Below are 123571 nucleotides of genomic sequence, written 5' to 3'. Positions count from 1 at the left end.
TTTGTTACGTCAAGAAATGAGTTTAGGTGTTTAATCGATAAGGGAATTATTGAGAAGATCTGTCTTTTTTGTGTCAAATGCATTTTAATTTTATATTTGAATTGCATGTGAATCTGCCACAAATGCTGGCACGCAATTTAATTTACCCACCTCAGCTGTATTTGTCCACCTGTTGTGTTTTTTCTGACCCTCATTCCCGGTGTATTTGTGTGTTTGTGCTTGACATGCATGCCTGTATGTGCTTGTCCATGCTTGCCCATGTGTATGTGTCTGTGTGTGTCTGTGTGTGTGTGTGTGTGTGTGTGTGTTACACAACTGCATGCCCCCCCCCCCACCCACTGCAGTAAACACAGAGTCATGTGCTGCTATAACATCACCTTGTGCAACCCAGTTTGTGGGGAGAGCAGAGCGCCGCGCGGCTTTGTGCCTCATGGAAACTTGCGATAACAAACAGCAGGTGTTGCAGAGCAGTGTGTGTGTGTGTGTGTGTGTGTGTGAGAGAGAGAGAGAGAGAGAGAGAGAGAGAGTGTAGCAATGTGTTGAACGCTGTATCCCTGCCACAACATGACCACAACAGTAGGGTTGTCAACACAAGCTTTGAAGTGTGTGTTTTTTGAGTGTGTGTGTGTTTGTGGAGGTAATTCGGGCAAGAATGAGCACATGCTCTGTCTGTAAGGCTGTCTGGTCAGTAACTCAGAGGTCAAATCCAAATTTCAGATTTATGCTTCCATATAAAACAGCAGCAGATTGAAAATGTTTCTCAGAGGCAGAAATAATGTGACTGGTTGAGTTAAACCTCAAATTATTCACTAAACGCCAAAGTTAAATGACAAAGAGGAAAATCAAGTTTCATGTCCGCTCATAATGATGGCATGCATGATGTTGGAAGGCCAGCAGGCTGGGTCTTTAGCTTATCTAGCATGGCTCGTTTGAGTTTGGAGGTTCAGCTCGGGTAATCAGCAAAGCAAAACTAGAAATTAAAGGCTGATTGAGCAGGATTTTCCCTAATAAATAAATAAATAAATAAATAATCCTCTCCATCATGACCTGTGAGCCTTGTGAGACGCTACCCTCTGCCTGGATTCTCTTGTTTTGTTGAGCTCGGGACTCTTCTGAGTGTCGGCTGTTGGGCAGCAGATGTGTCGCTCCCAGCCAATCACAGCGCAGCACGAAGCCAGATCGATAGCGCAGCATCCAATAGGAAGCAAGGAAAATCGTAGGCAGATGCAGAAAAAACAAAATCCAGAGAGGCAAAATGGCAAGCAGACAAAGCTCTTTCCACAACGAGAGTGAATCTGATGCTGGGTTTCAGCCGCTGGCGAGCACTGAGGCAGACGCATTTTTTTCCTAGGATGATGATGGAATCTTTTACATTTTGGGCGGGCGTTTCATCCCATCGCCATCCTAGGAAAGGAATTCACTGCTGGTAGTTGTATTGTTGTTATATTTTTATATTGCTATATTGCTGCAATGACAAATCCCGCTTGTTTGCCTTTAATTTATTTGAAATTGAAGTAAAAAAAAAAAAAAAAGTACGTACAAGTGATTATTTTACATTGTGGTTCACTTTTTTTTAACAAGTTTAACATTGGAAAGTTTCACAGTTGTCAGTGCACTGGTGCTACTTTGTCATCATGTCTTGGTATTTCCATAATTATGTTGTGTTTTGTTTTTAACCTAATTTTTTTACTCCTTACTTTTAGGAAGCCTGTGCATCCTGGTCTCACTGGACACAACTCTTATGTCAAGAAATCCATGTGAGTCAATACAATACAGACATTTTGTAAATAATAAATCCAAGAACTACGGGAATATAAATCTGTGCAGGACGTCAATATACCAAATTACATCTCTACATAAATAACTAAACTAACATAAAGTGAACTGCATAAATTGCAGTCTTAACAGTGCACCTACATTAAATTAAACACAGGCTGACATCTGGTGAAACCAAACATGTGGAATGAACATCTTATCCTGGTTTTAACACTTCAGTATCACATTTCCAAATATAGTTCACATAATTATCAAAGATGGCAGCTCGATAACAATGTGTCTGACGAGCCTGAAAACGAGGCTTTTGGCGAATTCTGGCACATTTACAGCAACGTTTATAAATGTACATTGTCCCTGCTAAGTAAAAGGTAAAATAAAAAGAAAAAGTATGACATCAACCAACTTAATACATAACACAAATCAAAATATCTTTTCATATGAGGGTTTCTTGAATCTCTCCAGGTGGAGGTGTGTGGCTGAGGGGAAGTAAAAATCTGGGTCTTAAACATGAAGCAGTTTGAAAACCCCTGGCCTAAACTAGTGATGAGTGGATTTCAGTGAACGAGCGTCTTTCCCCTCGCCGCTCGGCCTTTTTCATGTCAGTCTGCTGTTACTGAGAAACTCAACAGGGGGGTCAGAGGTCAGCTGAGCAGCCACCTCACATGCCTCGCCCTGAACGCTGAGGGCTTCGCCACAAGATACCGCTCTGGAAATACCGGACACGCCTTCACGCCGTCTGCGACAAAATCTGTACGAATCTCTGAAAGGTCGACTGCAGTAGAAGTAGAAGTACTGTTCCTCTGCTGGTATGTGACTGCAGTAGAAGTAGAAGTACTGTTCCTCTGCTGGTATGTGACTGCAGTAGAAGTAGAAGTACTGTTCCTCTGCTGGTATCTGACTGCAGTAGAAGTAGAAGTACTGTTCCTCTGCTGGTATGTGACTGCAGTAGAAGTAGAAGTACTGTTCCTCTGCTGGTATCTGACTGCAGTAGAAGTAGAAGTAGTGCAGTAAAAATCTAGTAAAAGTAAAAAGTGTCTCATTTAAAATGTCCTGGCACGACATTCTTTTAAAGGGGCATTACGTAAAATTACAAAGCAAAGTCGCTTCACATCGACCATCTAGAGTCTTTTGATTGTGCAACTTTTATTGTGAAATTTGGAAAACGACAAAAGGTAGTAGCAGGTTCCTCTTCTCATCTTTGCTGACTTGAGCTTTTATTGTGAAAGGCTCCACAATCTGTGATGGATCATCTGTTCTCTGTAATGGATGTGATTTAAAATGTAGTGAGGGACAAAACTCAAGGAAAAAATGGACTTAAGTAAAAGTCAAATTACTGACTTTTAAAAAAATATTCATTAAAGTGCAACATGAGTAAATGTAATTTGTTAATTCCTTCTTCTGATCATGGGGACCTGCAGCTCAGGTCAGAAAGTGTGTGTATGTTTGTACAGATTGTTTCATGGAGCCATGTGGTGCTGTAGATGTAGATGATTTTTGTAGCATGAAGGATTTTATCGGCAGGACGGCGTCAGGAACAAATGTCCTCACAGCAACATGAAAGAATATCTTATCTTAACTTATGTTATCTTTACTGGATCATAACACATGAGCTGCTCTGTAGACTGTGCTTTTTGTCTTTCTCCCTTTTCTTCTTCTCAAACTAGAAAACACACAACATCGAGATATGAAAGATGGGAATCTACGGCTATAAAAGTCAAAGGAAAAAAAAAACGTTTCCTTTCTTTCTCTTCGTTTTTCTTTTCTTTGTGATTTTCCACATCAACTCATCTTTCCACTTTAATGCCGCAGTCTCTGTTTAATGCGACGCTTGTGTCCCGCTGTTGAATTGCGTGTACGCATGTGAAGTCACGCAGCGTCTATCTGTGTTAAATCTCTGGTTGTGTGTTTGTCTTGCTTCACCGATTAAAAATTAAAAAAAAGAGAGAGAAAACAAGTGAAGACGGTGATAATAGAACATATTGTCATGTTCTCTGTTCTGCTTGTTGTCTTGCAGCTTTGGAAACTGCAGAGCAACTCTCAGAAAAATACTGGTTCTCAAAAGGTTCTGCAAAATGCTCTCTGGTTCTTCAGCAGCTGGAGAGCCTCTTTATTTAGGATTTAGGGTTCCTCATACACTTTATGTGGTTCTTTAGACTACCTCATTTAGGACTGCAGCTAACAATTCTTTTCATTGTGGATTAATGTGCAGATTATTTTCTCAGTGAATGGATTAATGTCTTGGTCTATAAACCATCAGAAAACATTTTTAATACCTTGTCTGGAACCCAATAAAGGAATAAGGAACGTGGAGAACCGGCCAACAACATGTTCATGTTGGTTTTCAACCTGCACACAATCATCTGATTTAAAACGCTCAGAGAACTTTTTATTCTGAAAAATCACCAAAGAACCATTCACTGAACCAATTGGCTCCAAAAAGGACTTTCTTAAAAACTGGTTCTTTAAAGTAGAATCAGAAATACTTTATTGATCCCCGAGGGGAAACTGGCTCAGCTGCATTTGCTCAAATTCACAAGAGAATTAAATTATAAGAAATAGAAAGAAATACAAAATATAAAAATGTGCCTTTAAATTTTACAGTGTGTATATTATTTATACAGTTGCATCACAAGTATGTGCATTAAGTCTCAATATGTGCATTAATCCTACAAAATATTACACATACAGAAATAAGAAACTGAGCCTATGTAAAATAGATATTGATATACAGTATATTCCTATGTACCACTAATATAAACAGGGATATTGTAGGGTTGAATTGCTGTCAGATCCTACAGGAATAAATTAAATTAACCAATTAAATAACCTATTTTAGCTAAAGCCCTTGAAAGAACCATTTATGGATCCTAAAGGAACTTTTTTTGACCATTTAAAGAACCTCTCGCTAAACGGTTCTCAGTGGATCCAAAAGTGGTTGTTCCGTGGCATCACTCCAAAGACCCATTTTTGATTCCAGTTATCACCCTTATTTCTCTGTGTGAATCTCCAGAAAATAGACGTATCCGTTGATTTAGCGGCGGTGCATTTGCTGTAATGTGCAGCAACAAAAACTTCACAATAAAAGCCGCGTCTCCTCGGTGAAATCGGTTCAAAATGCAAATTTCATGTGGGGAGGGTGTGATAAAACCCTCTGAGTGATGCTGCGAGTCATGAGCCTCGCTCTGATGTTACGTACAGTCTGGCAGGGTTGGCCAAGTGTGATCACAGACGGCAAAGGTCAAGAGATGAGGAGTATTAAATTAAAAACAAACAAACAAACAAAAAAACACATGGAAGGATTTTGGCCGTTCAGAAAGACATCATACCGTTCCTCTTCTCTGAAATGCTTCACATTCTGGAGGATTGGGTTACATAAGTCTCAGTTCCTCCTCCCAGGACGTCCAGCCACAAACACCCTAACCTTTTCCCATTACACACACACACACATACACACACACACACGTGCTCGGCTACGAGGAATTCCTGGATCACGGTGTCCGCCAGAGAACATTTCATACACAGCGGTGTGCAAGGAACACAGCCTGGAGGGTTTTAAAGGGCCGCAGAAATCATTTCTGTGTGTCAAGTCGACAGAAATCACCAGGAAAGACTTTTTTAAGTAACTTTAGGACACTAGAGTCACAAAAAGTACAAAGATTAAACTTCTTAGTGATACAAAATGTGTAGTTTTCTATTCAACAACGTGCAGATTCATTAAAAGACTGTGCAGACTGAAATGGGAGTGCGCACAATTTTGTTTCCTGATGTTAAGGAGAAAGTGGAAAAAACGTTAAAAAAAGGTTCATACCAGGACAAACTACTCAGAAAACTAATGGAGCACTTTGAAATTTCCATATTGAATCTCAAGTTTTGATGTCAAATGTGCACAAAAGCAGAAACAAAGGAGTGAAATGCTCTTGTATTTGGATTATGATGGAGAAAAACAGCTGCCCTGAACTTGTGAGGTATAACTAAGTCATATTACTTTGATAGCTGAGCGGTGTTCATTATTTCTTTGCCACATCATAACAAAGTGGGGTGACCTCCCTGTGCTGGAAACTGCGTAGTCATGAAAACAGAATCAATGATGTCCTTTATGAGTCAAAACTTTAGTCGCCTTGCTAAATTTACTTGTTTCCTTTGCCTCTGCCTTGTTTCAACGTAAATGTGCTTGTTTGTGTCACGTGGAGGTCGCAGTGTGGACCCAACTGAAGAAAAAAGTGATTTATTACAAAGAACGGACAAAGAACTGAAGTGAAACGGGACTGAGATCCACCGGGAACTAAACAAGACTCACCTGAGAGAAAGAAAACAGCAAAACAGAGGAAAACACACAGAGAGCTGAGTCGAAACCAAAAGGCCAAAGCAAAGAAACCCAGAGCCGTGACAGCTGGGCTAAGAAACAAGTGAAACTGCGCTGGAGACAAGAGGGAATGTTTACCTTGTTTGCAGAAAAATAAGATTTGAACGTGTTTGAGTTTTATGACGATGCAGAAAGTCCACGGCGCCTCATCCCTGAAGGTCAGAGTGTGTTCAGGCTCAGGAACAGGAACAAGATACACATGCTCCCGACCTTTGACCCTGACATTAAACCATTATGTAAGAGTCTCAAGTGTACACTGTGAGTTTTGTTTTATTTTGGTGGGAAATTACAGAATGAAGTTCTGTCAAACTGCTCAGAGGTAAAACGTCAAAGCTTTATTCTGCACAGAGTTCAGGTTTCTTTGACACTTCATGGTTTTGTCGTCCAGAAACAGATTAAAACGAGTTAAAACTGAAGAGTTGAACTCTTCCTGTTGTTTATTTTGTGTCAAAAAGTCTGTCTGGATTAAAGACATCCGTGTTAGTGAGATTATCTTTTTACAAACACAAATTTGGCTGAATGTCATGAGCTCAGGCTGATTTAATGTAATAGGAACCCTACTAGTACTACTACTACTAAAAAAAAAAAAAAAAATTAAATAATAGTAATAATTATAATGATAATAATAAATGATTTTAGAAAGTTTTTTATTTTAATTATTTAATTTTATTTATTTAATTTTATTAATTTTATTAATTTTATTATTTTATTTTATTTTACTTGTGTATTTTTACTATTATTTTATTTTTGTTTTTTGTCTTATTTATTCATTTATTTATGTATTATTACTTTATTTATTTATTTTGTTTCAAATGCACTGTTTGACTGAAAAACACATATAAAACACAGGATTTTTTTTTTAAACCCTTAACGTGCCATATATCATTTTATTTCTTGGAATGCAAACATCGATGAGCTATGAAAAACAACATCAGTGTGCAAACTCCAGCCTTCAGTTATTTTTCCAAGTCAAATGTGCTCTAATATTAAATAACTTTATGATTTAACCTCCAGATGTATGTTGTGTGTTGCTCCCCAGTCATCAAAAGCAATAAAAATAAAAAAAACACAATTTAATCAAACAAGACATTAGCAGCATCAGCAGACCAAAGGAATTAAATTTGCCAACACTGATGCAGAGATATATTGGTTATGTGGTGACATTAATATTAAACTGTGTTATACATATAAATGCAAACACACACACATACACAGTGTTCTGTCACTGCATGTGCTTTAAGATAGGTTGCCTGATAACATAAAATAAAATACTGGTGGATTTACATTGCAGAGTGAAATGTCAGAGGTGGGCCAGTCTCTGGAGGACGGCTATAAAACCAGATCCATATGTTGATCCTGCTCCATGTCCTGGACCTCCAGGCTATTTCTGTGGTGTGTGTCCGCTCACACACCTCACACACACCGTTTGTCACTGCTCTGCAAACCTCTACAGATTCCAACCCCCCTGCACACGTTTATCAAGCCCCTGAAAACAGCCTCTCGACAATAATATCACATATTTATACATTTTTCCAAACAAAAACCATTTCTAAGTGCCTGGCTCAAATCAACCACAGCACCAAATGTTACCAAATAAACTGCAGCTCGTTCATAAAGCGGTCATTTTATAGCTCCAAAGACTTACTGTTGATTCTTTTTCTGGTTAGAAATCATTAAGAATATAAAAGTGAAATAGTCCAATAGTTGTGTTTACATGCTAAAAGTCTTAAATCAGACAGCTTCAGAGTTGCTGTGAGGTTTATTGTTTCACTTTGACAGAGCCAGGCTAACAACTCCCATAGACTTCAAGTCTTTATGCTAAGCTAATATGAAATTCTACCCATAGGAACTGGATGTACAGAGGAGAAAATGGTATCCAACATCTGGTCTCACTCTGGGGAAGTCGATAAAAGGGTATTTTGGCCAAAATGTTGGAGTATTCCTTTAAAGCCACTAAAAATAAAGGGATTGCATCGGTGTAAAGTGCAATGCTCCTCACATTTCTCTGCAACGATTAAAAAAACAGTTAAAATCCTCTGCACTGATATTAAATTACAGCACAGAGCTCTTGCAGACAGATCAGTTGATCCATAAGAGAGATCCTTCAGTCTTATTTTTCATGTTCTCTATAAGATTTATGGATTCCTAATTATGTGGAAAAATCTGCTCCTCTATAAAATGTGACAAATATATATATATTAAAAAAAAATCATTTACTCACTGATCAGTCACTCCTGTTTCCCATTTATTATCCAAATTTCATTTTTTTCCACCTATAGACTCATCTGTTATTGTTATTGCATAGCAGTGCAATACAGATACATGTGTATGAAACAATACCCCCCTCAATGACACACACACACACACAGTCATGCATATCACTCACTCACATTTTCTGCTTATATTTTGATATTTTTGTTGTTATAATAATTTTTTTTTACTCTGTAGTTTGTCATTATTTATTTACTGTGTGCCGACTTTGTGTTTTGTGTAATATTGTGGATTTTTTTTTTTTTTTTTTTTTTTTTAACATTATCTCGGTAGATAACTGTGCCAAAATAAAACCAAACCAAACTGTGGTGTGTTTATTAACAGGGTGGTTGACCACTGGCAGCTTCTCACGTCATGAAACATGAAGCTTGTTTCTTTTTGTTGTTGTTCCACTTTGAACCACTAGATGTCGCACTTGAGCTGTGTGTGAAAGTTTGGCCACAGCACATCAGCACAGAGCAGACTGATGATGTGTGAGGGTGAACACAACAGGACAGACAAGCTGCTCAGAAGTTATGTGTTTTATTTTAGATTTTAATGAAGAAGAAGAAAAATCACCTGTGTAAAAATAGACGTTAGTAAAGGCAGAAAGTGCATCACTAACAATGCACTCAAAGTGGAACACTGTTGATTTTTAATTTATTTTATTTGTTTGTTGATTTGTTTGTTTGTTTACTTATTTAGTAGTCACTATCAAGGTAGTAACGACTCTTTCTGGGGTCCAGGATGACCTCAAAATCAGTCAACAACAATAAATAGTTAAAAAAAAAAAAAAAAGAAAACAGTGATTCAACAACAATAAACAGACAAAAAAAAAATTTACTCAAAAACACTTTCTACTTTCCCTTTCAAAATAAAAGGAGGAGATGGCAAAGTTTAATATGTGATACTTGACTGAGCTGACATTCATAAAACGAAATCCTGATAAGGTATGAAAATCAAATGAAAAAACATGAAAAGCGTACATATGTGGTGAAAGTGTTGTCCCGTGTGAGGGGAGCGGGTCGGAGGCGGGTCGCTGCCCGGTCCGTCCTGCACCTCGGTGCCTCTGCAGCCGCTTATCAGCCTCTTCCATCTCAGCCCAACGTCTGCCGGGGCGAGCCATTGTGTTTCTGTCAGCTCAGACACAATGAAGGCGGGCTTTTATTTGGGAACTGCTGAGCAAAGGGGCAGTGAGGCGCCTGAGCCGGTCTGAAGTCCTGAACCGCTTTGAAGTCCTGAACCAGTCTGAAGTCTGGAACTGGTCCTGAGCCGGTCCTGAACTAGTAAAGGCCTTGAGTGGTTTTGAAAAAAGTTCAATTAAAGTTTGATTCAGTTTTAAAAGTCTTGAAAACGTTGTGATTTGTTAAGCAGACTGTCTTACAGCAGGTCTGACTTATACAGTGATGAAATCAACAAAGTCCCGCTCAAACAAATTAGAAAGGTTTTTAAAGATGTAAAATTTTATCTGATGATGATATCTAATGATTAATCTCGCAGGACAGCTCATCTCTGTGAGGAGAAATCAACAAGGCAGAGCTTTCAACCAGGAGTGGAAACAGGAACAAAGGAAGAGTTTTCCCACCCACAAAACAATCACATTAATAATAAGTCTTTACATCTAAAATCCAAATGTGAAATATTATCTCCCTTTCAGCCCTTAAAGCCGAACTGTGACCAAAAAGAATAAACAGGAAAATCAAAGTGATGCTGTTGGATGGAAAAAAAAGTCTTTACTGATACAGAAAAAAAAAAAAATGCATGTTTTCTAAACCAGTAAAGACTTTTTTTTAGATCATCTATTGACTTTTTGTTCAGTTTGTTCCTCTTTTCTAGGTTAAAATAAACAAAATAAGTGAGATAAATTCACCTCTCTCCACTGGAGATTCGTAGTTTAGGAAATTTGTATGAGAAAATGTAGAAATAAAGCAGATTAGTAAACTTTTTGGCACTCAGAGCTGTGAACCGAGTTGTATTTGCACTGGAAAACTTCCAGGTGTCAGACTTTTTCAACGACTGTGGGACTCCAGATTAAATAACATGTGACGAGGGATTTTTTTTTTTTCAGTATACTAACATATCCTGAGTTTTACTCGTGCCCAAACATGATTTGTCTCCTGGTCGGCATTTTTGATTCACTCAGGATATCAACCGTCTGCACGGAGACATTGTGCATTGTGAGTGAATGAGCGGCTGTTTATAGTCTAATGGGTTTCCCACGGTACAAAAAAAAAAAAAAAATGAAGTCTCCTTCTTTCTATTTATAGCACTTCTATTGCTATGTCACCACTTGCATTTTTTTTCACTGGAAAGCGAATTTATGCCAACATAAAGTTGACAAAGCCGGAGACATCAAACAGTACCAACACTGCCAAAAATGTCTAACTCAAAGTCAGTGTTTAACCCTTGTTTTTTTTTTTCTTCAAACATAGTCAAAAATCTGCAAGTGGGATGAGATAATCCCAAATTAAGTGTCATTTTCTTTCTCCAAGTGGCTGATCTGCCTTATTCTGCCTTGTTTCAGCAGATTTATAGAAAAAAAAAATCCTGAAACAAGTGAAACAATCAGAAACAAGTGGGATTATCTCATCCCACTGGTGGATTTTTTACATTATTCGAAGAAAAAACAAGATTTGAACACTGGAGATGAGACTAAATTAATTATGATGCATATTCTTTGCAGTGAGAATACTTTTAAAGCATTTCAAAATGTGCAGAGAAGTTAAAAAAAGAAATACATTTTTGTGTCTGAGACCCAGATGGAGTCATATCATCAGAGGTGAAACCTTTCATTTCCCCTGTGTGTTCACACTATTATCACAGACTCCCTCCTTTCATCTGAAAATAAAAGCCGCTCTGTTTGGAGGGAACCGGCGGCTCCCCCGGCCTCCTGCACCTGAGATCCGCCTCACGCAGAGGAATGCAGGGGAGGGAGCGCGCCGCGGGTTAAAATCACATAATCCCAGGATGAGGAATTGTGCTGCGATACACTCGGGGTCAGAGCGGCAATCCAGCCCACCAGAGCACTTTACCTCCCGTCTGCCAGGTCATTTGTTTCAATAGAGGCTGAAGCGGGTTGGAGAGCTGACAGATATATTGTTTCATTGAGCTGGAGTGATGAGAAGTGAGACCGGCTTCCTTTAAGCCTCTTAATGAGCTGAGAGGGACTTATTTGACTAATATTAAGCAAAAAAAATGCCATGAATACTGCCTGCAGATACACTTATGGTCTCACTTGGTGACTCATTTTTATTTTTGAGTTTATGCTGTAAACTTATTTCCTTCTTTTTTCTCTTATCAATGAAATGTCTGCATACACTTCCCATATCAAGGAGGAAAGAAGTAAATCTTCATCAAAAGTGGAAAGGGAAAGCCCACAAGACGAGTTTTCATTTTTTATTAACACCAGCCCGGCTCCATCGCACCCACAATGCGGACACTACAAACCCCAGCATGCACTGCAACGTCCCAATCAACACCACACGATCACCCGGTGGCCCCGCCCCCCTCCTCCACCTGACGAGCTCATCAGGCTTCCTGTTTACCTGCCGTGATGATAAACCTGTCTGTCTCATGTGGAGCTGATGTGGCTGTAATCAAAGAATATAAGCGCAGGAAAAATTATGAGTTATTGTCTTGTTTTGCGATATTGTTGTTTTTTGCATCTTCTTTTTTGTAATCACAAGTCAACCTGCTTATATTTCAATGTTTGACTTCAAATTAGTCATGAAAATGTTAGTTTTATGTCTAGTTTGGAGTTGCGTGCCACCTATGTGCATTTATGAGTAAAAAAAAATGTGACTGTTGATTTATCCTCAGCAAAATATCAATTATCTGGTTATTTTTGATTCCCTGTGATGAAACTGTTCGGCATTTGAAAGGATCCAGGAAAGGAAAGATGCAGTCAACACTTTTCATGCCAGTTTCAACTCTAATCAGGGATGTTTCATGTAAAATTCACATGGGTATGAGTCATTATTTTAACACAGGACATGTTTTGCTCAAAAGAACAACCATTTTGGGTCAAAAGGTCTTGTTTGGCCATGGAATTGGTTGTGATTTTTTTTCTTTAGTGGTTGAGTTTGAGAGTTTTCTGGAGCCCCTGTACACACAAACACCTTTATGGCACAGTTTGGCAAACAGGATTAGTGAGGCATGCAGAGCAGGAGCTGTGCTGGACTAATCCAGATGTGTCTGTGCTCATGGTTTCTCCCAGGGCTGCTGTGTTTGCCTGGAGCTGCTGGGATTAGCTGCTGCACTCTGGACTGGGAACTTCAGGAGAGTCAGGTCAGTGTGAGTCTGCTGCGTTTATTTACCTTGTAAATAAAAAGGAAAAAAAGCTGTCGAGGTGGCTCGTCTCGCCTGGGTCATCTGTCAGATTTTCTTTAAAAAAGCATAATCCACCTAGAAGCAAATTAATTGTCATCTGATAATCTTGTCATAAACTCAAATTCTGATGATTTTATGCATCAAAGCTCTTACATGGGCTGAAAAAAAGTTCGGCTTCTTTCTCAGTACTCTTTCCTGAGCTTTTATGATGTTGGACCTAATATCTGGAAATGTCAGCATCCAAACAATAATAACTTCTACACCGTTACGAAAGAAAGGAAAAGTCCATCATTGAAGATTACAAATGCATTAAGTGACCACTTCTTGCATTGGTCTGTCGCTTTCTTGCATCGCTAAATCATAGAAATTGAACGGGTACAACCAGCGATGTGGTTCACGGCAACTCAGAGTATTTCCGGGTGGTTCACATTGTCATGGCAACAGATGCAGCGCTCACTGACGTCATGGCGCAGGCAGAGGAGTGTGTTTGATTAACTTGATTTGAAACATCCATTGTGGCAAAAGAAGCCTGCAAACAGCCTGTGCTGAAGTTGTTTAAAAACAATCAGAAGCTAATTTAAATTCATTAAAATTAGCTGATTAGATGTGAGCTAAATTAATCTGATTTAGCTGCATTGTTAATAAAGGATAATCGAAGGATTAATTATGCAATAACGTTCTGGCAAGGCCACCAACAACCCACCAGGTAAACTCCTCCGAAAACCAACATTTAAAAAAGATTGAATCAAAATAAAGAGAAACAAAGGTTAGTTCCACAATTCTGTTATTCATCTTCTCGTGACAACAGAGCATCATCTCCTCTGTTGGCGCGACACAACTCCAAAAACAAAACCTCATGAGGATGAAGATCAGAGACAGTTAGTTGCCGGATGAGGAAGCATCAGGAGGCGTCACGATGGACCTGAATGAAGGAAAAAACCTCAAAGATTCATGGCAGGAGGGATGCATCGTGTCTGAGCTGCACAGCAGGTGGAAAAAGGTGGAAAATGAGCAGCTGTGCATCTTAACAAGCACATCTCAAACTATAAAGACGCTTCTTAGTTCTCACGTTCAACAGACGATGATAATCTGCCTTGGACTTGAAAGAAAAAGCATTGGAGGAACTCAAAAATGCATGAATGTCAATCTAAATACAATATATTCTGAGTTGTGATCGCCTGGTTGGAGTTATTTCAGAATTACTTATTTCAGTAAAACCAAGCTGTGTGAAGTTTGACTCAGAGCGCATTCCTCGCATTTTTCATTCAGAGAGTTTATTTCTGAACCAATTACCATCATGTATACGTTACCAAATTCAATATAAGCTGCATACCAGCCTTAATGTGCATAAATCCATTTTCCGACGTCTCTGACAAGAAGCTTATGGATCAAACTGGGAGCTCATGAGTCGGGTTTGGCTTTGAGCACGGATCTCTCATGAGGATCCTAACAGCCATGAGAAGTAAATTGACCTCGGTGGGAAGACTGCTTGATTTTCCTCAAACAGGCGTGAAATTACTCTGCACGGATTTGGGACCTCGGTGTTGATCTGCCCGGGTCATTCGGGGCCTCTCCTGCGGGGAGCCGAGAGCAGGGGGCCCAAAACAAGATGAGGGTTTGTCCTCAGGCAGCGCATACCCGAGGACGCAGGGCCAAGGCCACGCTTCGCCTACACCGCACGACTGTTTCCATCAGGACGGACAGGGGAACGGAGAAAATACAGTTTATTACAGTCGATAAGTGATGATAAGTCTTGGTTATAAAATCTGTGGTGCTTCGACTCTTTGGGGAGATTTTCAGATCGAGGAACAGCAGCAGAATAAAATCCCCCCCATGGAGTCCAGACCCCGGAGGTGAAGGTGTCTGATGACATCTGATGAAGTCCAGGTGGAGGTGAAGGAATGACTGAACAGCAGCAGACAGCAGCGTTTTTGATGAAATCACCCTTTTTCTGACTCCTTAAGCTTGAGACAAGATGTTGGACACCATTTCCACCTCTGGGCGTCCACTGGTTCAGCTCCTATGGGTAGCATTTCGGGTTAGCTTAGCATAAAGACTTGAAGTCTATGGGAGTCATTAGCCTGGCTTTGTCAAACTGAAAAAATAAATGAAAATACACGTCTTGTAAATGAAAAAAGGGCCATTGTAGGGGGAAAAAATTACAGAGCTGAGGGAGGGGGGTAATAGTCCAAGAAAAAAAAAGATTTAAGTGGTAAATTTATGAGACAAAACTCACAAATGTCCAAGAAAAAACATGGACTTTTTTTTCATTAGTTTGTGGTGTTTTTTTCTGTAAATTTTCCACTTTAATCTCAGAAAAGAAGTTTTTTTTTTTTCTCATAAATCTACAACTTTTTTTTTCTTGGAATATTACCCCACCTCCTCCAGCTCTGTAGTTTTTGTTTTTGTTTTTTTTTTCCTACAATGGCTCTAATAGACCACCGTATAATACTGATGAACAGAGATTATTATTTTTTAGCGGCTTCATAAAGGACTGGAGGGGGACTTACCATGTTACTTAAAAGTAACATGGTGAGTCTTTTCATAATCTGTTTGGATTTTGAAAGTTCTGTTCTTCATTCCCTGTAATTTCATCATTTAATACTTAACAAAAACCAACATATCTCATGATGTAAGGCTCCAATGGGGCAAAGTTGCTTACAATTAGGAGTCTTCGGTTTATTAGTAGGCTATGAAAAAGCTTTCACACACCTACAAAATGACAGGTGCATTGGAGAAATGGCTCCCACACACTGTCGGCTTACAGGCAAGAAAATAGAAATGTTTAATTTCATTGAAACGTTTGTTTATCCTGGTTTGTTATGGTTTGGTGAAAGTCCATTTTCAGAGGATTAGTTGCCTTTTTCATGGACCTGTTCTCTCCACGATGACTTCTCTAGGCACCTTTGACCCAGTAAATGGCTCTTTTAAACAGCCATGGTGTGAGAGGTTCTTTGTGGAACCAGAAGAGGTTCTCTAATGGTGTCACTTTAAAGAACCATGTTTGGGTTCCCATTAGCTCCTTTATTTTCCTGTGCAGCAGCGCCTCCTGACTCTGGACCTGATCCAGACCCTGAGCTCAACCCCAGCTCTGTCTGTGTGACTCCCCTGTGAGCTGAGCTGCTCAAAGTGTGTTTGCCTTTTTTTTTTCTCTCACATCTTCATTCAGCATGTTGTTTGTTATTTTTGTCCCCTGCGAGGCACCGTCAGCAGCGGTTATTGTTTCTAGCGCTGAGGGCTCGGTCCTGCTTTGTCCTCCCTGCCAGCGCTGACCTCATTCTCACTAATGAAAGATGTGATTAATGATCTTCCTGTCATTTGCAGACCGGGGAGACTGTGTGTGTGTGTGTGTGTGTGTGTGTGTGTGTGTGTGTGAGTGTGTGTGAGATCAAAGGGGGAGACTCCTTGTCTGCGTTCGTCCCAGCAAAACTAATGTGTGTGTCTCCTCTGCTCTTTGATGTCAAGTTCCTCTCCTCTGCATGAGACACACACAAAGCAAACTGCCAAATAACAGTTATTTTCATTGTCTAATAATTCATCAATATATTTTCTTTTGATTGCAAAAATAAACAAATAAATAACTGAATGACAAAAAATAAGACAAGGGCCCAAAGTGAGCCAAAAAAAAAAAAATTACATTTTTAAAAAAAAATAAAAAATATATGTATATATATATTTGAATGTATCTGACTATTCAGGAGTTGAATGGGCATGGGCAATTACAGTAAAGTGGTGACTAACATTTTTTTTTTTCAGTTACTAATAATGTTTCAATTATTTTTTTTCTTTTGAGTGTGTTGGCTATAAAATGCAGAACTAAACAAATAAATAAATGAATAACCCCAAAATAAATAATTAATAAACAACTTAGCAGAGCCCAAAGTGAGCCAAAAAAATTGTTACATTTTTTTAAATAATTTAAAAATAAATGTATAAATATATTGTATGTGTATCTCATCATTCAGGAGTTGAATGATCATGTGCAATTACTAATAATGTGTCAATATTTTTTTTTCTTTTGATTGTATCAGCTATAAAATGTCAAAAAAGACAAATATCTGTTTATCTAAATATTGTTTTTCCTTAGTCTGAAAAAAAAAACTAATTATTTTTATAATAAATAAAGTAAGAAAAAAATATATATATAAAAAATAAGCAAACTTCAGCACTTCTGAACCTGTAATCAGCAAATGGAAATTACATTTTTACTTGATAACTGACTAATATTATCAATATTATAGTCGATTATATAGTCAGTTACAGTCGATTTTCTGTAATTCAGCTAATTTAAAAAAACGTTTCAAATAAACATATCTCATAAATAATAATCACATAAATAAACACATCTTTGTCTTTTTCCATTTCATTTTCCATCTCATTTTTCTTTCCATCATATCAGCTTGGCTGCTTGCTGTAACACGCTCCTGTACTGGACAGTGTTACAGGAGCAAACCGTTTATTTCCTCTGACCTTTGACCTCCACATGACTGTCTGCCTGGAACCAGTTTGCTGATTAGGGTTTGAGGTTTGTTTTAGCTTTACACTCGCTGTAAATCTCTCTGCCTGAGTGTGCTAGCCACATATCTTACATGTAAAATGTGGATTAGATTTGGAGTTCCACCTGATCTGGGTGTCAGATATAATCCACAGGGAATCGCTCGCTCGCGTCGTAACAAGCCCCTCCAAAACCTCCATGTTTTTTACAGGGCGGCTTAAGTGGCCTCGCTTTTTTTAAGTAAATCCTCGTAAATCCGGCTGCAGGGCTGCTTTAATTGGGCCGGTTTGCGGTGCATTTGGGTCAGCGCCAGGTCAAAAGCCCCGAAAGTAAACCTCCTGTCGGCCAAAGATTAAAGAGGCAGTCAAAAATGACTTCCACTGCTCAAGGAAATGTGGCTGCTGCATGGCAGGGTTGATTGCTGGCATGAATCAGGTTCATTTCTGACTCGGCTGCTAATGTGAGCGCAGTAAAGACTGGAGGAGCCTGATCTCCTGCAGACAGATTACATGGAGCAGATAGATTACTGTGAATGAGTACTACAACCTGCTCCTCCTGTAGAAGTACTGTCACTCTGCTGATATCTGACTGCAGTAGAAGTAGAAGTACTGTCACTCTGCTGGTATTTTACTGCAGTAGAAGTAGAAGTACTGCTCCTCTGCTGGTATCTGACTGCAGTAGAAGTAGAAGTAGTGCAGTAAAAATCTACTTCAGTAAAAGTAAAAAGTGTAAAAAATGTCCTGGCAGTAAAAGTTACTGAGCTCCTTTTTACAAACAGTAACCACTTCAAACTATATTCTTTTAAAGGTGCATTACCCAAAAAATGTGAAAGGTTCCACAATCTGTTATTGATCATTTGTTTACTGTTATAGAAATGATTTAAAATGTAGTGAAGGGTAAAATTACTGATTTAGAGTAAATGTTACCAGTTACTTCCACTTCTTTTTCTTACATCCTAACTAGTCAAATCCATTGTTTAAATCTTGTTATTCTGCAGACAAAAAAAAAAAAAAAAAGACAGTGGGATGTGATAATCCCACTTATTTCCACTGCAGTTTCACTTGTTTCAGGGTTTTTTTTTCCAGGTAGTATAAATATAAAGTATAAATATGTTGAAATAAGGCAGAATAAGGTGGATCAGCCACGTGGCTCAAGAAAATGACACCAGATTCAAGAAAATTCTGGAAACAAGTGGGATTATCTCATCCCACTGGTGGATTTTTCAGCAGTGTATGATCTTTATCAGCCAGAATCACACACTGAATAATCTCGTTAATGTTGTCACATCAGCAAAAAGGAGAAAGTCGAAGCAGCACAGTGGACTCGGCCTATAAAACACCACTGGTTGCTGTGATATATGTTCTGAGGACAACAGACTCAGTCAGCCGGCGTATAAAAACACAAATTATTAACGCTCCAGGCCGCAGCGAGTCAGCCTGCCAGCGCTGGAAATGAACACAGAGCTGCAGTGTAGTGCGAGCCAACAACCACCGAGAGAGAGAGAGAGAGAGAGAGAGAGAGAGAGAGAGAGAGAGAGAGATCTTTATTTCTTTACTATAAACTGTATGTTCCTGGAAACTGTGAGCTGTTTTTCACGCTGCACTTTACCTCGGAAAAGACGGCGCATAAGAAACTGAGTGCACAGCTTCCCTCAGATTGTCTTAGTTTATTTCGCTCCATAAAGCTCACATAATGAGTGAGTGATAAACAGACGAATAAAACATAGAACAGTTTGACTTAGTTTATTCTTTTATTATCCACTGTTGCAGCCTGGCCAAAAGCTGGCAGGGTGGCCTTAGTAACAAAGTCCATTTATTTACATTTTATCTGACTTACTTGTTACTTTGCAGAAGAAGCTTTTCCATTGACATTGTTGGAGTGTAAAGTAACCAATAGGATATGAAGCAGTTAGAGCTGCAACATTAAAATATTCCTCACAGGTTCATACATCAGTATTTTAACTCTCCTAATGGAACCATTCTTCACTGTGATTACTTTTACTTTTCACACTCAGATTTTTCTGTATTTTCACTTTGAGGGCCCTATCTTGCGCCAGACTCCCTAAACCCGCTATTTGCGGATTTAGGATTTAGGAAGAGGCGTTCCCCCGTAAAAGTTGCTATCTTGTGCACCTCCCGCTATCCGCAAAACACCTGCGCTACCCACTATATTATGCATAGGCGTGTTTTGGGCGTTACGCCAGTTAAACCAATCAGTGTGCCAGATGCCATTGCCTTTAAGGGCAGGCTGCGCTATCCTAAATCCTAAGGGGGTGGTGGGAGAGGGAGGTAGATTTTCTCAGGGGTTCTACTGAGGCTAAAGCAAGTTGGCTTTATATATATATATATATACATATTATATATTATATTATAGGCGAGTTAATTCGGGACGTGGAGCCACATGTGTCCAAGTGGACGAGTAAAATCCCCGGGTCACACCACACACACACAAGAGGCAGAGGTGGAACTATGTGTAAACTAATTTATTGACAAGGTAGATTGGGCAAAAAAAATATTAAAAATAAAAATATAGCACAGCTGCTGGCTTATGATAAAACAATAAAACGTGCTGGCGTAAGTGTCCAATTAAAACAATCTTTCCTCTAAACACTCTATATGAGTAATATACTCAGTCCATTCCGGCGGCGGTGTGTGGTGAGGCTCCGTCGGGGTGCATTGAAGCCGCCTGGGCGCGCTCTCGTAACAGCACAAACTTTAGTGTTAAAGTGTGTGCACAAGATAGCAATTTTAGGGATAGCGCATGAAACACGCCCACGGACACACCTCCAGGCGCAAATGACGGAGTCGGCATAAGGGATAGCGGGTAGTGTGGGCGCAAGATACTGTTTAGGGATAGCGGAAGTTCCTAAATCCGCAATTTGCAGGTAGCGGGTAGTGGCAGCGGGTAGCGGGTGGCACAAGATAGGGCCCTGAGTGTTAATTTCATCTCTTTAGTTTTAATGGCGAAACAAAAAGCTATTGAGTGATTCTTCTGCTGTTGGACAGTTAAATGGAAAACATCCAGTGCTTGATTGCTTTTCTCTTTTGCAATTGTTTTTCATTTATGAGCCATTCCATATTTTCCTACATCTGGCAACATATCTTGAAATCTACTAAGCAGATCACCATGAAATGTGGTGAGCAAAAAGTGACAGAATTAAAGGCAGTCATTCCGAAACCCAAATCCTGTCCTGTTTGACCGGAAATTTGTCCTAAACCCAAGTTTTGATTCGTTGTAGCCAACATTAAGTGCTTATCAATATTAACACCATTTATAAACCTGGCATCAAGCCAGTGGAATGGAGTACCCATGCTTGTTTATTGGTGTTATGCATATAATTTTTTAAATAGTTTTTTTTATATTTTACTCCCCGGGTTGATTGGCCTATATGTGGCTGATTATTCATTAACAGGAAGAGATAAGAAGGAACCAGCGTGTGTAGTGGACAGTTCTCTTCATTTAAATAGCAGGCTGATTTAGGCTCCATTTAGTGTTCATGGTGCTCATGGCACCAACAGCAGGCCATTCAAGGTACCTGTGGTTGAAATTGCACAAAACGACTCCTAAAGGCAATCATGATCTGTCATCAGTATCATCCTCTATCCAATATGGCCTCCATTGCACTGTGCTGTGTTACAGAGCTCTATTTTCACCACCATTCAGCGCCACTCAGGCTGTAATGGTGTCATTCCGCTATTTGTCCCGTGACCATAAACTAGACTTGTGTCTTACAGGTCTGATCACCATGTATTTTGTTTTTATTGTGGTCAAGGTTTGATATAATTGGCAAACGATGATTTTGGACTTTGATCGGGACATTATGAGGAAGTGGCTGCCAACCCCTCCGATCAGAAGCTCAGAGACACTTGACAAAGCAGAATAAACGTCTTCTCTCAGTGGTCGCTCTACAGATGAAGCCTGAAAGCCTGATCTGGATGTGAGTTACCAGGTAAAGAACCTACCAGAGATCATTGATGAACAGAATCCTGCACTGTGCTGTAGAACTGGATGACATTAGAGTAGACTATGATGGGACGATGGTGGTAAAGTTGCTAAAAATGTTCCTTCGATGTTTGTAGTTCAAATTCATGTTTATTTTGGGCCCTTAATCACAGTGACATATTGTAAATGTAGACATAGATCTAAATATTCATTGGAATTCATTATGTGATCATTTTTATAGTTTGCCACTGAGGACACTGAGAACTCTTTCCTTAAATTACTTTTCATGTTAGATTGGAGTCTCAATAGGATGCATGATAATATACTCTGTCATGGAAAGCTTGGTATTATGAATCAGCCTGGTGTGTTTGTGTCAAGGTGTTGACTCTGCAATGGATGTGCGTCAGGAGAGAGTGGAGGGGCTCCCTGCCTCTAAAACCACTCTGTCTGGGAAACATACAGGCAAGACGAAAGTGAAGAGGTAAGATGAAGATCTCTGACTGTCCATGACTGTTCTCCATCTCAGAGCTTAGCAGTCAAATCATTACAGCTGCAGTATTCAGGGTTAAAGCTTTGTCTGTGTTGTGGTGAAGCTCAAGCCTGCACGAGAGACTAGAACAAAGCTGTGTGTCCATGAACAGTGGCTGGTCTTATGGTCGACTGATTGACCAAGATCGACATCATTCAGTTGATCAAAGGTAATAATTTAGAATGAATAATAAAAAAAAGCTAGCGTTGCTGTTATAAAAGGGGGTTAAACGTTCAAATGCATCATGTTTTCTCCACAGAGTCGACGAGATGAGCTCAGAGGCTCCCAGTGGTCAGTTTACCCAAGAGCATCAAGCAGACCTGGCCTCCATATTTATGGTATGTAAACAATACAATTTACAAACTAACTTAAAATAAAATGACAAAAAAATGCCATGCCAGTCATAATAGTCTCCATGCTGCACTCTTTAGATCAGTGGGCTTTCAGTCTCAAGATGAATTTTAGTTTTTGTGTTTGATTCTGTGTAAGGTAGAGTTCAATAAACCCACAGTTCAGTTTGTATCGTGGTTTTTGATTTTCAGTTCGGTTTGTTTTGTGCATCAGGGAGAAAAAAAACATGACTATTTCCAGTGATCTCTCTATTTTGTCTTGTTTGCAAAAATAACATTAGTCTACTTTTAATTTTAATTTTTTAATTTTTAATTTTTTGTTTTTATTGATTGATCAATAAAGTATACCTATCTATCTATCTATCTATCTATTTAATTAAGTATGTTAATTAAGTCATCATCATCACTTTTTTACCTTTATTTATTCAGCTAATCTTGTTGAGACATGGGGTCTCATTCTCAAGTTACAAGCAACTAGTTCATTCAGTATAAAACACAAAACATTAAAGTGAATTTGCATAGTGCCAAAACAGATTAAATACTATGAACAGAAGCAAAAAATTATCCCAATGCAGACCAGAAAGTACAAGTGCACATTCATGTAAATAATACCCCCCAAAGTCAAGACGAGGCAAGAAGGTGGCAGCAACAAGCCTATTCCTAGCATTAAAAGAAAAACAGGACTTTTTCTAAAGAAGAAACCCAATTTTACTTTCAGTTTCTTTGAATCATAATGAATAGGGGGTGTCAAAGAAAGGTTTTCATCAATTGTGGTACCTAAATTTTTGTATGTATTTTTGTATTGCATACTGTATTGGTATTTTTTTTTTTAACTCCGTTTTTGCACCGCATTGAACTGTTCAGATTTTTATGGTTTGGTTTTACACCCCTAGTGTCCAGATTTTTATGTGAAATGTGTATTGTTTTTGTCTTCCAGGTGCTTGAGGAGGACATCATCACTTTTGTGAAGAATGAGCTGAAAACCTTCAAGAGGTCTCTGAGTCGAGATCACCCAGAATACTTCGAGAGGCAGATAGAAGATGAGTTTGTGGATACTGAGGAAGCAGAACAAAGGAGGAGCGACAGAAGATCACATTTTCTGCAGATCACAGTGCACTTCCTGAGGAGAAGGAGTCACAAGGATCTGGCTGACCGTCTGCAGAGCAGTAAGAGGATGGGGAGATTGTGGAGAGATGTATACATTTCTAAATTGTTATATACGCAGACATATGTGAAACAAGAACTCTTCAATTCCTAATCATGTTAAATAATCTGAACAACCAAAGATAATGTAATTGAAGTAGGAAGGTTTGTTAATGTAGGTAGCTGTTACAATAAGTAAGAGAGCCAAATATTGTCTGTCTCCGGGCACATTTTACCACTCACCAGTACCAACAGAAGTGGAGGTCATTGTTTTGGTGTCGTTTTTGAAAAAGTAGATTAGTATCTCTGTCTTTCATGGAATCACAGAATCCAAACCAGACGTTACCAACCAGACCAGTTGTGATAAGGAAATTTTTAACAGGAAATATTCACATTTATTACATTTAAAACACCATCCATTTATTTATGTTTGTTTTTTGCTCATTCAGAAACTCTCGCTGCAGCGTGCCAACGTAAACTCAGATCTAACCTGAAGGAGAAGTTTGAGTGTGTGTTTGAGGGGAGTGCTAAAACAGGAAACCCAACACTTCTGAATCAGATCTACACAGAGCTGTACATCACAGAGGGAGGGAGTGGAGAGGTCAATGAGGAACATGAGGTCAGACAGATCGAAACATCATTCAGGAGACCAGTGAGACCAGAAACAACAATCAAATTTGAGGACATGTTTAAACCTTTACGTGGAAGAAATCGACCAATCAGGACAGTGATGACAAAGGGAGTGGCTGGCATTGGGAAAACAGTCTTAACACAGAAGTTCACTCTGGACTGGGCTGAACACAAAGCCAATAAACACATAGAGTTCACATTTCCCTTCACTTTCAGAGACCTGAATCTGCTGAAAGGGAAAAAGTTCAGCTTGGTGGAACTTCTTCATCACTTCTTTACTGAGACCAAAGAAGCAGAAATCAGCAGGTTTTACCACTTCCAGGTTGTGATGATCTTTGACGGTCTGGATGAGTGTCGACTTCCTCTGGACTTCAAGAACAACCAGATCCTGACTGAGGTTACAGAGTCCACCTCAGTGGACGTTTTGCTGACAAACCTCATCAAGGGGAACCTGCTTCCCTCTGCTCGCCTCTGGATAACCACACGACCCGCAGCGGCCAATCAGATCCCTGCTGAGTGTGTTGACATGGTGACAGAGGTGAGGGGCTTCACTGACCCACAGAAAGAGGAATACTTCAGGAAGAGATTCAGAGACAAGAAGCAGGCCGGCAGAATCATCTCCCACATCAAGACGTCACGAAGCCTCCACATCATGTGCCACATCCCAGTCTTCTGCTGGATCACTGCTACAGTCCTGGAGGACATGTTGAAAACCAGTGAGGGAGGAGACCTGCCCAGGACCCTGACTGAGATGTACATCCACTTCCTGGTGGCTCAGTCCAAAGTGCAGAACGTCAAGTATCGTGAGAAACATGAGACAGATCCAGTCTGGACTACAAAGACCAAGAAGATTATCCTGTCTCTGGGAAAACTGGCTTTTGAGCAGCTGGAGAAAGGCAAACTGATCTTCTATGAAGCAGACCTGGCAGAGTGTGGCATTAATATTAAAGCAGCCTCAGTGTACTCAGGAGTGTTCACACAGATCTTTAAAGAGGAGCATGGACTTTACCAGGACAAGGTTTTCTGCTTTGTCCATCTGAGCATTCAGGAGTTTCTGGCTGCTGTTTATGTATTTGTGACCTTCACCGACTCTGGTGTCAATCAGCTGTCAGTAGAACATTCAATCCCCTGGAGGGCTACACTATTTAATATCAAATCTAAACTGAAATCTCTCTATCAGATTGCTGTGGACAAGGCCTTACAGAGTCCAAATGGACACCTGGACTTGTTCCTGCGCTTCCTCCTGGGTCTTTCACTGCAGACCAATCAGACTCTCCTTCGAGGCCTCATGACTCAGACAGGAAGTAGCCCAAAGACCAATCAGGAAACAGTGCAGTACATCAAGGAGAAGATCAAGAAGAATTGCTCTCCAGAGAGAAGCATCAACCTGTTCCACTGTCTGAATGAGCTGGGTGACCATTCTCTAGTGGAGCAGATCCAGTGGTACGTGAGTTCAGGACGTCTCTCCACACTTAAACTCTCTCCTGCTCAGTGGTCAGCTCTGGTCTTCATCTTACTGTCATCAGAGCAAGATTTGGACGAGTTTGACCTGAAGAAATACTCTGGTTCAGAGGAGGCACTTCTGATGCTTCTGCCAGTGATCAAAGCCTCCAGAAAATCTTTGTAAGTTCAAAGCTAACTGCACACAGTAAGTACAGTGGAAACCGTTTACAGAGATTACATCAGCCCCACGGCGAATTGTTCATTACAAGCACATGATTATTATAACCATTTTTTCCCTTTACTTTTCTTACAGATGACCATCTATAAATATAAAAAATTGACATTTTTATATTTATTACGTGAATACAAAGTAATGACGGACAACATTACAATTCAGGCCTACTGAATTGTATTGAGTGTTTCAGCTCTCTCAAACGCAGTGGATAAACACCCTCAGTGGTTCCCAAACCAGTCCTCAAGGACAATAGCAATAAGACTGCTTGCCTCAAAACTTGTCACAATTTACATTTCAGTCTGCGATATCCACCACCCTGGCATAATTTGAAGACAGAAATGTGACAGGGGAACGCACTGTGCTGCAATTCTTTCATGTCATTCGTGTAATTTGTCTCCAACCAATGATAATAATTTCATCAGTTACACTCCTTACCTCTCTTTTTTTAAAATTGCAAGTTCCTTATGAAATAGTTATGGCTCAGTAGCGCGAGCACAAATAACACTGCTGTTTGGAATGTTTGTGATGAAGTGGATTTACAATTAACGTTTGATATAGAGTGTAAATAAATGAATGAGAGACAAATCATGATGCAGTTTGGATTCAATTCACCACCTCACCATCTGCGTCGCCAAATTCCCCTTGTCCCCAAGATGTGCGTAGGCCTACGGATGGTTCAGAATTTACGTGGAGGACCGCACATTTTTCCGTCAAGTTTTTCTTTATAAATCACAACCTTTGCGTAGAAAGTGGCGTACGCCAATTTCAGGCCCCATTTTGTGCGTACGCAATGTTTATAAATGAGGCCCCTGGTCTTTCACATCTGATCCATGTAAGGGCTTCAAGCTGATTGGTTGAAACAGAACTACCTGAGCAGGGCATGCATGAAGGTGCATGGGCCTTAATTGGGACAGGTGTGCAAGAGTAGAGCTGGAACAAAAACCTGCAGGACAAGAGGTCTTTGAGGACTGGGTTGGGAACCACTGCCCTAACACATCACAACAGTTTTTCTTTTTGATTGGGATGTTTGATATAACCAAGCTTCTACAGGACCGGCGTTTATTAATCATAATGTGGAGCCACACGCGGCCAATAAAAAAGGGGCAGTTAATAGTCTGTAGCACAAATACTGAACAACGGCTTTGCAGTGGTTTAAGGGCTTTTTTTTTTTTTTTTTTTTTTTTTTTTTTTTTTTTAAATGCTGCTAGCTTAGTTTTTTAAAATATATTTTCATGTATGAAATGACCCAAATGAACACTGTAAGCAGACTACTTGATTACAATAAGTGAATTATTTCAGTAACTTTTTTATGGGAATGATTCTGTCCCAAACTTTTTGATCCATAAAAGTGGGTGATCTCTGTAAGCGGTTTCCAGTGTATATTGTTTGTACATACGATAAAAGAACATAATTACTTTATTATTATCTGCGTCACTTTCTTCATTATGCTCTTCAGGCTCAGTGGGTGTGATCTGTCAGATAGAAGCTGTGTAGCTCTTGCCTCAGTTCTCAGCTCCCCGTCCTCCAGTCTGAGAGAGCTGGACCTGAGTGACAACGATCTGCAGGATTCAGGAGTGAAGCGTCTCTCTGCTGGACTGCAGAGTTCAAACTGCAGACTGGAGGCTCTCAGGTCTGTCTTTCCCTGATTATATACTATTTAATTATTGTCTCTCCTTATTGCCTCTGTTGTTGTGCAAAAGTCTCAGGAGGAATGTCTTAGATTCTGTCACAGATTGTCAACAACTGCATCAGAAGAAAACACAAAGCAATCTCTCTGTTTGTCTGTTAAGTAAATGTATTTTCTATGTGCCTTCAGCTGCAGTGTTTATGTTAATTCATATTTAGATTAACAGTGAGAAAATCCATGCTTGTGCGCAGGCTGTCTGGTTGTCTGATCACACAGGAAGGCTGTGCTTCTCTGGCCTCAGCTCTGAGCTCCAACCCCTCCCATCTGAGAGAGCTGGACCTGAGCTACAACCATCCAGGAGACTTAGGAGTGAAGCTGCTCTCTGCTGGTCTGGAGGATCCAACCTGGAGACTTAAGACTCTCAGGTATGGAGAGGCTTACTGCCAGTCAAAGTAATGCTCTGACGCTACTCCGACTTCCCCAGACTGAGACAAGATGTTGAATTTTTTTCAGTTTGATGGAGCCAGGCTAACGACTCTCATAGACATCTGGTCTTTATACTAAGCTAACACAAAATGCTACACACAGAACCACTGGACATACAGAGGTGGAAATGGTATCCAGCATCTTGTCTCAGTCTGCTGGCTAAGTCAGAAAAAAAGGAATTTTGCCCAAATGTTGGTGTATTCCTTGTGTGTCTTGTAGACCTTTTTCTTCTCAATGATTTTGTGACTGTTAATATTAATTAAGGTTCTGTTCAATTTAGGTGCAACAGAGTCTTTTCAGTGAGCCAGCATGTTCAAGCTGGGCACCAGGACCCTGGTTCAGTTAGAGCTAAATGGAGCTGAACTTAATGTTGTCAGAAACTCCTGCATTTATCCTGCTTTTTCATGTCAAAACGACTGTGGTGAAAAAGGTCAAAATTGCAAAATTGGACTTGTGCAGGACTCTGGCTTAGAGCTTGCAACTTTTTCTTTGTCAGACCTGCTGGGCAATTTTGTTTAATATTTAATGGCGCTTATTAGCGTATAGTAAATCACTCATTGTTAAGGTTATTGCCTGCCCATTTTTCCATCAGGCTATCTAAGATAACAACTTATATGACTTTGTTTACTCCCAGGGTGGACCATGGTGGAGTCCAGATGTTGAAAGCAGGTCTGAAGAAGTGTAAGTGTGGATTTAGTGTGATTCTGCTTTTTGTTTCTCCTTTATGTTCTCAGCTGCTTTTGACTGGTGAACTCACCAAAAACATGAAGTGTGAATACTAAATGCATGAATGTGAAAATGGTGTTTTATTCCATTTGTCTTAGTTTTATTCTCATGTTTGTTGGCAAAAATATAATTTAATACAAATACATAAATATAATATGTTTTTACTTTTCTCACAGTGTATAAAACTACACAACCCAATGCATCTCCTTGTTTATCAGAATTAGAACTTGTATCCAATCCCTAGCTATGTTTAGTTGTCACCACTAGGGGGCTTGAGTGGATTACTTCTGCAAAAAGTCAGTAAGAACCTATCAAGTTTATCCTTGTGGTTGGTAATCCGCAGTGGCAAATCATATTCTTTCTTTAACTCATCGTGAAAACATGAGACAGAAAACTGCTGCACTGCCCTCTAGGAGCTGAACCTTTGAGGCATGTTGCATGTCTGGCCACACCCAATCAGTGATGTGGCAGCAGGTGTTTTTAGAAGTTGCTGATGGCAAAGTACCTGTGGCCATAATACTGAATAGGTGTGGCCAGAGGTGCAACAAGCCTGAAAGTTGACTGACTCTTTCATAAATCATCAAAAACAGCCACAATGAGTGTGTTAGTTAACAAACTCCTCCTGTATTGTGTCTTGTTCTCTGCATCAGATTCCTGTGAGCTCAAACTGGACACAAACACAGCACACAGACGCCTGGTCCTGTCTGAGGACAACAGGAAGGTGACAGCTGTGAGAGAGGAGCAGCCTTATCCTGATCACCCAGACAGATTTGAGAACTGGGAGCAGGTGCTGTGTGCTGAAGGTCTGACTGGTCGCTGGTACTGGGAGGTCGAGTGGGAAGGAGAGGTTTGCATCGGAGTGTCTCACCAAGGAATCAAGCGGAGAGGAGGCAGTGATGACGGCTGTCTTGGAGAAGATGACAAGTCCTGGATTCTGTGCTGCTCTGATAAAAATTTTACAGCCAGGCACAATAAGACATCGACACGTATACCTCTCAGCCCGACCTCTAAGAGAGTGGCAGTGTATCTGGACTGGCCGGCCGGCTGTCTGTCCTTCTACAACGTCTCCTCTGACACACTGACCCACCTCCACACCTTCACCTCCACATTCACTGAACCTCTGTACCCTGTGTTTGGATTTGGATTGAGGATCAATTCTGTGGTTCGGGTGTCGTTTGGTTCCTCAGTGTCTCTGTGTCACATAGAGGAGTGAGAGTCTGCCTCCTGTGTGGGGAAAGATTCTCCTATTCGATCAAAAGCACAATTAATGATTTATTCTGTACAAGATCTCTCTCTCTCTCTTTTTAAAAAATGTATTTATTTGATTAGGACAATGCACATTAATCAACATATCAGCAAAAAGCATCAATGTAAATATGCCGGAGTTAGCGCCGTTGCTAAATTTCATCCGCTGTCCTAAGGCAGATGTCATAAAAACATACAGACAATACATCAATACACTAGACCTGCCGAAAATAATCGATCCTTGGATGCATCGAGATTCTTTACTGGACGATGCAGCATCGATGCTGTCACGCCAGAGAAACGATTTTTTATTAAATAAATAAATAAAAAAAGTAAACGGCAGCTTATTTTCCCCATTATTTATTAGACATATTATACTTTTTATATGATACAATATTATATGTTATAACCAGAATACATTTCATGCACGCGTTGAAATAGTGCATTCGGTGCATGCGCGCGTGCCATCAGAACAACCTGATTTTGAAACAATTAGAAACACTGATACCCTAAAAGCGGACATATGGAAACACTTCGGATTTCATGAAGTTGAAGGAAAGAGAGCTCTTGACAAAACTTTTGCCATTTGCAAAGAGTGCCACGCCAAAATAAAATACTTTGGAAACACGACGAACATGCAGAATCACCTTAGCAGATGGCATGACGAACTAGCCAAAGGCCTAGCTACCGGCGGTAGCAGCAGCGCTAGCGGTTGCACACCCGACCAACCAAAAATCACCGAATCCATGAAGAAATTGCCACCGGGGTCAGTGCGAGCTCAGAAGATAACCTGTTGCATCGGGGTCTTCATTGTGAAGGACTTGCGGCCGTACAATGTTGTCGCGAATGCAGGCTTTTGCCAGCTGATAAAGTGCCTTGAGCCGCGCTACCAAATACCGAGTCGACAGCAAATAACCGACACAGTCGTGCCAGCCTTATACCGAGAAGTGAAATGCCAGGTGAGGGATGCTATGAAGGAAGCTAGCCATGTTGCGATAACGTGTGATGCCTGGACGTCCGTTGCAACCGAATCCTACCTGACGGTGACAGCGCATTACCTGACAGACGACTGGGAAATGGCTTCCCATGTTCTCCAAACGAGAGCCATTTTTGAAAGCCACACTGGCTTTCATCTCAAGCTGTGCAAGAGTGGGAGCTAACCGAAAAAGCTGTCGTGCTGGTAACGGACAATGCCTCTAACATGACCGTGGCTGCTGAAGTGGGAGTTTCCTCAAGTGAATTGTTTCGCACACGCAGGAAATTTGGCCTCCCAGAGAGCTCTGAATGTGCCTGCAGTCGCGAGGATCATGGCAAAAATCCGCCGCGTATCAGCATACTTTCACCGCAGCACAACGGCCAGGAACAAGCTCAAAGAGAACCAGAAGTTGTTCTGCTTGAAGCCCAAGAAACTGAAGACTGACATTCCCGCACGATGGAACAGCGCTTATGACATGACCCAGAGGTAGGCCTAACATTAGTTATTTATCTGTACATTCTGTGCAATAATAAATGAGGATACCTTTTCCCCCAACACTCATCCACTGCACTTATAATTATTTTAACATTGCCGATGTATTATTCTACTAGTGGTAGTAACACTAACCTGTGTTACTTGGAGATGTATTCCTGTTTTAATCCACCTATTCTCATTATTTTAATTAACTGCCTAACCATGTAGCCTATAGGCCAACAGGATTATTTCCTGTCTGCTCATGCATGTAAACACCTTGTTTCAATAAGAGCAATATGTGAATAAGTGGATTAAAACAAGTTTATGCCTCAACTTCACTCTTAATTGGTTGGTGCCAGCACAAGAGGCAGGAAACTGAAATGGGATAGCCTAACAAGCCTACAGTAATACAATAAACATAGCCCAATAACAATTGAGCCTTTCCTACACCTATGTAACCAAGGCCATTATAGCTTTTAAATTTTTATTTTTCATCCCATGTTTTTCAATTGTGTTTTTTCTTTTGGTACTGAAACCCAAAATTTACTTCAGGATCAATAACACATCTATCTATCTATCCATCTATCTAGGTACCTGGAACAGCAGCCAGCCGTCATGGCCACTTTGCTGTCCCCTGAGGTTCGAAGATCAGGTTCTGATCTTGCAGCTTTGATGGAAACCGAGACGACAAATGCAGAGGACATTGTGAAGGCCCTGAAGCCCATATATGAGGCCACACTCCTGATGTCACACGACAAACATCCCACTGTCTGCCTCATCGCTCCACTGAAAGCTGAGCTACTGAAGAAGATATCAGACACGACTGGAGACAGCGGAGTGATCCAAGAGGTCAAGAAGGCCATCAGAACCGATCTGCAAAAGAGGTACAACAGTGCAGACGAGAAGAAGATGCTGCATTCAGACTCAGCCCTGGATCCTCGCTTCAAGGCACTCCTTTTTGTCCCTGAGGATGAAAGAAAGGAGGTCCACAGCAGAGTGACTGAGGAATCGGCAACCTTGGAGGTATATTCAATTCTTTAATGTAAATGTGAAGCAATTTAAAATTCAGTTATCTTACTAGTTGTGAGGTTAAAAAAGCTGTTTCAATTATTGAGGAAGCGCTAACTGTTGGTTCGCTACTCTTTGTTTTATTCACAGAATGAGGGGATGGACGACGGGCCACAGAATGAGAGCACTACCAGCGCCGAAGAGTCTGATGCAACCAGAGGATCAGGACCAATAGAACAAGGTTTGTTTCTTCTTTTTACATAATTTCGTTCAGAGGTTCAGACACACAAGTATGTACATCCATGCAAACACATGCATAGTCACACTCACTTCACCTCAAGCATTCTCACTCTCACTCAGTCATTCACTCACTCACTCACTCACTCACACACTCACACTCACTCACACATTCACTCACACACACATGCACCACAGACACTTACTCACTCACTCACTCACACTCACTCACTCATTCACTCACTCACTCACTCACTCACTCAGATAGACATGCATGTGCGCACACACAATGAAAAACTGAATGATTCATAGCCGCCCACATTCATGTTATCCTAACCCTAGAACACATTGTTTTGTCTCATTTTCAGAGGAGTCAAATGAAATGCCTCAGCCTGCTCCCAAGAGAAAGGCCTCTGCGCTACTAGTCAGTCTGCTGGGACAATCTCTCGGTGAACCAGAGAACGGCGCAGCCCCACCAAAGTCTGCTCATGCCAGTCAAGATGAAATGAAAAAATACCTCAGCGCCCCATCTCTCTTGCTGGAGGGGAACCCCCTGAAATGGTGGCGTTACCACCAAGCCATTTACCCACTGCTCTCCAGGCTGGCAAAGCACTACTTGTGCATTCCAGGTACAAGTGTGGCTGCTGAAAGGGTTTTTTCCACTGCAGGATCCATAGTCACTGCTGCAAGAAGTGCTCTCACACCGAAGCATGTCGACCAACTGTACAGAAAAACCTTTCCCTTCCAGAATGCAAGGGGGACTACTCTGATAGTGAGGACTCAGATGAGTAGTATTAGGGGGTGGATCAGGTTTTGATTTTATTTTTATTTGGTTTTTTGAGAATTGAGCTCCTGTAGAGCCATTCAGGATTTGATTTTATTGTGAACACTCTTGTTGACTGACTACTGTCTGACTGTTTCAATCTGCAGACTGACTAAGAGAAATGTGTGATGTTGGCCACATTCAAGAGCTAGTATTTCTAGAGATTGTAGACTGTCATGTTGAATGACTTGTCTGTATTCATGTTTAGACTCCTAAGAGAAATGTGAGATATTGGCCACATTCAGGAAAGCCATGTCTAAACTTGTATTCTAAACAGTCCCGTTGACTGACTACTGTCTGACTGTTTTTGACCAAGAGAATTGTGTGATTTTGGCCACATTCAAGAAAGGGATAGTATTTCTAGAGATTGTAAACTGTCATGTTGACTTTAGACTCCAAGAGAAATGTGAGATTTGTCATATTCAGGAAAGCCAATCTGAAGTTTCGTATTCTTAACAGTCCTGTTGACTGACTACTGTGTGTCTGTATTCATGTTCAGATTTATAAGAGAAATTTAATGTTTGCCAAATCCAGAAAAGAGCTTCTGTTTTTCTAGAGATGTTGTGAATACAACAGGAATGTCTTCGACTGAAGCAGTGTTCTAAATAAACAATCATTTAAAGAATCATCTGCTGACTGTGTTAATTGACTAAAACAGGCTTTTTGGCTGCTGCAGCCTTTACCATTTTGCTTTGATATCTCCAAAAATGTTCTTGCCTAATATGGAAAATGTACGATGTGTTGCATCGAGATGCATCGGATAATCGGATTGGATCGAATCGCTGACTGCTGAATCTTAATCGAATCGAATCTTCAGGAGGGGGAAGATACACACCCCTGCAATACACCATGACAAATAGACAAAACATGTAGAAGTCTTACACAAAAAGTATGTCCCAATTCACATTAAAAATCCATATACAAAACAGAAAAGACAAAAAGTTACCCATGAGAACAGGTCTGGCTTGTTATTAGCCACTGTTTAAGGGTCTTTTAAAAGTGGTGTAATTGTCACAGTTTCTAATATGAGCTGGCAGTGTGTTCCATGACTATGTTCCTCTGATGGACCCCACCATTTGGCCAAATTTAGTCCTGCGCCGTTGTTCATCACAGTCTCCTCTAGTCAGTGCTCTGGCGTTTACTCTGGAAGATTTTTTCTTTATGAAGTCCTGTAATGGTGGAGGGGCTAGACCATTCAAAACCTTAAAGATGAGACAAGCATCCAAAAACAACTGGTAGCTATCAAAGTCCAAGATTTTGTACTTATTAATAATTTCACAATAATGGTAATATATAGGTTTTTTGTCTAGAGTTTTAAGTGTTCTCTTGAAGAGAGACTTGATTGGTTTTAAAATACTCTCAGATGTATGTGACCATGTTGTGTAACAGTAGGAAATGTGAGTGAATATCATTGCATGCATATAGGTCTTTGCTGACTCCATAGTCAGGAAAGGTCTTATATCTCTGAAATTTGATAAGTTAAATTTAATTGTATGTGTGACTTTTTTTTACATGCTGCTTAAAATTAAGATTAGAATCAAAGATTACCCCGAGGTACTTCAAGTGTTCAACCACATCAAGTCTCTTTCAACCCACCATGACTGATGGTTGCTGTCCCTCTGTCGGCTGTCGGGAGAAAAACATACAGACTTCTCTTTTTTTGTATTCAAATGTAGACAACAGTTTTGGAGCCAATGGAACACTGGCACCATGGCTCCTGAGAGTATTGCAGCAGCTTCTTGGATTGAGTTGACAATATAATACAGTGTCATCAGCATATAGTTGCATTTTTATATTTCTACAGACATCTGGTAGGTTATTTACATATAAACTGAATAAAACAGGGCCCAGTATTGAGCCCTGTGGTACTCCAGCAGAACAAGTGAGGTATGAAGATAACGAATCACCAATTTGAACTGCCTGTTTTCTGTCCGACTGGTATGATTTCATCCAGCAGAGGGCAGTATTTGAGAAGTTGAAATGAGTTAATTTAGCAATAAGCAAATCATGATTAATGGTGTCAAAGGCATGCATTAAATCAAGAAATACACCAGCTACAACAAGCTCTTTAAGTTTTCTAGGAAATAGCAGGTAGCTGTCTCTGTTGAATGGAATTTCCTGAATCCAAACTGCAATGGATGAAGAGTGGCATAGCCATTATTTAAGTGTTCTGTCAGTTTTGTGGTAACCCATTTCTCTGCTACTTTGGAAATTATGGGTAAAATACTTATTGGTCGGTAGTTCTCAGATTTTGTCTTGTCCCCAGCCTTAAAGACTGGGGTGACCCTAGAAATCTTCCATGTTGATGGTACCGTTCCTTCTTTTATGGATAGATTTACAAGATGTGCAATTGGATCAGCAACAGCCTCTTTATGGGTCTTTAAAAAGTCACTAGTAAGACCAAATGTATCTCTGGCCTTTGAACTTTTTAGGGGTGAAATTATTTTTATTACCGCAGGGACAGATATTTCTTCTATGCTAAATATTGGTTTACTTGCATCAACAGGATTGTGAGGAATGTGTGAGCATTTGAAGTGCTTTGTAAGTTCCTCAACTGAGCCAATGAAAAATCTATTGAGATAATTCACAATAATGTCTAGATTATCAGTTAGCTCATCATTTACCTGGAGCTGTAGATCACTAAGATAGTTAGACTTGCCCCATCTCAGTAACTTATTTAGATTGTTCCATATTAGCTTACCATTACCATTTGCCCCTTTTATCATCTCAATATAGAACTCTGCTTTCGATTTACGGGTCATCCTCAGGACTTTGTTTCATAGTGATGTAAAGATTTGTCTGTCACTTGTAGTTCTTGTTTTTAGAGATTGCTTTAGAGCGTTATCTCTATTTTTCATTAATTTTATGATTTCGTTGTTCAACCAGGGCAGATTATTTCTATGTTGCTTGGATTTATCTTTTTTTGTAAAATGCGTTATAATGTCATTGACTTTTTTAATAAAACTATGTGAGCTAACCTCAATGTCATTATTTTCCACAATATTAGACCAATCTATATTTTGGATTTCCTCATTCAGGAATTGTTGCTGGCTTTTTGGTATGAAATAGTATTGTTGACCTCTGGTGGATGCCATTAAGTGCTTCCTCTTAATTTTCCTTGAGCACAGGATAAAATTGTGATCTGACGGGCCAAATAATAGATTAAAAGTCTTAGAGATTCTTTCAGGTTTATTAGTAAATATTAGATCAATTGTTGCATTTGACGTATTTGTTATTCTTGTTGGTCCTTTTATAATTTGTGTCAAATTGTACTTATCCGTAAGGTGTTTCATTTTTTTCCTATCTGACTTGATGTCCCAGTTGATATTAAAGTCACCAAGTAGGATGATTTCCTTTTTAGAGTTGCAATGATTTAAAATTGTCTGAAGATGATCATAAAATACATCCTTTGCTGAGGGACGTCGATACACACAAATCACAGTAAAACACATTGCAGAGCAAAGTGATATATTTAGACCAATACACTCAGCATTAGCTTCTTTAGGCCACCTTATTAGTTCACATTTAAACTTTTCTCTGACATAGTAATATTATATAGTAAAATTCCCCTTGGTTTAGATCGTGACTCCCAAATGGTTTTGGCATTATTAAGGGTCTGAAAGGAATGCATTTTGTGTTGCTTCTTAATTGCCGGATTTAGTGAATTTAGTTTTTTCTTTGTTGGATGAGTCCCAGTTACCTGAGGTTGTAGCACATCTTGTGAGCATGACCCATGTTGTAGTGGTTGCTGCTCAGTTTGGCCGCTTAACTGAGGTAATTACTCAGTCTGATGTGATGGGAGCCCAGCTAGAGGTGGGGGAAGCCTGGCTCTCGCTCTTCTCTCTGTCTTTATGAAAAACAATCAAAGACACTTACTTCAAATCCACATGATCCACTGTGTGAATAAGAAAGCTTCATAGCTGCTAGACAGTTTATTTTTTCAATTTGACTGAACGAGGCTAATGACTCCCATAGACTAGATGAGTCTGAAAAAGGGGGTTTTGCCCAAAATGTTTGAGTATTACCTACCTTTTTTATGTAGAATCAAGACAAAAACGTAACAAGTGATTTATAGAAAAAAAGGAGAAAATGTGTTTGTCTGTAGTCCATTTGTCTGAATATGCCTGTGCGAATGGCAGAGTGTATTTTGTGATACTTGGGACATGGTTATCGTGGGTTGGATCTGTGGTCATGTATATGGGTTTATTGGTAATATTTTTTGTGGTGGAAGCAAACAAAAGAATAGTAGAAACAAGTAGGAAAAAGGAAGAAAAAGGGAAGAGAGTAAATTCATAACACTACATTGCATCACAGTAATAGTAATAGTACTGATAATTTTGTTGTTTGTGACATGATTTCCTTTCCCTCTTCCCTGTCCCTTCTACTCTCTTGCATTGTTCAGATGTTTTTTTTTTGTTTTGTTTTTGTTTTTTTTTTGTATGGCAGAATTTTGTTCTAGTGTTATCTGATCTGTTAAAAGACTTAACCACTGTTTTCTGTTTTTCACCATGATACTGAGGGGTTGCAGGAAATCTGCAGTGCCACCAGAAAGTATTCACTCCCCTTCACTTTTTCCATATTTTGTTACGTTACAGACTCCGATTTGAGTATAGTTTTCTTTTTAAAATCTACACGAAATAGCCCATAATGACAAAGTGAAAACATGTTTTCAGACATTTTGGTAAATTTATTAAAAATGTAAACAATTAAACATACTAGGTACATAAGTATTCACACCCTTTGCTATGACGCTCAAAATTGAGCTCAGGTGCATCCAATTTCCACTGATCATCCTTGAGATGCTTGTACAACTCGATTGGAGTCCACCTGTGGTAAATTCAGTTGATTGAACATGATTTGGAATGGCACACACCTGTCTGTATAAGGTCTCACAGTTGACAGTGCATATCAGAGCAGAAACCAAGCAATGAAGTCAAAGGAATTGTATGTAGACCTCCGAGACCGGATTGTGTCAAGGCACAAATCTGGGGAAGGACACAAAAAATTTCAGCAGCATTGAAGGTCCTGAAAAGCACTGTGGTCTCCATTATTCGGAAATGGAAGAAGTTTGGAACCACCAGGACTCTCCCTAGATCTGGCCGCCCAACCAAACTGAGTAATCGGGGAAGAAGGGCCGGGCAGGTGTTGGAAGCCTTTTTTTCCTACCCGCATCTGCAAAGGCCCACCCAACTCTCTGATTGGCCTCTGGCTAGTTCTCATTGTCTCCATTGGTTAGGATAGTTAAGGTTAGGGTTAGGGTGGGGTTAGGGGCAGCCAATCAGAGGCAGAGTACAGGTGGTTCTTAACAGAATGCGGGTGGGAAAACAAAACAAAACAAAAAAACAAACAAAACAAAAAAAAAAACATGTGGGAACAAACAGTTTCATGTTGTCATTAAACACTTGCTTTTAGACACAGCGAAAAAAATGTATTTTGATCAAGTATTGAAGAATTTCATCTGGATGGTGTAACAGACAATTTGCAACTTCATAATAATACACATGGCACAAAATAAATGTGTCACATTTCCATCAATCGATCAATCAGACTTTATTTATATAGCACTTTTCATACAAATGTGTAATATAAAGTGCTTCACACAGTAAAACAACAAAACTATAAAACAATATGAGTTTACTTTTAAAAATATTGATGTTCTCTGCTGCCAAAAGGCCACTACCAGAAGACCTGAGGGCTCTGGATGGTTCATAGGCTAGAAGCAAATCTGATAAATAGGTAGGAGCAGCACCATTAAGACCCTAACCCTAACCCTAACCCAAAAACCAGTCACCATTGTCATCAATGTCATCTTCTATCCAATATGGCCTCCACAGTGCCGTGCTGTGTTACAGAGCTCTATTTTGACCACCGTTCAGCGCCACTCAGGCTGTAATGGTGTCATTCTGCGATTTGCCCCATTAGTGCCGTGGGCATCGTAATGGCCAGAAACCAGCCTTGTGTCTTACAAGTCTGTTCACTGTATCTTTTGTTTTTTTTTATTGTGGTCAAGGTTTGATATCATTGGCAAACAATGCTTTTGCACTTTGATCATGACATTATGAGGAAGTAGCTGCCACCCCCTCCGATCAGAAGCTCAGAGACACTTGACAAAGCAGAATAAACGTCTTCTCTCTCAGTATTTGCTCTGCAGATGAAGCCTGAAAGCCTGATCTGGATGTGAGGAAACAGGTAAAGAACCTGCCAGGGATCACTGATGAACAGAATCCTGCACTGTGCTGTAGAACTGGATGACATTAGAGTAGACTGGGATGGGACAATGGTGGTAAAGTTGCTAAAAATGTTCCTTCGATGTTTGTAGTTCAAATTCATGTTTATTTTGGGCCCTTAATCACAGTGACATACTATAAATGTAGACGTAGATCTAAATATTCATTGGAATCCATTGTGTGGTCATTTTTATAGTTTGCCATTGAGGACACTGAGAACGCTTTCCTTAAATTATTTTTCACGTTAGATTGAAGTCTCAATAGGATGCATGATAATACACTCTGTCATGGAAAGCTTGTTGTTATGAATCAGCCTGGTGTGTTTGTGTCAAGGTGTTGGCTCTGCTATGGATGTGTGTCAGGAGAGAGTGGAGGGGCTCCCTGCCTCTAAAACCACTGCATCTAAGAAACATAAAAGCAAGACCAAAGTGAAGAGGTAAGATGAAGATCTCTGACTGTCCATGACTGTTCTCCATCTCAGAGCTTAGCAGGTAAATCATTACAGCTGCAGTATTCAGGGTTAAAGCTTTGTCTGTGTTGTGGTGAAGCCCAGACCCCCCTGAACCCAGCTGTGTGTCCATGAACAGTGGCTGGTCTCATGATCGAGCGATTTGCTTCAAAGGTCAACATCATTCAGTTGATCAAAGGTAATAATTTAGAATGAATAATAAAAAAAAGATAGCGTTGCTGTTATAAAAGGGGGTTAAAGGTTCAAATGCATCATGTTTTCTCCACAGAGTCGACGAGCTGAGCTCAGAGGCTCCCAGTGGTCAGTTTACCCAAGAGCATCAAGCAGACCTGGCCACTATATTTATGGTGTGTAAGCAATACATTTGACAAACTAACTTAAAATGAAATGACAAAAAAATGACATGCCAGTCATAATAGTCTCCATGCTGCACTCTTTAGATCAGTGGGCTTTCAGTCTCAAGATGAATTTTTGTTTGTGTGTTTGATTCTGTGTAAGGTAGGGTTCAATAAACCCACAGTTCAGTTTGTATCGTGGTTTTTGATTTTCATTTCAGTTTGTTTTGTACATCAGGGAGAAAAAAACATGACTATTTCCAATGTTCTCTGTATTTTGTCTTGTTTACATAAATAACATTAGTCTACTTTAATTAAGTAGGGGAGAGTGGGGTAAATAGTGCCAATTTTTACTTAAAGTGCCTTTAAAGCGAGGGGATTACAGTAATGCCTCCAACTAAAATATGCACATATAGTTTAGGATGTTGTGGATCCCTGGGAACAATCACTTTGGATCTTATATAAACTGTTTGAGAAATATAGCTTTCGAAAAAAAAGTGGTTTTGTGGCACAACTTGCCCCCGGTGCGGGGTAAATTGTGCCATTAGAGAGAATACACTGGGGTAAATTGTGCCATTGATAATTGAAGTAAAACAGATCATTTTAATCTCACAAATGATAATGCTATACAAAGGCAAAACAAATTCAATACAAAATTATTTATTTAACATTTATTTATTATTTTAACAAGATCACAGGCCACTTTTCTATAACAAGGCCTAGCGCCACATCAACACATACCCAGAACAAAATAAAAATTCCAAAATGAGCACCTGCAAATCATCTTCATCTGAATCTGAATAGTTTTAGTGATCAAAGGTAAGAAAATAATGTACAATAACAATAAAATACAATTAAGTAATATATAGTATATAATCAAAAGCTGTCCCACTGGCACAACTTACCCCAAGGCCCTTTGGCACAAATTACCCCAAGCCCACCATTTTGAAAAAAATGCATCCCCCTGCTGTTTTGAGCTAACATCATGCTAACTGTATAGACTCATGGTGTAGCTTACTAAAGTACTAAAACCTGTGTAAACTGTTTTCAAAGTTTTCTATAATTGTTCAAACACAGCAATCAAAAAACCTCGATCATGGAAATTTTACTTTGGAGGGCAAAAAAATGTTTTTTGAACTTAAATGTGCTCACCTCTCAAGCCATGTGTCTCCCTTCTTTGCAGGATGAGTGAAATGGATGCCTCTTCAAAAATATGTGGTCACATGACCAACTTCTTCTATGGTTTTCTAGATAACAGGGGTGGCACTACTTGCACCTTGGCACAAATTACCCCACTCTCCCCTACATTAATTAAGTCATCAGCTAAGTGTATGGTTGTATTGCTCTTTTTTACCTTTATTTAGTCAGGTAATTTTGTTGAGACATGGGGTCTCATTCTCAAGTTACAAGCAACTAGTTCATTCAGTACAAAACACAAACCTTTAAAGTTAATTTGCAAAGTGCCAAAACAGATTAAATACTATGAACACGAGCAAATTCCCAATTACACTCTCCAGAGCCTCTAAAAGAAGTTTAAAATCCCCCAGAGGAATAAAGCTGCACAGCCTCAGTTCTTGCCATGGTGTGTTCCAGGTTGACGAAGCAGAGGAGGAAAAAATTATTACAATGCAACAATCTGTGCTTGGACAAGTAGACCAGAAAGTACAAAGTGCAGGTTCATGTAAATAATACCCCCCAAAGTCAAGACAAGGCAAGAAGGTGGCAGCAACAAGCCGTTTCCTAGCATTAAAAGAAAAACAGGACTAGTATAGTATCATCGGCATAAAGATGCAGTGATGCGCTTATATTTTGATCCACATTATTGAGATAAATAGGAAGAGAATGGGTCCTAAAACTGAGCCTTGTGGTACACCTTTGGTGACATTAAGAAAACTGGAGGAGAGACCATGCAATGCTTAGGGTTGGAGAGAGAATTTGTGTACCAGCCAACAGCTTGGTCTGAAAGACCTATATCTGACAACTGAATCTCAATAAAAGGTGCAGTGCAATATTTCATGGCGTCCAAGGCTTCCACAGTTTAATTTAAGACTTTCAAGGAAGCAATTATCCTCCTGTGTTGCTTTGTGAAACCAGACTGGTGAAGAGACAAAAGTGTTGTTTAAACTCAAGTGTTATTTGATTTGGTCATCAACCAGCCTTTCAAGAACATAAAAATAATACAAAATAAAACCTAAAATAATACAGAGTTTGGAAATAGGTCTGCAGTTCAGCAATGCAGGATCACCACCCTTCAACAAGGGGCTGTACAGATGCGCATACAGTGGCTTGTAACACTGCACTTCTCATCTCCTAGTTGAAAATATAACGAACGCTCACAGTCAAGTAACTTAGTTGCCCTGGAGGTCCAACGAGCACTGGTCAGAACTTTGTAGGGTATATTGCATACTGAATGGTAACTCCATATTGAACTGTTCAGTTTTTTTATGGTTTGGTTTTACACCCCTAGTGTCCAGATTTTTATATGAATTATTATTATTATGCAGATTATTTTTGTCTTCCAGGTGCTTGAGGAGGACATCATCACTTTTGTGAAGAATGAGCTTAAAAACTTCAAGAGGTCTCTGAGTCGAGATTACCCAGAATACTTCGAAAGGCAGATGGAAGATGAGTTTGTGGATACTGAGGAAGCAGAACAAAGGAGGAGTGACAGAAGATCACATTTTCTGCAGATCACACTACACTTCCTGAGGAGAAGGAGTCACGAGGATCTGGCTGACCGTCTGCAGAGCAGTAAGAGGATGGGGAGATTGTGGGGAGATGTCCATTTCCAAACTCTGTTAAATATACAGATATATGTGCAACAAAAACTCTTCAATTCCTAATCATGTTAAATAATCACAACAACCATGGATAATGTAGTTGAAGTAGGAAGGTTTGTTAATGTAGGTAGCTGTTACCATAAGTAATAGAACCATATTGTCTGTCTCAGGGCACATTTTTCCACTCACCAGTAACAACAGAAGTGGAGGCCATTGTATTTGCATCATTTTTGAAGCGTTTATTGCAAATCCCATTCATTTTTTTCATATAGATTTCAGACTACTGGGCTGCTGGAAATGCTAATTTACAGAATTCAAACCAGACTTTACCAACCAGACCAACTGTGATAAGGACATTTTTAACAGGAAATATTCCCTTTTTTCACATTGAAAACACCATCCATTTATTTATGTTTGTTGTTTGTTCATTCAGAAACTCTTGCTGCAGCGTGCCAACGTAAACTCAGATGTAGCCTGAGGGAGAAGTTTGAGTGTGTGTTTGAGGGGATTGCTAAAGCAGGAAACCCAACACTTCTGAATCAGATCTACACAGAGCTGTACATCACAGAGGGAGGGAGTGGAGAGCTCAATGAGGAACATGAGGTCAGACAGATTGAAACAGCATCCAGGAAACCAGTGAGACCAGAAACAACAATCAAATGTGAAGACATCTTTAAACCCTCACCTGGAAGAGATCAACCAATCAGAATAGTGATAACAAAGGGAGTGGCTGGCATTGGGAAAACAGTCTTAACACAGAAGTTCACTCTGGACTGGGCTGAACACAAAGCCAATAAGCACATAGAGTTCACATTTCCCTTCACTTTCAGAGAGCTGAATCTGCTGAAAGGGAAAAAGTTCAGCTTATTGGAACTTCTTCATCACTTCTTTACTGAGACCAGAGAAGCAGGAATCAGCAGGTTTGAGCAGTTCCAGGTTGTGTTGATCTTTGACGGTCTGGATGAGTGTCGACTTCCTCTGAACTTCAAGGACAACCAGATCCTGACTGATGTTACAGAGTCCACCTCAGTGGACATTCTTCTGACAAACCTCATCAAGGGGAACCTGCTTCCCTCTGCTCGTCTCTGGATAACCACACGACCTGCAGCAGCCAATCAGATCCCTCCTGAGTGTGTTGGCATGGTAACAGAGGTGAGGGGCTTCACTGACCCACAGAAAGAGGAATACTTCAGGAAGAGATTCAGAGATGAGAGGCAGACCAGCAGAATCATCTCCCACATCAAGAAGTCACGAAGCCTCCACATCATGTGCCACATCCCAGTCTTCTGCTGGATCACTGCTACAGTCCTGGAGGACATGTTGAAAACCAGTGAGGGAGGAGACCTGCCCAAGACCCTGACTGAGATGTACATCCACTTCCTAGTGGTTCAGTCCAAAGTGCAGAACGTCAAGTATCATGAGAAACATGAGACAGATCCAGTCTGGACTACAAAGACCAGGAAGATGATCCTGTCTCTGGGAAAACTGGCTTTTAAGCAGCTGGAGAAAGGCAACCTGATCTTCTATGAAACAGACCTGGCAGAGTGTGGCACTGATATCAAAGCAGCCTCAGTGTACTCAGGAGTGTTCACACAGATCTTTAAAGAAGAGCATGGACTTTACCAGGAGAAGGTTTTCTGCTTTGTCCATCTGAGCATTCAGGAGTTTCTGGCTGCTGTTCATGTCTTTCAGACCTTTATCGACTCTGGTGTCAATCTGCTGTCAGAAGCACATTCAATCCCCTCGTGGTCCACAATAATTAACATCAAATCTAAACTGAAACATCTGTATCAGGGTTCTGTGGACAAGGCCTTACAGAGTCCAAAAGGACACCTGGACTTGTTCCTACGCTTCCTCCTGGGTCTTTCACTGCAGACCAATCAGACTCTCCTTCGAGGCCTGATAACACAGACAGGAAGTAGCCCAAAGACCAATCAGGAAACAGTGCAATACATCAAGGAGAAGATCAGGGAGAATTGCTCTCCAGAGAGAAGCATCAACCTGTTCCACTGTCTGAATGAGCTGGGCGACCATTCTCTGGTGATGGAGATCCAACAGTACCTGAGTTCAGGACGTCTCTCCACAATTAAACTCTCTCCTGCTCAGTGGTCAGCTCTGGTCTTCATCTTACTGACATCAGGACAGGATATGGATGAGTTTGACCTGAAGAAATACTCTGGTTCAGAGGAGGCACTTCTGAGGCTGCTGCCAGTGATCAAAGCCTCCAGAAAATCTTTGTATGTTCAACGATAACTGCATACACTAAATACAGTGGAAACCGTTTATAGGTCAAATTGATCTTTACAAGCACATGATTATTATAGCCATTTTCCCTTTATTTTTCTTGCAGATGACCATATATAAATATAAAAAATTGACATTTTTATATTTATTACATGAATACAAAGTAATGACAGACAACATCGTGATTTAGGCCAACTGAATTGTATTGAGTGTTTCAAAATACAGCTGTCTCAAACAAGGTGGTTAACACCCTCACACAGTGGTTCCCAAACCAGTCCTCAAGGACCCCCTGCCCTGCAGGTTTTTGTTTCAGACCTGGTCTTTCACATCTGATCCATGTAAGGGCTTCAAGCTGATTGGTTGAAACAGAACTACCTGAGCAGGGCATGCATGAAGGTGCATGGGCCTTAATTGGGACAGGTGTGCAAGAGTAGAGCTGGAACAAAAACCTGCAGGACAAGAGGTCTTTGAGGACTGGGTTGGGAACCACTGCCCTAACACATCACAACAGTTTTTCTTTTTGATTGGGATGTTTGATATAACCAAGCTTCTACAGGACCGGCGTTTATTAATCATAATGTGGAGCCACGCGCGGCCAATAAAAAAGGGGCAGTTACAAATACTGAACAACGGCTTTGCAGTGGTTTAAGGGCTTTTTTTTTTTTTTTTTTTTTAAATGCTACAAGCTTAGTTTTTTAAAATATTATATTTTCATGTATGAAATGATCCAAATGAACACTGTAAGCAGACTACTTGATTACAATAAGTGAATTATTTCAGTAACTTTTGTATGGGAATGATTCTGTCCCAAACTTTTTGATCCATAAAAGTGGGTGATCTCTGTAAACGGTTTCCAGTGTATATTGTTTGTACATACGAAAAAAGAACATAACTACTTCATTATTATCTGCGTCACATTCTTCATTATGTTCTTCAGGCTCAGTGGGTGTGTTCTGTCAGATAGAAGCTGTGAAGCTCTTGCCTCAGTTCTCAGCTCCCCGTCCTCCAGTCTGAGAGAGCTGGACCTGAGTGACAACGATCTGCAGGATTCAGGAGTGAAGCATCTCTCTGCTGGACTGCAGAGTTCAAACTGCAGACTGGAGGCTCTCAGGTCTGTCTTTCCCTGATTATATACTATTTAATTATTGTCTCTCCTTATTGCCTCTGTTGTTGCATAGAAATCCCAGGAAGGATGTCTTAGATACTGTCTCAGATTGTCAACAACTGTGTCAAAAGAAAACACAAAGCAGATCATGTTGTTAAGTAAATGTATTTTCTATGTGCCTTCAGCTGCAATGTTGACTGTTTATTCATGTTTAGATTAACAATGAGAAAATCCATGCTTGTGCGCAGGCTGTCTGGTTGTCTGATCACACAAGAAGGCTGTGCTTCTCTGGCCTCAGCTCTGAGCTCCAACCCCTCCCATCTGAGAGAGCTGGACCTGAGCTACAACCATCCAGGAGACTTAGGAATGAAGCTGCTCTCTGATGGTCTGGAGGATCCAACCTGGAGACTGAAGACTCTCAGGTATGGAGAGGCTTACTGCCAGTCAAAGTAATGCTCTGATGCTACTCCGACTTCCCCAGACTGAGACAAGATGTTGAATTTTTTCCAGTTTGATGGAGCCAGGCTAACAACTCCCATAGAATTCAAGTCTTTATGCTAAGCTAACATAAAATGCTACCCAGAGGGACTGAACCACTGGACATACAGAGGTGGAAATGGTATCCAACATCTTGTCTCAGTCTGGGGAAGTCCCCAATCGCCCCATTGGGCAGTCTTGTGTCTCCTTCAAGCTCGGGTCCTCTACCAGAGGCCTGGGAGCCTGAGGGTTCAGTATCTCAGCTGTTCTGAGGACTGTGCTCTTCTGGACAGAGATCTCAGATGTTGTTCCTGGAATCTGCTGGAGCCACTTTCCCAGTTTTGGGCCCACAACCCCGAGAGCTCCAACTACCACCAGCACCACTGTTGCCTTCACTACCACATCTTTTCCAGCTCCTCTCTCAGCCCTTGGCATTTTTCAAGCTTCTTGTGTTCCATCTTTTTGATGTTGCTGTCACTCAGGATCATTACACCTATCACTGCTGCCTTCCTCTACTCTTCCTCTGTCGACCACCACGATGTCGGGTTGATTAGCCACCATCAGCTTATCCGTCTGGATCTGGGAGTCACACTGGATCTTGGCTCTGTCATTCACACTGGCAGGGTGTAGGTATTTATGGCCCAGATCTTGTTCAGATCAGCTACTCACTTGCAAATGCAAGAAGGCAACTGAGGAGAATCTCTTATATTTAAGGGTCCAGGATTTGATTGGGAGATAATTGCGGATAACGGGTCGGGTTTGGTTCCTGAGCTTTACGGTTACGGACAGCAAAGAGTTTGCAAAATTGGACTTGTACAGGACTTCGGCTAAGCGCTGGCCACTAACCTTCTTAGTCGGGTCTGCTGGGCAATATTGTTTGATTTTTAATGTATAATGGTGATTATTAGTGTATAGTTAATCATTCATAGTCAAGATTATTACCTGCCCATTTTTCTATCAGGCCATCTAAGATAACAACTTATATGACTTTGTTTACTCCCAGGGTGGACCATGGTGGAGTCCAGATGTTGAAACCAGGTCTGAAGAAGTGTAAGTGTGGATTTAGTGTGATTCTGCTTTTTAGATGGTGTAGATGCAGTTTCTACTTTATGCTCTCAGCTGCTTTGATTGTTGAATTCATGAAAAAACTTGTAGTTGATGCATGAATATGAAAATGGTGTTTTATTCCTTTTGTCTTGGTTTTATGATTACATTTGTTGGCAAAAATAGTATATGTTTTTAGTGTTTTCACTCAGTGTATAAAACCACACAACCCAATGCATCTCCTTATTTATCAGAATTAGAACTTGCTGGATCCCATCCCTAGCTATGTTTAGTTGTCACCACTAGGGGGCTTGAGTGGATTACTTCTGCAAACAGTCAGTAAGAGCCTCTCAAGTTTCTAAATGTAATAAAAACTTATCCTTGTGGTTGGTAAACTGCAATGGCAAATTATACTCATTCTGCCTTTCAAGAGTAACTCATCATTAAATCATGAGGCAGAAAACTGCTGCACTGCCCTCTAGGGGCTGAACCTTTCAGGCATGTTACATGTCTGGCCACACCTTATCCGTGATGTGGCAGCAGGTGTTTTTAGAAGTTGCTGATGGCAAAGTACCTGTGGCCATAATACTGAATAGGTGTGGCCAGAGGTGCAAGAAGTCTGAAAGTTGACTGACTCTTTCATAAATCATCAAAAACAGCCACAATGAGTGTGTTAGTTAACAAACTCCTCCTGTATTGTGTCTTGTTCTCTGCATCAGATACCTGTGAGCTCAAACTGGACACAAACACAGCACACAGACGCCTGGTCCTGTCTGAGGACAACAGGAAGGTGACAGCTGTGAGAGAGGAGCAGCCTTATCCTGATCACCCAGACAGATTTTACAACTGGGAGCAGGTACTGTGTGCCCAAGATCTGACTCGTCGCTGGTGCTGGGAGGTCGAGTGGGACGGAGAGGTTTGCATAGGAGTGTCTCATAAAGGAATCAAGCGCAGAGGAGACGGTGATGACGGCTGTCTTGGAGAAGATGACAAGTCCTGGATTCTGTGCTGCTCTGATAAAAATTTTACAGCCAGGCACAATAAGACATCGACACGTATACCCGTCAGACCGACCTCTAACAGAGTGGCAGTGTATCTGGACTGGCCGGCTGGCTGTCTGTCCTTCTACAGCGTCTCCTCTGACACATTGACCCACCTCCACACCTTCACCTCCACATTCACTGAACCTCTGTACCCTGTGTTTGGATTTGGATTTAGGATCAGTTCTGTGGTTCGGGTGTCGTTTGGTTCCTCGGTGTCTCTGTGTCACATAGAGGAGTGAGAGTCTGCCTCCTGTGTGGGGAAAGACTCTCCTTTCTAATCAAAAGCACAATTAATGATTTATTCTGTACAGGATCTCTCTCTCTCTCTCTCTCTCTCTCTCTCTCTCTCTCTCTCCCTCTCTCTCACACACACACACACATACTTAAAGGTGAAGAACTACTGTGGGTACTTGTTTATATGTTCGTATCTACTGACGATTGTATCTTAACACGTTAGTCATAAGCTTGTAATTTCACAAAACCATCATGATCCATCGATCAGTGTAAATAGATGTGTTGTAACACATAGAATCTTGCAAGTTAAAAAAAAAAAAAGAGAGTTGTTTTAGGAGAAGTTAATTTGTGCGGGATCTTCCTCTACATTCACTGTAGACTTTTTATGAAAAACAATCAAAGACACTTATTTCAAATCCACATGATCCACTGTGTGAATAAGAAAGCTTCATAGCTGCTGTACAGTTTATTTTTTCAGTGTGACTGAACGAGGCTAACGGCTCGCATTGAGTGAATGAGTCGGAAAAAGGCGGTGTTGCCCAAAATGTTGGATTATTACCTACCTTGTTTATGTAGAATCAAGACAAAAGTGTAACAAGTGAGAGAAAAAAGAAAAAATGTGTTTGTCTGTTGTCTATTTCTTTGAATATACCTGTGTGAGTGGCAGGGTGTATTTTATGATATTTGGGACATGGTTATCATGCCTGAGATCTTTGGTCATGTATGTGGGTTTATTGGTAATATTTGTATTTGGTGGAAGCAAACAAAAGAATAGTAGAAAGAAGAAGGAAAAAGGAAGAAGAAGGGAACAGAGAAATTTCATAACACTACATTGCATAATGTAGTATTAACAGTACTGATAATTTTGTTGTTTTTGGCATGATTCTTTTGTTTTCTTCCCTCTTCCCTGTCCTTTCTACTTGCATTGTTCAGATGTTGTTGTTCTTTTGTATAGCAGAATTTTGTTCCAGTGTTTCCTGATCTGTTAAAAGACTTAACCACTATTTTCTGTTTTTCCAATTTAGAAACTACTTTTTTTTTTAAAGTAACAGGTAATGTGCATTGCATTACAACACTGATACCAAGGCGTTTCTTCCTTCATTGACTTCAACCAATGATTATTGTCTCCCTTGATTGTAAACAACACCAGGTTGATGAATTATTTTGCTATTCTTTCCTATTAAATGGAAATTATTCATAAAAATAGAGTATACAGTCACGTATAATGATGTTTATACTGAGGGATTGCAGGAAATCTAGTGAAAACATGTTTTCAGACATTTTTGTAAATTTATTAAAAATGGAAACAATTAAAACTAATAGGTACATAAGTATTCACACCCTTTGCAATGACGCTTAGAATTGAGCTCAGGTGCATCCACTTTCCATTTATCATCCTTGAGATGCTTCTACAACTCGATTGGAGTCCACCTGTGGTATATTCAGTTGATTGAACATGATTTGGAATTGCACACACCTGTCTGTATAAGGTCCCACAGTTGACAGTGCATATCAGAGCAGAAACCAAGCAATGAAGTCAAAGGAATTGTATGTAGACCTCCGAGACCGGATTGTGTCAAGGCACAAATCTGGGGAAGGATACAAAAAAGCATTTCATGATTGAAGGTCCCGAAAAGCACTGTGGTCTCCATTATTCAGAAATGGGAGAAGTTTGGAACCACCAGGACTCTCCCTAGATCTGGCTGCCCAACCAAACTGAGTAATCGGGGAAGAAGGGCCTTCGTCAGAGAGGTGACAAAGAACCCAATGGTCACTAAGGCGGAGCTCCAGTGTTCCCTTGTGGAGATAGGACAACCATTCAGTAGGTCAAGCATTGCTAATGCACTCCACCAATCAGGCCTTTATGGTAGAATGGCCAGATGGAAGCCACTGCTCTCTAAAAGGCACATGGCAACCCGCTGGGAGTTTGCCAAAAAGCACCTTAAGGATTCTCAGACCAGGAGAAACAAAATTCTCTGGTCTGATGAAACCAAAATAGAACTTTTTGGCCTGAACTTCAAGCGTCATGTCTGGAGAAAAATAGACATTGCTCATCGCCTGGCTAACATGTGGCTACTGTGAAGCATGGTGGTGGACACACTAGGGCGAGTGGGCGACGATTCTTGATAGTAGGTTCTTGGAAACCTACTATCAAATCCAGTTGACCTGGTTTTAACCTTACTTGCATGGTAATTGGACTGCTTTTTGATGCAGTTTCATTGGTTTCCAGGTGCCAAACATCATAAACACAATGGACAGAAATACATTAGGCTGATATAAAATGCTGCAAAATTCTGTGCATTGTTCATGTTAACTCTGCAAAGGCCGCATCTGCAAAGGCCCACCCTACTCTCTGATTGGCCTCTGGCTAGTTCTCATTGTCTCCATTGGTTTGGCTTGTTACGGTTAGGGTGAGGGTGGGGTTAGGGGCAGCCAGCAGAGTACAGGTGGTTCTTCACAGAATGTGGGTGGGAAAACAAAGAAATGCATGTGGGAACAAACAGTTTCATGTTGTCATTAAACACTTGCTTTTAGACGCTGTGAAAAAAGTATTTTTGATTAAGTATTGTAGATTTGCAACTGGAACGTGTAACATAAATTTGCAACTTCAAAATAATACACATGGCATAAAATAAATGTGTCACATTTCCATCAATCAATCAATCAGACTTTATTTATATAGCACTTTCCATACAAACAGGTGTAATATAAAACAACAAAACTATAAAACAATATGAGTTTTCATTTAAAAATATTGATGTTCTCTGCTGCCAAAAGGCCACTACCAGAGGACCAATATACGATTTCCTAAAATCAGTTCTCAAACAAACAGGTAACCAGTGCAAAGACTTTAAAATTGGTGTAATTTGTGCTCTCCTTCTGGTCTGAGTCAACACACGGGCAGCTGAGTTTTGACATAACTGGAGTTGAGCTATATTTTTTGGGGGGGTCAGAAAGTAGAGCATTACAGTTGTCAGTTCTTCAGGTAATGGCAATGTTCTTCAGATGATTAAAAGCATTCTTAGTTATTTTTCTAATGTGCGGCTCTAATGTGCCCCCCCTCCCCAGAACTGGGTTAATTTTCAACTACATTCAGAATTTTAAATTTTTCCTCTTTAATTAATTCATTTTTCCTCTTTGACAAATTGTTGCGACCACTTGATGGCCCGCTGTTATGCAAATTAAAAGTATAAAAGAAGAGCAGTTGAGTAACTCAAAAGTAACCTGAGTGCTCTTTTCAACTTATGATCCACAAATGAATCATTTCAGAATTCAGAATTCTGTATGGTGGCCAAAAAATGAAAATGATGGTGCTTGAAAGACAAATGTAAGCATGAGCCTCGACCCTTTCTCGACTACTCAACTACTAGCAGTAGAGGAATGGGCTCAGGGCAGTTATCACGGGCAAGGGCATTTGAAATTAAAACTTGGAATTTGGTATAAAACTTTACTGAATGTAGAGCAAACATCAATCACCATCTGCCATAAATGTCATCTTCTATCCAGTACAGCCTCCACAGCACCATGCTGTGTTACAGAGCTCTATTTTGACCACCATTCAGTGCCACTCAGGCTGTAATGGTGTCATTCTGCTATTTGCCCCTTTAGTGCTGTGGGCATCGTAATGACCATAAACCAGCCTTGTGTCTTACAAGTCTGTTCACCATGTCTTTTGTTTTTTTATTGTGGTCAAGGTTTGATATCATTGGCAAACGATGCTTTTGGACTTTGATCGTGACATTATGAGGAAGTGACTGCCGCCCCCTCCGATCAGAAGCTCAGAGACACTTGACAAAGCAGAATAAACATCTTCTCTCTCAGTGGTCGCTCTACAGATGAAGCCTGAAAGCCTGATCTGGATGTGAGTTACCAGGTAAAAAACCTACCAGAGATCATTGATGAACAGAATCCTGCACTGTGCTGTAGAACTGGATGACATTAGAGTAGACTATGATGGGACAATGGTGGTCAAGTTGATAAAAAATGTTCCTTCGATGTTTGTAGTTAAATTCATGTTTATTTTGGGCCCTTAATCACAGTGACATATTGTAAATGTAGACATAGATCTAAATATTCATTGGAATTCATTATGTGATCATTTTTATAGTTTGCCACTGAAGACACTGAGAACGCTTTCCTTAAATTATTTTTCACGTTAGATTGAAGTCTCAATAGGATGCATGATAATACACTCTGTCATGGAAAGCTTGGTATTATGAATCAGCCTGGTGTGTTTGTGTCAAGGTGTTGACTCTGCAATGGATGTGTGTAAGGAGAAAGTGGAGGGGCTCCCTGCCTCTAAAACCACTGCATCTAAGAAACATAAAAGCAAGACCAAAGTGAAGAGGTAAGATGAAGATCTCTGACTGTCCATGACTGTTCTCCATCTAAAAGCTTAGTAGGCAAATCATTACAGCTGCAGTATTCAGGGTAAAAGCTTTGTCTGTGTTGTGGTGAAGCTCAAGCCTGCAGGAGAGACCAGGCCCCCGTGAACCCAGCTGTGTGTCCATGAAGAGTGACTGGTCTAATGATCGAATGATTTTCTTCAAAAGTCGACATCATTCAGTTGATCAAAGGTAATCATTTAGAATGGACAATAAAACAAAGATAGTGTTGCTGTTATATGAGGGGGTTAAAGGTTCAAATGCATCATGTTTTCTCCACAGAGTCGACAAGCTGAGCTCAGAGGCTCCCAGTGGTCAGTCTGCCCAAGAGCATCAAACAGACCTGGCCTCTATATTTATGGTGTGTAAGCAAGCATGAATTTTAGTTTGTGTGTTTGATTCTGTGTAAGGTAGAGTTCAATAAACCCACAGTTCAATCTGTATTGTGGTTTTTGATTTTCAGTTCAGTTTGTTTTGTACATCAGAGAGAAAAAACAAGACCATTTCCAATGTTCTCTGTATTTTGTCTTGTTTGCATAAATAACATTAGTCTACTTTAATTAAGTACATAAATTAAGTCATCAGCTAAGTGTATGGTTGTATTGCTTGTTTTTACCTTTATTTATTCAGCTAATCTTGTTGAGACATGGGGTGTACAAAACACAAAACATTAAAGTGAATTTGCAAAGTGCCAAAACAGATTAAATACTATGAACAAGAGCAAATTCCAAATTACACTCTCCAGAGCCTCTAAAAAAAGTTTAAAATCCCCCAGAGGAATAAAGCTGCACAGCCTCAGTTCTTGCCGTGGTGTGTTCCAGGTTGATGAAGCAGAGGACGGACAAATATTCCAATGCAACAGTCTGTGCTTGGACCAGTAGACCAGAAAGTACAAAGTGCACGTTCATGTAAATAATACCCCCCGAAGTCAAGACGAGGCAAGAATGTGGCAGCAACAAGCCTATTCCTAGCATTAAAAGAAAAACAGGACTTTTTTCTAAAGATTTACACAACAGAAAGAATAGTATCATCGTCATAAAGATGCACATGTGCGTTTATATTTTGACCCATATTATTGAGGTAAATAGGAAGAGAATGGGTCCTAAAACTGAGCCTTGTGGTACACCTTTGGTGACATTAAGAAAACTGGAGGAGAGACCATGCAATGCTTGGGGAGAGAATTTGTGTACCAGCCAACAGTTTGGTCTGAAATGCCTATATCTGACAACTGAATCTCAATAAAAGGTGCAGTGCAATATTTTTTGGCATTCAAGGCTTCCACAGTTTAATTTAAGACTTTCAAGGAAGCAGTTACCTTAGTATGTTGCTTTGTGAAACCAGACTGGTGAATAATCAAATCAAATCAAATCAAGTTTATTTCTATAGCCCTTTACAATAACCAAAAGGTACCCAAAGTGCTTTACAACTAAGTCATAAAAACAGTTCAGAAAAGCAATACATGAAAAACAATACATAATACATAAAACAAAACGTAAGAAAAAACAGTATAAAAACAATCAAAGGGAAAGTGCTATAGTGCTGCAGGATAACTTGAGCCTGCCAGAAGTGCACAAGAAGGAGCAGAAAAGGAACAATAAGTGAATCTAAGACAAAGCGACGCTACTTATAATTAAAATGCCAATCTAAAAAGGTAGGTCTTCAGCTTTGATTTAAATAGAGTTCAGTAGTGGTGCGAATGTCGGGGGGGAGTTTGTTCCACAATCTGGGCGCAGCAACGGCAAAAGACCGATCACCCCACTGTTTACATCTGGCTCTTGGAACTTCGAGCAGAAGCTAGCCCGAGGAACGTAGCTCCCTGCCATGATTGCGGATGGCTACCAAATCAGACAGGTAAGCGGGAGCCAGGCCATTAACGGCTTTGAAGACAAACACTAGAAGTTTAAAATCAATTCTAAAACGAACTGGAAGCCAGTGGAGTGATGACAATACAGGGGTGATGTGTTCACGTCTGGACGTGCCTGTTAAAAATCGAGCGGCCGCATTCTGTACAAGCTGCAGACGTGAGATTGAGGACTGGTTGAATAGACAAAAGTGTTGTTTAAACTCAAGTATTATTTGATTTGGTCATCAGCCAGCCTTTCAAGAACTCTCCCTAAAATACAGAGTTTGGAAATGGGTCTGTTCAGTTCAGTACTGCGGGATCACTGACTTTCAACAAGGGGCTGTACGGATGCGCATACAGTGGCTCGTAACACTGCACTTTTCATCTCCCAGTTGAAAATATAACGAACGCTCATAGTCAAGTAACTCAGTTGCACTGGAGATCCAACCAGCACTGGACAGAACTTTGTAGGGTGTATTGTATACTGAATGGTGGTTTTTTTTTTTTTTTTGTCTGTTTTTGCACCATATTGAACTGTTCAGTTTTTTATGGTTCGGTTTTACACCCCTAGTGTTCATATTTTCATATGAAATGTGTATTATTTTTGTCTTCCAGGTGCTTGAGGAGGACATCATCACTTTTGTGAAGAATGAGCTGAAAACCTTCAAGAGGTCTCTGAGTCGAGATTACCCAGAATACTGCGAGAGGCAGATGGAAGATGAGTTTGAGGATACTGAGGAAGCAGAACAAAGGAGGAGCGACAGAAGATCACATTTTCTGCAGATCACAGTGCACTTCCTGAGGAGAAGGAGTCACGAGGATCTGGCTGACCGTCTGCAGAGCAGTAAGAGGCTGGGGACATAATTATGTTAAATAATCAATCAAAAACCATAGATAATGTAATTACAGTAGGAAGGTTTGTTAATGTAGGTAGCTGTTACAATAAGTAATAGAACCAAATGTTGCCTGTCACAGGGCACATTTTTCCACTCACCAGTACCAGCACATGTGGAAGCCATTGTTTTTGCGTCATTTTCAAAGAAGTAGATCAGCATCTCTGTCTTTCATGGAACAAAGTATTAGTGTAGCTAGCAAGGATCTTCGTTTGCATTTATTGCAAGATTTCAGACTACTGGATTGCTGGAAATGCAAATTTACAGAATCCAAATCAAACTTTACCAACCAGACCAATTGTGATTTTTAACAGGAAATATTTACATTGATCACATTTAAATCCATTTATTGTTTTTTGTTCATTCAGAAACTCTCGCTGCAGCGTGCCAACGTAAACTCAGATCTAACCTGAAGAAGAAGTGTGAGTGTGTGTTTGAGGGGGTTGCTAAAGCAGGAAACCCAACACTTCTGAATGAGATCTACACAGAACTGTACATCACAGAGGGAGGGAGTGGAGAGCTCAATGAGGAACATGAGGTCAGACATATTGAAACATCATTCAGGAGACCAGTGAGACCAGAAACATCAATCAAATGTGAAGACATCTTTAAACCCTCACCTGGAAGAGATAAACTAATCAGAACAGTGATGACAAAGGGAGTGGCTGGCATTGGGAAAACAGTCTTGACACAGAAGTTCACTCTGGACTGGGCTGAAGACAAAGCCAATAAACACATAGAGTTCACATTTCCCTTCACTTTCAGAGACCTGAATCTACTGAAAGGGAAAAAGTTCAGCTTGGTGGAACTTCTTCATCTCTTCTTCACTGAGACCAAAGAAGCAGAAATCAGCAGGTTTGACCACTTCCAGGTTGTGATGATCTTTGACGGTCTGGATGAGTGTCGACTTCCTCTGGACTTCCAGAACAACCAGATCCTGACTGATGTTACAGAGTCCACCTCAGTGGACGTTCTGCTGACAAACCTCATCAAGGGGAAACTGCTTCCCTCTGCTCGCCTCTGGATAACCACACGACCCGCAGCAGCCAATCAGATCCCTGCTGAGTGTGTTGGCATGGTGACAGAGGTGAGAGGCTTCACTGACCCACAGAAAGAGGAATACTTCAGGAAGAGATTCAAAGATAAGGAACAGGCCAGCAGAATCATCTCCCACATCAAGACGTCACGAAGCCTCCACATCATGTGCCACATCCCAGTCTTTTGCTGGATCACTGCTACAGTCCTGGAGGACGTGTTGAAAACCAGTGAGAGAGGAGACCTGCCCAGGACCCTGACTGAGATGTACATCCACTTCCTGGTGGTTCAGTCCAAAGTGCAGAACGTCAAGTATCATGAGAAACATGAGACAGATCCAGTCTGGACAACAAAGACCAGGAAGATGATCCTGTCGCTGGGAAAACTGGCTTTTAAGCAGCTGGAGAAAGGCAACCTGATCTTCTATCAAGCAGACCTGGCAGAGTGTGGCCTTGATATCAAAGCAGCCTCAGTGTATTCAGGAGTGTTCACACAGATCTTTAAAGAGGAGCGTGGGCTGCACCAGGACAAGGTTTTCTGCTTTGTCCATCTGAGCATTCAGGAGTTTCTGGCTGCTATTCATGTCTTTCAGACCTTCATCGACTCTGGTGTCAATCTGCTGTCAGAAGCACATTCAGTCTCCTCGTGGTCCACAATAATTAACATCAAATCTAAACTGAAATATCTGTATCAGGGTTCTGTGGACAAGGCCTTACAGAGTCCAAATGGACACCTGGACTTGTTCCTGCGCTTCCTCCTGGGTCTTACACTGCAGACCAATCAGACTCTCCTTCGAGGCCTGATGACACAGATAGGAAGTAACCCAAAGACCAGTGAGGAAATAGTGCAGAACATCAGGGAGAAGATCAAAGAGACTCCCTCTCCAGAGAGAATTATCAACCTGTTCCACTGTCTGAATGAGCTGGGTGACCATTCTCTAGTGGAGGAGGTCCAACAGTACCTGAGTTCAGGACGTCTCTCCACAAACAAACTCTCTCCTGCTCAGTGGTCAGCTCTGGTCTTCATCTTACTGACATCAGGACAGGATCTGGACGAGTTTGACCTGAAGAAATACTCTGCTTCAGAGGAGGCTCTTCTGAGGCTGCTGCCGGTGATTAAAGCCTCCAGAAAATCTTTGTAGGTTCATAGATAACTGCATACAGTAAATACAGGTGAAACTGTTTATAGGTCAAATTGATCATTACAAGAGCATGATTATTATAACCATTTTTTCCCTTTATTTTTCTTGACCATCTATAAATATAAAAAATGACATTTCTATATTTATTACATGAATACAAAGTAATGACGGACAATGTCGTGATTTAGGCCAACTGAATTGTATTGACTGTTTCAAAATACAGCTGTCTCAAACACGGTAGTTTAACACCCTCAAACAGTGGTTCCCAAACCAGTCCTCAAGGACCCCCTGCCCTGCAGGTTTTTGTTTCAGCCCTGGCCTTTCACATCTGATCCATGTAATGGCTTCAAGCTGATTGGTTGAAAGAGAACTACCTGAGCAGGGCATGCATGAAGGTGCATGGGCCTTAATTGGGACAGGTGTGCAAGAGTTGAGCTGGAACAAAAACAATAAGTGAATTCTTTCAATAGCTTTTGTTTGGGAATGATTCTGTCCCAAACTTTTTAGTCCATAAAAGTGGCTGAACACTGTAAGCAGTTTCCAGTGTATATTGTTTGTACATAAGATAAAAGAATATAACTACTTTATTATTATCTGCGTCACATTCTTCATTATGTTCTTCAGGCTCAGTGGGTGTGATCTGTCAGATAGAAGCTGTGTAGCTCTGGCCTCAGTTCTCAGCTCCCCGTCCTCCAGTCTGAGAGAGCTGGACCTGAGTGACAACGATCTGCAGGATTCAGGAGTGAAGCTGCTCTCTGCTGGACTGGAGAGTTCAAACTGCAGACTGGAGACTCTCAGGTCAGAGGTCGTCAACCTGCTGATTTAAGACTGATTTAAGTGGAGGATAATATCTGTAAATAGACCCATAACCTGTGTAGGACTTTTCCTCCTCAGATCATGTAGTGTGTTGACTAAATGTGTTTACTGTGTGCCTTCAGCTGCAGTGTTGCTGTTTATTCATGTTTAGATTAACAGTGAGAAAATCCATGCTTGTGCGCAGGCTGTCTGGTTGTCTGATCACACAGGAAGGCTGTGCTTCTCTGGCCTCAGCTCTGAGCTCCAACCCCTCCCATCTGAGAGAGCTGGACCTGAGATACAACCATCCAGGAGACTCAGGAGTGACGCTGCTCTCTGCTCGACTGGAGGATCCAACCACGAGACTGGAGGTTCTCAGGTATGGAGAGGCTTACTGCCAGTCAAAGTAATGCTCTGACGCTACTCCGACTTCCCCAGACTGAGACAAGATGTTGAATCTTTTTCAGTTTGATGGAGCCAGGCTAACAACTCCCATAGAATTCAAGTCTTTATGCTAAGCTAACACAAAATGCTACCCAGAGGGACTGAACCACTGGACATACAGAGGGTTGTATGTCCAGTGGTTCTGAGGGTTCAGTATCTCAGCTTTTCTGAGGACTGTGCTCTTCTGGACAGAGATCTCAGATGTTGTTCCTGGAATCTGCTGGAGCCACTTTCCCAATTTAGGGGTCACAGCCCCGAGAGCTCCAGCTACCACCAGCAGTACTGTTGCCTTCACTCCCCACATCTTCTCCAGCTCCTCTCTCAGCCCTTGATATTTTTCAAGCTTCTTGTGTTCCGTCTTTGTGATGTTGCTGTCACTCAGGATCACTACACCTATCACTGATGTCAGGTTGATTAGCCACCATCAGCAAATCCGTCTCGTTCTGGGAGTCACTTGCAAATGCAAGTGAGTAGCTGAGGAGAATCTCTTACATTTAAGGGTCCAGGATTCGATGGGGAGATAATTGCAGATAATGGGTCGGGTTTGGTCCTGAGCTTTACGGGTACGGACAGGAAAGAGTTTCAAAATTGGACTTGTGCAGGACTCCGGCTAAGCGCTGGCCACTAACCTTCTTAGTCGGGTCTGCTGAGCAATATTGTTTCATTTTTAATGTATAATGGTGATTAGTTAATCATAGTGTATAGTTAATCATTCATAGTCAAGGTTATTGCCTGGCCATTTTTCCATCAGGCCATCTAAGATAACAACTTCTATGACTTTGTTTACTCCCAGGGTGGACCATGGTGGAGTCCAAATGTTGAAACCAGGACTGAAGAAGTGTAAGTGTGGATTTAGTGTGATTCTGCTTTTTAGATGGTGTAGATGCAGTTTCTTCTTTATGCTCTCAGCTGCTTTTGACTGCTGAACTCACCAAAACATGTAGTTGATGCATGAATATGAAAATGGTGTTTTATTCCTTTTGTCTTGGTTTTATGATTACATTTGTTGGCAAAAATATAATGTTTTTTGTGTTTTCACACAATGTATAAAACCACACAACCCAATACATCTCCTTGTTTATCAGAATTAGAACTTGTATCCTATCCCTAGCTATGTTTAGTTGTCACCACTAGGGGGCTTGAGTGGATTACTTCTGCAAAAAGTCAGGGTTAGGGTTAGGGCTGAACCTTTCAGGCATCTGGCCACATCTTATCAGTGATGTGGCAGCAGGTGTTTTTAGAAGTTGCTGATGGCAAAGTACCTGTGGCCATAATACTGAGTAGGTGTGGCCAGAGGTGCAACAAGCCTGAAAGTTTCATAAATCACCAAAAAACAGCCACAATGTGTGTGTTAGTTAACCAGCTCCTCCTGTATTGTGTCTTGTTCTCTGCATCAGATTCCTGTGAGCTCAAACTGGACACAAACACAGCACACAGACGCCTGGTCCTGTCTGAGGACAACAGGAAGGTGACAGCTGTGAGAGAGGACCAGCCTTATCCTGATCACCCAGACAGATTTGAGAACTGGGAGCAGGTGCTGTGTGCTGAAGGTCTGACTGATCGCTGGTACTGGGAGGTCGAGTGGGAGGGAGAGGTTTGCATTGGAGTGTCTCATAAAGGAATCAAGCGGAGAGGAGACGGTGATGACGGCTGTCTTGGAGAAGATGACAAGTCTTGGATTCTGTGCTGCTCTGATAAAAATTTTACAGCCAGGCACCATAAGACATCAACATGCATACCTCTCAGCCCGACCTCTAAGAGAGTGGCAGTGTATCTGGACTGGCCGGCTGGCTCTCTGTCCTTCTACAGCGTCTCCTCTGACACACTGACCCACCTCCACACCTTTACCTCTACCCTCACTGAACCTCTGTACCCTGTGTTTGGATTTGGATTTAGGATCAGTTCTGTGGTTCGGGTGTCGTTTGGTTCCTCGGTGTCTCTGTGTCGCATGGAGGAGTGAGAGTCTGCCTCCTGTGTGGGGAAAGACTCTCCTTTCTGATCAAAAGCACAATTAATGATTTATTCTGTACAGGATCTCTCTCTTGCTCTCTCTGGGGGAGAGAGAGAGAACTGGGGGTCATGACTCTTAATCATCTCATGCTGTGAAATGTTGGTGCTTTTAATTTAAACTTTATTTAACAAGTTTCCAATAAAGAATCTCTGTTGTCGAGGTAGACGTGGTCAAGAAAGCAGCACAAAAATAAAAAATCAGACATACCACAGTAAGGGTGAGCAGAATAGTAAGGAAACCCAAAAAAAACATTTAGCTCGGTCTCACTGCAATTTGTGACACGATCATAAAAAAAAAAAAAAATCTATAGATTGATATCCATGGACACAAACTGAACACTACTCTCCTCTTCCAGTGCTGCTAAGGACTGCAGTAAACATTCATTGTGTCCAAGTGAATGGAGCAAAAGTTGTAGACAAATCGAGGAAAGGTGTTTCTTCAGGGATGCCTGCTGGTCTGCACCTGTATTTATTACACTGACTACATTGTGGTCACTGTAATCACTACATGTGTTCGCACTGACTAGAAAAAGACACGCATGTTTTAAGTTTAACATTACGGGGCGGCATGGCTCAGGAGGTAGAGCGGTCGTCGTGGTAACCGGAGGGTTCCCGGTTCGATCCCTGCCTACAGAGTGTGTTGAAGTGTCCTTGAGCAAGATACTGAACCCCTCACTGCTCCTGATGGACAGCTTGACACCTTGCATGGTAGCCTCTGCTGCCATCAGTGTGTGAATGGGTGAAACATTGATTGATTGATTGAGATCATTATTTCGAACATAACAGCAGTAACAAACAAAATAATAATAACCAATAAGAAAACAAAGGTCCAAAAGTAAAGTGAAATAAAGAAAGTAAAATAACATTGTAAAGGGCTTTGACACTAAAGAAAAAATCCCCATCCACAAAAGATACAAGTGACTTCACAGAAAAATAAGGCCAAAGTTGCTTATCATAAGATAACCATATGTTGCCATTCTTTCCCATTAATTGGAATTTATTTTTTTATATATATAAAAAATAGGAGGCATACATGTAAGGGAGCATAGAGCAGTATTATGTTGAGGGGCTGCAGGAAATCTGTATTTTCATTCAAATCTTTTCCATATATAATGAATAATAAATATATATAATATATTCAATTCTTAATTGTACTGATTTTGTGTTAAATAAAGTTCAGAGAACCATTTTGTTTTGTGTTCACATCCTGTAGCACCTGCAGTTTTTATATTGTTTTATGTCAAAGGCTCATCCTCTGTGTTTGGACAGCATGAAGAAGTACAAGATCACTTTACTGAAGCCTAATGGCTTTCATCTCCAGCTGACAACACAGAGCAGGCTTGGCGATAAGACTCAGATCCTTCAGAGGCGACGAGAGAGTCCGTCGGGCCAAACGAGGGAGCAAAACCACCGGATCTGCAGCCAACAGTGGCACAGATTTCATCCATCACATTTCAGACGTGAGCAGGCATGTTGCCAGCATTCCCTAATAAAAGCATGTTAGATGCACTTCAGCAAAGGAGAGTTATACATCACAGCTATACCTCTCATATTTCAGCATACTGTTCGGTTAGGTCGTATATGCTATTAATCTATTATATTTGTGTTATAACGTGTAATATTTCAAATGCAGTGCAGTCTTAACATGAAGCACATTCCCACATACTTAAATAAATATGCAGGGCCTTGAGGCAGACAATAAGGGGCCCTCAGTTCTTTATTTAGCTGAGATCTGTGCAGGCTCCACTCCTGATCCTGCTGGTATACTGGTACACTTCAGTCTTCTGGCACTACCATGGGTGAATTTTATCTTGTGTTGATTACATTTTTGCACTTTCATATGTTCTGCCAGTGAGGTACACATTCTGGTCCAGCAGATCTGAAGAAGACTTTCAATCTCAGGTTAGATGTCCAGCTTCTCTTATCTGAATATCAACACTGCACTCTCAACATGCCTTCTGTGGCTTTAGTTCCTGTATCAGTTCACAGTGAAAAGTTTAGTTTACGTTTGAGTTGTCAGTGAGAAGATGGAAATAATCAAAGACGCATTTTCTAATTGTGCCAAACCACTGGAAACATGAAAATGGTATCGAACATCGAAGCACACAGTCTGCAGAGCATGGTCTAAGTGCGTGTCCAAGTTCACTTTTGCTATTTAAACAGCAGAAAAAAGGGTTGTTGTGCAAGGTGCATGGTTTAAAAGGGTTGTACTTAGTCTCTTCTCTCTCTCTGATATTAATATTACCTGATATTCCAGGTAAGAAGGAAGGCTTCTCTGTAGAGGAAACGGATCTGCTTGTGCACAAAGTGAAAGCAAACACCCATGGGCGCTCAGATGGACACAAGAGACTTTACTGTTTCCACAACGTGGACGCTGGACAAGGTAATGACAACTGAACCTCTTGAAAACTAAAAAACAGTGTCATGTTTGGCACTCCTTTGTGCCGGGTGTAAGATAGGGCCCATTGTCTCAGATGGAAAAAGGGTATTTAGCCCCAAACCTTGGAGTGCTCCTTTAACTTTACGTCGAGAGGTCCTTTGTTGTTGCCTCCATTGGTTAGGATATTAAAGGTTAGGGTTAGGGCGGGGTTAGGGGCAGCCAATCAGCGGCAGAGTACAGGTGGTTCTTCACAGAGTGAGGATGGGAAAAAAAAAAAAAAAAAATGCATGTGGGAACAAACAGTTTCATGTTGTCATTAAACACTTGTTTTTTGTTTGAGTGTAATAGACAGTTTAATGAAAGAAGAGGAAACAGCAAGCTTCCTAGACGCTGTGGAAAAAAAAGTATTTTGATTAACTATTGCAGATTTGTAACTGGATGGTGTAACATACAGTTTGCAACTTCAAAATAATAAACATGGCACAAAACAAATGTGTCACATTTCAATCAATCAGACTTTATACTGCACTTTTCATAGAAATACAATAATAAAGTGCGCCACACCGTAAAACAACAAAGCTATAAAACAATATGAGTTTGATTTTAAAAATATTGACATTCTCTGCTGCCCTCGTGTCCTCAGGAAGGCGGTTCCAAAGTCTCGGATGCCTCACCATGAGTTTTTGTTTGGATTTTAGGAAGAATTAAAACGCCCTGATGCCCCGGTCTGGCTTCACCCCTCATTGCAATATATATTATGAATTATTATTCTTATGATTGTCATTATGACGATATATCAGCTTATATTAGATTATGTTATGTATCGTGTCATATAATAATGGATTACTACGTTATATTATATCATAGGATGTTATGCTATATTGTTATATTATATTGTGCTATATCACATCATAATGTGTTGTATCAGCTCGTATTATATTATATTATCTGATATTATTATGTCACATTATATTAGGCTAAATAACATTACATTATATTACATTAAGATATGCCATATTGTATTGCATTCATGTATGTATGTATATGTATGGATATATATACATACAGTACAGGCCAAAAGTTTGGACACACCTTCTCATTCAATGCGTACATTGTAGATTCTCACTGAAGGCATCAAGGGCCCTATCTTGTGCCACCCGCTACCCGCTACCCGCAAATTGCGGATTTAGGAACTTCCGCTATCCCTAAACGGTATCTTGCGTCCACGCTACCCGCTATCTGTTATGCTGACTCCGTCATTTGCGCCTGGAGGTGTGTCCGTGGGCGTGTTTCATGCGCTATCCCTAAAATTGCTATCTTGCGCACACACTTTAGGGATAGTGGATAGCGGGTGGTCAGGACCACCCGCTATCCACTTTCCCTAAAGTTTGGGCTGTTAGGAGAGCGCGTCCAGGCGGCTTCAATGCGCGCCCCGACGGAGCCTCGCCACGCACACGGTCGGACTGATACCGGGACGCCGCCGGAATGGACTGAGTATATTACTCATATAGACTGTTTAGAGGAAAGACTGTTTTAATTGGACACTTACGCCAGCACGTTTTATTGTTTTATCATAAGCCAGCAGCTGTGCTATATTTTTATTTTTAATATTTTATTTGCCCAATCTACCTTGTCAATAAATTAGTTTACACATAGTTCCACCTCTGCCTCTTGTGTGTGTGGTGTGTGACCCGGGGATTTTACTCAATCAGTACAACCTTGTGACACGTCCACTTGGACACATGTGGCTCCACCTCCCGAATTAACTCGCCTATAATATAATATATAATATGTATATAAAGCCAACTTGCTTTAGCCTCAGTAGAACCCCTGAGAAAATCTACCTCCCTCTCTCCATCGCGGGTTTAGGATTTAGGATTTAGGATAGCGCATCCTGCCCTTAAAGGCAATGGCACCTGGCACACTGATTGGTTTAACTGGCGTAACACCCAAAACACGCCTATGCATAATATAGCGGGTAGCGCAGGTGTTTTGCGGATAACAGGAGGTGCACAAGATAGCAACTTTTACGGGGGAACGCCTCTTGCACAATGCTAAATCCTCAAATAACGGGTTTAGGGAGTCTCGCGCAAGATAGGGCCCTAAAACTATGAATGAACACATGTGGAGTTATGTACGTAACAAAAAAAGGTGAAATAACTGAAAACATGTTTTATATTCTAGTTTCTTCAAAATAGCCACCCTTTGCTCTGATTACTGCTTTGCACACTCTTGGCATTCTCTTGATGAGCTTCAAGAGGTAGTCACCTGAAATGGTTTTCACTTCACAGGTGTGCCTTATCAGGGTTAATTAGTGGAATTTCTTGCTTTATCAATGGGGTTGGGACCATCAGTTGTGTTGTGCAGAAGTCAGGTTACTACACAGCCGACAGCCCTATTGGACAACTGTTAAAATTCATATTATGGCAAGAACCAATCAGCTAACTAAAGAAAAACGAGTGGCCATCATTACTTTAAGAAATGAAGGTCAGTTAGTGCGGAAAATTGCAAAAACTTTAAATGTGTCCCCAAGTGGAGTCGCAAAAACCATCAAGCGCTACAACGAAACTGGCACACATGAGGACCGACCCAGGAAAGGAAGACCAAGAGTCACCTCTGCTTCTGAGGACAAGTTCATCCGAGTCACCAGCCTCAGAAATGGCAAGTTAACAGCAGCTCAGATCAGAGACCAGATAAATGCCACACAGAGTTCTAGCAGCAGACCCATCTCTAGAACAACTGTTAAGAGGAGACTGCACCAATCAGGCCTTCATGGTCAAATAGCTGCTAGGAAACCACTGCTAAGGAGAGGCAACAAGCAGAAGAGATTTGTTTGGGCCAAGAAACACAAGGAATGGACATTAGACCAGTGGAAATCTGTGCTTTGGTCTGATGAGTCCAAATTTGAGATCTTTGGTTCCAACCGCCGTGTCTTTGTGAGACGCAGAAAAGGTGAACGGATGGATTCCACATGCCTGGTTCCCACTGTGAAGCATGGAGGAGGAGGTGTGATGGTGTGGGGGTGTTTTGCTGGTGACACTGTTGGGGATTTATTCAAAATTGAAGGCACACTGAACCAGCATGGCGACCACAGCATCCTGCAGCGACATGCCATCCCATCCGGTTTGCGTTTAGTTGGACGATCATTTATTTTTCAACAGGACTGTTACGGCCCCCTCCTTTTTCATTACTTATTTTTCAGCCATTCATTCGCTGCCTGTTTAATTCATTTACTGCCTTGTTTAGTTTCTGTTAATTCTGGTGAGTTTTCTGTATTAGTTGTATTTTTGTGAATGAAATGACGTCATGGCATCCCTCGCGGCATCCCCGGGATTCCCTCCTCGAGTCCCCGCCCTCTGGTGCTGTTACCTGCGCTCTCCACCTGCTGGTTGCTCCGCCTCCCAATCGCTGCTGGTCCAATCTGCGCCGGCGCATAAAAGTGCTCCTGTGACAGCCACCGGGGCGGCTGTGATTTAGTCTGAGCAGTTCGCCTCGGTATTTTGTATTTGCTCTTGTGCCTCGTTCATTGTGTAATTTACACGTGGTTTGTTTTGCTGTTAACGCTGTTAACTAGACAGATTGTAAACTTCGGTTTACCCGTTTGATTGTTTTTCACTGGGTCCTTAAGTGGATGCCTTTGTTTTGTGTTAGTTGGGGAACTTATTTTGGCATCAGTTTTACTTTGTTTTCCTAGCCACTAACCCTTCATTTGTTTTTGCTGTGTGTGTGTGTGTGTATCAAGTCGTGGCTCAAATGTGAATTTGTTCCTGGCAGGTAAGTTTAGTGTAGCCTAGGTAGGCACTTTTGATTTTCGCTTGCCACTGTTTCCTAAAAGTTGAGCCGTGAACTAGGTAGGTTAGAGTTTTTTTTGTGTTGGAGCAGGCTAGTGTGTTTTTTTTGTGTGTACCCATTGCCCTGTATTTCATTTTTGTGTTTTCTATTTACCCTGACTCACTACAAATAAACGGCTGTACAAGCCTATACAACCATCTTTGTTACTTCCCTTATATCCCTAGACATTTCCCATCTTTAGGGTTGTAACAAGGACAATGACCCCAAACACACCTCCAGGCTGTGTAACGGCTATTTGACCAAGAAGGAGAGTGATGGAGTGCTGCGGCAGATGACCTGGCCTCCACAGTCACCGGACCTGAACCCAATCCAGATGGTTTGGGGTGAGCTGGACCGCAGAGTGAAGGCAAAGGGGCCAACAAGTGCTAAACACCTCTGGGAACTCCTTCAAGACTGTTGGAAAACCATTTCAGGTGATTACCTCTTGAAGCTCATCCAGAGAATGCCAAGAGTGTGCAAAGCAGTAATCAGAGCAAAGGGTGGCTATTTTGAAGAAACTAGAATAAGAACTAGTTTTCAGTTATTTCACCTTTTTTTGTTAAGTACATAACTCCACATGTGTTCATTCATAGTTTTGATGCCTTCAGTGAGAATCTACAATGTAAATAGTCATGAAAATAAAGAAAACACATTGAATGAGAGGGTGTGTCCAAACTTTTGGCCTGTACTGTACATATACACTACTCACAAAAAGTTAGGGATATTCGGCTTTCGGGTGAAATTTCAGGATGAACCTAAAATGCATTATAACCTTTACAGGTGAACTTAATGTGACCTTCAGTAAACTTTTGAATGCACATGTCCAACTGTTCAGTGTTTCAGTACTTTTTGCACAAGTTGCTGTTCTCTAACAAGGAGTTTAACGGCAAAATTCACATCAGGTATTTGATGCTCCAGCTCATCGAGGTCGTATCATTAGGGAACGGCTGCTGGAGACTGGGGTACCTCAGATGGAGTGGCCTGCACTTTCTCCAGACCTGAATCCCATAGAAAACCTATGGGATCAGCTGAGTCGCCATGTAGAGGCTCGGAGCTCTGTACCCCAGAACCTCAATGAGTATGTTTACATGCACACCATATTCCGGTTTGGGTCAATATTCCGGTTAAGGTAACTGCGCCGTGGCAACTGGAATATTCCGTTTACATGTTACTTGGCATGCCCCCGTGTTTCGGCGTATTCCACTCTCTTATGTAATGTGACACTCAGCCGCGGGGGGCAGCAGCACGCGTATAGGCGTCTGGTCTGCCAGAAATACAGACGAAGAAGTCTTCTTGTTTTTCTTCTGTCGCTATTTCTATGTTTTCTCCCATCGATATCCTCCATGATATTTAAGTCTTTCATTAGCTGAAGGCGGACTGCAGTCTCCTGGCTCTTGCTGCTGTTCGCCATGCCGTTTTCCCCGCTTGCAGGTAACCATAGCAACAAAGACGCCACAGAATTCCTTGCAGGTCGAGCATGCGCAGTCGTGACTGAATATTCCGGTTCGGGGCATTTTCCGACTAAGGTGTTTACATGCCCCAATTGGATTGGAACAGGCATATGCCAGGGGGCTTATTCGGAATTCTCTCCAACCGGAATATGACCTTAATCGGGTTCGGTGCGTGTTTACATGACATGTGCGCAACCGGAATATTGCGAATATTCCGGTTAATACAGGAATAAGGTGTGCATGTAAACATGTTCATTGTCCTGAGGACCGTCCTTCAAGAAGAGTGGGATGCCATGCCTCAGCAGACAATAAGTCGACTTGTGAGCAGCATGAGACGTCGTTGTCAAGCTGTAATTGATGCTCAAGGGCACATGACAAGTTATTGACACTGACATTGACACTAACACTGTTGTTGGCTTTTGTTTCAAGAAATTGTTTGAGATGAGGAAATCACCAGTGTATGCTTCTACTTAAATGCCCTACTTTCATGATATAATATCAGTAGCTATGTTTACATGGACACAAATAATCGGAATAAAGGCCAAATCAGGTTAAAAATGCTTCATGTAAACACGTCAATCGGAAGATTGTGATCCGATACGGTCCATTCGGAAAGAAATTTCATTCCGAAAGAGAGAGGTGGTTTATGCCGATCATTATTCCGAACAGCGTCCATGTACACATCCATTCGGATCCTGTCTTCCCGGTTGGGGTAAAATTATCTCCACTGCGCATGTGTGTTACGTCGCGTGTTACAACGCGGCGTTTGTTTACAACACAGGTGGAAGTACAGCTTCTTCTTCTACTACTATTTCCAGAAAATTAGATGACTCCGCGCATGCCCAAATGATTGATTGTGATCAAACGCTTGGTGCATGTATACGCACGTCATGATTGGATCATTTTATTTAGTGTACATGTAAACAGTGGATTTGGAATTTCCGATCAACCAAGGTTTAGATCGGATTGGAGAAATTTTGCGCATGTAAACATAGCTACTGTAGCGTGAACTTTTTATATTTTCCATAAATTTCACCCAAAAGCCAAATATCCCTAACTTTTTGTGAGTAGTGTATATAAATATATATATTTTTTCTTTTCTCTTTTTTATTTTTTCTTTATTTATTTTCATTATATTATCTATACCATATTGAACACAATAATACCATACCCTCTGTTTTTTCATCAACACACACACACACACACACACACAGACACCTATCTACATACCATTGCAACTTTATGTTGTTGTCTGATGTGGTTTGTTCTGTATGTCCACCATCTGTACCTTATGTTCACTTGGTGTAATTTATTTGTCCCTTATGTCACCTTGCTTATGTCACCTTGTCTGCTGTCACTTAATTTCACCAATGAAACAAAAAAAAAAAAAAAAAAAAAAAAGAATTAAAAGGCCACTACCAGAAGACCTGAGGGCTCTGGAGGGTTCATATGTAAAGTGGTGTATCATCAGCATCACTATGAAAATGTATGCCGTGCCTCCTGATGACATTCCTAAGTGGCAGCATGTGAAGATAAATAAGTGTGGGACCTAAAATCGAACCTTGAGGAACACCACAATTCATTTTATAGAGCATGAAGTGCTAGGTGACAATATAAGACTAAATTCAGACAGAATTTGGCAATCCATTGTCAGCTGGTGTGGTTGTGCCCATTCAGGCTGTTCGCCCACTTACGTGATGGGGCAGCAGAGCGTAACGCTGGGTTGCATTCTGGGAGGCACTGATGGACAGGTTGTGTGTTTCTGACAGATTGCCAGATACTGTCTGAATTCAGCCTAATACAAGTCAACCAAGACTGAAAAAATATCAGAGGTGGGACCAAGTCTTTGTTTTGCAACTCACAAGTCAATTCAAGTCCTGACACTCTATTCCCAAAATTATACATATATATTTTTTACCTATGCTTCCTATACTTCCTACCATATTTTTGACTTAACTACAGGTGGGAACCAATTACCAAGTTATTTGAAAAAATACATATCCGTATATTTTTGAATAATAATAATTAAAAAAAAACATTCATGTAGCAAATATTGTTTGGTTAAAAAGCAAAAATATCATGAAGATAAAAATATCATGAAGATCTTATAAAAAATGAAATTAGATGAGATTGATAATTTGACTTCAAAAACAGAATCAACAAAGTGAATAAGTATACAAGCTGTCAGACACTATTAAAGTTTACCGGACCATGACAACATGACCTGACAGCTGTGTGTGTTGTCATGTATCATATCACACTGAGGTGTTCAAGCCCAGGGCCTCCATCAGCACGTTCTGTGCATCCTCAGCAACCATGTTCAAGCAGGTTTTCAGGGTGCTGTAGGTTGTTACAAAGGGAATCCATGCTACAAGATGGATAAAAAATAGTGAAATGAATCTTGATCCCTCTTCTGCTGCATGTAATGTAGTCTGTGTTTCAGTAGCGGTTAGAAACTTAACGATAACATCAGTGGTTACTTTTGGAACAGCAAAGGGTGATGTCATGACAGCTTGTAGTTCACTCAAAGGCGTGTTTGTACTGTCAGCAAGTTTCTGCAGTGACTCTTCATCTACACCAAATCCAGTCTTATACATGTTAATGACAGTAACAAAAATGACTAAATCAACAGCAAGAGAAAGACCAGGAATTGGTGCAGGTGTGATCAGTGCAGACAGTAATGCATAGTATTTTATTTTAGCCTCAAAAGCCTTTTTTTTCTTGTTGAGGATGTCCTGGGTGACCGGGACAATGGCAAACAGCAGAGCATCCCTCTTGTGAGAAGGGAGCTCTCTCTCCATGGTCTCCACCAAGAGTTGGAAATCATACAGATTGAGATCAAAACTGGAGATCAGGAAGACCTGAGGCGACGCCACACCTTGTTTTTGAAGGCCTGTAGAAACAGGAATGAGATGAATTCAGCTTCAGATGATCAAAATAAAAAGGCAGACCTTTAGTTTTTTTAGGAGTGTGCCACCATTTGGACTCACAGATGTGTGAAGTTACAAAGTGCAGCTGTTATTCATGTTCTACAAAGTGTTTGCTGATATGCAAGTGACTGTTTTTGTTTGTGTTTAGAATGGAATAATGGTCTCCTCATGTGCAAGATGGAACGTATTACAGCTAGACACCAAAACCAAAACTTTCTACAGAAGAGGAAACAGAAGAGAGATCGTCTCTGACTACTGAATAGACACTAGTCTATTTCCAACAGTCAGAATACTGTAATAAAACTAATGAAACTCATCAGATTAGAAATGGTGATAGAGGTTACTAACCTTGAATGCAGTTCTGCCTGATGAGTTGAAGAGTTTTCTCTGCGTTGAAGTCCCTCTGACTTCTTTCCTCATCTTGTATATTGTGGTCAATTTTGGTACGAACAAAGTAGAACTTCTTCTTCTGTTTCTTGATCTCCAGAGCAAGCTTCACATCATTTTCTCGGAAGCGTTCAGATGAGATGAGGATGAAAAAATCAAACTGGTCAAATCCAAACTTCTTCAGGTACTCGGCAGCAGGAAAACTGGTGGTGCCAATACCAGGGAGATCCCACAGAATAACATTTGGGTAGTTTGGATGGGGGTATGGTGCAGCCTCCATGGAGGTTTCAACACAACCGGTTGGAGCAGCTCCCTCATCCTTGTTGCTGAGGCCTCTGAAGGCATTGACAAAGGTAGATTTACCGGAGCCTGATTCTCCTGTGACGGCAATGTTTAATGGAATTTTAGTCTGCTCTTCCAGATAATCTTTTATCTTTGCAGAAGCTACGGCTGCATCACTGTTCTTCAGAGCTTCTTTAATGACTTCATAGTCTTCAGGTGGTTCAATACCAGATGGATCCATGGCAATCCTTGAAAACAACAACAACAATAATAATAAATTATTTTTATGGCACTTTTCAAAAAGAATATACACAATACAATCAAGAAAAAAGAAATAATACAATATATGACTCTTAAGAATAAATAAATGAAGAAAAACTTTATACAGAAAGAAAAACTCCAATTTAAAGCCATTTTATATAAATGATTTTAACATGATCATCAGCACAGTGACTGTTTATGGTTTCCTTACTTTAGTTTGATGTGAGACCAGTAATATTGAGCTTTTCTAAATCCCTCCTCGTCTCTACTGGACACAAAAACAAACAAGACATTCCTTCGGCAGGCTGAAACTAACTAGCTAGAAAGGTATTTAGGTTTCACATGTGATTGCGTTGGTAAGCATGGATTGTTTTCCTCCAGTGAGGGTGTCTTTTAGAGGATGACACATGATGTGCCACAGATGGGCTGATGTAAAGGAAGCTACTAGCTACTAACCCACCACACTGTGGTAAAATATATTTCAGTTCAATTCTCAAATCCATAATTACAACACATGGCCAGACGATCATCTCCACCCTGCTTTCTCCAAGACAGCCTCTTCCACATTTTCCATGAGATCCTGAAGAGCTCTGTGTTGTAACTGCTCACCAGATCACATTAGAAATTACAACAGTCAAAATTTGTGAAAAAAACAAACTATACTTTTGTTTTTGGACCAGTTAAACCATAACCACTCTCACAGTCTTAGTATATTGACTGCCATTGTCTGGACACTTGCAACATGTTATTTATTATAAAAAAAAAACTAAAAAAAAACACTTGAAACAAATACCAAGGCACTCATCTTAGAAAAAATAAAATGCATTTATTAAGTTAAGGGCCAAACATGGTAAAAGGTCACTTCAACGCGTTTCGGCTGGAAGCCTTCATCAGGAAGTTTGTGGTCTGACACCAAGACAGGTATAATTAAAAGCAAATGTGAGTCTGGTCACAGGTGTTGGCATTTGAGTCATCAGTACCAAAAAACAGACAGAGGAAGCCAATACTAGGGCCAAACAGCAGGGGACCTCATAGGGAAAAAAAGAAGATGTCTCTTCTCTTTTTTTCTTCCTAGCGAAGGCTTCCAGCCAAAACGCGTCAAAGTGACCTTTTACCATGTTTGGCCCTTAACTTAATAAAGGCATTTTATTTTTTCTAAGATGAGTGCCTTGGTATTTGTTTCAAGTGTTTTTTATGGACCCAGCCCTTAACCAAAAAGCACCATCTTAACAAAAAGAAGTAGTTCCAGGCAGCACTCCTACTCTTTGGCTTTTACGTTATTTATTATGTTTTTCTCATGTTAGGAGGGCCACCTCACAAGCCCTTATGGGTTTTTTTTTTGTTTGTTTGTTTGTTTGTTTTGTTTTGTTTTTGGCTCCTCCTGCACAGTTATTGTTTTCTCCTCCCTATCTATGTTTTGCATGTATTTTGTATACTTTTTTGCTTTTTTGTTTTTCATGTACAGTAATAATAAACTACACTAAAAAGCTAGGTGACTGTCCAGCTGTACTTGTCCATTGTTTTTAAAACTGGGGACAATCAGCAGTAGTAGGAATATAAGCTGAAAAAAACTTAAGAGGTTTTTAAAAATAGCTGACATCGTGAATGTCATGAATAAGCATGATGACCACTGAGAAAGTAACCGTGGGTTGGATTTGCCAAAGACAAATGGATGCCCGATGGACTGACCTACAGTCTATAACAGAGTCCAAAGTTCATTCTGATTACTGGACATAAATAAATGGATTATATAACAACCCTGTGTATCTCATGTAAACGACTTAAAGAAGATACATTTAAAAAAAAAAAAAATCAGTTCTAGTTTCAGAAAAGCACAATATTTGCCTTGGATTCATTTTGCAGGCTTCTGTCAACTCAGAGAGGAAGACTTTAAACAACTAAGAAGGTACATAAACGTAGAGTTGGCATGTTGCCTCCATCACTGAAGATGATACTGTGAGGATGTTGGATCCTCAAAACATACAGCAAAACCAAAAGCAGGAGTGTTAAAGTGAACAGACCAACAGAGACAAGCCCAGGATTCTCTCTCATTTCAGGTCAGGACAGTCAGAGGTAAACAAGAAACATCAGCCTGTTGCTGACCATCAACAATTACTTACTCACTGATGTAGAAGCTGATGGAACTGCAAAGATCTTTCCTTCTCGGAGCCAATACTCTCTCAGTAGTCATTCAGCTCCCGTTATACGGCCTTCTGGGTGCTCTATCTGTCTATGAGCCACTGAAATTTATTCCTCAGGAGGGCTTGGCCAAATGGGTGGTGCTGGGTAGCACTGAGGGAAGTCATGCCATTTACAAGAAATGCCATCATTCGAGTAGACTGAGATGGGACGATGGTGATAAAGTTGATAAAAATGTTCCTCCATGTTTGTTGTTTAAATTCATGTTTATTTTGGGCCCTTAATCACAGTGACATATTGTGAATGTAGACGTATATCTAAATATTCATTGGAATTCATTATGTGATCATTTTCAGTGTTTGCCACTGAGGAGACTGAGAACGCTTTCCTTAAATTATTTTTGGTGTTAGATTGAAGTCTCAGTAGGATGCATGATAATATGCCCTGTCATGGAAAGTTGTTTTTATGAATCAGCATGGTGTGTTTGTGTCAAGGTGTTGGCTCTGCAATGGACGTAAGGAGAGAGTGCAGGGGCTCCCTGCCTCTAAAACCACTGCATCTAAGAAACATAAAGGCAAGACCAAAGTGAAGAGGTAAGATGAAGATCTCTGACTGTCCATGACTGTTCCCCATCTCAGAGCTTAGCAGGTAAATCATTACAGCTGCAGTATTCAGGGTAAAAGCTTTGTCTGTGTTGTGGTGAAGCCCAGATCCCCCTGAACCCAACTGTGTGTCCATGAAGAATGACTGGTCTCATGTTTGATTGATTGGCTTCAAAGGTCGACATCATTTAGTTGATCCAAGGTAATAATTTAGAATGGATAATTAAAAAAAGATAGCGTTGCTGTTATTAAACGGGGTTAAAGGTTCAAATGCATCATGATTTCTCCATGGAGTCGCATCAAACAGACCTGGCCTCCATATTTATGGTGCGTAAACAATACAATTTACAAACTAACTTAAAATAAAATGACAAAAAAATTGACATGCCAGTCATAATAGTCTCCATGCTGCACTTTTTAGATCAGTGGGCTTTCAGTCTCAAGATGAATTTTAGTGTTTGTGTGTTTGATTCTGTGTCAGGTAGAGTTCAATAAACCCACAGTTCAGTTTGTATCGTGGTTTTTGATTTTCAGTTTGGTTTGTTTTGTACTTGAAAACATGACTATTTCCGATGTTCTTTGTATTTTGTCTTGTTTACATAAATAAGATTAGTCTATTTTAATTAAGTACATAAATTAAGTCATCAGCTAAGTGTGTGGTTGTCCTGCTCTTTTTTACCTTTATTTATTCAGGTAATCTTGTTGCGACATAGGGTCGCAACTAGTTTATTCAGTACAAAACACAAAACATTAAAGTGAATTTGCAAAGTGCCAAAACAGATTAACCCTCGTAAAGCCTTAAGGGGTCAAAACGACCCGAGCATCCGCGAGTCTTTTTTCCAGAGTCCTGTGGTGCGCACCTGCCTCGCCTTTGGCTCTGCGGCGGTGGTCACGGCCACCAGCGCTCCCCCATGCCCCCAGACCCCCGGACCCGCCAGCCTCAGCCCTGAACACGCCACAGGACCCCGGTCGTTTTGACCCTTAAGGCTTTATGAGGGTTAAATACTATGAACAAGAGCAAATTCCCAATTACACTCTCTCCAGAGCCTCTAAAAGAAGTTTAAAATCCCCCAGGAGTGTTCCAGGTTGACGAAGCAGAGGAGGAAAAAATTATTCCAATGCAACAATCTGTGCTTGGACCAGTAGACCAGAAAGTACAAAGTGCACATTCATGTAAATAATACCCCCCAAAGTCAAGACGAGGCAAGAAGGTGGCAGCAACAAGCCGTTTCCCAGCATTAAAAGAAAAACAGGACTTTTTTCCAAAGACGAAACCCAATTTTACTTTCAGTTTCCTTAAATCATAATGAATAGGGGGTTTCAAAGAAAGGCTTTCATCAATTGTGGTGAACATTTTTGTATGAGGCCACAAACTCAATAGGAGTGCCTTGTTTAGATGCAATGCAAGGAGGAACTGCGGGCACAATCTGTCTGATCTCATATTTTTTATTAGAAAACAACATAGCCTTGGTTTTGTCTGGAATTAGCACCAGTGTGAGGTGGCACAGCTGCCAATGAATAACATTAAATACCAACTGAAGATGTTCAAATACCAAAGCAACAGCATTTACACAACAGAAAGAATAGTATCATCATCATAAAGATGCACATGTGGGTTTATATTTTGACCCATATTATTGACGTAAATAGGAAGAGAATGGGTTCTAAAACTGAGCCTTGTGGTACACCTTTGGTGACATTAAGAAAACTGGAGGAGAGACCATGCAATGCTTAGGGTTGGAGAGATAATTTGTGTACCGGCCAACAGCTTTGTCTAAAAGGCCTATATCTGACAACTGAATCTCAATAAAAGGTGCAGTGCGATATTTTTTGGCATCCAAGGCTTCCACAGTTTAATTGATGTTTAAACTCAAGAACTTTACCTAAAATAATACAGAGTTTGGAAATGGGTCTGACCACCTTTCAACAAGGGGATGTGTGGATGCGCATACAGTGGCTTGTAACATTGCACTTTTCATCTCCCAGTTGAAAATATAACACATGCTCAGAGTCAAGTAACTAAGTTGCCCTGGAGGTCCAACCAGCACTGGCCAGAACTTTGTGGGGTGTATTGCATACTGAATGCTGTTTTTTTTTTTTTTTTTACTTCGTTTTTGTACCGTATTGTGCTGTTCAGTTTTTTATGGTTCAGTTTCACACCCCTAGTGTCCCGATTTTCATATGAAATGTGTATTGTTTGTATCTTCCAGGTGCTTGAGGAGCACATCATCACTTTTGTGAAGAATGAGTTGAAAACCTTCAAGAGGTCTCTGAGTCGAGATCATCCAGAATACTTACAGATGAAGACAGAAGATGAGTTTGTGGATACTGAGGAAGCAGAACAAAAGAGAAGCGACAGAAGATCACATTTTCTGCAGATCACAGTGCACTTCCTGAGGCGAAGGAGTCACGAGGATCTGGCTGACCGTCTGCAGAGCAGTAAGAGGCTGGGGACATAATTATGTTAAATAATCACAACAACCATAAAAATGTAATTGAAGTAGGAAGGTTTGTTAATGTAGGTAGCTGTTACAATAAGTAATAGAACCAAATGTTGCCTGTCACAGGGCACATTTTTCCACTCACCAGTACCAACACATGTGGAAGCCATTGTTTTTGCGTCATTTTCAAAGAAGTAGATCAGCATCTCTGTCTTTCATGGAACAAAGTATTAGTGTAGCGAGCAAGGCTCTGCGTTTGCATTTATTGCAAATCCCATTCATTTTTTTCATATAGATTTCAGAGTACTGGACTGCTGGAAAAGCAAATTTACAGAATCCAAATCAGACTTTACCAACCAGATCAGTTGTGATTTTTAACAGGAAATATTTACATTGATCACATTTAAATCCATTTATTGTTTTTTGTTCATTCAGAAACTCTCGCTGCAGCGTGCCAACGTAAACTCAGATCTAACCTGAAGGAGAAGTTTCAGTGTGTGTTTGAGGGGATTGCTAAAGCAGGAAACCGAACACTTCTTAATCAGATCTACACAGAGCTGTACATCACAGAGGGAGGGGAGTGGAGAGCTCAGTGATGAACATGAGGTCAGAGAGATTGAAACAGTATTCAGGAGACCAGTGAGACCAGAAACAACAATCAAATCTGAAGACATCTTTAAACCCTCACCTGAAAGAGATCAACCAATCAGAGCAATGATAACAAAAGGAGTGGCTGGCATTGGGAAAACAGTCTTGACACAGAAGTTCACTCTGGACTGGGCTGAACACAAAGCCAATAAGCACATAGAGTTCACATTTCCCTTCACTTTCAGAGAGCTGAATCTGCTGAAAGGGAAAAAGTTGAGTTTGGTGGAACTTCTTCATCTCTTCTTTACTGAAACCAAAGAAGCAGGAATCAGCAGGTTTGAGCAGTTCAAGGTTGTGATGATCTTTGACGGTCTGGATGAGTGTCGACTTCCTCTGGACTTCAAGAACAACCAGATCCTGACTGATGTTACAGAGTCCACCTCAGTGGATGTTCTGCTGACAAACCTCATCAAAGGGAACCTGCTTCCCTCTGAGGAGCAGGCCAGCAGAATCATCTCCCACATCAAGACGTCACGAAGCCTCCACATCATGTGCCACATCCCAGTCTTCTGCTGGATCACTGCTACAGTTCTGGAGGACGTGTTGAAAACCAGGGAGGGAGGAGACCTGCCCAGGTCCCTGACTGAGATGTACATCCACTTCCTGGTGGTTCAGTCCAAAGTGCAGAACGTCAAGTATCATGAGAGAGCTGAGACAGATACACTCTGGACTCCAGAGACCAGGACCTGTTCATGTCTTTCAGACCTTCACTGACTCTGGTGTCAATCTGCTGTCAGAAGCACATTCAATCTCCTCGTGGTCCACAATAATTAACATCAAATCTAAACTGAAATATCTGTATCAGGGTTCTGTGGACAAGGCTTTACAGAGTACGAACGGACACCTGGACTTGTTCCTTGTTCCTAAACGAGTTGACTTGAAGAAATACTCTGCTTCAGAGGAGGCTCTTCTGAGGCTGCTGCCAGTGGTCAAAGCCTCCACAAAATCTTTGTAAGTTCAAAGATAACTGCATACAGTAAATACAGTTGAAACTGTTTATAGGTCAAATTGATTATTAAAAGCGCATGATTATTCTAACAATTTTTTCAGTTTATTTTTCTTGACCATCTATAAATATAAAAATTGACATTTTTATATTTTTTACATGAATACAAAGTAATGACGGACAGCGTCGTGATTTAGGCCACCTGAATTGTATTGACTGTTTCAAAATACAGCTGGCTCAAACACGGTGGTGCAAACATGGTTGATCACGAAACCCGTGTAATTTTTTTTTTTTTTCATTTTTGAGGGGCTGGCATGCCTACCAGTTATGATGTATGACAGATGTTTTTTTTATATTATGAGAGAGTAGGTATAGGTGTCTTATTGTACCAAATTTCAGTTTCCTTTGTGGTGTAGTTCCTGAGATATTGACACCTGAAAATGGAGGAAAAATAAGGACGCGCGAAAATCATACATATACATATATATATACATACATACATACATACATATATATATGTGCTGGCAGGCATGGGAAAAATCAAAGCAAATGCAAGTGAGTAGCTTAGGAGAATCTTTTTATTTAACGGTCCAGGATTTGATTGGGAGAAAATTATGGATAACAGGTTCGGTTTGGTCCTGAGCTTTACAGGTATGGACAGGAAAGAGTTTGTAAAATTGGACTCTGGCTAAGCACTGGCCACTAACTTTCTAACTCAGCAATATTGTTTCATTTTTAATGTATAATGGTGATTATTAGCGTTTAGTAAATCATTCATACTCATCATCATCAATCATTCATAGTTCATTTTTCTATCAGGCTATCTAAGATAACAACTTATATGACTTTGTTTACTCCCAGGGTGGACCATGGTGGAGTCCAGATGTTGAAACCAGGTCTGAAGAAGTGTAAGTATGGATTTAGTGTGATTCTGATTTTTAGATGGTGTAGGTGCAGTTTCTTCTTTATGCTCTCAGCTGCTTTTGACTGGTGAACTCACTATAACATTTAGTGTGAATACAGAATGCATGAATATGAAAATGGTGTTTTATTCCTCTGTCTTGGGTTTACGATTACTTTTTTTGGTAAAAATATAATATGTTTTGACTGTTCTCACAATGCATCTCCTTGTTTATCAGAATTAGAACTTGTTGGACCCCATCCCTAGCTATGTTTAGTTGTCACCACTAGGGGGCCTGAGTGGAATACTTCTGCAAAAAGTCAGTAAGAGCATCTCAAGTTTATCCTTGTGGTTGGTAAACTACAAAGACAAATCATATTCTTTCTTTAACTCATCATGAAATCATGATGCAGAAAACTGCTGCACTGCCCTCTAGGGGCTGAACCTTTCAGGCATCTGGCCACACCCAATCAGTGATGTGGCAGCAGGTGTTTTTAGAAGTTGCTGATGGAAAAGTATGTAGTGGCCAAAGTAGTGGCCATAATACTGAGTAGGTGTGGCCAGAGGTGCAACAAGCCTGAAAGTTGACTGACTCTTTCATAAATCACCAAAAAATAGAAACCATGTGTGTGTTGGTTAACAAACTCCTCCTGTATTGTGTCTTGTTCTCTGCATCAGATTCCTGTGAGCTCAAACTGGACACAAACACAGCACACAGACGCCTGATCCTGTCTGAGGACAACAGGAAGGTGACAGCTGTAAGAGAGGACCAGCCTTATCCTGATCACCCAGACAGATTTGAGAACTGGGAGCAGGTGCTGTGTGCTGAAGGTCTGACTGGTCGCTGGTACTGGGAGGTTGAGTGGGAAGGAGAGGTTTGCATAGGAGTGTCTCATAAAGGAATCAAGCGGAGAGGAGACGGTGATGACGGCTGTCTTGGAGAAGATGACAAGTCCTGGATTCTGTGCTGCTCTGATAAAAATTTTACAGCCATTCACAATAAGACGTCGACAGACATACCCGTCAGCCCGACCTCTAAGAGAGTGGCAGTGTATCTGGACTGGCCGGCCGGCTGTCTGTCCTTCTACAGCGTCTCCTCTGACACACTGACCCACCTCCACACCTTCACCTCCACATTCACTGAACCTCTGTACCCTGTGTTTGGATTTGGATTTAGGATCAATTCTGTGGTTCGGGTGTCGTTTGGTTCCTCGGTGTCTCTGTGTCACATAGAGGAGTGAGAGTCTGCCTCCTGTGTGGGGAAAGACTCTCCTTCATGATCAAAAGCACAATTAATGATTTATTCTGTACAGGATCTCTCTCTTGCTCTCTCTGGGGGAGAGAGAGAACTGGTGGTCATGACTTTTAATCATCTCATGCTGTGAAATGTTGGTGCTTTTAATTTAAACTTTATTTAACAAGTTTCCAATAAAGAATCTCTGTTGTCGAGGTAGACCTGGTCAAGAAAGCAGCACAAAAATAAAAAATCAGACATACCACAGTAAGGGTGAGCGGAATAGTAAGGAAACCCAAAAACCATTTAGCTCGGTCTCACTGCAATTTGTGACACGATCATGAAAAAAAAAAAATCTATAGATTGAAATCCATGGACACAAACTGAACACTACTCTCCTCTTCCGGTGCTGCTAAGGACTGCAGTAAACATTCATTGTGTCCAAGTGAATGGAGCAAAAGTTGGAGACAAATCGAGGAAAGGTGTTTGTTCAGGGATGCCTGCTGGTCTGCACCTGTATTTATTACACTGACTACATTGTGGTCACTGTAATAAATACATGTGTTCGCACTGACTAGAAAAAGCCACGCTTGTTTTAAGTTTAACATTACGGGGCGGCATGGCTCAGGAGGTAGAGCGGTCGTCCGGTAACCGGAGGGTTCCCGGTTCGATCCCTGCCTCCGGAGTGTGTCGAAGTGTCCTTGAGCAAGATACTGAACCCCTCACTGCTCCTGATGGACAGCTTGGCACCTTGCATGGTAGCCTCTGCTGCCATCAGTGTGTGAATGGGTGAAACACTGTAAAGGGCTTTGACACTAAAGAAAAAATCCCCATCCACAAAAGATACAAGTGACTTCACAGAAAAATAAGGCCAAAGTTGCTTATCATAAGATAACCATATGTTGCCAGGTTAGTTATTCTTTCCCATTAATTGGAATTTATTTATTTATTTTTTTTTAATATAAAAAATAGGAGGCGTACATGTAAAGGAGCATAGAGAAATATTATACTGAGGGACTGCAGGAAATCTGTATTTTCATTCAAATCTTTTCCATATATATAATGAATAATAAATATATATAATATATTAATTGCTTAATTGTACTGATTTTGTGTTAAATAAAGTTCAGAGAAACATTTACTTTTTGTATTCACATCCCATGGCACCTGCAGTTTTTATATTATTTTATTTTATGTGAAAGGCTCATCCTCTGTGTTTGGACAGCATGAAGAGCTACAAGATCACTTTACTGGAGCGTAATGGCTTTCATCTCCAGCTGAAAACACAGAGCAGGCTTGGCGATAAGACTCAGATCCTTCAGAGGCGACGAGAGAGTCCATCGGGCCAAACGAGGAAGCAAAAACACTGGATCTGCAGCCAACAGTGGCACAGATTTCATCCATCACATTTCAGACATGAGCAGGCATGTTGCCAGCATTCCCTAATAAAAGCATGTTAGATGCACTTCAGCAAAGGAGAGTTATACATCACAGCTATACCTCTCATATTTCAACATACTGTTTGGTTAGGTCGTATATATGCTATTAATCTATTATATTTGTGTTACAACCTGTAATATTTCAAATGCAGTGCAGTCTTAACATGAAGCACATTCCCACATACTTAAATAAATATGCAGGGCCTTGAGGCAGACAATAAGGGGCCCTCAGTTCTTTATTTAGCTGAGATCTGTGCAGGCTCCACTCCTGATCCTGCTGGTATGCTGCTAGACTTCAGTCTTCTGGGCACCATGGGTGAATTTTGACTTGCCATTTACTGTTTTTTTTTTTTTTTTTTTTTTTTTAGCTTATTTTCAATTGCATTTTTATCTTGTGTTGATTACATTTTTGCACTTTCATGTGTTCTGCCAGTGAGGTACCCATTCTGGTCCAGCAGATCTGAAGAAGACTTTCAGTCTCAGGTTAAATGTCAACCTTCTCTTATCTGAATATCAACACTGCACTCTGAACAAGCCTTCTGTGGCTTTAGTTCTTGTATCAGTTCACAGTGAAAAGTTTAGTTTACGTTTGAGTTGTCAGTGAAAAGATTGAAATAATCAGTGATGCATTTTCTAATTGTGCCAAACCACTGGAAACATGAAAATGGTATCAAATATCTAAGTGCACAGTCTGCAGAGCATGGTGTAAGTGCATTTAGGGCGTGTCCAAGTCCACTTTTGCTATTTAAACAGTAGAAAAAGGGTTGTTGTGCAAGGTGCATGGTTTAAAAGGGTTGTACTTAGTCTCTTCTCTCTCTCTGATATTACTAGTGGATTTTCCAGGTAAGAAGGAAGGCTTCTCTGCAGAGGAAACGGATCTGCTCGTGCACAAAGTGAAAGCAAACACCCATGGGCACTCAGATGGACACAAGAGACTTTACTGTTTCCACAACGTGGACGCTGGACAAGGTAATGACAACTGAGCCACTTGAAAACTAAAAAACAGTGTCATGTTTGACACTCCTTTGTGCCAGATGTAAGATAGGGCCCCTTGTCTCAGACAGAAAAAGGGTATTTAGCCCCAAACCTTGGAGTGCTCCTTTAACTTTACATTGAGAGGTCCTTTGTTAGATTATACCATGAAATCGAGAGATGCGGTTCTCATTATGCTGGACATTTAAATCTCTCAACCACACAAATACTAGATAGGCCTGTTGTAGCTCTATTTTATTTCCACAAAACATCCAGGCAGCTCTGCAGCCTTCAGCTCCCTCTGTCTGAAGGACTTCTTGTCTCCTTGACATTAAACCTCTCTTAAAAGCAAACAGCACCCCAAAACTGCCACTCTGGGTCTTGGTCGGACCATTCAACTGTCCTTCATGTATAGAGGACGTATAGGGCGGCAGATATCGATGCCAGCGGCGATTACCACTGCTTTGGTATTCAGGCTGACAGTGTGTTTACTGAGGGCTTCACCAAGTTTGACATGGGACAGACTGTCATGGTGGAAAAGACTCTGTAGAGACATGAGGGCTCAGGGTAAATCCACTGGAAAGAGAGTCCTGCCAGCAGATAATTACAACTTTAGCAGGAAACATAATCTGGAGTCAAGTCACAAAACCTTCTTAGACTGAATCCAAGTAAGAAAATCAAAACTTCATGGTAATTAGACTGCTTTTTGATGCAGTTTATTTGGTTTCCAGGTGCCAAACATCATAAACACACTGGACAGAAAAACATTAGGCTGATATAAAATGCTGCAAAATTCTGTGCATGGTCAAGATAGTTTTTATCAGAGGAAAAAGAAAAAGTTAATTCTTAATATGAGCAAATGGGGCAGGTGTTGGAAGCCTTTTTTTTTCCTACCCGCGTCTGCAATTGCCCACCCTACTCTCTGATTGGCCTGTGGCTAGTACTCATTATTTCCATTGGTTAGGTTTGTTAAGGTTAGGGTTAGGGTGGGGTTAGGGGCAGCCAATCAGAGGCACAGGTGGTTCTTCACAGAGTGAGGATGGGAAAACAAAATCATGTGGGAACAAACAGTTTCATGTTGTCACTAAACACTAATAGACAGTTTAATGAAAGAAGTAATACAAAGTGCTTCACACTGTAAAACAACAAAACTATAAAACAATATGAGTTTGATTTTTAAAATATTGACTTTCTCTGCTGCCAAAAGGCCACTACCAAAGGACCTGAGGGCTCTGGAGTGTTCATAGGCTAGAAGCGGATCTGATAAATAGGTAGGAGCAGGACCATTAAGAGCTTTGTAAACCAATATATGAATCTTAAAATCAATTCGGAAACAAACAGGTAGCCAGTGCAGAGACTTTAAAATTGGTATAATTTGTGCTCTCCTTCTGGTCTGAGTCAGCACACAGGCAGCTGAGTTTTGACATAACTGGAGTTGAGCTATATTTTTTGGGGGGAGATCAGAAAGTAGAGCACTACAATAGTCAGTTCTGCAGGTAATGGCAGTGTTGCTCAGATGATAAAAAGCATTCTTAGTTATGTTTTTAATGTGCAGCTCAAAACTAAGATCTGAATCAAAGACAGCTCCTTGGTTTTTTACATGTCGATAAGGGTTTAATACCAGTGCTTGCAGTTTTGCATTGAGTTTGCCTCTCTCACCTTCAGCACCAATAAAAAAGACTTTTGTCCTGATTGAGCTGTAGAAAATTATCTGTAAACCCATAACTTCATATCTAATAAAATAATAACAAAAACAACAACAATGATAGTAATAAACTTTATTCTCTCTCATTTCAGGTCAGGACAGTCAGAGGTAAACAACAAACACCAGCCTGTTGCTGACCATCAACAATTACTTACTCACTGATGTAGAAGCTGATGAAACTGCAAAGATCTTTACTTCTCGGAGCCAATACTCTCTAAATACATATTCAACTGATATTTACACAGAAGTCAGAGCTCAGCCTTCTGGTTGTACTTTTTTTCTGTGAGCCACTGAAAGTTATTCCTCATAAGAGCTTCCTTTGCAACAAAGCAAGTGCTGAGCTTTTCAGCACAAATCTTAGGTTTTGCAAATAGAGTTCATGCTCATATGGGTGGTGCTGGGTAACACTGAGGGAAGTCATGCCATTTACCAGAAATGTCACCCACTCCCCAAACCCCCCTCCCGTTATGTTTGGGGTCAAGTCACACTGAATGTTTAATGAGCACGTTTACATGCACACCTTATTCCTGTATTAACCGGAATATTCGCAATATTCCGGTTGCGCACGTGTCATGTAAACACGCACCGAACCCGATTAAGGTCATATTCCGGTTGGAGAGAATTCCGAATAAGCCCCCTGGAATATGCCTGTTCCAACCGGAATATTGGGGCATGTAACCACCTTAGTCGGAAAACTCCCCGAACCGGAATATTCAGTCACGACTGCGCATGCTCGACTCACAAGGACTTCTGTGGCGTCTTCGTTGCTATGGTTACCTGCAAGCGGGGAAAACGGCATGGCGAACAGCAGCAAGAGCCAGGAAACTGCAGTCTGCCTTCAGCTAATGAAAGACTTAAATATCTTCTTCGTCTGTTTTTCCGGCAGACCAGACGCCTATACGCGTACTGCTGCCCCCCGCGGCTGAGTGTCGCATTACGTAAGAGAGTGGAATACGCCGAAACACGGGAACATGCCAAGTAACATGTAAACGGAATATTCCAGTTGCCGCGGCGCAGTTACCTTAACCGGAATATTGAGCCGAACCGGAATATGGTGTGCATGTAAACGTACTCAATGTCTCTAAATACATGATTAACATGTTTTGTCTTCATATTTAATGACTTTTCCTAATCTAATAGGGATAAGTGGGTGACCATGAAATCAACATGATGATATGTTTTCATGTCCTGGCCACATGTTCTGGCTGTTTTAGCTGTATAGAAACTTAATAATATTTTACATAAAGGGCGTTTTAGGAAGTCAACAAGAAACAAAGTACCTCACATATAAACTTGGGAAACAGTTTTTATTATAACCCCAACTGACCCTGGCTGATTGTAAATTTGAAGGCATTAAGAGAGTTAATGTGGTATTACTATTGATTTACTCCAGTGTGCTGATCAGCATCCTTCATGACATATTTCTGACTTGGAGAAAATGCAGGTGGGGAAAATCCTACAAGGTTAGCAATATTTTTTTCCCCTGTGCTTCCTATACTTCCCATACTTGCTACCATATTTCTGACTTAAATCTAGGTGTAAATGTAGGTGGGAACCACTTACCAAGTTATTAAAAAAAAATATATATATACATGTACATATATTTTTGAATTAAAATAAATCATGAAGCAAATATTGTTTGGTTAAAAAGCAAAAATGCCTGCATAAAACAAACATGTCATTATATTTAACAGCATCCAGAAATATGTTTTCCAACAATTATTAATATCATGAAGACCTTGTAAATCATGAAATTAGATGAGATTGAGAATTTGACATCAAAAACAACATCAACAAAATGAGTGAGTATACAAGCTGTCAGACACCATTAAACTTTACTGGACCATGACAACATGACCTGACAGCTGTGTGTGTTCTCATGTATCATATCACACTGAGGTGTTCAAGCCCAGAGCCTTAATCAGCACATTCTGTGCATCCTCAGCAACCATGTCCAAGCAGGTTTTCAAGCTGCTGTAGGTTGCTGCAAAGGAAAACCCTGCTGCCAGAGGGATACCAAGTATTGGAATAAATCTCGATCCCTCTTCTGCTAAAAGTAATGCAGCCTGCGCTCCAGTAGCAGTTAAAACCTTAATGATAACTTCAGTGGTTACCTTTGGAACAGCAAAGGGTGATGTCATGACAGCTTGTAGTTCACTCAAAGGCTTGTTTGTACTGTCAGCAAGTTTCTGCAGAGACACTATGTCGACACCAAACCCAATCTTATACTTGTTAATGGCAGTAAGAAAAATGCCTAAATCAACAGCAACAGAAAGACCTGGAACTGGTACAGATGCTGTCAGTGCAGAACATAATGCATGCCATTTTATTTGAGCTTCAAAAGCCTTTTTTTTCTTGTTGAGGATCTCCTGGCTGACCGGGACAATGGCCAACAGCAGAGCATCCCTCTTGTGAGAGGGGAGCTCTCTCTCCATGGTCTCCACCAACAGTTGGAAATCATACAGACTGAGGTCAAAACTGGAGATCAGGAAAACCTGAGGCGACTCCACACCTTGTTTTTGAAGGCCTGTGGAAACAGGAATGAGATGAATTCAGCTTCAGATGATCAAAATAAAAAGGCAGTCCTTTAGTTTTTTAGGAGTGTGACACCATTTGGACTCACCAATGTGTGAAGTTACAAAGTGCAGCTGTTATTCATGTTCTACAAAGTGTCTGCTGATATGCAAGTGACTTGCAAGCAAGTGACAGTTTTTGTTTGCTTTTTAGAATAGGATAATGGTCCTCATGTGCAAGATGGAACGTATTACAGCTAGACACCAAAACCAAAACTTTCTACAGAAGAGGAAAGAAGAGAGATTGTCTCTGACTACTGAATAGACACTAGTCTGTTTCCAACAGTCAAAATACTGTAATAAAACTAATTAAACTCATCAGATTAGAAATAATGATAGAAGTTGCTAACCTTCAACACAGTTCTGCCTGATGAGTTGAAGAGTTCTCTCTGCATTGAAGTTCCTCTGACTTCTTTTCTCATCTTGTATATTGTGGTCAATTTTGGTGCGAACAAAGTAGAACTTCTTCTTCCGCTTCTGGATCTCCAGAGCAAGCTTCACATCATTTTCTCGGAAGCGAACAGATGAGATGAGGATGAAAAAATCAAACTTGTCAAACCCAAACATCGTTAGGTACTCAGCAGCAGGAAAACTGGTGGTGCCAATACCAGGGAGATCCCACAGAGTAACATTTGGGTAGTTTGGATGGGGGTATGGTTCAGCCTCCATGGTGGTTTCAACACAACCAGTTGGAGCTGCTCCATCATCCTTGTTGCTGAGGCCTCTGAAGGCATTGACAAAGGTAGATTTACCGGAGCCTGACACTCCTGTGATGGCAATGTTTAATGGAATTTTACTCTGCTCTTCCAGATACTCTATTATCTTTGCAGAAGCTCCAGCTTGATCACTGTTGTTCAGAGCTTCTGTAATGTCTTCAAAGTCTTCAGGTAGTTCAATACCAGATGGGTCCTCCATGGCAATCCTTGAAAAGTGGAGAAAAACAGATGTGAAAACCTTTTCACTATTTTCTTTGGGGTTATTGCATATTGGCAATAAGAAGAAGAAGTAGAAGACTTCTAAGTTCTACAAATGAGTTTTTAACATCATCATCAGCACAGTGCCTGTTTGTGGTTTCCTTACTTTATTTTGATTTGAGACCAGTAATATTGAGCTTTTCTAAATCCCTCCTCGTCTCTATTGGACACAAAAACAAACTAAACATTCCTTCGTCAGACTGAAACTAACTAGCTAGAGAGGTATTTAGGTTTCACATGTGATTGCGTTGATAAGCACGAATTGTTTTCCTCCAGTGAGGGTGGCTTTTAGAGGATGACACATGATGTGCCACAGATGGGCCGATGTAAAGGAAGCTACTTGCTACTAACCCACTGCACTGTGGTAAAATTTATTTCAGTTCAATTTTCAAATCCATAATTATAACACAAGGCCAGCAGATCATCTCCCCCCTGCTAACTCCAAGACAGCCTCTTCCACAGATCCTGAAGAGCTCTGTGTCGCAACTGCTCACCAGATCACATTAGAAATTTAACAGTCTAAATTTGTGTAAGAAACGAACTATACTTTTGTTTTTGGACAAGTTAAATAATGCCACATCATAACCACTCTCACAGTCTTAATATTCAATGCCACCTTGCCTGGACACTTGTAACACATTTATTATGTTGTTCCTTTGATTTTTCATGTATTTGTTTGTTCTAGCTTTTATGTTGTACGTCTCATTTTCGGAAGGCCACCTCACAAGCCCTTATTTTATTTTATTTTTTTTTGTTTGTTTTTGTTTGTTTTTGGCTCCTCCTGCACAGTTATTGTTATTTTTAAAAGTGGGGACAATCAGCAGTAGTAGGAATATAACCTCAGTAATGCATAACTGGTTTTTAAAAATAACTGACATCATGAATGTCATCAATAAGCATGCTGACCACTGAGAAAGTCACTGTGGGTTGGATTTGCCAAAGACAAATGGATGCCCAATGGACTGACCTACAGTCTGTAACAGAGTCCAAAGTTCATTCTGATTGCTGGACATAAATAAATGGATTATATAACAACCCCGTGTATGCTGTGTAAACGACATAAAGACGATACATTTTTAGATATCAGTTCTAGTTTCAGAAAAGCACAATATTTCCCTTGGATTCATTTTGCAGGCTTCTGTTAACTCAGAGAGGAAGACTGTCAACAACTAAGAAGGTACATAAATGTAGAGTCGGCATGTTGCCTCCATCACTGAAGATGACACTATGAGGATGTTGGATCCTCAAAACATATACAGTGGTCCGTCGTTTATCGCGTTACGTTCTAAAAATAACCCGCAATAGGCGAAATCCGCAAAGTAGTCAGCTTTATTTTTTACAATTATTCTAGATGTTTTAAGGCTGTAAAACCCCTCACTACACACTTAATACACTTTTCTCAGACAGACATTAAGATTTTCTCACTTTTCTCTCTTGTTTAAACACTCTCAAAGTTCAAACCTTCGTAGAAAAATAAGTCCAGTATTATAGAATGAACGCATTCTGTACTGTACAGGAGACACGGCACGGAGGAGATTGATTGACAATGGTCTACAGTCCCTTAGCCAATCAGGACGCAGAACACAATGCACTGTTAAAAAAAAAAGAGAGAAAAAAATGCATGCAAAATTGCACTAAAAAAAAAAATCGCGAAACTGCGAGGCCGCGAAAGGTGAACCGTGTTATAGCGAGGGGCCACTGTACAGCCAAACCAAAAGCAGGAGTGTTAAAGTGAACAGACCAACAGAGACAAGCCCAGGATTCTCTCTCATTTCAGGTCAGGACAGTCAGAGGTAAACAAGAAACATCAGCCTGTTGCTGACCATCAACAATTACTTACTCACTGATGTAGAAGCTGATGAAACTGCAAAGATCTTTCCTTCTCAGAGCCAATACTCTCTAAATACATATTCAGCTCACATTTATAGGGAAGGCAGAGCTCAGCCTTCTGGGTGTGCTCTGTCCATGGGCCACTGAAACTGACGCCTCATAAGTGCTTCCTTGTCCTATCTTAACAACAAAACAAGCACTGAAAGCTTCAGCACATACAGTATGTTCATGATCTTTCTGATTTCTGTATGTCCCTCCTCTGTGGCCCTGTGACTGTGTTTCATGTGTCTCTGTAGCTACAGTAGTCACATATGTGCACAGACATGGGCAGAATACATTACATCTGGACACACAGACGATAAACACACATGACAGTAGGTGTACAGAAGGGTAAAAAAAAACAAAAACAAACCTGCTGCACAGGTTTTTCAACTGGAGTTCATGCCCATATGGGTGGTGCTGGATGGCACTGAGCAAAGTCATGCGATTTACAAGAAATGCCATCTGCACCACTTGCAGGCTTGTGGCTTCATATTTAATGACTTCTCTTAAATTTAATGGGGACAAGTGGGAGGGGAAAACATATCATCATGAAATCAACATGATGATATCAATGTCCTGGCCACATGTTCTGGCTGTTTTAGTTGTATAAAACTTGTAATCTTTTACTTAAAGGGCTTTTTAGGAAGTCACCAAGAGACAAAGTACCTCACACATAAACTTGGGAAACAGTTTTTATTATAACCCAAACTGACCCTGGCTGATAGTACATTTGAAGGCAATACAAGAATTAACTAAAATATCGGATATTTCATGTGGTAAATTTTGGCATTGGTGGTTTTAAAAAATCCCAAAGTTGCAGAAGAGTTGGGTTCACTTTTAACGATGTTCAGATTTTTTTTTTCTTTTACAAATTATTGTGAGCACCTGATGGCTGATTTTGAATTGTTATGTTTATGCGCCCATTTCAGTCCAGTTTCTGAACATTTGTCTCTGTGAAAATGAAGATAATTTCGTGTCGATTCCAGCTGTGGCCACACATGCGTAGTGGCGCTGTTCACGCAAATCACGATATTTACGTTGATGTTGCCACTTGGACGTTGGGCTAGTTAGCTAATGCTATATTTGTGAATGCAGAATCGTTAGAAAATTGTGATTTTGTCGTTATTCTGCGCGGACTATGAATCAGCTGCCAGGATGTCAAATGGGAAACAACCAAGCTTGATAAAATTTGGATTCACTGAACAAACAAGCGTTAGGAGCGACGACAGCTCCAGCTAGCTTGCCGCCGAGCGTCAGTTGATGCTAACAGTTAGCAGTGATGGAGACAAGCTGCTAAACAGAGCCGCTGGGAAAACACTGGCACCGCTTCACACAGAGAGTCTGACCGACCTGCCCACCTCAGCTGGAGGCCACAGGGGATTATCTGCCGTGGATTTCACTGACAGCGAGGATGGACCCCCTGCCTTTTGCCTCATGTTGGATTAAAGCCGGACACCGAGCCTCAACATCCCGCAGAGCAACGACAGAGGAGATTTAAGGTAAGACTCAGTCTGTCTATGAGCCTGGTCCTCCTGACTACTGACAGATTTTGTCATGAGTGCTACTAAATTATGTTCTCTAATTGTGATGCAGCTGATTTAGTCAGTTTTATAATGTAGGATAGGCTACCCTGTGTGTCCTGGTGCTGTAACTCGTGTGGATTACCATTTTATTTTAAAGCCTGTGTTGTTTCACTCTTATTTTGCAAAAGCTACTGCATGATGCCTAATGTCAAAGTGATGTTGGCCTCCAGGATGCTTTACTATGCAGCAGGCGTATTTGTTGTTGTTGTTTGTCTTGTTGTGTTTAGAGTATGGCTGTTGTCTCGTTGTTGTTTTGGTTAAGTTGTGTTATGTAAGGTCTGGTATGTACAGCAGCACAGCACAAAACACTGGAAGAGTTACGGGTGAATTGTTCCTCTGTCTGTTCCCATGGCCAGATTTTCTTTGTATGAGGTGAAATGTTATTGACAGTATTAATTCCCATACAGACCAATTTGTGGCGCAGTGCCACCCAATCAACACCAAGCGCTACAAATTGATTCTGCTTTTTCCCCCAACGTGATTTTTGAAGTATAAATATCGTTCCGTTCATTCATCTCTGCATAGCTCTCTTTCTCCCTGTCATTCTCACACACACACACACACACACACACACACACACACACACACACACACAGTGAGCTTAATCATAGCCTTATTGGTTTACATGAAACTGACATCCCTGAGTTATATGCATTTAAAACAAAGTATCACAATTTTGATGCATTGCAGTTTAACATAAGGAACCTGCATTATTGCATTAGCCTATTTTGTCCTGCTTCAGCATTCATGCAAAAGTTAATAATAATTAATAATGGCTCAACATTCACAATATATAAGGAGTTCCCACTAGCCTACGTAAAATGTTGTTTGAGCAGTTCCTCAAGAGGATGCCTAATTGATGCTGTCTCCCAAGCATAAAATCAGAATATTTTAAGGAACATCTTTATTAGCGGACACTCTTAACATTCTGCAAATTGAATTCAGGTTGTTCACCAGGTCAACAAACAGCCTATATTATTTATTTTCTTTTACCAGAAAAAAAGTTAAATACAAGAACAGGTTGATATTGGTTGAGGTAGGTCTTGAGTTCAGTATTTGAATTAAAAACCTCCGCCACAAATTGCTACCTGGTCTGTGGGAATCACTCATTGTATGTAGTAAGCCAAGTAGTTTTCGTTGTAACCCTGCAACTGTGACATGTTTAGTGGCACACAGGAAAATAAGGTTCCCCTGAAAGCCAGGGAGTAATTTGAACCCTGAGTGTATGTTGCGGGTGGTCCTCAATCTCAAATCCCAGTCTCCTGCTGAAGAACTGGGATAGTGCGATGGTTCTGTGCAGCATCTTGGATCGCAGTTGTAGCTCCTGGGATCTGTTGGAGCTGTTCTCCCAGTTTGAGGGTCTCAACACCACTGGAGCCTTTATCTTCCACATCCATACAGCAGGCTGAGCATGGTCAGAAAACACAGACTGTTTAAAGTTTGGTAAATCAGAGTGAGTTTTGCAACCGTGATGCAGAGACGGCAAATTCAGCCTAACTCAGTGTGTGCTTGTTATAATTAACAGGTTTTTCCGGACCTGAGCGTGCACAGTTTACAGTAAAATGGGTGGTGTTAGGTAGAAGCTAGAAGCTGTCCTTCTGGTATTTAGAGACATGTCCTCATGAGCTCTCAGTTTGATATGCATGAAATTTAAAGAATGATATTGTAACACAGTGTCAAGCAGGTTACACCCACCTTGGCGTGACAAGGGAGTTTGAGCTGGGCGTTGAATGTGCCACAAATAAATGCTTGGAGAGTTCTCGGAAAGAAAACAAAAGGACTTTTTATAATAAACAATTATAAAACCTGTTTAAGAGTATTTGATATTGTGATGCTCTTGGTCATCACCACGAACTGGGAGAAACCTGTAATGTAACGCCTACAGTCCATGCTGGCTTTTGCACCTATATTATATATCACTGTGATTCAGGACCATTGAAAAATGGTTTTACAGCACATTTGAGTGCCAACGCCTCAGTTTATTTACCCAAGTCCAAGAAGGGCAGGTACCCAGGCACTGTCTCTGTGTTAGGAGAGTTTTTTCACCTAAACCTGAGCACCAGAGAAGGGGAGATACACCTGGTGGAGGTCTACACTCGGTTTTCATTTTCAATGAAAAAACATACAATAAAAACTGATGATGATCTGACGTTTGCTGGGCAAGACCAGCATGTTTTCCTCTGTCTGGAGAACAGGCTAAGTCAGTTATAACACAATACTTCATGTATAATGCTGTTTTCCCACTTTTCCTACATTTGTCAAAAAAATGCAGCTCTTGCTTATGGTCATATTGTGATTTTGATGAGGTTTTGATTAATTATTGATCCCTGTTTGATAGGAGAGCTGTTTTTCTCATTCGTGCAAAGGCATAAAAAAATCTGCCAGTGGGGTGAGATAATCCCACTTGTTTCCAGTGCTAATCAATTTCTTGAACTTTCTTGAGTAATTTTCTTCATCCTCACGGTCTGATCTGTCTCATTATTGTTTCAACAAACTGTATTTACCCTAGCTCCAAGAAACATTCCTGAAAACAAGTGAAAGTGCATCGGAAACAAGTGGGAGTGTCTCATTATCTCCCACTGGGTTTTCAGTGCTGAAGATGAGACTAAATGGAGATTTTTTTTGGCAATGTACATTTGAGATTCATTTGACAAAGTGACCTCCTCTGTTATAAAAATCAATACAAAAGTGGCTGTTGGCATGAAAATATGTATCACTGTAAGGGTATTATGAAAGTTATGCATCATCTTTTGACCTTTTTTGACAAAACAGCTGTATTTATATGAGAGGAATCCATGTTGTTGCTGATGAGCAGCGTTTTACAAAGTGCAGCTGAAATTCATGTTCTACAAATTATACAACACGTAGATCTGACCAAGCAATCTGATTGGTCAATCAGACGATTAGAATGTGCTCAAAATACCTCATCACTGAAAATATTACTCCACCTATCCACAATTTTCCTGGGGGAGTTGCTGGGGAAACCATTATCAGCAATTATGTTCCAAGCTTCTGGTGCGCCAGTGGAAGTAGTAGTTTAGGCGGAAAAAGATTAGAGCTGGCTGGCGGTAACTGGTGTTTACGTTTGGTAAAGTTTCGTTTCATGGATTTAATGTTAGTGATAAAGAAACCGTCTGATTTTTTTCGGTCGCACCATTGGTTCAGGAGTTACGGTACTGAGAAGCTCATATTACAGACATGTGACACACCGGGGACTCTTCTGTGATTGGACGGTAGAAATGTCAGTAGTCCTACGGAGTTACCGTAATGGCAGTAGGGTAAAATCAGTAGGGTAAAACTAACCTGTCTCACGACGGTCTAATCCCAGTGTGTTTCTCCGGTTTCCGACGTTTTTTTCTGTATGTCATAAACGGTCTAGGAGATATCGATATGTAAAGTAGGCATGCCGAATCTTGTCGGCATGCCTACGGTTTAAGAGACATCTTAAACCGTCTTCCCCGGGCTTCATTAACCTGCGGTCCATCCTGTGGGTTGCAGTGCGTCACTGTAGTAGCTCCGGGGTGGCGGAGCTCAGCTTTCCTAGCTGTTAGCTTTCCTAGCTGTTAAAATGAAAACTCTGAGCCAGGATGACATCGTCGCAATGGCTGTCGACCACTTCGGATCGGAGTGGATTTACCAAAGTGCTTTTTGAACTTTGCCCAAGCGCCACTCGTAAGCTCGTACATTTAACCTGGCACGTACCAAATGTCAATCATCACTTGTCACTGTCAAAACCCAAACAATGGAGTCGTGGTTGAAGCGTAGCAGCAATACTGCTGAAAACACGGAGAGGCAAGTGGCAAAGAAGTTGAAACCAGAGCCAGCAAAGGTCCGTCAGTATGTTTTAATGGGATTTACGTACACAAGTTGCAGTCCGACACAGGCATTGTGTTTTTTCTGCGGGGAGAAATTAGCTAACAGTTGCATGAAGCCAGCACATCTCCAACGGCATCTTAACACAAAACATGGATGTCATGTTGGTAAGCCACCTGAGTTTTTTAAGAGGAAACTCTCTGAATTCAGGTCATCACAAGACACGATGTGAAAAGCCTCCACGACATCAGCCAAAGCCCTCCAGGCCTCTTAAGCGGTGTTGTTGCTCGTAGTTAAAGCAAAAAAAACGTTGACTATAGCCAAAGAGCTGCTCCTTCCAGCTGCTATTGTACTGGCTGAGACCATGCTGGACAAAAACACAGTGGAGAAATTAAAAACTGTACCCCTGTCAAATGACTCTGTTTGCCGCACAATAGATCAAATGGGAACAGACATTGTCGAGCAAGTTGTGGGGAAACTTGGCGACTCTTTTTCACTCCAGCTGGATGAATCCACAGATGTCAGTGGAAATGCACAACTTGTTGCTTTTGTGAGATACATTGATACTGACGACATTTATGAGCACATACAGTTCTGCAAAAGTTTGGAGGGGAAAACAACAGGAGAGGACATTTTTAATGTTGTCAACGCATTCTTCTGTGAAAACGGTCTGAGCTGGAAATCCTGCAGCAGCATCTGCACGGACGCCGCAGCATCAATGTCTGGCAGCGTGAGAGGCCTTATAGCGCGCATCAAAAAAGAAAACCCCAACATGAAGTGGACTCACTTTGTCATTCACAGGAAGGCATTGGCGTTCAAGAAAATGAGTGATGTGTTACACGACGTTTTGAACGACAGCATCAAAGTGATTAACTTCATTAAGTCAAGGCCACATAATGCACGCCTGTTTCGCCGCCTCTGTGAAAATATGGGAGCTGAACACATACAGCTGCTGCTGCACACAGAGGTACGCTGGCTCTTTCGAGGGAGAATACTCAACTAGCTGTTGGAATTACGATCCGAAGTGCACACCTTTCTGACTGAGCACAGATCTCCCCATGCCTCCTTGTTTGAGGACACAGACTGGCTTGCAAAGCTATGCTATCTGGCAGATATATTCACCACCACAGTCAGTTCCACCACATCACCGCATGTGGTGGAAATGACTAACTGTGATGGAAATGACAATTTCAGTGGTGACGAAGCAATACAATTAGTTTTTATTTTATTTTTTATTTTTTATTTTTAATAAATAATATAGTGTACCACTGTGCCTGTGTGTGTGTGCGCGCGCGTGCGTGCGTGCGTGCGTGCGTGCGTGTGCATGCTTATGCATGTGCATGTGTATGTGTAAATTCATTTTAGAAAAAAGGAAATTGGGAGTAGTTGAATGTGAATAAAAGCTATTTCATTACTTCAAGGTTACCCATTACAATTATGAAGACTTAAGTAATTATTAAAAACAATTGATTAGGAAATTCATATGTGGTGTAGTAGGAAGTAAAAATGTTGGCAATGTCTGTGGGTCACTCGTGTAATAGCTTATCTCTTTTTTTTTAAGATGCCACACAAAACCACTGCACAAAGATCAAAGGCATACAGGGATCGAATTAAGTCAGATCCACTAAAATACCAAGAGCACCTCAGAAAAGATAGGGAGAGATATTTGAGGAAAAAAGAACAAGGTGTTGTTAAGTCTGTGTTAGACCTGTCAAAAAGAGAGCAAAGAAAAATAAGAAGACAATGGCGAAATGCTTAACGATGCAGACGCATAAAATTAAAAAGGGCAGAAGCAAGTGAAACTTTTATGGCCAGTACAGTACAGTATGAAATTCCTGGCCCCTCCACTGATCCACCTGAGACACCTCACCTGCCTGCACCAGGATTCAGTACACAGAGCAAAAGAGGGAGGAGAAAGGTCGCAAAGATGAGGTCAAAGATCTACAGAGATCTTTGTGCAGCCAGTGTAAAGCTTGAAGATGCCTTAAGAAAAGTAGACAAATACAAAAAAAAGGTATTCCCGACTTAAGGAGAAAGTGGAGATGATGGATTCCCCAAAAGCCAAAACCAAACAACAAATGAGACAAACAACAAAGAATTTGAGAAGAACCTTGTTGTTCCACAACACAATTATTTCAGAGATAAAGAAAAAATATCAAAATATGCACAGTGGTAAAGATCGCCAAGTGATAACCAAAGTTTTGGCAGGCAAGCTTTTGAAGAAATACCGCCTGGTCAAAACTCCTAAAAAGGAGTTTGGATTCTCACCAAAGGTGATGAGGGGAAATGATTAAGGTGCCACCAATCTCAAATACACCCGAAAACCACAATGTAATAGAATCAGCAAGGCAACTGAGGAAAAAATAACAACATTTTTGGAACGTGATGACAACAGCAGGATAGCAACAGGAAAGAAAGAGACAGCCACAAAGAAAAAGAGAAAAATGCAAAAGCGCTTTCTGACTGAATCAATGAGCATACTACATCAGAAATTCAGAATGGAGAATCCAGAAGTCAAAGTTTCATTCAGTGAATTTTGCAAAAAACGACCCTTTTGGATTGTTAGACCATCAATCAAGGACAGAGACACATGTCTGTGCAAAACACACACCAACCTCCAGTTTATGGCAGACAGACTTCTTCATCACAATATAATCAAAAGTGGCAAACTCAGTGACCTTATTGAATCACTGACATGTACAAATTCAACAAAACAGTGTATGTACCGAGAGTGCTCTGGTTGCCAAGATAAGGAACTCCAAACATCTGCCTTTGATGCAGGTGAGCAAACATGGTGGTATGAATGGCGGAGCAAGGCTGAGGAAAGACAGAAAAAAAAGAAGGATGGTACAACAGAAATGTTCACAGTTCATCTTACAGTGAAGGAAAAAGTCTTTGGAACTCTACAGACACTGGTGGATGATTTTTCAAGCAAGCTCAAAGGAAAGCTGGGAAAACACATTTTTAACATCCGACATCAGTATTCCACTCTAAGAACCCTCAAGGAAAATCTAGGAGATAATGACATTGTCTTACAAGTTGATTTCGCAGAAAATTATCTATGCAAGTATGGAAATGAGATCCAGGCGGTCCATTTTGGTGATTCCCACCAACAAGCTAGTCTGCATACCGGTGTAGCTCACACCAAAACTGGTGTGACATCCTTCTGCTCCATCAGCTCATCAATGCGCCATGATCCGTCTGCAATCTGGGCTCACCTCACCAAAGTGCTCTCCCACCTCAAAGAACTGAACCCAACTGCAGTCACACTGCATGTAATCAGTGACGGGCCAACAACACAATATAGGTCCAAGAAAAACTTCTTTTTCCTAAGTAAAGTCCCCTTTCAGATGGGATTTCAGAGGATTACTTGGAACTTTCTCGAGGCAGGACATGGAAAGGTCCCAGCTGATGGGATTGGATCTGCTGTAAAAAGACAGGCTGATGCATTAGTAGCAAAGGAACTGATCTTCCAAATGCAAAGGTGCTATATGAGAAACTCTTGAAACATCCATCCAGTGTGAAGCTGATGTACATCAGTGAGAGGGAGATAGAGGAAAAGGACACACTCCTTCCTGATGGCCTGCAAACTGTGGCACGATGCAGATACACCAGGTAAAATGTTTACATCAAGTTTAAATTTCGTCTGATAAGAGCAAAACATTAATATCTCATGCTTTTTTTTTATCTCTAGACTGTGCATAATTAAATGTATTTTCTTATTTTCACTAAAGTTTAGAATTTACAATCCTAACATGTACCTGATATGTTCCTTTAGATTGTCTCTTCAAGACCAGGACAAATTTCTTGGCGAAATCTAAGCTGCTTTTGCTTAGAGCCCCAGTCTTGTGGATGTTTCGGTCCTCAAACAGTGGACATGAAAGAGGCAGGTGAAACTCAAGGTCTCTCAACACCTGCACACCTAAGCACACGCCCCAGCACAGTTCAGCCCATTACAGACCTCCACGAAGGACTGATTGGAAAATGGTGTGTAGTCGTATATGATGGAGATCCTTATCCCGGGATCATACAAGATGTGGACTCAGAGAGCAGTGTTTTGGTTAAAACCATGCATCGTGTTGGGAAAAACAGATTTTTCTGGCCTATAAGAGAGGATGTGATCTGGTATCGGTCAGAAGATGTAATCAGATTGGTCCCTGAACCTCAGCCAGTCACTAAAAGGCACATGATGTTGGATCCATTGGTTTGGGTGGAAATCTGCTCTGTTCTTGACCATGAAGGATAGTGGCACTCTTGGTTCACAAGCAGGTTTTGCAGAGATGAAGTTCTTTTGTTGTAGATTTAACTCTCTCTGTCTTAATTTCTGACTTATTGTTTACTTTAGTTTGGTCTTCTTTATGAAATTAAAATGACCACAAAAAGTTGCTATATATGGAAAACAGATTTCAAAAGTCATCTCTTTTTTTCATTTTATTTTGATGAGGGACATCGCAGCACATTTCCTGTCACGTTTTGAGACTTGTAAAAACACAGCTCCTGGTGAATGAGGGAAAAGCAGCGAGTCTGAGCTCACCTCGCCCCTGTCCTGGCCAGTAATCACAGCCCATTAACTCCCAATGTTCCCAGCTGCTGGGGATGCGGAGCTGGGGACTGATTGGCTGCTCCTGCCAGCAAGCTCGCCGCTCACAGTGTTCTGCGTCTGAACCCCAGGCCAAACCCCCCCTGCCCCAGCGGAAGGTGCCATTTTCTGCAAGAGTGAGTGAACATCTCATCTCAGCCTTAGAAGGGAGCTTGTTAGGCTGCTCTCTCCTTACCCGCACCCCGGCTAACTGGAACTCTGAGATATTGGAGGAAATCCTACGGAGTTGAATTGAGACTCAGTCAAAACAATGGCTCCTGTCAGAGCCAGGGCCCAGGACTATTTTCACACATTGTTCTACCTGGCACATTAATAATCTCTATTTAGTTACTACCTATATGATACCTACCTGATATGAAATGCTGTTTCGGTGTGTTTGTTTGGTTAGTTTGGTTAGTATTAAGTAAAAAGGTGTTATATGTTAGGTTTTTTGCCATGTTTTAGTTTGGCATACCATTTAGGCCAGTGTTTCTACATTATCTTACATACATGTAAATGTATGTAAGAATAACAAATAATAAAACTCAGCAAATTTCACCGATGCCGTCTGTCACATGTCATTTCCACCACATCTGGTCTTTTCCATCACACCATGTCATTTCCATCACAACACATATTTTTATGTGAAAAGTAGACAAATAAGAAATTCATATAACAAAATATGTTTCCAAATATTAAAGGCTTGCATTTTTGATACACAGATATTCATGTAAGTTGGAAAAGTCATCATTGCAATGTAAAAAAAATGATTGTAAGACTTCAGATGAAACAATTTTGAGCCATTTTTTAATTAAAAAAGGAAAAACAATGCCTGTAATACCTGTACAAAGTAGTGCTGGGCGATATGACCAAAAATTCATATCGCGGTATAAATTGCATCCCTCACGGTAACGGTATATATCGCGGTATAAATGTTGCAGTGTAAAACTTATCATGGAAGTGTTTCTAAATGGGTTTTTTAGACCCTTTGCAAGGCTAAATTGTTTTAAAAACAATAACAACAACAAAAAAAAAACAGATATAATGTAATTTTTTGAGCATTTATTGTCCAAAGAACAAGAGAGGTACAGATTTAGAAGTACAAAAATTCTCACAAAAATAAAGTGAATATTGTAAACAGTTCTCTTGTGCAAAAAGTGTCACAGAACATTTGGTTTAATATTTAAAATTAGCTGCAAACATAAACACTGAACTTTGGTTCTTCTACTCCAAAGTGCAAAATTTTGGACTAGAGGACTTTGGGGGGTTACAACGGATCTTTTGTAGCACAGAGGAGATATGTTGCTCAAACACTCAGTATGTAGTATTATGAGTTGTAGAACATAATAAATTATCTTGAAGGAGTAGATGTTTACCAGTAAGCTTGACTCCACTAATTTAACAATATGTTAAATTATTATTTGTTTTAAAAATGCAAATTACCTATCAAACAGACCTAACAATTCAACTACCAATGAATGAGCAGGAGTATGCCTGTGATAACACAGATTGAATATGAAAAATAAGCCGAAGTGATACCTCTTCTTGTCGTGGCAGAAAGTGGTGGTTCAACAAAGGAATCAAATGGTCGAGACACAGGTGTCAGATGGGGAGTTCTCTTTATTCACAGCGGCCCTACTAACAACATAGATCAGAGACAATTCTTCCAAAAGCCCCCATTACAGATCATGCCATCACTTTTTATACCTTGGGTGTGTATTGGTTATGCGTTGTTTTGGACAGTATCTCATGACGTTTTGGCAGACCTAACTTCCCGTTAGGGGAAACATTTCCCGACCTCGCTTAACTTGGACTCCAACCAGCTTCCTCTGATCACTCCACATCATGAGTGTGTGTATGTGGTGTGCTTGCCTATTTCCCAGAATCTCCAGATGTTTCCTACTCATGGAGCTTAGCGTAAGTTCAATCAAGAAGACCATCTTTTGCCTGCTTTCATCAATAATTCTATTCCTCTGTTATTATGCCATTCACTCTTCTCTCGCATGCGCACTCATAATTTCCCGGCTGTCACTGTGGGGCTGTCAACTGAACTCGATCAGCTGTTCTCGTCAGCTGTTCTCATCTTCCAATGGCCTAGCGCCTCACCTTCCTCGTTAGCCTATCAGCTTACCGCGGCTTTTTTAAATATGCCTCTCTCTGTGCCTCTAGATTCATGCTGCTGTCGTGCGCGCTCATCAGTCTATGTGCAGTCGTATATGGCGAGTTCGTGTTTTGCATTTTTCGTGGTTCTCGGGCTGTCATCTTACCTCATGATGTCAGCGTCGGAATCGGAGTCAGGTAGTGCTGAATTACTGGATGCAACTCCTGCTGCTTCAACCTCCCGGCGCAGCAACCGAATCGCAGCCCAGAGTGAGTCTGCCTCTCAGATCAGGGAGACGCTAAGGGCTAGGGGAATTACTCCGGCCCCGGGCCTGGAGCTTTCGCAGCTCCAAGATCTGGCCAGCAACGGCGTGGTCTGCGAAACTCCGGTTCGGGTTCAACGCCCCGCATCCTCTGGCCCCGCAGCTGCTCCGGGTCGGAAACGCACGAGGAAAACACACCATCTTGCTCCTCAAGCCAAGCGTAAGCGAGCCTCGGCTGTCTCTGCTCCTCCTGACCATCCAGATGCTGCTCTCCATGCACCAGATGTCGCCCTCACATCTACCCTTCAGTCTCTGGTAAACAGCATGAACGCAATCGATGCCCGCCTCCAGTGCCTGGAGAACGCCCAAGCCTCATCCTCCTCCTCTGCCATGTTTTCTGTCCCGCCATTGCTGCACCCACCGGCGCCGGCAATGGCCCCGGCACCGGTTCCTCAGCCATCATCATCCTTCGCAACAGCCCCTGACGTGCCTCAGCATTCCCTGGCCTCCGCTGTCCCTGCATCGACAATAGGTAGGCCTTACGTTCCATTTGGGGCAAACATCTCTCCTCGATTAAGGTCAAAAATCTTGCAGGGGAAAGACATAAATCTCATCAGCCTAATTCTCCCATCTCCAGAGTGCGGTAACAAAATTTCCTCGGGCGAAAATTTCACAGCAGTCATAAAATCCGCCGACCCCAGACTGGCGAGAGATTTGTCTATCGGTGAATTTGTTGTAGCCTTCGGGATTTACCGGGACGTAATATGCTCAGTCTACCCGGAGCGCAGACAGGAACTGGACTCCTATTTGGCACTGATAGGGGATTTAAATTTGAGATATGGGAAAAACATTTTCTACCAGTATCACAAGGGCTTCTCCAGCAAAGCAGCGCTTTACATTGCCCAAGCGAACATTCGTCTGAACTGGTCCGTTTTGGATACGGAGCTCCTGGTTATGCTGGTGGGTGGCGTGCAGGCCGTGGCATGCAAAAACTGCGGCAACACCGGCCATTCCGAATCTCTCTGCCCTCTGGTCCCCTTTTTCCCCCAAGAGCGCTCAGTCTTGCCAGCAGCTAACAACGAACCATCTTTTCCTCAGAAAGAGAAAACCGACAGCCGCGGCCGAAAGGTGCATATGTTCAACAATCAGCCCATTTGCAACAATTTCAATGAAAATGTGTGCTCTTACCCCAATTGCATTTTCCTTCACATCTGCAGCAATTGCAAGGACGCGCACCCCCGCTCTGTGTGCCCTCGCAGGTTTTGCCCTCCGCAGCAGAATCGCCGTGGTTCAAAGACTTATTAAAAATCCACCCATCAACTCCAATAAATGTCCTAGCTCTTGCATCAGAATTGTCCTCGCATCCTGATTCTGTGTTTGTTGATCATTTGCTCTCTGGTTTGTCCCAAGGGTTCCGGGTGGGGGTCGTCTCGTCCCTTTCCTCCTCATACGTCTCCAAAAATCTTCAGTCCGCGATCCAAGAGCCAGACTTAGTATCTCAGTTACTTAAGAAAGAGCTCGATAAAGGTTATCTAATTGGCCCATTCAACTCGTCTCCGTTTCCCGCGTTTCGCACTAGCCCAGTGGGAATAGCCACGAGAAAATACTCCGGCAAAAAACGTCTAATAGTCGACCTCTCGGCTCCTCGCTCCGGTCCAGTCCCAAGCATTAACAGTCTCATTCCTCCCGCACCTTTTTCTCTTCACTACTCCACTGTTGACAATGCTATCAAGCTTATCAAGCTATCCGGCCAGGGCGCATGGCTTTCAAAAGCCGACATTACCGATGCTTTCAAAATCTGCCCAATCCATCCCTCGCAGTGGCATCTGTTCGGTCTCAAGTGGGAATCCAAGCTGTATTTTGCAGTGCGCCTCACGTTCGGTTGTAGGAGCAGTCCTTCCATTTTCAATCAGATTTCCGAAGCCCTCTGCTGGATAATTTTAAACCGAGTCAGAGTTCCCTCTTTGCTTCACTTCCTGGACGATTTTCTGCTAATAGATCCCCCGCATGACAATTCCGGCTCCTCGCTGTCCAAATTGAAACTCCTGTTCCAATATCTGGGCGTCCCCCTCTCCGACGAGAAAACCAGTGGTCCAGCTACGCGCCTCGAGTTCTTAGGCATTACTCTGGATACAGTGGAAATGAAAGCTTCTCTTCCAGCTGAGAAACTCGAACGCATTCGCGAAATAACCCACTCAGTCACGGCATATCAAGAAATAACAAAACAGCAAATGCTCTCTCTCCTCGGCCACCTAAATTTCGCGATGCGCGTGGTCCCTCAGGGTCGCTCGTTCATTTCCAGACTGCTGGACATGGCTGCGTCCGTGCCAAATCTGCATGACAAAATTCTATTGGATGATGGTTGCCGCTCCGATTTGAAATTTTGGTCACATTTGCTGAACCACTGGAACGGCGTGTCATTCTTCTATGATGATTTAGTATATTCATCTGACTCGCTCAAATTCTTCACAGATGCCGCGCCCTCCGTGGGTTTTGGGGGCTATTTCCAGGGCCAGTGGTTTGCCAGCAGATGGCCCAAGTCCCTCTCTAAGGTCGATTCCTCTTCAGCCCTGTATGAAATCTATCCCATTGCGGTAGCATGCCACGTGTGGGGGAAATCCTGGAAACGCAAACGCATCGCTGTTCAATGCGACAACGAGGCAGTAGTAGGCATCATCAATAAAGGCCGTTCAGCCAGTCGCGAAATCATGCCATTCATGAGATCCATTACCTGGCTGTCTGTCACCCACAATTTCATTATTACTGCCCGTCACGTGCCAGGCCGTCCTAACGTCATTGCTGACTCCCTATCCCGTTTTAATTTCCAGGTTTTCAAGACTCTTTGCCCAGAAGCCAGCCCGACACCCATTGCAGTTCCTCCTCTAGAGGCACTAGCCCTCCACTAAACCCTCTCTCCTTGCAGCCATATTTAGATTCAGCTAGGTTTTATATGAGGAAAGGTATAGCGGCCTCTACCCTGAAATCCTATGATTTTGCTTGGAAGATTTTTGCTATGTTTTGTGCTTCTCTTCATCTGCCACTAAAACCCGTTACAATCAGTGCTGTTTGTGCTTTCATTTGTCATTGCATGGATGTACGTCAGTTCAAGCCCCAATATATAAGAGGTCTGGTTGCCGGTATCCAGTTTAATGCAAGATGTTCTGATCCCTCTTTCCCCAGCCTTTTCTCCAATCCATCCATTAAACTATTACTCAGAGGCATCTCAAAAGTTTCCCCCTCCAGCCTTGATAACAAACGTCCCATTACTCTTTCCATTTTGCATAAAATGCTATGCGTTCTGAGACAGGGTTATTTCTCTCCTTACGTTGACTCCCTGTTGGATTGCTCATTTTTAGTAGCTTTTTATGGGTTTTTAAGGAGTGGCGAGTTCACTACTTCTTCAAATTCATTTGACCCAACAAGAGATGTTTCATTTTCAGATTTAACTTTCCACCCCGAATTTTTCAGTCTATTCCTTAAGCACTCTAAGACTGGCGGCGCTTGCTCCGTTGTCATTACACGCATCAATTCTCAGTATTGCCCATATAAATCAATGTGTAAATTCCTAAAAAAACGGCCTTTCTCCAACCCTTGCGCTCCTCTTTTTCTGACTCCAGATTCCAATCCCATGTCCAAATCTTGGTTTAGTTATCACTTAAAGCAGGTTCTTCTCAGGTGTAACATTTCTCCAAAGCATTATTCAGGTCATTCATTTAGAATAGGTGCGGCAACCTCTGCAGCCATGCAAGGTCTCCCATCAGCATCCCTCCAACAACTGGGCCGATGGTCGTCCTCTGCCTACGCTTCCTACGTCCGTCCCGATGCCTCTTCAATCATTTCAGCTCAAAGATCCCTAAAGCCATAACAGCTTATGGTAAGCAATTGCATATAACTGGTGGCTGGTGGTGGTGATTGTTTCTCCTAGATAGCACGGCCCTTAACTAACAATTCCATGTATGCCGTTCATAATTGCTGAATCGCTTTTGGTGCGTTTTGTCCAAGCTTTATCATTCAGTCTTTTCCAAGTCCCCTAGCCAATGCCGGTTAGTCCCTCTCATTTCAAGCAGGGCATCACTGTCTAATTGCCATTGCTGGCTAAAGCTATTCACTGCAAGCAGATCATCGCCATCCACTAGCCATTGCTGGCTAAAGCCATTCATTGCAAGCAGATCATCGCTGTCCATTAGCCATTGCTGGCTAAAGCCCATTCATTGCAAGCAGGTCATGGTCGTCCACTGCCATTGCTGGCTAAAGCCCATTCATTGCAGCCGGTCATTGCTGACCTTAGCCATTGCTGGCTATGCTCCTAATTTGGTCAATGCTGACCTCAGTCAAGCTTTATAATTTTCTGCGTTATGCTTATTATCTTGTTTTATCTTTTATCAGATTAAGCCATCTTGTTATGAATTTTGAGCCTGTTTCATCCCGGTTGGTAAGTAACCTAGCATTCTTGGGGGTAAAGTGTTGGGCTGTGTTTAGGGGGCTCGCGCCCCTTTATTTTGGGGGGATTTATTTAGATGCCGCTCAGGGCTGTCGCCCTTCGATTAAATCTCCCTGTAGAGTCTAAGCGCCAAAGTCTTGTCATTTAATAATTGCTCACCCGTTATAATAAACCACTTTCATTCTTGATTCGTCTATGTGTCTCTTGATTGAAATGGAGCTTAGCGTAAGTTCAATCAAGAAGACCATCTTTTGCCTGCTTTCATCAATAATTCTATTCCTCTGTTATTATGCCATTCACTCTTCTCTCGCATGCGCACTCATAATTTCCCGGCTGTCACTGTGGGGCTGTCAACTGAACTCGATCAGCTGTTCTCGTCAGCTGTTCTCATCTTCCAATGGCCTAGCGCCTCACCTTCCTCGTTAGCCTATCAGCTTACCGCGGCTTTTTTAAATATGCCTCTCTCTGTGCCTCTAGATTCATGCTGCTGTCGTGCGCCCCTCCACCTCCCCATCGCCTCCTGGTCTTCCCAGATTCATCAGTTCAGCTCATCTTCAGCCCCATCAGCCGCCACCCCACCACCACCACCAGTGTCTGGACTCCATGGGGGGATTTATTTAGATGCCGCTCAGGGCTGTCGCCCTTCGATTAAATCTCCCTGTAGAGTCTAAGCGCCAAAGTCTTGTCATTTAATAATTGCTCACCCGTTATAATAAACCACTTTCATTCTTGATTCGTCTATGTGTCTCTTGATTGAAATGTTCTTAGCCTATACTTGCCTTGTTTTGGTGAAAGTACAGATCACAATGGCTCGGCAATCACACCTTCACGAAGGTCACGATGGCCTGGCTCTTATCCTTTTCCTGGTGCCCAAACAAGTACGTGACCTGGCCTGCAGCTTAGACCCTGCCACACTACTACATTCTCTAAATAGACAAGCTAAGCCAGTGTGCTACTGTTAGCCAGTGAAACTACAGCAGAGTGGCACCTCTTCGCTTTGTTTCACAATCTATGTCAGTGCGCTGCTGTAGCCTGGAAAGTTTCTCTGCCTTTTGGCTCGTGCGGTGCCGTTGCGGTTGTTATTATGTCAAATTCCAAGTTAAAAATAGATTCTGTTTTATTTGGCTAATTCCGCGATTCCGTCCGCAATTCCGTGATCGATAAGTTGACAATACCACGGTAGAGCACAAATCTCTACCGTGGCTTAATTTATATCGTTTCTACCGTCATACCGTGTATACCGCGCAGCACTAGTACAAAGTATGAAACAATAAATTTGAGCAAATCGGTGTTTGGGATTTTATCAAATATCTTGAAAAATTATGTATGTCACTAACATTATCTAAAAAAACACCTCTTTTGTGGCGTGATGGAAATGAGTTTCCTCTGAAAGTTAGAATAAATTGCCAAAAATCACATATTATTTAAAGTGTTTTAGCGCAGCCATTATCAGGGATTATTTCTTAGCTAAAATATCGATTATTTCATGAGGTAAATTTTGGCATTGGTGGTTTTAAAAAATCCAAAAGTTGCAGAAGAGCTGGGTTCACTTTTAACTATGTTCAGATTTTTTTTTTTTCTTCTTTTACAAATTATTGTGAGCACCTGATGGCTGATTTTGAATTGTTATGTTTATGCGCCCATTTCAGTCCAGTTTGTGAATATTTGTCTCTATTATAATGAAGATAATTTCGTGTCGATTCCAGCTGTGGCCACACATGCGTAGTGGCGCTGTTCACGCAAACAATATTTACGTTGATGTTGCCACTTGGACGTTGGGCTAGTTAGCTAATGCTATATTTATGAATGCAGAATCATTAGAAAACAGTGATTTAGTTGTTATTCTGAACGGACTATGAAGGGAAACAACCAAGCGTGATAAAACTTGGATTCACTGAACAAACATCTCGAGTGAAGACAGCCGAGCCGCAGCTCCAGCTAGCTTGCCGCCGAGCGTCAGTTGATGCTAACAGTTAGCAGTGATGGAGACAAGCTGCTAAACAGAGCCGCTGGGAAAACACTGGCACCGCTTCACACAGAGAGTCTGACCGACATGCCCACCTCAGCTGGAGGCCACAGGGGATTATCTGCTGTGAATTTCACTGACAGCAAGGATGGACCCCCTGCCTTTAGCCTCATGTTGGATTAAAGCCGGACACCGAGCCTCAACATCCTGCAAAGCAACGACAGAGGAGATTTAAGGTAAGACTCAGTCTGTCTGTGAGCCTGGTCCTCCTGACTACTGACAGATTGTGTAAGCAGTGCTACTAAATTATGTTCTCTAATTGTGATGCAGCTGATTTAGTCAGTTTTATAATGTAGGATAGGCTACCCTGTGTGGCCTGAGGCTGTAACTCGTGTGTGGATTACCATTTTATTTTTAAACCTGTGGTGTTTCACTCTTAATTTTTAAAAGCTACTGCATGATGCCTAATGTCAAAGTGATGTTGGCCTCCAGGATGCTTAACTATGCAGCAGGTGTATTTGTTGTTGTTGCTTGTCTTGTTGTGTTTACAGTATGGCTGTTGTCTCGTTGTTTTGGTTAATTTATGTTATGTAAGGTCTGGTATGTACAGCAGTGCAGCACAAAACACTGGAAGAGTTACTGTGTGGAGTTTGTTGTTGTTGTTGTTGTTGTGATATAAACCCTGCAACAGTGAATTGTTCCTCTGTCTGTTCCCATTGCCAGATTTTCTTTGTATGAGGTAAAATTACAGTATTAATTGTATGTAATAAGCCAAGTAGTTTTCATTGAAACCCTGCAATTGTGACATGTTTAGTGGCACACAGGAAAAAAGGGTTCCCCCTAAAGCCAGGGTGTAATTTGAACCCTGACTGTATGTTGCGGGTCGTCCTCAATCTCAAATCCCAATCTCCTGCTGGAAAACTGGGATGGTGCAATGGTTCTGTGCAGCATCTTGAATTGCATTTGTAGCTTTGAGGGTCTCAACACCACTTGAACCACCTTTATCCTCCACATCCTTGCAACAGGCTGGTTATGGTCAGAAGACACAGACCGTGTAAAGTTTGGTTAATCGGGGTGAACTTTGCAACTGTGATTCAGAGAAGGCAAATTCAGCCTCCTTCAATGTGCGCTTGTTATAATTAACAGGTTTTTCCGGCCCTGAGAGTGCACAGTTTACAGTGAAATGGGTGGTGTTAGGTAGAAGCTGTTCTTCTGGTATTCAGAGACAGGCACATGATATGAGCTCTCAGTTTGATATGCATGAAATTTAAAGAATGATATTATAACAGCCAGGCACAATAAGACATCGACATGCATACCTGTCAGCCCGACCTCTAAGAGAGTGGCAGTGTATCTGGACTGGCCGGCCGGCTGTCTGTCCTTCTACAGCGTCTCCTCTGACACACTGACCCACCTCCACACCTTCACCTCCACATTCACTGAACCTCTGTACCCTGTGTTTGGATTTGGATTTAGGATCAGTTCTGTGGTTCGGGTGTCGTTTGGTTCCTCTGTGTCTCTGTGTCACATAGAGGAGTGAGAGTCTGCCTCCTGTGTGGGGAAAGACTCTCCTTTCTGATCAAAGGCACAATTAATGATTTATTCTGTACAGGATCTCTCTCTCTTGCTCTCTCTGGGGGAGAGAGAGAACTGGGGGTCTTGACTTTTAATCATCTCATGCTGTGAAATGTTGGTGCTTTTAATTTAAACTTTATTTAACAAGTTTCCAATAAAGAATCTCTGTTGTCGAGGTAGACCTGATCAAGAAAGCAGCACAAAAATAAAATTCATAGACATAACACTGTAAGGGTAAGCCGAATAGTCCAAAAAAAACATTTAGCTCGGTGTTACAGCAATTTGTGATACGATCACGAAAAAAATCATCTATAGATTGATATCCATGGATACAAACTGAACACTCCTCTTCCAGTGCTGCTAAGGACTGCAGTAAGCATTCATTGTGTCTAAACCAAAGACATACAGGCAGCTGTATGCCTGAAGAAGGTCTATGACCGAAAGCTTGCAATAAATTTAGATATGCACAGTGTTTTAGTGTGGCTTTTTTGGCTTCCTTAGTCCTTAAGTTCAGCTCCAGCACCTTTTCTAAGCGTATAGCGTACGGATGAGCGGTGGCTTTTTCTCACTGTCTTGTTTTTTATTCTCTTTATTATAGAAATTAAAGCTCCATAAAATTCATGGAGGTTCTTGTTTAGCTCTTCTTTACTTACAGTTGAGAAATCAGCTGTTTGCCTGCTGTTCGTCAGGTAGTCTGGTAGACATTTGACGGCCCAAGACATTGACCGGACCTAAGTTTATCCAAACTTAGGTCGTCAAATAAATCAAAATGGACAACAAAATGGACAACAAATCCTCCATTATGCAGGCTAGCAAAGTTGACAGTGGCTTTTGATGCGGGTGTCAGTGAAATGTTTTGTGTTGCCATGGAAACAACAAAGACTCTTTATTTCTTTCTGGATACGTGTCTGGGCACCTGCAGTTTTTATATTCATTCATTCATTCATTCATTCATCTTCTAAACCGCTTATCCTCACTAGGGTCGCAGGGGGATGCTGGAGCCTATCCCAGTGCTCATAGGGCGAAGGCAAGGAAACACCCTGGACAGGTCGCCAGTCCATTGCAGGGCAGACAGACAAACACTGACATTCACACACACAGTCATACCTAGGGGCAATTTAGCTTCTCCAGTTCACCTGACCTGCATGTCTTTGGACGGTGGGAGGAAACCGGAGTGCCCGGAGGAAACCCACGCAGGACCTTCTGACTGTGAGGCGACAGTGCTAACCACTGCACCACCGTGCCGCCCCAGTTTTTATATTATATTATTTTATGTCAAAGGCTCATCCTCTGTGTTTGGACAGTATGAAGAACTACAAGATCACTTTACTGAAGCCTAATGGCTTTCATCTCCAGCTGAAAACACAGAGCAGGCTCGGCGATAAGATCCTTCAGACGTGACGAGAGAGTCCGTCGGGCCAAACGAGGAAGCAAAAACACCGGATCTGCAGCCAACAGTGGCACAGATTTCATCCATCACATTTCAGACATGAGCAGGCATGTTGCCAGCATTCCCTAATAAAAGCATGTTAGATGCACTTCAGCAAAGGAGAGTTATACATCACAGCTATACCTCTCATATTTCAACATTTTGTTTGGTTGGGTAATATATATGCTATTAATCTATTATATTTGTGTTATAACCTGTAATATTTCAAATGCATGAAGCACATTCCCACATACTTAAATAAATATGCAGGGCCTTGAGGCAGACAATAAGGGGCCCTCAGTTCTTTATTTAGCTGAGATCTGTGCAGGCTCCACTCCTGATCCTGCTGGTATGCTGCTAGACTTCAGTCTTCTGGGCACCATGGGTGAATTTTGACTTGCCATTTACTGTTTTTTAGCTTATTTTGAATTGCATTTTTATCTTGATTACATTTTTGCACTTTCATGTGTTCTGCCAGTGATGCGCCCATTTTCTGGTCCAGCAGATCTGAAGAAGACTTTCAATCTCAGGTTAGATGTCCACCTTCTCTTATCTGAATATCAGTACTGCACTCTGAACATGCCTTCTGTGGCTTAAGTTCCTGTATCAGTTCACAGTGAAAAGTTTTGTTTACGTATCAAATGTCAGTGAGAAGATGGAAATAATCAGTGATGCATTTTCTAATTGTGCCAAACCACTGGAAACATGAAAATGGTATCGAACATCGAAGCACACAGTCTGCAGAGCATGGTCTGAGTGCATTTAGGGCGTGTCCAAGTCCACTTTTGCTATTTAAACAGCAGAAAAAAGGGTTGTTGTGCAAGGTGCATGGTTTAAAAGGGTTGTACTTAGTCTCTTCTCTCTCTCTGATATTAACAGTGGATTTTCCAGGTAAGAAGGAAGGCTTCTCTGTAGAGGAAACGGATCTGCTCATGCACAAAGTGAAAGCACACACCCATGGGCGCTCAGATGGACACAAGAGACTTTACTGTTTCTACAACGTGGACGCTGGACAAGGTAACTGAGCCGCTTGGAAACTACAAAACAGTGTCATGTTTGGCACTCCTTTGCGCTGGGTGTAAGATAGGGCCCCTTGTCTCAGACGGAAAAAGGGTATTTAGCCCCAAACCTTAGAGTGCTCCTTTAACTTTACATGGAGAGGTCCTTTGTTAGATTAGATAGATAGATAGATAGATAGATAGATATATACTTTATTCATCCCGCAGGAAATTCACATTTTTTTTCAGCAGTATCCACAGATTACAGATTAAGTAAATAAAAAAAATAGAAATAAAGAATAAGATCTAAGTACAACAGAATAAGATCTGAGTACAACAGAATAACCTAAGTACAACCCAGTGTGCAAAAAGCAATGTGCAACAAAAAAACAGAAAAAAACGTGTGCATGGGTGTATAAAATGTGCATAGAGATTAGTGGTGGGTTAGATTCATCGAAATTGCGATGCATCGCGATGTTTTCTTGCATCGATTTGCATCGATTTTTTCACGTCGATTCTTTTCCGCCAAGCCCGGAAAAAAACGGGTACCCGGAACAAAAAGTAGGTAACGCACGCGCCACCCGGACAGTTTAGCAGGTGGGACCATAGCAAACGGAAAGCCGTTGTAAAATAAATGTAACTCACAGCTTCAAGGGACTTGCTTTTATAAAACGGTTACCCTACATATACACTATATTACCAAAAGTATTCGCTCACCTGCCTTTACTGATACTATGAACTGAAGTGCCATCCCATTCCTAACCCATAGAGTTCAATATGATGTCGGTCCACCTTTTGCAGCTATTACAGCTTCAACTCTTCTGGGAAGACTGTCCACAAGGTTGAGGAGAGTGTTTATAGGAATTTTTGACCATTCTTCCAAAAGCGCATTGGTGAGGTCACACACTGATGTTGGTCGAGAAGGCCTGGCTCTCAGTCTCCGCTCTAATTCATCCCAAAGGTGTTCTATTGGGTTCAGGTCAGGACTCTGTGCAGGCCAGTCAGGTTCATCCACACCAGACTCTGTCATCCATGTCTTTACGGACCTTGCTTTGTGCACTGGTGCACAGTCATGTTGGAAGAGGAAGGGGCCCGCTCCAAACTGTTCCCACAAGGTTGGGAGCATGGAATTGTCCAAAATGTTTTGGTATCCTGAAGCATTCAAAGTTCCTTTCACTGGAACTAAGGGGCCAAGCCCAGCTCCTGAAAAACAACCCCACACCATAATTCCTCCTCCACCAAATTTCACAGTCGGCACAATGCAGTCTGAAATGTACCGTTCTCCTGGCAACCTCCAAACCCAGACTCGTCCATCAGATTGCCAGATGGAAAAGCGTGATTCATCACTCCAGAGAACGCGTCTCCACTGCTCTAGAGGCCAGTGGCGGCGTGCTTTACACCATTGCATCCGACGCTTTGCATTGCACTTGGTGATGTGTGGCTTGGCTGCAGCTGCTCGGCCATGGAAACCCATTCCATGAAGCTCTCTGCGTACTGTACTTGGGCTAATCTGAAGGTCACATGAAGTTTGTAGCTCTGTAGCAATTGACTGTGCAGAAAGTCGGCGACCTCTTTGCACTATGCGCTTCAGCATCCGCTGACCCCTCTCCGTCACTTTACGTGGCCTACCACTTCGTGGCTGAGTTGCTGTTGTTCCCAAACGCTTCCATTTTGTTATAATAGAGCTGACAGTTGACTGTGGAATATTTAGGAGCGAGGAAATTTCACGACTGGATTTGTTGCACAGGTGGCATCCTATGACAGTTCCACGCTGGAATTCACTGAGCTACTGAGAGCGGCCCATTCTTTCACAAATGTCTTGTTTCACAGTCTGCATGCCTGAGTGCTTGATTTTATACACCTGTGGCCAGGCCAAGTGATTAAGACACCTGATTCTGATCATTTGAATGGGTGAGCGAATACTTTTGGTAATATAGTGTAGCCCATAAAATAAACACACAAGAAAAAAATCAATAATTTATTGGTATAAATGCAACAATAAAATCGAGAACTATTCATTCTTCCACCAAGCAAGATAGAGTGGACAGAATGAACAGAGCGCAGACGGTAAGATTGCTTTTTCATCTAGCGACATCATCATGTCACAAAAGGCTATTTGGGCTCGTTAATGTTGAACTGGATATTTCCATGAATAGTGTATTTGTTAAAATAGTGTTCAGTTATGTTTGGACTCCTCTTTGCAGGGACGGTGGAGTGCGTTTCGCGACAGGTGTGTTTTTGCGCAGACGTAGGCTATGCCTAACGTCGGTTGTAACAATAATAATAAAAGTATACTGATAATTTACCATACATCGGCGCTGTCACACTGTGTCCACTTTGGGTGGAGATAAAAGGCAGGTGGATCAGGAGGCAGCAGGGAGAGGTAGGCTGTTTCTCCAGGGAGGCCACCGCACACAGTGGGTTACCCGGCTGCTCAAATATGAATCCCCGCAGGCTTTCTATGTTTTTTTTCGGCAGCATCTTTGTGATTTTTTGTGCATTCGTTGAAAGACACGGTGACATATTTTAGGCCATTTTCGTTGTGGCGAATGCTGAAGGAGTCGGGCTTTAATTTGCGGTTGCCCTCGTTCGCCCTGCGTCCCAGCTGCACGTCAAACCAGACTTTACAGACAAGCCCCCTCCTGATCCGCCGGTCTTTTATCTCCACCCACGAAACGAATGCCACCATCAAGTACTTTCGCAACACGATAAATTATAAACTATAATACATACATACATACATACATAAAAGTCAATGGTGTACTGTAGTGCCTGTGTACCAAATTTTTTAATTACTTTGTTATGATGGAACTGGCTCATGCAATTCTTTCACTCCCAGATTACACAGTCAAAATATTTTGTGTCTTTGAAAAATAATTCCTAGTCAAATGTTCAAAAAATCTTTATTTTGAGAGTGACATGAGTTAAGTTATGGGCTATTTATAGCAATAATCGCAATAATCGAAGAATAATCGAAGAATCATGGCACCAATAATCGCATCAAATCGACAAACACTGTAATCGCTATAATCGAAAAAATCGAAGCTCCCATAATCAAAATCGCATCGAATCGTGAGGTACCCGCGATGGAGCACCCCTAATAGAGGTAGATCAATGTGCAAATTTAGAAGAAATATACAGTATACACATGATAAATAGCAGTAAGCAATATAAACACTATAAACAAGGATTATAAAAAGATAGGAATATGAACAATTTCAACAGAAGTATTAACAGTTAAACAGAAGTAATAACAGTTAAACAGCAGTGGGAAATAACCTAACCTGAAGAACACACGCTCCGACCGAGGTTCAGAGTTAGTGTGAAACCATGAGACCAAGACCGTCGACACAACCTGACGCCCGGTACTGGGAATTCAGGAACTGTCAGACTTGATCCAGCCTCATGGAATCACCCCTTCCCCTCCAGTCTTTACGTGTTATCTACCAGTATTGCAGTATGTGTATAATGAGTTATTTCCTCCGGGTGGAGTTAAAAAGCCGCATGGCGTGGGGGAGGAATGATTTCCTCAGTCTGTTGGTGGAGCAGGACAGTGACAGCAGCCTGTCACTGAAGCTGCTCCTCTGCCTGGTGGTGGCGCTGTGCAGTGGATGCAGTGGATTGTCCATGATTGACAGGAGCCTGCTCAGCGCCCGTTGCTCTGCCACAGATGTCAGGCTCTCAAGTTGTGTGCCCACAACAGAGCCCGCTTTCCTCACCAGTTTGTCCAGTCTTGAGGCGTCCCTCTTCTTGACGCTGCCTCCCCAGCACACCACCGCATAGACAAGGGCGCTCGCCACAACAGACTGGTAGAACATCAGCAGCAGTTTTTTGCAGATGTTGAAGGACGCCAGCCTCCTGAGGAAGTACAGTCGGCTCTGTCCTTTCTTGCACAGAGCCTCAGTGTTGGCTGTCCAGTCCAGTCTATCATCCAGCTGCACTCCCAGGTATTTGTAGGTCTGCACCATTTCCACACAGGCACCGTTGATGCTTATGGGCGCCGGGTGAGGCCTGGTCCTCCTGAAGTCCACCACCATTTCTTTTGTCTTGGAGGTGTTCAGGTGGAGGTGGTTGGAACCACACCATGCTACGAAGTCCTGGATGAGTTTCCTGTACTCCTTCTCCTGTCCACCGCTGATACATCCCACGATGGCCGTGTCGTCCGCGAACTTCTGAATATGGCAGGACTCTGAGTTGTACTGGAAGTCCGACGTGTACAGGGTGAACAGGACTGGAGAGAGCACAGTCCCCTGCGGCGCTCCTGTGCTGCTGATCACAGTGTCTGACCTGCAGTCCCCCAGTCGCACATACTGAGGTCTGCCTGTCAGATAGTCCATGATCCATGCCATCGGGTGTGAGCCTACTCCCATATCAGTCAGTTTGTGACCGAGCAGCTGGGGCTCGATGGTATTGAAGGCACTGGAGAAATCCAGAAATGTGATTCTCACAGCACCACTGTCCCTGTCCAGGTGAGAGAGGGATCGGTGTAGCATGTAGACGATGGCGTCCTCCACTCCCACCTTCTCCTGGTACGCAAACTGCAGAGGGTCGAGGGCATGGCTCACCTGCGGTCTCAGATGGTGTAGCAGCAGCCGCTCCATGGTCTTCATCACATGTGACGTCAGGCTCTGTAGGAAGTTAATGTAGTCAGTGGTGCAGTCTACAACCCCCTCGATGTTCCCGCTGTGCGACCCCTGCAGTACATCCCAGTCAGTAGTGCCAAAGCAGTCTCTCAGAGCGTGCTCTGCCTCAGGAGACCACTTCCTGAATGACCGTGTGGTTGTGGGTAGTCTCCTCACCTTTGGTTTGTAGTGAGGCTGAAGCAGAACAAGGTTATGGTCAGCTTTTCCCAGTGCAGGCAGTGGGGTGGCCCTGTATGCGTCCTTTACATTTGCATACAGCAGGTCAATAGTCTTATTTCCCCTGGTGTTACAGTCCACATACTGGAAAAAAGCAGGAAGTGTATTGTCTAGGGTCACATTATTGAAGTCCCCGGAGATCAACACAAGCGCACAATGCTGTGTTGAGAGTTTATCAACAGCGGAGTGGATGACGTCACACGCGACTTCCGCGTCGGCTCGGGGCGGAATGTAAACAATGACCACAATGGCATGTCCAAACTCTCTGGGCAAGTAATAGGGACGTAAACTTACGGCCAGAAGTTCGATGTCCCTGCAGCAGATGCAGATCTTCACACTTACATGCCCAGGGTTACACCACCTTGTGTTCACGTACACCGCGAGCCCCCCTCCTTTCCGCTTCCCACAGGCTTTGTTGTCTCGGTCCGACCTGACTGTGCTGAAGCCGGGTAGCTCCACGTTAGCGTCTGGGATGCTAGTCGTTAGCCACGTTTCAGTAAAGCACAACAAACTGCACTCTCTGTAGATCTTGACATTTTTCACCAGCGCAGCCAGCTCGTCGATCTTATTGGGTAGTGAGTTCACATTCCCCATGATTACCGCAGGTACCGTAGGTTTGTATCGCCACTTCTTCTCCAGCCGCTTAGCCTCCAGCTTAGCGCCGGCTCTACATCCTCGGTACGGTCTCCTCACCTCGTCAGGTAAATGTGGAACCACGCCGACATGGGAGTAGTTGAATTCTCGAGTAAACGAGTTTCACCGGGCGAAGATCCATAGTCAGGTAGCACACGGAGGTACGAAAATAAAAAAAACGGAACAACTCAACAAAAAAGTAAACAAAAAAGTAAACAACAAACACGGACATACACGGAGCTGCTGAAAAGGCTGCCACTTGCGTCGGCGCCGGAAGACCCATGATTATACCATGAAATCGAGAGATGCGGTTCTCATTATGCTGGACGTTTAAATCTCTCAACCTCACAAATAATATATAGGCCTGTTATAGCTCTATTTTATTTCCACAAAACATCCAGGCAGCCTTCAGCTCCCTCTGTCTGAAGGACTTCTTGTCTCCTTGACATTAAACCTTTCTTAAAAGCAAACAGCACCCAGAAACTGCCACTCTGGGTCTTGGCCGGACTATTCACTTGTCCTTCATGTATAGAGGACGTATAGGGCGGCAGATATCAATGCCAGTGGCGATTACCACTGCTTTGGTATTCAGGCTGAAAATGTGTTTACTGAGGGCTTCACTGAGTTTGACATGGGACAAACTCTCATGGTGGAAAAGACTCTGTAGAGACATGAGGGCTCAGGGTAAATCCACTGGAAAGAGAGTCCTGCCAGCAGATAATTACAACTTTAGCAGGAAACATAATCTGGGGTCGAGTCACAAAACCTTCTTAGACTGAAACCAAGTCAGAAAATCAAAACTCTGTGGTAACTGGACTCATGGGCGCAGATGGCACTGGGGACGGGGGGGACATGTCCCCTCTAGATTTATAGTGACCCGATCCGTCCCCCTCCCCAAATTGATCAGTATACAATACACCGATTCAACAAGGTGGAAGGCTGGAACCTGGAGCAGATCCTTGCCGAGTTGGCAAAGCAAGATGTTCAATTTTCCACATAATCCTCGGTTAATAACACTGCACAGCTGATCCATTAACATCCCGGTGTGTGCTGCTTTACTGTGCCTTACATGCCTATGACTCCGCTGCGCGTCGTGCCTTAGAACGCCCCTCAGCTGTTGTAAAATCACTGTAACCCATGGCTTCTCCGGGCTTATTGCTTAATTAATTTTATCATTATGAATCGGTTAAGTGTGGACCTCTGTTATCATACACATTGTTATCAGGCGCGGCGTGGGGCTGTGGCTTTTGGGGCTTAAGCCCCGGATCTTTCCTCAAAAGCCCCGGATCTTTTTTGAGTTTTATTTTTTTATTTTTATCATTATTTTATTATCCTATACGAACAATGTGCATCTGGTGGAGAAGAAGCGGTGTGTCAATTTTCAAACCGGACTTTGCATTTTTTCGTAACTTATCAACATGAATGGACCATGAGCTCAAACGACAATAATGTAAGCAAGCCCTGATAGCTTGCTTACATTGCCGTGCATAATACCAAAGGTTCGATTCCTGACCCGCCAAAGAGGACATTCGTACCTTATTACATAATTTTGTTGTTGACTATGACAATAACGTGATTTTTATTATTCTGCCTGTCATTGGCTAGATGAAACACACAGTGGCATTTAAGGTTTCTGTAATTTTCATTTCTGTGCTCTTTTTGTGAATGTGTATTGTAACCCAGGTGCAAACAGCAGCCTGTTGCCTGGTTTCAGGAAGTAGCTTTGCGGCTGCTGAGCCGCGGTTGTGAAAGTTTGCTTGGTTTGGAGTTATTAACAGTTTCTGTGTTGATATATTGCTTTATACTCACCGTGACAAGCCCTAACTTTAAGGAGCCGCTTACCTCTGTGCTCCGTCGTGAGTGTGCCTGACGTCGTCACGTAAAACTGAACTGAAAAGCGAACTGGTGAGTGTAATGTTTGTGGCCCAACTTTGCCGTCTCCATATATTTCAAAGGGACCGTTAGCTTAGCGGCTAGCGCTACTTATTGAGTGTGTATAGTGACTTAAAAGTCTGGTGCTGGGTGCTTATACTGATTTGAAATGAACCGGAATGAATGTCAAATCACAGATTATTGTATTGCATTGTATTATATTGACAAATGAAATGATATATTGATGCATGTTGCTTTTAATGACAGATCTCTTGTAATGCACTTTGTAACTGCACTAATTGAGAGTGCCCCTTATTGTTATTTATATACTTGTTATTTATTCAAACTGGATTCCAGTTAGAAATCCAGTGTGTCACATACCACCTATCTCTCTCATTCTTCCCAAAATGAAATGATAAGTAGTGTCTCACAAGAAATCATTGGGCACATTGTGATGGAATTGAAACAGACCAGGATGTACTCTGTCAGTGAGCAGGTTAATGTGAAAAATAAGGCATTTTTAAGCCTTGTTCTAACTTTATGGGGAGATATACCAATTGATTCAGATTCAGATTCAGATTTAAACAAGGATTTGTGTGGTGTACTTTGTTTGTCGCCATGACCTTCCTATGTGCAGTTTGGGCTCATTCTCCATTCATGCTGATAGGCACCTGCACTTACTGATCTGAAATAGATACCCAAAAGGTGTTACCAATATTATTTTTGATAGAACTACATGAATGCTTTCAATTCCAGTGAGCCACCTACTAGGCCTATTCACTCTAATCAGGCATACACCCATAATTGATTATACAGTAACTTGAATGTATTGTTTTAAGTCTAAATTTTGCCATTATAAGTCCCCTGAAGCCACTATTTAAGAGTTTGTTTTTCAAAATTTTCTCCCATGGGAGCACACCCCCGGACCCTCCAGTTGGCCTGGGCTTAAGCCCTGGATGTCTACAATGTCTGGCACCGCCCCTGATTATTATGTTTATAATCATTTACATGAAGCCACTCTTGTGAATCACTTCAATTTTATTTTATTAATTTTTGCACATAGGTTCTTTGCTTTTTTTTGTCAGAATTCAATTCAAGTTTCTGTGCTGAGAATGAGATTCTTCATCCTGTTGAAGTTTTGTGATTGACATACATAAGAGTTTGATCATGGCTAGTGTTGATTAGGTAGGCCTTTGTTACTAATAACCAATTACCAATATTCATTCAGTCAGATTCTAATGTTTCATATATATATATATAGATATATCTATCTATCTATCTATCTGTCTATCTATCTATCTATATATATATCTATGTCTATATCTATATCTATCTATCTATATCTATCTATATCTATATATCTATATCTATATCTATCTATATATCTATCTATCTATCTATCTATAGATATATATATATATATATATATATATATATATCTATATCTATAGATAGATATATATATATATAGATAGATAGATATAGATATAGATATATATATATATGTATGTATATGTATGTATATGTATGTATGTATATGTACATAAACACACACACACACACACACACACACACACACCTATTTACAGCTTGGTCCCCCCAGTTCTAAATTCCTATCTGCGCCCCTGATTGGACTGCTTTTTGATGCAGTTTCTTTGGTTTCCAGGTGCCAGACATCATAAACATTCTAGACAGAAATACATTAGGTTGATATAAAATTCTGCAAAATTCTGTGCACTTTCAAGATAGTTTTTATCAAAGGAAAAAGAAAAAGTTATAAAGAACTCTTAATTTGAGCAAATGGGGCAGGTGTTGGAATCCATTTTTATAGCACTTTTCGTACAAATACATCTAATATAAAGTGCTTCACACAGTTAAACAACAAACCAGTAAAACAATAT

General features: G+C 41.4%; 5 protein-coding genes across 8 annotated transcripts; 3 read left to right on the top strand and 2 right to left on the bottom strand.

Moving 5' to 3' along the window:
- The first annotated feature begins 21836 nt into the window (after positions 1-21836).
- LOC115369685 (NLR family CARD domain-containing protein 3-like) lies at positions 21837-29537 on the top strand. The gene is made up of 8 exons (XM_030066358.1): positions 21837-21853; positions 21944-22022; positions 22972-23200; positions 23627-25430; positions 26942-27115; positions 27364-27537; positions 28233-28279; positions 28975-29537. Exons 2-8 carry the CDS (start codon positions 21954-21956, stop codon positions 29535-29537), a joined length of 3060 nt encoding a protein of 1019 aa, XP_029922218.1. The 5' UTR covers positions 21837-21853; positions 21944-21953.
- A 10399-nt stretch (positions 29538-39936) lies between these two features.
- On the top strand, positions 39937-61585 carry LOC115372080 (NLR family CARD domain-containing protein 3-like). The gene is made up of 8 exons (XM_030069800.1): positions 39937-39961; positions 40052-40130; positions 42641-42869; positions 43332-45135; positions 46080-46253; positions 46496-46669; positions 47728-47774; positions 60979-61585. The coding sequence occupies exons 2-8, from the start codon at positions 40128-40130 to the stop codon at positions 61539-61541; spliced, it is 2994 nt and encodes a 997-aa protein (XP_029925660.1). The 5' UTR covers positions 39937-39961; positions 40052-40127; the 3' UTR covers positions 61542-61585.
- LOC115372088 (protein NLRC3-like) lies at positions 53771-58342 on the top strand. Its single transcript, XM_030069811.1, has 3 exons — positions 53771-53791; positions 55889-56117; positions 56535-58342. Exons 1-3 carry the CDS (start codon positions 53789-53791, stop codon positions 58340-58342), a joined length of 2040 nt encoding a protein of 679 aa, XP_029925671.1. The 5' UTR covers positions 53771-53788.
- A 9809-nt stretch (positions 61586-71394) lies between the features above and the next one.
- On the bottom strand, positions 71395-91568 carry LOC115372129 (interferon-inducible GTPase 5-like). Of its 4 annotated transcripts, none has more exons than XM_030069842.1 (3): positions 91528-91568; positions 72532-73100; positions 71395-72146 (listed from the first exon to the last, which is right to left on the bottom strand). In XM_030069842.1, exons 2-3 carry the CDS (start codon positions 73091-73093, stop codon positions 71509-71511), a joined length of 1200 nt encoding a protein of 399 aa, XP_029925702.1. In that variant the 5' UTR covers positions 73094-73100; positions 91528-91568; the 3' UTR covers positions 71395-71508. The 4 variants fall into 4 exon arrangements, with proteins under 4 accessions (XP_029925702.1, XP_029925705.1, XP_029925701.1 ...); XM_030069845.1 differs by lacking the exon at positions 91528-91568 and adding an exon at positions 86296-86326; XM_030069841.1 differs by lacking the exon at positions 91528-91568 and adding an exon at positions 75234-75266.
- On the bottom strand, positions 87776-91601 carry LOC115372113 (interferon-inducible GTPase 5-like). The gene is made up of 3 exons (XM_030069840.1): positions 91528-91601; positions 89064-89635; positions 87776-88667 (listed from the first exon to the last, which is right to left on the bottom strand). Exons 2-3 carry the CDS (start codon positions 89626-89628, stop codon positions 88030-88032), a joined length of 1203 nt encoding a protein of 400 aa, XP_029925700.1. The 5' UTR covers positions 89629-89635; positions 91528-91601; the 3' UTR covers positions 87776-88029.
- Positions 91602-123571: the final 31970 nt, after the last annotated feature.

This window comes from Myripristis murdjan, chromosome 2, assembly GCF_902150065.1.
Source record: "Myripristis murdjan chromosome 2, fMyrMur1.1, whole genome shotgun sequence".
Classification (NCBI taxonomy): Eukaryota; Metazoa; Chordata; class Actinopteri; order Holocentriformes; family Holocentridae; genus Myripristis; species Myripristis murdjan.
Note: the sequence above shows the minus strand (reverse complement) of the source record. Positions and strands in the feature narration are given on the sequence as shown.

Excerpts from the sequence above, each read along its gene's own strand:
- LOC115369685 (XM_030066358.1), top strand. The coding sequence starts at position 21,954 with ATGAGCTCAGAGGCTCCCAGTGGTCAGTTTACCCAAGAGCATCAAGCA. Across the intron at positions 23,201-23,626 it reads GGCTGACCGTCTGCAGAGCA|AAACTCTCGCTGCAGCGTGC; the intron begins GTAAGAGGATGG and ends TTGCTCATTCAG. Across the intron at positions 27,116-27,363 it reads TGCAGACTGGAGGCTCTCAG|GCTGTCTGGTTGTCTGATCA; the intron begins GTCTGTCTTTCC and ends GCTTGTGCGCAG.
- LOC115372080 (XM_030069800.1), top strand. Across the intron at positions 46,254-46,495 it reads TGCAGACTGGAGGCTCTCAG|GCTGTCTGGTTGTCTGATCA; the intron begins GTCTGTCTTTCC and ends GCTTGTGCGCAG. Across the intron at positions 47,775-60,978 it reads GAAACCAGGTCTGAAGAAGT|ATTCCTGTGAGCTCAAACTG; the intron begins GTAAGTGTGGAT and ends TCTCTGCATCAG.
- LOC115372088 (XM_030069811.1), top strand. Across the intron at positions 56,118-56,534 it reads GGCTGACCGTCTGCAGAGCA|AAACTCTCGCTGCAGCGTGC; the intron begins GTAAGAGGCTGG and ends TTGTTCATTCAG.
- LOC115372129 (XM_030069842.1), bottom strand. The coding sequence starts at position 73,093 with ATGGATCCATCTGGTATTGAACCACCTGAAGACTATGAAGTCATTAAA. Across the intron at positions 72,147-72,531 it reads CAGGCAGAACTGCATTCAAG|GCCTTCAAAAACAAGGTGTG; the intron begins GTTAGTAACCTC and ends CTGTTTCTACAG.
- LOC115372113 (XM_030069840.1), bottom strand. The coding sequence starts at position 89,628 with ATGGAGGACCCATCTGGTATTGAACTACCTGAAGACTTTGAAGACATT. Across the intron at positions 88,668-89,063 it reads CAGGCAGAACTGTGTTGAAG|GCCTTCAAAAACAAGGTGTG; the intron begins GTTAGCAACTTC and ends CTGTTTCCACAG.